The sequence below is a fragment of the Lepidochelys kempii genome, chromosome 10 (assembly GCF_965140265.1).
Source record: "Lepidochelys kempii isolate rLepKem1 chromosome 10, rLepKem1.hap2, whole genome shotgun sequence".
Lineage (NCBI taxonomy): Eukaryota > Metazoa > Chordata > Testudines > Cheloniidae > Lepidochelys > Lepidochelys kempii.
In genome coordinates this window covers 3296238-3412303 of record NC_133265.1, presented here as the reverse complement: position 1 = coordinate 3412303, position 116066 = coordinate 3296238, and the positions used below count along the sequence as shown (strand labels likewise).

At 48.3% G+C, this 116066-nt stretch overlaps 6 protein-coding genes across 18 annotated transcripts; 2 read left to right on the top strand and 4 right to left on the bottom strand.

Annotated features, from left to right (window-relative positions):
- Nucleotides 1-7657: 7657 nt before the first annotated feature.
- Nucleotides 7658-44097, bottom strand: LOC140918062 (hexosaminidase D-like). Of its 6 annotated transcripts, XM_073361669.1 has the most exons (16): nt 41789-42514; nt 40259-40332; nt 36663-36780; nt 26405-26501; nt 25341-25578; nt 24581-24690; nt 23239-23326; nt 21492-21656; nt 19879-20062; nt 19168-19239; nt 18325-18529; nt 17035-17117; nt 14837-14915; nt 12894-12995; nt 11632-11721; nt 7658-10337 (listed from the first exon to the last, which is right to left on the bottom strand). In XM_073361669.1, the coding sequence occupies exons 4-16, from the start codon at nt 26497-26499 to the stop codon at nt 10154-10156; spliced, it is 1695 nt and encodes a 564-aa protein (XP_073217770.1). In that variant the 5' UTR covers nt 26500-26501; nt 36663-36780; nt 40259-40332; nt 41789-42514; the 3' UTR covers nt 7658-10153. The 6 variants fall into 6 exon arrangements, with proteins under 6 accessions (XP_073217770.1, XP_073217773.1, XP_073217772.1 ...); XM_073361672.1 differs by lacking the exons at nt 40259-40332; nt 41789-42514 and adding an exon at nt 42851-44097; XM_073361671.1 differs by lacking the exon at nt 41789-42514 and having other exon boundaries at nt 40259-41068.
- Nucleotides 44098-44286: 189 nt separating this feature from the next.
- MLST8 (MTOR associated protein, LST8 homolog) lies at nt 44287-55921 on the top strand. Of its 2 annotated transcripts, XR_012161066.1 has the most exons (10): nt 44287-44388; nt 44672-44809; nt 46292-46343; nt 46737-46899; nt 48636-48711; nt 52200-52352; nt 52585-52709; nt 53246-53409; nt 54214-54402; nt 55453-55921. XR_012161066.1 is itself a non-coding variant. In XM_073361681.1 (9 exons), the coding sequence occupies exons 2-9, from the start codon at nt 44681-44683 to the stop codon at nt 54330-54332; spliced, it is 981 nt and encodes a 326-aa protein (XP_073217782.1). In that variant the 5' UTR covers nt 44287-44388; nt 44672-44680; the 3' UTR covers nt 54333-55921. The 2 variants fall into 2 exon arrangements, 1 of the variants encoding a protein (XP_073217782.1); XM_073361681.1 differs by having other exon boundaries at nt 54214-55921.
- On the bottom strand, nt 55693-66714 carry BRICD5 (BRICHOS domain containing 5). The gene is made up of 6 exons (XM_073361683.1): nt 63948-66714; nt 62137-62268; nt 59888-60040; nt 58707-58814; nt 57027-57180; nt 55693-56227 (listed from the first exon to the last, which is right to left on the bottom strand). Exons 1-6 carry the CDS (start codon nt 63987-63989, stop codon nt 56133-56135), a joined length of 684 nt encoding a protein of 227 aa, XP_073217784.1. The 5' UTR covers nt 63990-66714; the 3' UTR covers nt 55693-56132.
- Nucleotides 66715-66815: 101 nt separating this feature from the next.
- On the bottom strand, nt 66816-72444 carry PGP (phosphoglycolate phosphatase). Its single transcript, XM_073361682.1, has 2 exons — nt 71775-72444; nt 66816-69246 (listed from the first exon to the last, which is right to left on the bottom strand). The coding sequence occupies exons 1-2, from the start codon at nt 72388-72390 to the stop codon at nt 68921-68923; spliced, it is 942 nt and encodes a 313-aa protein (XP_073217783.1). The 5' UTR covers nt 72391-72444; the 3' UTR covers nt 66816-68920.
- Nucleotides 72445-72820: 376 nt separating this feature from the next.
- Nucleotides 72821-98146, top strand: E4F1 (E4F transcription factor 1). Of its 3 annotated transcripts, none has more exons than XM_073361668.1 (14): nt 72821-73126; nt 74980-75131; nt 75230-75329; nt 76799-77004; nt 77650-77770; nt 78129-78281; nt 78840-79003; nt 80461-80688; nt 81018-81120; nt 82115-82332; nt 83142-83340; nt 85271-85431; nt 85824-85886; nt 98044-98146. In XM_073361668.1, the coding sequence occupies exons 1-14, from the start codon at nt 72970-72972 to the stop codon at nt 98065-98067; spliced, it is 2049 nt and encodes a 682-aa protein (XP_073217769.1). In that variant the 5' UTR covers nt 72821-72969; the 3' UTR covers nt 98068-98146. The 3 variants fall into 3 exon arrangements, with proteins under 3 accessions (XP_073217769.1, XP_073217768.1, XP_073217767.1); XM_073361667.1 differs by lacking the exon at nt 98044-98146 and adding an exon at nt 87389-88714 and having other exon boundaries at nt 72825-73126; nt 75233-75329; XM_073361666.1 differs by lacking the exon at nt 98044-98146 and adding an exon at nt 87389-88714 and having other exon boundaries at nt 72825-73126.
- Nucleotides 88634-102189, bottom strand: ZDHHC4 (zDHHC palmitoyltransferase 4). 5 transcript variants are annotated; one of them, XM_073361677.1, is made up of 8 exons: nt 101870-102189; nt 101012-101146; nt 100401-100531; nt 96844-96917; nt 95440-95618; nt 94222-94347; nt 92969-93213; nt 88634-91430 (listed from the first exon to the last, which is right to left on the bottom strand). In XM_073361677.1, the coding sequence occupies exons 3-8, from the start codon at nt 100521-100523 to the stop codon at nt 91146-91148; spliced, it is 1032 nt and encodes a 343-aa protein (XP_073217778.1). In that variant the 5' UTR covers nt 100524-100531; nt 101012-101146; nt 101870-102189; the 3' UTR covers nt 88634-91145. The 5 variants fall into 5 exon arrangements, with proteins under 5 accessions (XP_073217778.1, XP_073217777.1, XP_073217779.1 ...); XM_073361676.1 differs by lacking the exon at nt 101870-102189 and adding an exon at nt 101737-101799; XM_073361678.1 differs by lacking the exon at nt 101870-102189 and adding an exon at nt 101362-101723.
- Nucleotides 102190-116066: the final 13877 nt, after the last annotated feature.

Below are 116066 nucleotides of genomic sequence, written 5' to 3'. Positions count from 1 at the left end.
GGGAGACAATTTACGTCGTGCCCATAATTTGTGAGGCACTGAATGGAAGAAATGGCATTTCTGCTCCCAGATCCTCCGGGCTCTGCCTGTCTGACACAGCACCGATGGAAAGCAAAACGTTTCCTCAAGAACCCATTGGATGAGGGACCAATGCTCCGGGCGTGGTCATATCAAACTTGCCCCATACGTTTTGTACACACAAGCTTTGATCAACCCTGACATCACCAGAAAGGTCTTAACAATTAACAGGGAGTGACTGGCCCAGGGGGCAGAGCACTAGACTGGGATTCAGGAGCCCTGGGTTCTATTGCCAGCTGTGCCAGTGACCTTGGGCAAGCCCTATGCCCTCTCTGCACTTGTTTCCCCTCCCCTCGTTTGTGTGCTTTATCTATTTAGACTGTAACCAGTTTGAGAGCAGGACTGTCTCTTATTAGGGCCCACATCCTCCAGGCATTTGGGATCCTAATGGCCATTGATTTCAGGTGCTCAATGGATGGTAGGAGCCTAAATCCCTTGGAGGTTCTGGGCCTGTGTGATGGACATCACCTAGCACAAGAGGGCCCTGATCTTGGCTGGGGCCCTCAGACACTATGCTAATGGTAATCATAATTTTAACAAAGAAAACATGAACATTGTAAACAAAAGCCATCACTCTGGAGTGGGTGAAAGCTAAACACTTGAGCTCTGAGAAGCTGAATGTGAAAGCCACTAAGCAAAACTGAAAGGGCCTATAAATAACAGCAAAACTGACTTACAATGTTTCCCTCTGCAGAAGCTGAGAGAGCTGTACAATTAACAGAATAAATAATGGCAAGACAGGGGAACCTGCATTTTACATATTCGTTCACTTCTAATAACCCAAGGTGCCAGAAGCTGGGAATGAGTGACGGGGGATGGATCATTTGATTATTACCTGTTCTGTTCATCCCCTCTGGGGCACCTGGCACGGGCCACTGTTGGAATAGAGGATACTGGGCTAGATGGACCTTTGGTCTGACCCAGTATGGCCATTCTTATGTTCTTAGGGTGTTTTTAGTAACATAGATAACAAAATGGGCTTGGTCCCAATACAAGAGTTGTTCGCTGACAATGTGCCTTAAAATACAAATCAGAAATTCATTATAATATTTATTCCATCTCAAAGCTAGATAAATACCAGTGAAGGACGCTGCCCTTATGGAAAGGAAGCAGAGCACATACTGGGTGGGAAGCGTGCCCAGTACATGGATTATAGATTAAAAGTAGACGAAGGAGAAACTAAAGAGGTTTCATTTTCCATTAGGACATGTTTTTAGTAAAATTTGAAATATGAAAATTCGCTCCTCATTATCCTGTTTCCTCTGTCTCACGCGATGATCAGAGGCTGTTTGAGCACCAGCTGGCATTTCAGGCTGTAGTCTGGCTTTCAAGCGGCAGGCTTTAATGGGACACACAGCACGTTCCTTCCCATTGTTAGATACACCTTGGATTATTGGAACAGAAAGAACGCTAATGTTCTGGTGCCTTTCCCCAGCCCTGCTGTGTGACTGGGAGAACATCACTCTGCCAGGCTGGCCAGTTTCCCCTTCCCATGCACCAGCCCAGCACTGCTTTTGGGTCTGGGCTGCTGCCGCCTCAGAAGGAAGCTTGGATATTGGCCTGTTTTCACTGACAGGTAAACAAATCATGAAAACATTTCTCTCCAGCTCACATCTGCACACTTCCAAGTGCCACCTCTCGCCTAGCTGGCTGCATCCCTTTCACGGTTAGCACTGTCACATGGCTTTGTTTTAGGGGCTAGCCGCCTCTCCTAGGAAGAGATTTCCAGTAACAAGATTCATGCTTAAAGGGAAATTTTGCCCACTGGGCTCAGCTCAGTGATTGGGCGAGTCTCCGACCGCTTCCCACCTGGAAACTGAATTTGTGATCCGGCTTCTTCCATCTGAACCCCCAGCTGCAGGTGGCCATCTTGCTGGGAAGCAATAGCTTAGTCGATGCTGGCAGGGGAGGGGGGAGTCTAGCATCACCAGGGGCAGATTTAGGGGCAGGCAACCACCTGGGGTGCCGGGCTTGGGGGACCCCGGGCTCAGGCTGCTGTTTGGGTTGTTAGCCACAAAAGAGAAAATAGAATGTTTGAAGTAAAATGTTCCTGGTATTCCAGGGGTGGATTCATTTTTCCATGAACCTCCTAGAACGTTCTGGACCTTTGTAGAATATCATGGAACCTTCCAGACTTTCTGAGAACTACACTTTCCTCGAACCTCCGAGAACGTTGTCAGCCAGGCCGTCATGGGTATACCAGGGACGGGGCATCGCCAGTCAGTCAGGGAAATGGGCTACAACTGTATAAAAAAAAATAAAGTATTCAAAAGTTTAATAAATTGAGGGTGGTGGGAGTGAAGACACCCCTGGCCTGGGGTGGCATTTGGTCTAGGGCCAGCCCTGAGCATCACAGATTGAATGTGAGAATTTCAGACCTAATCCGTCTCCTCCATCTCTCCAGTCCTGGCCCCGGGGCCTCTGCAAGGTTGCTCCCTGTCACCAGCCTTCAACCACCAGTCCTGCTCTTGTGTGGTGGTGACAGATGCATTTGACTGGAAATCTGTCTCCCTTTGGCTTTAACAGCCAGAGCAAGGCCTTGACCATTTGCATTTCCAACACTATGATCTCGTGTCACAAGCAACAGGATTTTAGGGGGGCGATGGGGGCGGCTCTGACTCAGCAACTGATGAGCCAGCCCAGCCTCTGCAGGTAGGAGTGGGAGGCAGTTGCCCAGCCCCATCTTAAGGCAGCTTGGGGGCCTGCAACTTATAAGGGATGGACTCTCTTATTATAGGGCTCCACCCCACGTCCTGCTCCCAGGAGCTACTCCCAGTTTTGAGTGTGGAGGGCAAGGCTGGGGCTCTGATACTCTGGCTTGATGGTACAGCAAGGGAGCTATAAAAAAAAAGCACACAGCAGGCTCTGTCCCCCTCCATTGCCAGCTGGGGGACAATGTGAAGGGCCAGTCCATGCACTTGATGGGAGCGGACATTCCTCTGAGATACAGCATGGGGGTAATGCTCAGATGGGCCCAGCACCTCGGCTGAAGTCAACAGGGCTGACGCATGCTCAGCACCTTGGGAAGGCAGGCTCTGGCTGTGAACATACTGCCAGCCAAGATGGCAAAACCGTTATATCCTTGGGGGCCTAACCACCATGTTTGAGGTCTGCGAAACCCCAGCTAGGAGCCTTTTCTAACTCACCCTTACAGCTCCGAGCCGTGCCAATAGAGATGGGCACATGGGCGTCTGGCCCCTGCCCCCACTGGGCAGAGCCATAATCCAGATAGTTCCCAGCATGTTAGAGAACAAGGGAAAAGCTTAAGCAGCAGAAACTGGCGGCAGAGCCTTGTTTATTCAGCTCCCAGCCTCAGCTGGCCCGTTTTAAACAGGCTCCTCCCTCTTTAGCAGCAGAATGCAGATTTCCACCCTAGCCCTGGCATGTTGTTGTCCTTAAAGAGCCAGGACAGCTGGAAGAGGGCACAGGCCTGGGAGTATGGGGCATTTCACACGCTCAGCAAAGCAGGTGCGCTGCGTCGAGTCCTCTTCCTGCTGCGGCTGCCACTTCTGCTGCCTCCTTCAGCCCTCCACAGCTGCGCACGGCTGGAATGCTGAACGGCTCCAACGGCAAGGGGAACAAGGATACTGCTCACAAGGGGTCTGGGCCCCTGGATTGGTGCCTCACTCCATGGCCAGCTGGAGCAATGCCTCTGTTCTGCTGTCCACATGCTTGGTGCATACAGCTGCTGGCAGTGCTTCCAGGTTTGAATGGCCGCCGGCCTTAGACACGGACTATCTGCCTGGGCTCCGCTAGGTCCCTTCCTTCTTTGACACCTGAACCCCTCCATCCCATACAAAGCTGCCCTTGGCCCACTTTTATTACAGTCAGCTACTTCCATCAGCATCCCTGCGTCACAGGCCAGAGCTAGAGACACTCTCAGGTTTGTATTGCTCCGTTGCACGTCACTTGACATGTCCTGCTCTGCTCCAAACCCTGTGTCCTTCGGAGCTGCAGCAGGGTGGGAGCTGTATCAGCTCAAGCAGCTCTCAGGGGAATTGCACGGAGGGCAGAAAGCAGGATTCAGGTGTGATTCCATGCAGTCTCCTTCTCTCCAGGTTCTCAGAAGAAACTGAAACGTTCCAAGCAAAAGCAGCAGCAGCTGATGACTGGGACATCTCACCTTTCCCTGCTACCCACACCTAGACCTACATGCGCAATACTGGCCCCAGTCCTGTCCTGAGCAACTCCCACTGATGTCAAGGAAAGACCCTTGGCAGAGGGTGCCTGTGTGATCAGTGGGATTATATGCTGTGTATGCAGGAGTGCATGGGGGCCACTCCTATTTCTTTTGTCCTTTGCAGCCCACAGTCACTTGAAAGCTCCCTCCAAGTGTACCTCACTGGAGCAGCTGTGCCCTGCTCCGGCACAATCGAAGCCACCTTTGTTTTGGATCCTCCACTCAGCTGGTTTCAGAAACATCCCAACATCCACTCAGTTACCTGCAACAAAAGGCAAACCTCCCAGCTAATCTGTGTATGTGATGCAGGCTTTGTAAAACCCACAGGGGCTAGGCTGTTCTTCAGAAATCTTCATTTCCAGCCCTAAGATGGCAAGCACTGATGCTGGGAGCTGTTAGAGGGCTGTTCCTCCTCCCCAGCAGGAGCTGCATTTCAGTGACGATACACTCTCTGACCACAGGCTGGGATCTCATGACCCAAGAGCTAGGGTTTGTTCGTAACCCATTCTAGCTTTATCCCCTAGACTTGAACTCTGTCTCTCATTAAATACATTGGTTATACATTTTCTCTTACCCAGCCCAGTGCTTTGACCGAATTGACACGCTTGTTAACTCCAGCCATGAGACCAATCTGCGGTTTCGGTCTCTTTAAAGGAGCAGCAAAGCGAATTACGTCTGTGAGTGGTCCACCAGTTTTGGGGAAATTTGGGATGAGGGGTGTTGGGGTCATTCTGCAAACAGTAACTGGGTGGTGGAAGCTGAGGGGAGGGGGGACTGTCCGTTGGCTATTGGGGGGCAGGCTAGGGGTCATAGCAGCCGAGCATTGCAGGTGATGACAACTCCTCACTGGCTTGGGTTGAACCCCAAAGCCTGGCCCTGGCCTGCAGCCACAGGAAAAACAAGCACAGGGAAAATTCTCACCAGCGCCATTGTGTGACAGAAGAGAGACCAGGCTCTGCTCCCCCCATGGCGGGGTCCCACAGCCGTGGTACCTGCCTAGCACTAAGCAGAGGAGGACTCTGCCTTACAGGCCTCCAGGGCCACGGATCCAGGTCAGCATCTCCCCCATCCTGCTTATTCGCCTTTCCCAGCCCAGGAACAAAGGCAGGGCTGGCAAGCCAGGGGCAGGCTACTGTCATGGGCTGCAGGCTGTGGAGCAGGGAGCTCACCGAGCTCACCCCAGCCTTGGCCTGGCCTAGAACATGCAGCAGCTCGAGGGGGTTGGAAGCGCATCCTTGCTCAGACCCTCCCCGAAGAGGGCCTGGAGCTCAGGGGCTCCCTCGCTGCTTTTACAGACCTGTTCAGTGCCCAGAACTGACCCACAAATCGGCACACACACACACCCCCAGGCCTCCCAAAAAGCGGACAGTCGTTCTGGAGCCACGGCTGCTCTCTCCCGCCCCCAAGTGCCAAGCAGGGATGATAAACCGGGAGCACTCTCCTTGCGACCTTGCCACCGAGCCCCCCTTGTTCTCCCCCTCTCCTGGCTGCGGCGGCCTGGGCTGGATTGGCTCATCCCTCCGCGGCCTTCCTAGTGTTGCTGTTGGATATGTCCTCCCCCCGGAGGGCACGCTGCCCTTGGAAGGGATTCCCTGCCTGAGACACAGTTCTACCCCCAGAGACGACGACGGTTCCCTTAGCTCCGAGGCCTGCACGGGCCAGAGCACCAAAGAGCCAGCTGGTTTTTGCGGCCCAGGCCTTTAAACAAGGCTACATCTACCTCTGGCGCTTCGACTAACCAGGGCTCAGGCTTCACGAGGAGGAGACCGAGCTAAACCCCACAGGCCGGCAGAGAGTGGCTGGGTCTCGTTTCCTACGCCCCGACGTGCCGCCAGCCAGGACAGCGAGCGCCGCAGGGAGCCTAGAGACGCCGATCGGCTGCTGTCCCCCCCTTTAAGTAGGGGCTTTTCTGCACCCCCCCCCGCCCCAAGATGAAACCCCTCCACCCATTTCCGCTGATGGCGTTTGCACACGGAGGGCTTTGCAAACAGCCTCGTGGCTCAGCAGTGGTGCCCACGCAGGCCCGGTGTCCCCGCCTGCAGGTCACGCCTCCGCTCTGGGGCACCACAGGCATCCCCAGAGCAGCGCCGGAGGCTGGCCCAGGGCGGGCACCCTGCCAGGAGCACCCCCGGGTTACCACGGCGTGGGCAGGAGGCAGCTCCCGAGCAGCCAGGCCGTCAGGCTCCGAGGAGACGGCTCCCAAGCGCCCGGTCCAGCCGGGAGAGCAGTGGCTGCGTGTCGGCTCCGACGCTTCCCCCTGCCCTGCCGGGCGGCCGCACCACAGCCTTTCCAAGCGCCCATTGCCCCGCGGGCGCTTGGCAGAGCAGCTCAAAGCACCTTGCTGGCGTCCATGGAGAGAGAACGGCGCCACCTCCTGGCTGAAAAATCCCTCCAGCTCATCACACCCAAGAGTTGCAGCTTCTGGGGGGGGGGGGGGTCAGAAGCAGTGGGGCTGCAGCCACCCCCCCCCCAGCTTCATGTTGTAACAAAACACCCAATAGATGGTTTCCGTCCGCAGCACCCCGGACCTGAGCTGCGTGAAGCACTTCAGCGGGGAACAGCTCCAGCTGTACATGGGCTGAGCAGGCAGCCTTGGGGGAGCATCCCCCGTTCACATTTAGAGGGGGCTCCTGAAAGCAATGAACAAATATGTGCTGGGTCAGAGACAGGCAAGGCCTAGGCCGGTGCCGGGCAAGTGTATCATAGTTCTAACACCCCTCAATCCTGGCCTGCAACTCCCCTGCTATCCCAGCCCTGGGCCCCCCCCCCCCCACAGCTCTGCCAGTGCCCCTCAGTCCTGACCCACAGCCCCCTGCTTTCCCAGCCTCCCTGTAACTCTGCTGCTGACGCACCTTTCGCTGTTCCGGGATCCTCGTGCACAGCTCCCATCCATGACAGCAGCATCCAGGGACAGTCTGATCCTGGGCCTGGAGACTGCCACCCCTGGCCAACAGCATGGTAGTTTTCTGGTGGAACAGAGCCGTATCCAGCCAGGGCTAAGTCTGTGTCTGTCGATGCTGCAATCAGAGGGGTGATTGCAGCACATGGGGGGGGGGGGGGGGGAAGAGACACTAACTCAATTACAAATGGCTTAGGTGACTACCATAGCTGCAAAGCCTCAGCAGCACAAGGTCAAGCCCACCCGGGCCCCTGTGTACCCACTCGGACAGCTAGGCTGAAGTCCACACTGTTGCGGTTTCCCACCCTTTCAGCCTGCAACCAAACTGGGATTTGAACCTAGGCTCTCCTGGGAGAAACGCCCATTTAGCACTAGTCCGCTGCGCTGCAGAACCCTGTCCTCAGCCCAGGGACTGTTCCCAGAAAGAAGGAAGAGGCCTGGGGGGGGGGGGCAGTAGAATCGGTAAGAGGGACTCTAGCCACAAGTGACCATTTACTGCATTTCTTAGGAAAATACTTTATTGTGGAAGTCGGTATTACATGAGCTTTCTATACAGTATAAAAACAAATTAGGCTCAATATATTAAACCAAACAGATCCACTGGCAAACAGGCGTCCCCTCCCTACAGCCACGCAGGCATCGGACCCAAGTTTCACTCACTGTATTACAGCAGCATCAGCTAGTGCAGAGACAGTGGCAATGTGTGAGAAGCCTGGGTTATTGCGCAGTGTCTGCCACCTTCCCTGGGGAAATGAAACACCCCACTGTACTACAGCCCACAGCAAGAACCTGCGAGGGACCCTAGCCCTGTGCCTGGGAGGGCGGGGGCGGGATGCCGTACATCGCACAATTCACTTTTGATTGTAACCCCATTGTTTGCGATAAGTTCAGATGTTTGGATCAGGGTCTCCCACCCTGGACTTTCCCTTTACTCCACAGATCAGAAGCCACCAGAGTCCCCCGCCCTCTCAAATGGAACCAATTTGAATACAGCTGCTTGCAGAGATTGCTGCTACACCGAGTTACTACACAGTAATTAGGCCAAGACGTTGGTTCTTGCACCGGCATCAGTGAAGGGAGTTATCACAGTCTGGGGAAGCGTCTGGATCTGGCGCTGATGAGGAACCAGCAGGGGGAGCTCACACACTGGGTTTTTGTCAGTCCCCCCAGTGCAGGGAGAACTCCCAGCTCCAGGGGGATTTAGTGCCCCCAGGCCAACCCCCAGCAGGTTCTGAGCTCTCCAATACTTGTTAGTGTCTCTAATTTGTGTCCCGCTGTAAGGCCCAGGGTCTGTCACCATCCCCAGTAGAAAGAAGGCTCCTGCTCTGGGGCATTTATTTGCCAAAACAAGACCCTCTCCCTGCAAACCCAGCAAGCCTGTCTGGCAGCATTGTCCCTGGAGGAGCCTCCCAAAGCAGGAATTGTTCAGCATTTGCCTAACCCTTCCCCAGACCGCAGTGGACAACACCACTCAACATTTCCCAGGCTCCTGCACGGGGGAGCCTTGGTGCAGAAGAGCAGCGGCTCTCCCCAGGGACTCGCCCGGCCCGTGAAGATCCACATCTCCAGAAGGAAACAGATCGTGGGCATCAGATCTCAACGTTCAAAATAGATACCAGCGCTAGGAGCCACTGCAGCTCAGGCAGGCTTACGGGAGGTAGTTTTGACCTCGCTCGTGCAGCTAAAACAGCTGAGAGGCCACAGCGGCATGGCTTCAATACAGGCTGGACACGCCGGTCCAGACTGCTGGCTACGTACTCACATTGCTAGCCCACCGCACTGCAGCTTTCCCGCTACTTTTAGCCACGCTAGCGAGATTAGCACCCGAGTGCCCGTGACACCTGGGACTGCAGTGCCGACATAGGGTCAGGGTGCAGTGTTCAATGGCGCTCAGCATGACTCTGCACCCGCTGCAGGATGTTTTACCAGGGACGTAGCCAGCAGGAGCGAGGCCAGCTCCAAGACCTTTGGAAAGCCCCGCTCCAAACAGCCCGAAGCCTAAGCAAGTCGTCTTCAGATTCACTATTGCTACTGGGCCAGTGTGAGCACTAGACAGCGGCCCAGTCACCTCACTGGCACGGAGGGCACAGATACACCTATTTTCTGTGGGTCACCAATCTGCGACTAGTGCAAAGAGCACGAGACCTTGTGTGACCCCCCCACAGCCTACGCTCAGGGAACTGCTCTTCCCTGAGTGGCCAGAGTGTCGGCAGAGACCCAGCTCCCCCTAAGGAGAGGCTCCCTCTCATGACTTTGGGTCACCAGGAAGTAGATGGGGGTCTCCGTCCCAAACGAGCTGGTCACTGCCAGGAGAGCTTTCCCACGAAGGGCCAAACAGCTCCCATTGTTACGGCTTCACGGAGCGCCAGGCTGGGGACAGACCCACCCCTGGGCCCCTCGAAGAAGGTGGGCATGGCTTTCCTACCTGGTCCCACAAAGAAGGGGGATCCACGGAGCAGGTCTGCGCTGCCAGAACCATGGGCTCCCGGACAAGCGTGAATGGGGGCTGAAAGGCAAGCCAGCCCCATCCCCCCTCTCCTGGGGGAGCCGCAGTGACAGCACGATCCTGGGCACACAGGGAAAAGGGTACTGCTCTGAGGTTGGAGAACGCATCGCAGCCACAGGGCTCAGAGCGCAGATGGCCAGCAACTCGCGGGCTGCACCTGCTGTCTGGGATGGGCGCTGCAGTGGCTCTGAGCAGGCAAGCCCAAGACATTAACAGCTGCCCAATCCCAGAGCCCCCCTCCCCAGGGCCTCGCTCATGCTTTTCAAGATTATTTTAGGGACTAGTGTGAAGAGGGGTTGGAACAGAGAAGTCCAGTGGCCACCTCTGCAGAGAGAGGGAGCCAGGAAAGTAGACTGGCCTGGGGGTTGCTAATGGACTACGACAAGGGGAAATAAGCTCCGGCCAGAGTCACCACATTCCTGGCAGCTCAACTCCACTGTGCAGTGAAATTGGGCTCCTCGCTGCAGCAAGCCAGCCTGGGCTCCTGCCCCTACAAGGCCTTGGGCTTGGCATTCAGGCGGATGATCTCCCTGTAGTCCCGGACAAACTCCCGCAGCCGGTCCATGTAGGGATTCACGTTTTCCTCCATCCACTCCTCCACCGTGTCGGGGAAGTAGATGCTTTCCAGCTGGGAGCGGAAGTTCTGGATGAAGTTCTCCCAGTCCTCATGGACCCTGGTGGCAGAAGGCGGCAGCGTGTCAGAGCCAGGAGCCTGCGGCATTTGCAGGGGTGCAGGCTGATTAACCACCATTGCCATAGGGCTCTGAGCGAGTCAGATGGGCACCATCGACCAGACGAACCCCACAGCATCACACCTGCTATCACCAGCCTAGCTCCTGCCACGGACAGATCTCCCCATGGACCTAGGATTTGCTCCATGCAGCGCTCCGGGTACAGGTGAAAGGCCCTGTTCTGTGAGCTCCTCCCGCGCCCCCCCAGCCACGGGGGCAGAGTCCTTTCAACATAGCAGGGGGCAACTGCATTGCCATGGTGACCAGCGGGGGCTCCGGGGCAGGCCCAGGCCCCCACGCTCTTTTGGAAGTTGATGATGCCCCGTGGAAGGCCCTCCTCCCCCTCCCTGCTTTACAGAGGGGCAGCCAAGCCCAGGGAGGGGCAGGGGTTGGTCCAAAGTCACTTGGGAAGCTTAGGCCAGAGCCAAGCCTCAGGCCCTGGTCTCCCAGCTCCCGGCCCAGCCCTCCTCCCGTCATTTTAGAACTAACTGCCCGGTACATAACCGGCTCCCACCCCTCCGGCCCCAGGAAGGCAGGATTGGGCTTTGTGGGAGTGTCCTCTGCTGGCACGCCATCGCCATGTCAAGAGACCCGGGGGCCCGGTGACCTCTTGCAGCTGGAAAGAGGCCACCAGTTCTCCGAGGAGAGCAGCAGGCCATTGCTGTGAGCACTGCACTAGGAACCCCAGCCCTGGGCCACACCCAGCGGCCAGGACTCCGCTCAAGTTAGGGCTGTCGCTTTGGATGCGACATCCCCAAAGGGGACAAGGGAAGCTGCCCCCTCCACCCCTCAGACAGGGAGAGGGGTTGGGTGGGGATCAAGGTTCAGGCTTGTGAGAGACCAGCCCCGGCTCTCAGCAACACGGGCAACTTGGTTTGGGCACTGCCTTTGCAGGGCACATGGCACTCCCTCCCTGCGTGCCCTCCCCAGGGCTGCGACAGGGCAGGCCCATACTGCCCCTCTCAGCCTTATGCCCGTTCACACAGGGCAGAGTTCAGATTCCTGCTCAGTGGGGACCTCGAGTGCAGAGGCCTCGCTCGTGGCGCAAGGCCTTCACCCCACCTCAGAGAAGAGCCCTGGGAAGGCGAGCGCTTGCTTCTGTTCCCCTTCCCTGACGGGAAGCAGGGTGAAAGCCTGGCCAGGAGCCCATCATCGCACAGAGACTCCGCCAGGCCCACACAGCAGTACGAGTCCCATCTACCCGCCCCCAAGAGTGGGCCAAGGGAGCCCCACGTACTTCAACACCTTGCTGCCGAAGTTCTCCAGGTTGCGCGGGTTGCCGAACCGGTGCTTCCTGTGGTACAGGCTGAACCAGCCCTTGATGGCACTGATGTGAGAGACAAACGGACCCCACCACAGAAACACCGGATTAGTTGTTTTGTAATTACGCCTCTCACTCTAGCAGGTCTCGCCAGCTAAAGCTAACCCTGGTGGGGGAGCCCCGTAACAAATTGCCAGAAAACTGGACTACAGGCAGGCCTGGCAGCAACATCTCTACTTGAGGGTTGTCCAACACTTTCCACTTGCTTATAACTTTGCCAAAAAGACTAGCTGTTTGGGCTGAAGTTTTCCAAGCCAGGCATCTGCCTCAGGCCGAGTTTTTATGTTAAAGTTTTAGCAAAAAGGGTTCAGCTGTTTGTAGTACGTGATCAGGGGAAAATACGTTAAGCCGGGTTATATATAAAAAAAGAAATCTGACCATCTTTTTCCTTGAGACGCTCCAGCACCCTCATGCTTTGGGGCAGGGATTTGAAATATGGCAGGGGTGTTGCCCTGGTGTCAGGGAGGTGCCTTTTGCCATTCTTGTGAAAAACTACCCAAATTTGGCCAAGTTATAAGCCTACGAGAAAATAAAATCTCTGTTTGCACGTGCTCAGTAGAGACTTGTTAAGAGTTGGGCAGCTAAATTCTCTAAAGCTTCCATGTGTACTGAGCATGCTCCATCCCCACACAGCTCCAGGTGCAATTGGCCTGTGCATGCACTATCCCCATAGCGCACCTGAGCATGCCTCATCTTGAGGCTGCAGGGGCTTAGCAGGACTTTCCTTGAAACTGCTCCCCACAGCAGCTGAGGGAGGCTGTAGTGCTGGGCACAGGAACAGAGCAAGCAGCATGTCTCCCCCAAGCACTTAATGCACCCGCTGCTGGCACCCAGGAGGAATAAGGCTGACTTGAATGCAGAGGGGACCAGAGCTGGAGCGGGGCATGCAGTGGAAAGGGGAGATTAGGACAAGGGCCCTGAAGGGTGGAGGCTGGGCAGGGAAAGAGACTGAAATCAGCCAAGGAGCTGGGCAAGGAGTCACTGATTCTGCACACCTCTGAACGAAAGCTAGACGTAGCAGAGACCAGAAAGGAGCTCCAGTAAACACCCCCACCCCCTCCCCCTCACAACAACCCAGCCCTTTGGGGTCAGCACCCAGACTCCAGCACGCCTCGACATGAGCTGCAAGACTAGGGTAGGGTACAGAGCCCAGCTTCCAGCCCCATAGCACCCTTTACCTTTCTTCCTCCAGGACTTTCGCAGTGCTCTCTTTTAACTGGCCATTGATTTGCTCGACCATGCGATAGATTTCAGAGCCGGGAAATGCGCCATTCCCTTCACTAGGAGAAACACACAGCAGGAGCAGATGTGAGCCACGGGATAGTTCCTGATACCACCAAGGAAGCAGATCCCCAAATCCCCATTTGCTCTCAGAGCTGATACAGGGGACTTTCCATTTCATCCAATTGCTGGTTAATGCGACCAACCTTTCTGGAATCAAAGGACACCCAGCTTCCGACTTCACACTTGCTGGACAGCCACTAATTCATCCCCACCAAGCCTTTTTGGTTTGGGCCAATGGCAATAGAAAGTTGGAATTTAATTAATAAGGATGTGGACAAGTTTCCAAGCAAGACAGGAAAGACGAGAGACCCCCCAAAGACCACCCATGACTTCACCTAAGCTCTGTGTCAGACACAGCAGGTCCCGTTCTGTGCCAGGGACTCGGTCATTATGTAGAGAATAGGCTCAAATAGATGGGGAGAGACTAGATCACACTAAGAGGACAGCCCTGTGCATGGACTGATAGACAATAGGGATATTGGTTACATAGTTCTTACTGCAGATGTTTTAGGTACGTAAAACAAAGGTGCTTGCCATATTATGGAGATATTTCCTTTCTGGATGCTGTCTGAGTTACTCAGCTGCCCCCCCCCCCGCCCATCACCACAGTGTCTGAGCACCTCAATATCGGATGTGTTTACTCACACAGCACCCCGTGAGGCAGGCAGGGCTGTTGTCCCCATGGCATAAATGGGAATGGCAGCACAGAGAGGCTAAGTGACTTGCCCAAGGTCACACAGGTGTCTATGGCAGAGCAGGGGAAAGAAGCAGAATCTCCCAAATCCCAGGCTACTTAACGACTGCACCCTCTGAATGCAAGAGAGTTCCTCCTGCCCCCGGCGTTTTACCCACTAGAGCATCACAAGTGGCATGCTGGACTGATCCAGCCCCGGATGAGAAGCCTTTTGCCATCAGCTGGAGTTGCAGTCACATCAGTGAAGGAAGGATCCTAAGAGCCAGACGACTCCTTGGAACTCAGAATTTGGGTGTTAGAACATCAGCACCAGGGCAAGACACTTGATTATCTTGCCGTTGAGGAGCCTTTAGAGAGACTCTAAACACAGGAGCTTGGATCCACCTCTCAGGAACATTTTGCCAGAGCTTTAGAGGGCTACAGAGGCTGCTAGAAATGAATTGAACCACTAGCCCGCTAGCCAGCAGCCACCACAAGACAAGCACTAAATTCAGGAGAGTAGCACTCTAGTGCAAGGAGGTGCTAACCGCAGGGTGCCTGGAGACCAGGTTCAAAGTGATGCCGGGACGCCTGCCTGCAGGACCGAGGCACCAAGCGGGTCACAGGAGAGGGGCAGGGGGAGATACATAGAGGCTGTTGGGGCATAGGCATAAGATGCCTGCACGCCAAGCGCCTGCTGCCGACGAGTCCAATGGGCATGGAACCTGGATGCTTCGGAGGAAGGGTCACCACTATGGAAGCAGCAGCTAAAACAGAGGATTGGTGGGTTAGACAGAGAAGAAAGGCCTAGTGGGTTAGGGCACTAGTTTGAGATGCAGGAGACCCACACTCCCCGTGACTCAGCTGGAGCGGATCACTTAGTCTCTCTGTGCAACCTGGCCCGTACAATGGGGATATGGCCCTGCCCTGCCTCAGGGGGGTCAGACAAATGTTACAGACACACACATAGGAGGTGCAGCAGGCTCCTGGGATGCGCTGGTAACACCCCACAAACAAGAGTTAACGGGAGGACTAGGGGACACAGCAGGCCAGCTGGGCTCCGTGACGGCTCAGCACAGCCCAGGAAAAGCACCTGGAGCCACAGCTGACGGGCAGCAGCCCCGGGAACCAGCCAGCTGGAACAGACTGGCCTGAGCAACGTACCACGTGCTCTTCTCTAGATGGATGTTCTGGAAGCCCAACACGTCCAGGATTTTCTTGTTAGTTGCTTCAGTAAATCCACCTGGGTGGGAGGGGGGAGATGACACACGGGTTAGCTGAAGGGGAGAGGACAGGACAGGCCAGGACAGAGCAGGCAGGAGAAGCCCTGAGAGGGAGTCTAAACTTTACCTAGATGGGGGCTGTACTGGCAGCTTGCTCGGAGCTCAAGGGGGGGGGGCACCTTCATCTTTAGGTCATGTCTGCACGTGGCGCTGGGGACATGGTCCCCATCTGAGGGGACACACCCGCGGTAGCACCCAGCCAGCCAGCGTGGCGAGGACCGTAGCGTAGCCATAGGAGCACAGGCAGCTGCGGGAGGAACCTGTCTGGAAGCCCTGGGTACGTGCTCGGGGTGGCCAGCCCCACTGACCGCCGCCCATGCTACCATGGGTCCACTAGGTGTAGCATGTGCCAGCTGAATGAGAGCTACATGGGCACATCGCCACAGGCTGGGAGCTGCCCACACACTAGGGAAATGGGAGGCACGTGGGAGGATGCACTGCGGCTGTCCCCTGTTATCAAGGGAAAAACAAAATACCCAGGAAAGCACTGCGAGCATCAAGCCACAAACAGGCCGAATGCACAGGACGGATATTGTATGTCCTATGGAGGAACACCAGCTACTAGCCAACCCCAGTGCCTGCCGGGCATACCGACTTCCAGCCCTAGGCATCGGAGAGCCTTTGGAACACTAGACACTGCTAGCTTGTACAAGGGGCTGTGTCTGGGGAACCCCTTGGCCAAATGACCTCACGTTTCCCTCACCAGCCCTCCCCCTGTTCCCGATGCGGCACCGGGATTCTGGAAGCAGTCAGAGAATGCGTGGGGATGGTACAGCATTCTGAAACACCCGCTCTTGGACAGAAAGCTCCGCTCAGCCCGATCTGTATAACAGTGCACATGTGCGTGCACCCCCCCACACACACACACCCCTGCCCCGTAGGAAGAACATCTTAATGGTGATCACTGAATAAAAATAGCACGAAGGACCAAAATGCCCCCAAAAAGCTCAATACTATTTTACAGGCAACCTTTACTCTCCTGGCTGTCAGCATGCAGGTTCAAGGCCAAACTAGTTGCTTTTCCAGGACAAAATATTCACCCATCAGGGAAACAAACAGCACAACTGCATTGCTCAGCTAGTGAGCAACACTCCTGGAGGGAGCAGCGCTGCATGTATTTAGCAGGCAGGCTGGGTTGAGGCCACAGAAACATAGAGTATCTTGCCAGAGAATTGCATAATTCTGGTATTCCTCCTCTCACCACAGGAACTCCAAGCTTGGTGGGCTAGGAGTTCTGACACTGTTGTTTTAATCCCAGCCTTCCCACTGATGCGCTGGGTGCTCCTGGGCAAGTCACTAAAGGCTGGTCTACACACACTATTGGTACAGCTTTACCTACATCGGTTTGAAACCTGGATAGCTAAAGCTGCACAACCCCCTAGTGTGGACAGATGGAGTTACACTGGTATGAAGGGTTCACATACCCGTAGAGCTCATTCCTGTAAATTACGGGCGATAAGTGATTATATATATGTGTGTATAAAAAATGTATAGCTCCCTATAATGATAGAGGCCGAGTGATACCGCATTGATGCTGGTGGGTAGGACAGCTGCCTTTCATTCAGGATAAATGTGAGAAGCTGCCAGAAAAGCACTGGGAACGTGGTCCCAAGAGAGTGCTTTTAAAGCAGAGTGCTGGCTGGAAAGAGGCTGGGAGTGTGAGTAAAGACACTGCCTCCTGTTTGATTCCTTCTGTGTCCAGGGATGCAGAACTTTGTAAATCTTGCCGAGAAACACCTGACTCCTTCATCAATTTGGCCTCCTAACAAAAACAACCCACAAGACCTTGAACACTGGCTAACTGCTTGGGTCAAAAGGGGTAACTATAGATCTCATACACGTAGAGGAAACTGTTAAAAATTGGTCTAAACACAGTTTTTTGTACGAAGTCTTAGAGGAAGCCAGAGATTAAACTGCACAAGGGGTCAGTGGTAGACCCAGGAATAGAACCCAGGAGTCCTGACTCCTAGTCACCTGGTCTAATTGCTAGGCCATGCTGATTCTCACGTTAGAGAGCTGAGTTAATTCAGGCTTGGTGACACCAGCCCGCACTGTATGCCCTGGCAGCGAGCCCCTCACCGTTCACTAGTGTCTGCAGACACATGGCCAGGGACGGGATCCCCACCGGCAGCAGCTCACACAGCACGGAGTAGTGGTCGTACCTGCGGGGAAAGGAGAGCAACAGCACGTGGTCACGCTGCAGAACCCCCTGCCCATCAGTGGCCTGCTATCAGGACAGCAGCAGCAGAATGGTATCCCCAGCCCATCACCCTCTGCCAGCTGTTGTACTGTCTCACCGCAGTCCCTTGGCATCGCACTGGGAGGCAGATGCACACACAGCCGCGGTGGACAGCCCCAGATCCTGCCACTGATGATCTGTAGGGTCCCTAAGCTGCCCTGAGCCCCAGCAGGAATCCCCAACTCCCACTGCCCTGAGGGACTTCTGCCAGCCCCGCAGCTATCCCTGCCCCTTTCTCGCCAGAGCTCCACACCAGCTTCTGCTCGTCTGTGCTGCAGGCAGCCCCTTTGAGAGCCGTTCCAGCAGGCTGGTGCACTGGTGCTGCGGGGCATGGCCACAGGCCAGAAGAAGAACATTGTGCAACCGTCGGGGACTCCGCAGGGGACTTCTCCTGCTGCACAGCCTAGGATTCCAGGTGCATTTCTATCTAACCAGGGCAGGAGATTTGGTCAGGAAAAGCGGTAACAGCAGGAGAAGCAAAGGAAAGTGTGCGGGGGGCGGCAGTTAGTGAAGTATAGGGCTGGAGCTGGGATGGACCCGGGAGGTCCCCAGCTGCCTGTCAGGGCAGGGCTGCTCCCTATTAGAGTTCTTTCCAGTCCCCAGCATGGCAGCTTTCACCCTTCCCCTCAGGAAAAGGATCCGTAGGTGAAGGGATCCTCCCGCAGGCTCAGTCTATTTTGCCCCATCTCTCTGGATGCCGTTGCCCCTAGTTACCTCCCCCTCTCCCCTGCCTTGTATCACCTGCTGTGACATGACCCCTCGCTTATTTCCAGACTGATGGATCCTCCCCTCAGCCACCCAGCCAAGCTGGACGATTTTGATCTCACTCCCCCATAACCCCGCCCCCCAGCTCACTAATCCCGTCTGATGCTCTTCTCCGAGCTCCTGGCAGGTCATCGGGATCTTCCCACTCAAGGGTCGCCCCGGCTGAAGGCAGCGTTCCAGCTGCGGCCATGGCACAGCAAAGCGAGCAAAGCCTGGGACTGCTCTCATCTCGCCCGCTGTCCATTCCCCCCCCAGGGGAGAGGTCACGTTCTCTGCAAGCAGTGTGTGTTAGCCTGGCGCTCGCTCAGAAGCAGAGGGACAGCCGTTCCCCCTGCTGCCCTCCGGTCCCTAGTGCAGGGCCTCACCTTTGCCACCCCGTGAGCGCAATTCCCTGGAACTTGATGAGTGGGAACTTGGACATGGCCTGGATCACCTTCAGCCAGCTCAGGTGGTTTTTCAGGTGGTAATTTAAAGGGGTCCAGGCCTGCGCGGGGCCGGTGGTGCCTTTGAAGGCACTCGCGAACCACACCGATTTGAAGCCACTGTCTGCGTACTTTGAAATAAACTTTCCTAAGAGAGATGGAGATACCATGATCAGCAAACAGCTGGAAAACATCTGCCAGTGCCAACAGGCTGAGCTTCAACACAGCACTCCCAAAGGGCGCCAGCCCTGGGCCCCACACAGACCCACCAGCACCGCTGAGTGGCTGACAAGCAGAGGCAGAGACACACTGCTCCTGTTGCAAGCCATAGGCATGGGCCCACGCACCAGCCGGAGAACTAACACCATTACCCACCTATCCGTTCCTCTTGTCTGGGGCTGGCAACAGGATGCTGGCGGGTGGCTCAGAAGTTTGTTAGGCTCCATCCTAGATCTTACGCTACCTTTAAGTAACCGGTTCAAATGTGACCCAGACTAGCAAAGAGTAAGAGGGTCATCAGCTGGCAGCCCCATGGCAGTGAAATGGGGGGACTCTGCCAACCTCCTAGGCACCAGGGGTCCACGGCACAAAAAAGTCACAGTCACAACCGGGACAAAGCGAAGGACATCAGCAGGGCAGGACACAAAGGAAACGTGACCCTGATTTCCATGGCGCCGTCCCCAGCTTACACCAGGGCTCAACTTGGCCTTTAACCTCCCGACATGCAATCTGGCAAGTCTCCCAAAGCAGCTCATGGATGAAACCGTCACAGGCTCTGCCCCTTACCTATCTGCTCAGTGTCAAAGTCTGGGGCGTAAAACCACAGCACTGGGGAGGCATGCTTCGGTATGCCAGACTCTGCAGGACAAAAAAAAAAAACAAAAAACCTGGAGGGGAGAGAATGCAACAGCATCTCTGCCAATAGCTCCAGGGGAGGAGAGAGAAGGCTGGTGGGGAAACCCGCCCCACAACCGCATTCCACCAGCCCAGACCCCCCTTGCTCCCTACACGAAGAGTTGGGGTGACTGTGAGCAGGATACACAACTCCAAACTGCACAGATATAAGTGAGTCCAGAAGCATTCCACACTATGGGCAGGGACCAGGGGTGCTGGCGGGGGAGGGGGGAGCCCCCCGCCCCCGAGAGAAGCACGGCCTTAGGGGAAGGGGCAGCCTGAAGGGCAGGGCCATGTTTCTGGCACCTGTGCCCCCCCCCCCACTTTTTAGGGACCTTCCACCGCTCCTGGTGGGGACACCACCAAACCCCCAGGAGACACTCTAGTGTCCGTACTACACTTTCTCCCCTGCCCCGCCCCATCCCAGACGACACTGGGGGAGGGGGGGAAGGGGGCACTACAGGTACCCTCCAGGCAGCTGCATTGCCAGAGCAGTGTGAGGGTGCAACTGGGATGCTGCTCTGGAGAGACATACGCAAGGGTCACCCTAGGGAATCCCCTACAACTAACTGCTCCTGGAGAAGAGCACAAAGCCGCCCTGACCTTGGATGGCTCCCATACTGATCTTCCTCAGCATGTCGTCCCACATGAGGACTTGGAGTCCCTTGTACTGGTTCACGATGAAGTTCACGACCTCCTTGATGTGATTCAGGTACATCTTCCCCACATCTCCATTGTTGAGGCTGATCCAGTTCTTGGAATCCATCCCTTCCCCTAGATGAAAGACCTGGATTTACCGGAAGGGAAACTATTGTTAAGATCAGAAGCTTAATAGCCTCTATAAACAGGCACAGAGTGAAGAGTGTGCAAGGTTTACGTCCTTCCTAGAGGGATGCACTCAGGGAGCAATGATGGGAAACGGCACCCCTGCGCCAGACCCCTCCCCAGTGCAGCCCCACAGTGATCAGGCCTCTCCTCAGTCCTAGTCAACAGCCACACGCAGCAACTAGGCAAAGCAATCAGACGAGACGGACCCAAGTGCCAGCAACATGCGGATGATACACACAACTATACCAGTGTCACCAAGCTGGCCCAGCGTGAGCAGCTGGTTGAGCCTGACTCCAGACAGACGGAGGTGATGACCGCGGCAGAGGCAAGCTCTCCGAAGAGCTTTGCAGGCACAGTTCCGTCTCCTCTGTGTGAAGGATCACCCCCACATTGGAGCTCTCCCCCACAAGGCCAACGCTTGTCTGAGCGGAGGACAGACCTTTCTCAGGGCTGGTTCGAGACTGTTTAACTAGCTCCCCAGGAGCGAAGGTGCGCACCCCCAACTGGCCTTCGCTGATGTAAACACGGATGTAAACATGGACATTTAAAACTAAATAAAATTAACCCCCCCTCCCCCCACCAGAACATCTAGACAGTCAAGAGTCAGTACAGCACAGCTTACATTACCTCTTCACTGGGGCAACCCTGGATGGCAAAAGTACCAGCTGGGTTGGAACGCAGCTTGACTCTCCCCCACTAACCCAGAGTTCACACCCAGGCTGGGTCAACTCAGACCTTCACCCCTGCAGGGTGGGCAGACGAGTCATAGGCACTTTACTGCTCCTGGGACCTTTGCAGGATGCTTTGAAACACCAGGCCCCATCTGCTCTGCAGAGTCGTTAGAGAACCCAGGGGACACTGCGTAACATGCAAGAGTTTGTCCCCGTGTACTTTGGCCAAAAATGTCACCTCCTCCCAACCCAGTGTCGGGCACCAAAGAGCTGCTACCTTGCACCTCACAGGGGGGTACATTTCACTGGTACTGTATGCAGAGTTGGAAATACTTTGGGGTCTGTAAACAGAAGCCAGATCGCTACAGGACCTGCAAGGAAGCCACTAAAAGCTGTGCTCAGTGTGCTGGAAGGCGGAGTAGCTCTGCAAGCCTCTTCTCCAGACGTTTTGTTCCTCTTCCCTTCCCTCTACCCAGAGGGGCTGTCGTAAACCGTAGAGGACTTTGCACCTAGAATTGGGGACAGTCTACTGTGTCCCTCCTTAGACCATTAGACAGTAAGCTTGTCAAGGCAGGGGCAGCCATTGTGTTAGAACAGCAGGGTTCCAATCTACAGCTGGGGCTACTGCAATACAAATGACACACACACCCCATAACTCCCTGAGCCGGCAGAGGGGAGAGCATGGGACGCCTTCCACAGGAACTCCCCAGCACTTACCTCGTCGGCTCCGATGTGGATCCAGTTCGAGTGCCTGTGTTTGTCCATCACCTGTGACAGGATGCTCTTCAGCAGGGACAGGGTGTCTGGGACGTGGGGGTTGAGGCTGTTGGGGAAGCGCTCGACTTCCCGCAGGTATCGGTACTTGTCGTGCTTCAGGATAAACTGTCACAAGGAAGCGTGTGAACCCAACGTAGCACCAAACCACACCGTGCACAAACCAACCCCACTGGACCCCTGGCAGATGGTGCTGTGCTTTGGAAAGAGAGCAGTTTGACTGCAAGGGAAAGGAGTAACTGGGAGGCAAGTCACGGGTCTGCTTTAAAGGGGCTCTGTCCAGCTAGAGTCATGCTGCGCAATGGGGACACGTGGGCCAGTAAGAGGGGGACCCCCCGTCCACGTGCCCGGGGGGTTGATCAGCACGGTCTGTGGGAGGTGTACCTGCTCCCTGTGGAATGCCCCGGGCTGAGCGCACCAGTTCACAGGAGCCTCCACCAGGCTCACTGTCAAGACCTGTGCAAATACCAGTTGTTTACGAACGAGTGATGTGGCAGTGGAGCCAAGCTGGACCCATGGCTGGCATCCTTGCCAGCTCCCTCCTTGCCCCAGGGGGGCACAAGACAGAGAGGAAGCTGCCTCCTTGCCTTGGAGGAAAGCCAGCATACAGCTACCTCCCAGTTTGGGGGCAGAGACCAATGCCACCTTGTTGGGTTGAGGAGACTGAGGTGGCAGGGTGAGAAGAGAGACTGAGACACCCTCAGGAGAAGCAGATTCCTCACTCAACAACAGAGAGGGGAGCCAGACACTTGTGACGGAAACCCAGCAGTCACAGAAACAGCCCCTGGCTCAGTGCCTAAGCTCAGCCAACGGGCATTGCATGGGAGACCGGAGCACTCGGTGTCTCTCAGACCCTGGTCCTCACAGGAGGTCACTCTGGTGTGATGCTGGCTTGAGTGGCTCTGTTCTACAAGTGGGTTCCTAGCCCCACAGGTGGGCATGGTGCTTCAGACTTAGAATGACACCCGGTCCCCGCGGTCAGGGAGACGTTTGCCCGTTCAGAGCCCAAAAAAACCCAATCTATATCTAGCGCCCTTTAAATGCTTCCAATCAAGAAGGGCAATGGACTGTCACCCTGCCTCCCCCTGACAAAGGGAGAGTAACCACTAGTCTGCGAGCGCCAAGAACTCCCCTGGCTCCCTGAAAGACGGAGAGCTGCAAACACCATAAACAAAACCCTGCACGAACAATCCCGAGGAGAGTGCCCTCCTAAGCAGGTCCCATCACAGGCCTTCCCCACCCTCATCTACTGCTGGAACAGGTCTACATCCAGAGCTAAGCCATTCAGGGTGTGCAATAATTGTTAAAGCCACACAGTAACACCTGGGTGAGCCTGGTTTAAGCCAGAAAAGAACAGAGCTTTTCTGGGGAGAGCTCCAGGGTGGGGCCATGTCTGTGCACCACCAGGCCTGCTTGATGGGGAGAGAGGAGAGAGATTCAGCTCTATGCAGTGTTTGGTACCAGCCATGTCGGCACCTGGATCCACCCCACTTCTGGGAGGCGGTTGGAGCCATCTGGATGGCAGGACATGCCTTTCACCCTCCGGGCCAGGAGCAGCTGCTCTCAGCCCGCCCCTACGGAAGGGCTGACTCGCACAGAGATCGACATGCCTTTCACCCTCCGGGCCAGGAGCAGCTGCTCTCAGCCCGCCCCTACGGAAGGGCCGACTCGCGCAGAGATTGACGCCTACCTCCACATGCCCAAAGGTCTGCACCAGGGGAACCACCTCCAGCTTATTGAGCGCCGCTAGCCGCTGGATCTTCTCGATGTCATCTTCGCTGCAGGGCGACAGGGACAATCGGCAGGTCAGAGGGCTTTGCGTTTTGCAGGTGCTGGTTGGCAAACTCAGGCCATTCGCAGGCTCCCAGACACGCCGACGCCCGAGTGTTAAATCTGGCTCAGGGCACTGGCGGTGTTAACGGCTGTGCGACAGACAGGAGGAGCCTGGTACTCCCTGTAGCAGAGCGACGACTCACCGCCGCGGCGCTTCCTGCTGGTCGTCTTGGGAATTAGCTCAGCTCCGGAGCGCCCTCTGCTGGCTAGTGTCTCTCCTGCCTCAGGCCCCGTGTCCCTCCCGGACCCCAGTGCCCCATGCCTTGGGATGCTGCCCCACCACCGTGCCCTGACGCTCTGGGTCTCCCCTCCCAGGGGAACCCCCAACCCTCTAAGCCCACCTTGCCTCAGTGGCTACTGCCAGTCAAGATCTAGCCCCCTTTCACTGGGGCAGACCGCACTGTCATGGCCACTCATCATTGGCAAGGGGGTTGGACCAGTTGCCTCTGCCTATCCCCAGGCTGCACCGCTGTAGGCCCAGTACCTTCACCAAGGCCTGCAGCCTGAGTCCACCAGGCTGGAGATCCCAACTTCCTTTGCCCTTCCCCAGCACTGTTCTGCTCTGCTTCAGGTACCTTGCTCCCAGGCAGCCAGCCCTTCCCACTCCAGGGCTAGCGTGAGACTCCTTCAGCTCCTGGCCCACAGCCCTCTTATCAGGGCCAGCTGTGGTCAGCCACTCCCTCAGCTGCTCTCACTCCTTTTATCCTAGCCGCAGCCCTCTCCAGGGCTGCTTTTAACCCGTTCTGCCAGAGCGGGCGGCTGCCCCACTACACACCCACATTCAGAGCGCTGCACATTAGCGCAGGAAACCCATGCGCGTCCCCAGAGTGGCACAGTTACAGTGGTGCAGCTCAGAGTCACTCCCTGCTCATTGGCTCACTGCTTTTCCATGTGGAGAGACACTGGGAATGCAAATTGGGATCCAAACACTGACACTGTAAGAACAGACATGGAGGCTGCTCCAACGGCGGGCACAGCCAGAGGGCTCAGAACTGCGGCAGGCAGCGGGCTCTTATCGAGGGCTGTTCCAGCAGGGCCATGCCCAGACTTGCAGACCCTCCGGCATCAAGTGGGTCACGTTACTTTTGGATACCTAGCCAACACACACAGCCAAATGCTTCCTCCTTTGTCACCTCCAGCCCCCCCGCCGCCATGTGGAAAAGCGCTGCGGTTCACTCGTGCCCATTGCAACACCTTACCTATAAGCGTATGAAGACTTGAGGGTTTCAAGCTCACCCTTAAAGGGAAACATGTCTTCGTACTCGACCAGGATTCCATTTGCACCAAGTTTGGAAAGCAGCGGAAACACCTGCAAGGAGAGCAAATGCCCAAGGCAATGAGCCAACCTTCTGGGGCTGGAGAGCATAGCGGGGGTCGAGGGGGGGGGGGGGAAACGGAAAGCTCGCCAATCAGTCTCCTGGCCAGAGACCACAGGTCAGACTGAGCCTGGGTGTCTATGGGTGCAATTCCCCTGGCTTTCATTGAGCCAGGCTCAATAGCACCAGAAGAGCCCATGGCCTTGCCTGGCTAGAAACCCGCCTCAGCAGAGCTCCTTGCCAGGCTGCATGGGTTCCAGGCAAGCACAAGGGCAGCAAAAGGAGTCAGAGCTCCCGGGCTACCTACCATAGGTGTCTCTCACTCTGAACTGCGGCCACGGGATTCTGTTACGTCCCTCTGAGGGGAGTGTGTGAGATCCCTGGCCAGTGGGCAACATCCCACACTCAGGCAGTTCCAAAGCCAGCTCTTCCTTTCCCTTCCCACCACGGAGCCGAGAGTGGCTCACGCGACCAGGGCAGGAAGGTGCCCCGTGCTCTCTGCGAGCACTGGAAGCCAGTGGCTGAACTCTGGCGCCCACAGGACCTGCTTGTAACAAGTGGGATGTCCACCTGCAGCCCAGCAGGACAGGGACAGGGCAGGAGAGAGGGAACAAGTGTCATCCCAGAACCCTCTGCTGCTCACCTGTTCCAAGTAGGAGACCTTGGGCGCGGCTCCTTTCAGGTCCAGGTGGACAAGCCTCATCTCTGTGGTGCTGAAGTCCATGGAGAGCTGCTTTTTGGTGTCTTCCTTTGGACCCATTATCTTCACCACCGAGAGCTCTAAGGCCTGGTTGTGGGGGTTGGCCTCCTCCTTTTCCTCTCCAGCCTTTCCCCAGAAGTCATTGTCCTTGCTGATGTGCTTGTGCAAATCCAGGGTAACACTGCGCGTGCAGAACAGAGCCGCTGGAAACTTTCAGCGTCCTGACGCACCGGCTCCCTTGTGGGCAGCTTCAGCAGAGTGGCCCCAGGCACTGACTTCCCCTCCCAGCCCCTGGGGGCTCTGCTAGGACAGAAGGTGTGGGGGAAAGCCCACCAGCATCTGCTCTGGAGACGGGCAGGGACATCAGCCTCCAGGGCTGTGAGCGCACCTTCCACCCGCTCCTGGAGTCACACAGTTCCCCATGCCTAAGCCAAAGGGGGTGTGCCCCGCTCCAGCCCCACCGCCCCCAAGAACAGCTGCTGGCCCTGGAGGGTATCTGAGCTGAACAGTCCAACCTACTGCCCTGCGGCTGTGCCCTCCAGCGTGTGCTCTGCAGGAGAGTCCCATAGAGGCCACCTGGGAATGGGTCACAGTGTCCAGTGCCTGCTGTCACCGGCAGACTGGGACGTCGGCTGGGGGCAGAGTGGGGAAGACGCAGCTCTCTGTCACTGGGACCCGCCTCCCCATCTACAGGTCTGTACGCTCTGGGGAGAGCTGGCCCAGCAATGGGAACCCAGGACACTCCAGCACCCAGCGAGAGAAGCCGGGGAGCAGCAGTAAGATCCCAGTCCCCACCGTTTGGTTACAAATCCAGAGGCGTGTGGCAGGCTCAGCTGGCCATGCCAGTGCAGCGCTCGAGAGAGACGGGGTGAGGGCATACCAAGGCTAGCTCAGCTAAGGAGCTGCCTTGGGGCCGGACAGACAGAACTCAGCTCCAAGCACCAGGGGACTGGCCCCAGCACTACCCCGGGCTCCGTGGGCAGCCTGGCTGTGGACAAGCGTCTTACCTGTCTCGGAAGATAAATTTGATACCAGCTAAAGCCACAATCAAGAGCACGGTGAGGCGCAGGAGGTTCAGCTTCTGGTTCCGTGGGAAGGCCATGTCTGCAAGGCAAAGGGGGGCGGGAGGCGCTGCAGAGCAGGATGTAGAGCAGGCAGCTGATAAACGCTGATAAAACCTCCACCTGCGGCCAGGACCTGCTTTTCACACCCGGGGAGGAGGCAGAGCTCAGGCCACGGAAGCCAACGCACAGCTGTGAAGTGCTGCTGCGAGCGAGCAGGACAGAAGCGTGTCCAGCCGAACAGACCCTAACCACCGACTCACGGCGTTACTCCGGGGGTGGGATGGAAGAGACACCCAGGTACACGCTATACGCACGAGAGAGACACCTTCACAAGGGACCCTGCTGGCTGGCCGGCTCCTACCTGGCAAGGCTACCTCAGCCGATGCACGGACATCCCAAGTGTGGTTCTGCTCCACCTGTGCAATGCAGAGGGAGGACGGCCTTATGGTTTGGGCACCGGCCTGGGGCTCAGGAGAGCTGGGTTCCATTCGTGTCGGATCACCTCTCCGAGCCTCAGTTCCCACTCTGGAAACTGGGGAGAATAATTCCCCCCCCATCTCTTGCGCTCAGGCCCATATGACATGAGCTGGGACCTGGGGAGTCACTTCATCCCTCCACACACCATTCCCCTGCTCATCTTTGTGGCTGTTGTCAGCAAACTCTCTGGAGCACGGACAGTCTCTCACCATGCAGCTGCAGAGCGGCCTGCACAACGGGGGGGACGGGGGACGACTCCCGGTGCTATTGCAAGGCAAGAAAGTCCAAGCCTTGCCCACAGGAGCTCACCAACTGCCGGCAAGACCCTCCCCGGCCTGCCCGGGGGTGGTGGTGGTGGTGTTGGAGCTGGGTTGCCAGCTCCTTCAGGCAGGGACCTGGCTCTGTTCTGAGATAGCACCTGTGTCTTGGCTGCAGTACAAAGCGAACGTTTGAGGCCAACGTTCCTGGCTGTTACTCAGCAACGGCCCTGAGACACTGTGGAGGAGACGGGTCCCCCCCCCGAGGAGCAGCCGAGGGGTTGGCGAGGTCCAATACCATGCGGTCATTAAACTAGTGCTATTGGGGTGCAAATCAGAGTCCAGGCAAACAGAATGGTACCACCGCTGACCCGAGGGGTCGCAACCTAAATTAGGCAAGGACTTGACCGGAGTGACAAGTGGGTGGGGAAGCAGTGAGATAGCTGCAGATGCTGGGAGTTGAATACTGTTTTTTTTTTGGGGGGGGGACGGGACCTCAAGGTAATGTTTCCTACTGGGTAGAGCTCTGGCCTGCTGGATGGCCTTGGGCAAGTTATGTCCCGGCCCTGTGCCTCAATTTCCCTATCTGTACAGCGGGGATAAGGATTTTGGGAAGCAGGCTGAGGTCTGTGAAACAAGAGCTAGGTTATGCTCTTATAAGATCATTATTGGGGTGGAGGGAGCAAAGCGCCTGCTGCTGGGAGCAGATCAGAGCAGCAGTTTCATTTTGCACCCCTGCTGTCCCCTGCCCGGAGCCGGCCAGCTCCACAGGACACACCAGGGACAGTCCACCAGGTTCTCTGGTGCTCCTGGGTTTAACCCAGACACACGGCATTGTTAGAGGAGCGCGTTAGTTAGCAGAAGATTTACTGCAAACCACAAGGCTGGGGTGGCCAACCTGGGGCTCCGGAGCCACACGCGGCTCTTCAGAAGTTAATCTGCGGCTCCTTGTCTAGGCCCCTACTCCGGGGCTGGGGCTACAGGCGCCAACTTTCCAATGTGCCGGGGGGCACTCACTGCCCAACCCCTGGCTCTGCCACAGACCCTTCCCCCACTCCACCCCTTCCCGCCCCCTCCCCTGAGCCTGCCATGCCTTCGCTCCTCCCCCTCTCCCTCCCAGAGCCTCCTGCACGCCACGGAACAGCTGACTGGGAGGCGTGGGGAGCTAATGGGGGGCTGCTGACGTATTACTGGGGCTCTTTGGCAACGTACATTGGTAAATTCTGGCTCCTTCTCAGGGTCGGGTTGGCCACCCTTGCACAAGGCGATGGATTTTACCTGGACAACACAGGTGGCAACTGGCAGGAAAAGCTGCGTCTGAGCTTGGGGGAGGCCAACAGCGCCAGGGCAGGTTTAAAAAGCAGCCATCCTGGCATAGGGAGCACATTTCATTGGGTTAACCTGTCCAGGGACTGAGGGAGCCAGCGTGAGGGAGAACGTCCCTGCACCAGCGAAAGAGAGGCCAGTTAGAAAACACAAGCAAAGGTTCTCAGACACACGAGAAGCTTGAACAGTGCCAAACGAGGCTGGGACCGGAGACAGGGAGAGGTGTGCAGAGAAGTTTAGCTCCAGCCACAGAAGAGGAAACAGGAGGACCACAAAACAGAAGCAAAGAGCAGACCACCTGCCTTCACTGGCACATCTGTTATTTCAGACCCCTCGCCCCAGCTCAGATTTCCCCCTTTTACAAGCTAAGGGACCAACTGTGCAGTCCCGTACTCATGGAGCAGCCCTAACGATTTCACCCTGACCTATCGCCTGAGGAAAGCTTCACCGGATCAGGCCAGAAATAATCCCACTTGTGTTAATCTCTCCTTGTACAGGAGCTTGCTCATCGTACTTGGCAGTGTTTCATAAATCCCTTATCCTGCCTTGCTTCCAGGCAGGCTGTGCTGTCCTGCTAGCCCCAGAAACAGACCAGACAGACGGCTTTTGCTCTCGTGGTGGCCCAGTGCGGCTCTGTGGCTACGTTTCTTTAGGCAGAGGGTGTGTCAATTCTTTCTGCTTTGTTAAAACCTCAGCTTGTCGCCAATATGCAACCAACCTTTGAGCAGGTGCCGCGTGTATTGTGCCACTTCTAGGCGTAGCACCCAGAACTGGCTTTCTGAATTGCTGAAGCCAAGGGTTAGGCATTCTCTCTGCATAGCTGAGGTCATGCCCCGTACAAGGAAGGAGCACCTCTTCATTGCAGCTAGAAGCTGCTGTGGATTAGCACTGTGCAGACACATACAACACACGCTGAGAGAAATGGCTCTCCGCTCTAGGTCTGTGTGCGTGACACGATGGGGCACACAGCGTAAAACCCAGACGGGGATTCAGAGAAAACAGCCCCTCACTGTGTATTTCTTTCTAGGTGTGTGACAAGAGATGAGCTACAAGATGTACCAGGAACCTGCAGGATGCTCAGCTCAATAAACCCAAGTCTGTGGTGAAGCGGTTAGGGCTGCTACACACAATGTGCCCAGCACGGACACACAACTGCACTGGGTTTCACACTGGGGGGCATGCTCCCCTAGGGAGCAATGAGGTTACCAGGGGGTGCAGGATGGAATGCGGGCTGGCCACCGTGCAGGGACGCCTCCCCCGAGCCCACCCTCAGATCAGAGTGCACCTGGCGTGGGCACCCAACACCCTGCCCTTCGCTGGAGAACCTGGACCCACTCCACCTAGGCCTACGGCCTAACAGGAAACACACCTCCCTGACTCAGCCTCTGCTTGGAGGATGTTTAAACAAGCTGGCCCAGCCCTGGAACCGAGTACACAGTCCTGGCATCACACCACTGAGCCACGCCAGCCATGCGCTGCTGGGGCCCTCCCAGCCTGCACCCCCAACACCGACTCCAGGGCCGTGTTCTAAAATACGCTCCGCAGCAACTAGGGCGGGCGAGCGCATTTGCACCTGCACATCCCCCAAATTAATACCACTGCCCGGACATGGAGCCAGATTCTCAAAGGTATTTAGGCTTCTACAGATGCAGCTAGCGCCCTACTGGGATTTTCAAAAACACCTACTTGCATCTTTAGGGGCCTAAATACCTTTGAGAATCTGGCCGATAGAGAACAGACAGGAGAGTGATCAGAAACACTTCCTTGGTTTAATCAGTCAGTTTAAAATGCAAAAGCAGTTTTCAAGAAGCCTTTTTCTTATGTATGCAGCACATTTAAGGAAGTTTCATTTAACTAATAAAGACCGTTTCAAAATGCTGCTGTTTTATATTTGTAATTTAATTCTGGTTACCATCCTAAGGCATCTTAACATAAATCCCAAATAAAAACAAACACCCCAATCCAGTAAAATAATTATTTGTCATTTTCTAACACACTAAAAAAAACCAAAACAAAACACAGAAGTTAAAAATCTGAATAAGTGTACGCTGAGCTATAGAATAGCTTAAATAATTGTGTACAGACAGTGCTGTGGATTTCAACCTGGGGTCTGCCGATCCCTGAGGCTCCACAGACTCTGCCTAAGGTTTTTAAAGGGGTCTATGCCGCCATTTTTGAAATTTTCACCGCAAATGAAAAAAAAAAAAAAAAGAGGTTGAAAACCACTGAGTGTATCTGCCTAGTTAGCAAAAAGAACCACTTTTAGTGTAAAGACTATATTTGGTTGCAAGTCAATGTTTTAATTGTTATACCAATCACTAAGAATTAATTTTTCTTTAGGAATAACTAAAGTACAAATGCAAAACAAGATTAAATTCAATTATTTTAAAAAAAAAATCAAGGTTTCTGGCTCACTAATTTCAGTCATGATTAAAGTCAGTGACTGAAATCATGACTGAAATTAGTGAGCCAGAAACAAGCCCCACAACAATCCCAAGATCCTTCTCAAAATTGTTCTCTTCAGTCTTAAAAATCCTCCTGGACTTGCCCCAATCCCACCCCACTCATGAAACAGCAGTCTCTCGGCTGCTCCTCATGTAACCTACTGCTCTTGGTAAGAGAGCCTTCTCCAGTCCAACGCCTGACCTTCTCTTCTTTTCTTCCCCATTTCTGTCTGGGTTCTTGTACAGCAGCCATTGCTACAGCATGCGAGCGCTTACCAAAATTCAGTATAACTGGATGTGCTCACTCCTTTTCTCCAGTCACAAGGAAACAGAAGTGAGCTGTAGCTCACGAAAGCTTATGCTCAAATAAATTGGTTAATCTCTAAGGTGCCACAAGTCCTCCTTTTCTTTTTGCGAATACAGACTAACACGGCTGCTACTCTGAAATCAGGCTTCTCTTTGTTATTCATCTCTCTTTTTCCTCCTCTCCCTCTATGAGCTGTTCTTTAACTTAGGGCCTTACCTGCAGAGATGCAAATCACTTGCCTGCAACCCTCCTCAAAAAAAAAAAAACAAAAACCAAAACCCCCAAAGGGAGATGGACACTCAGCGTGGGGCCCTTAGAGCTATTTTACTCTAGAGCACTTGGAGATACAGGCTGCAGGAGCCATAGGAGAAACTGGAACTGGGTTGTGCTAGGTTACGTCAACAACAGTCTTGTCAATAAGGGAGGACACGGTAAAAGCCTTTGTAGCCATTATTGCCTCAGCTGCCCAAATCCCTTCCCTTCTCAGATCAGAGACGTGGCAAAGAAGACAGCCCAGCGGAGTGAAGAAAGAAATCTAGGTGACAAACGGCTGGGCTGGGTCTACAGTAGGATGGTTAGGAGCCGTGTGAAGTGGCTGTAGGGCCAACATAACTCATGTGTTTTTATCCCCACTACTTAATAGAACTTAGTAGTTCTATTGCCTAGACGCCCTGGAGGGGGATCAGGGCCCCATTGTGCTAGGGGCTCTCCATTTATGGTGAGACAGTCCCTGCCTCAAAGAACTCAAAGATCCAACAGATCAGACAAACGGGGTGGTGGGGGGGAGGGAAATAGAACCACGGAGAGCGTCACGGGGCTGGGAACAAGCTGCTCAGTACATCAGGCCAAATCCTGCCATCCTCACACAGGCAAAGTTCCCGTTCAGCTCAGCAGGATGAAGGGCTGCAGGTCCGGTCACACACAGACCAACACTCAGAGGCGCTGAGCAACAGGAGCTATGGTTCCTCAGCACAGCACGATTAGCCTGCAGCTCATTCACCCCTCTAATGCCATCCGTCCTGATCCACGAGTGCCACCACACTGCTGGGCCTGGCATGGACACGGTCCTAGACAACATGCTCACCGCTTAGGCTTTTACACTGTGCTCATCACCACAGTGCACAGGTGCCCATTAACAGCCTAGTCACTAGCCTCAAGCTGTCCTGAGACAAGAGATTTATTGGCAGATGCTCTCCAGTTCTTGGAACAGCGACTCTCTCTGGGCGGGAAGGGCAGTGATGCCAATGAACCCCGATGGGTACCACTTTCCTCTCATGCAGCCACCTGCTCTTGGGGATACTGTGCTTTCCTGCAGCACTAGCAAGGAGACAAGCAGCTAAGAGATAGGAAAGAGATGAGAGCACCCGGCTGGCTGAGGACATGGCTATTCCCGGGCGCCCCTGGAGAGTTACCGAGTTAATTGGCTGTTTGGGGAGCTAGTCAGCACAGCTACAGTCTGCAGAACCAAGAGAGCTCCACTGAGAGGAGGGGAGGCAGGTTGGAAGGAGGAGAGAGAGATTCTTCCTGGATTCAGAGTAACAGCCGTGTTAGTCTGTATTTGCAAAAAGAAAAGGAGTACTTGTGGCACCTTAGAGACTAACCAATTTATTTGAGCATAAGCTTTCGTGAGCTACCTGGAGCTTTCATGAGCTTCCTGGATTGATTCCCTGGCACAAGGGTGGAGCTTAATCCGTCTCCAGTACCTCTCAGCAGGAAGGTCTTTCACACTCTGTACAGACAGCCCGGACCAGGATTTCAGTGGAAACCACCCTGCAGAAGCCACTGAGAGGAGGCATTTGCCTTGGAAAGGTCCTGAAGTCTGTTAAGTGTTAACATTTCTGTTAGTCATCAAAGCAAGTGCTGTGCTAATGGCAACAGGAATAGTGATTGCTAGGTCCACATCCTGCAGTGGGAATAACGGGCCTGGGGCTAGATGTTGTGGCTGAGCTAAAAATATTGCCCTAAGAAGGTTAAAAAGGAAACCGAGACTTCTTTGCTGAAGTCTGTCACCATTCCTATTCCGAGGAGCTCGTTTTGTCCTGTTGCTGTTGCCACGTGATAATAGGGCTCAGCTGGTAGCGTTGGCCTAGACACACGGGAAGCACGCGTAATTCTGAAGGCTCACAGCATGGAAGATGGTTCTAGCCAGCATGCAGCTCAGTTGCTTTATTTCTTAGAGAAGCAAAAACTTAAAAATCATCCACCCTTCCATAGCTACTGACTGTACCTGCCGTTATTATGAGCACCTCTAAACAGGACGCACCGAAAGAAAGCGAAGAAAATAATGTTGTCGATTCTTGTCCACTTGTTCACGTTGTGCAGCTGGCAGCCCTGTGCCTATACGCAGCCCTCTGCTCTGCTGGCAGTGCATGCCCCTCCAAGTCCTGCCAGTGTTCACCAGGAACACTGGAAGTGAAAGTGAACAGGCAGCAAGCAGAAAACAGCAGCGTGCATGGAGACTCTGGGAAGAGGGATGGACCTCACTACGTTTGGTCATGTTACCAATACAGACTAAGGAGGCTGCTACTCTGAAACTAAACATACTGGTGATTAAAACATAGCTTTAAGCATAAGTAGTTAACACATAGTTCAAGGGACCATTCAAGGTAAAGTGGCCCATTAACATCCCTCCAGTGAGATCTGAGGAAGAGCTCTGTGTAATCTCAAAATCTCGTCTCTCAGAGTAGCAGCCCTGTTAGTCTGTATTCGCAAAAGGAAAAGGAGTACTTGTGGCACCTTAGAGACTAGCTCACTTCATTGGAGCTGACAGGTTTCAGAGGAACAGCCGTGTTAGTCTGTATTCGCAAAAAGAAAAGGAGTACTTGTGGCACCTTAGAGACTAACCAATTTATTTGAGCATGAGCTACGAAAGCTCATGCTCAAATAAATTGGTTAGTCTCTAAGGTGCCACAAGTACTCCTTTTCTTCATTGGAGCTGTAGCTCACGAAAGCTTATGCTCAAATAAATTGGTTAGTCTCGAAGGTGCCATAAGTCCTCCTTTTCTTTTTGTTTCTCAGACTTCACCAACAGAAGCTGGCTCTGTAAAAGATATCATCTCACCTATCTTGTCTCTCAGATACCAAGTACGTTAGCAGGAAGTCTAGGGCCCTGATCTAAACAGATGTAATTAGACATCAAGGCTCTTCATCTGATCAAGTCCTCAACCAGACATTAGGAATTTCTCCAGGGATCTCTGGTCACAGTGTTTTTCTGCAAGCTAAGCAAACTCCCTTGTGAGAAGCCAGGTTGGTTACAATTAAAAAAAAGAAAAGCAAATACAAAGTTAAGTTAATTCCTCTCATAGCCATGCACCCACTGCTCTTATTTAATGTGTCTCTTATGGTGGTGCCAAGAGGCCCCAACCGAGATTGGGTCTCTGCTAGGCACTGACATACACATAATGAGAGTCCCTTCCCCACACAGCTTACAGCAGAGACAAGATGAGGGTGGGAGGCGAAAGAAGCAGAGAAAGAGGAAGTGATTTACCCAGGGGTCACAGCAGGTGAGTGGCAGAGGAGGGACTAGACCGTGCTGTGAAGCTCAGAACCAGCGCCCCATCCCCTAGAGGCCACCCTACCCCTCAAGCCTCTTCGTTTTCCTCCACAGTCAAGACAACTACCAGGAAGGATTCTTGTGTTGTGTAAAGAATGTGTGGTAATTCACGCTCAGACCACAAACAGAATCGTACCACATGAAACACATCAAGTGAAAATCAAAGAAATGCCCAAAAAACTAAAATGGGAAATGAACTAACACAGACAGGGTGCAGAGCATTCTGAAGCACTGAGAAACAGATTCCACCTGACTTCAGAAAGTCCATAAATACGTACCATACTAGTCGCACCGTCATGGGACCACCATGCCTCACCAGAATAACTATAAATATTTAGACAGGTGCTATCAGATCACTGAGATTTGGCTTTCATTTTATTTGGTTTTAAATTTTGTTTTTAATTTTACTGAAAAATAATTTGCTTGGATTTGAACTTTCATCTCCATCTGCAGCCATGCTATGGTAGATAGACAGTAGGGTAATGGGGCCATATAAGTACCTAAGTTAGTGCGAGCAATGGAGACTTTCAAAACAGATCATCTTGTTGGTTTTCATTTTGCTTTTCAGTCAGCTTGGACAGAGAGCTTAAATGGTAACACGCATCTTCACAACTGCACCCCAGTTCCCACACCAAGCACGAGGACAGAGAATCAGACCTTTAAAGTCCCCAGTACCTGGTCTGGATGCTTAACTTGAATTAAAAAGACAAGCTGTATGCATCCGATGAAGTGAGCTGTAGCTCACGAAAGCTTATGCGCAAATAAATTGGTTAGTCTCTAAGGTGCCACAAGTCCTCCTGTTCTTTTTGCGAATACAGACTAACATGGCTGTTACTCTGAAACCAGAAATACTTCACCCATCTTTAGCACCTTCCAAATGTGACCGCAGAAGTGTTTTATATACATTAAAAGGGCACTGGCAACTTAAATGTGGCCCAGCATTTCAACAGCCTTCTCCGTCCAATAGAAACGTTTCCACAATTTTAAAACATTCCACTGAAAACTGCTATTTACAATCACTTGGCCACATGCAACTGAACCTGCTCAGCAGAAGGGAAACTGGGTTTTATTGTCCTAGCAGAGACACACAAAGAAGAAGCAATGAGCTTAAACAGCAACAAATGAATGTTTTTATTTTTCACTTTCAACTATCAAAAGTGTTATTAGTAACACAGGGAAAGAAATTCATTTCCAGCAGCAAGTCAGTCAATGTCCCCGTCTCTTTCACTAGGCATGAGAACACTAGGGATGCATTATGTTTATTAAAGGGACATGGTCTGCTCACAGAAGTACTTTTAGGAGAGTACTAGGCATACTACTGAAGCCAAATCCTCAGAGTTCAAGAGCAAGCCCCAGGGCCTCTGAAGATAGAAGGTCAGACTAGCTTTAAGGTTCCCCCTTCTCAAATTTGAGAGCTAAATTCTAAAACAGCCTAAAAAGTACACAGCACTTCCAGCCACTCCAGTTTTACACATTAGTTTAAATGTTGTTCTTTGGAAACAATACAACAAAGCTGCAGGATAGAGTTGGCGAGAGTTTAAATGTAGAAAATTAATTACACCCAAGAAAATAATAAACTGAGCTTCTAATTTTGTTTTTGTGCAAGTGTCTAGGCATAGCAAGCTGTGCTCTGGATAGATACCATGGCTTTACACATAGCTAGATACATGGCTTGCTATCCAGCCGGGGGTAATTGTCTGAGATGGCAGTAAATGATGCATTAATCCTCCCTCCCCAATTCAACCCCCCCCCGCCCCCCGCCGCGCTGTTGCAAACAGAAAAGAGTTTGTTTTATAATTTGCTTTTGGGGAGCTGGGATTTATGTACAACGACCTACCTTTCTAGCTCAGATGAGAGGAACCCTGAAAAACACAGTGGAGTGGGACAAGGGCTGGCTGGATCATCGGTGTTCTGGCCCTGCCACCCAGGATTCGGTGTAGCCAGAGAAGGGTGCCCTGCACAGAAGAAAAGCAACAGGAGACAGATGGATTTGAAAATGCAGCTTCTCCAGAAAGCACTCTGGACTCAGAGAATGACCATTTTATTCTTGTGAATTCTGCTGCCTCATACAGCAGCACATCCATTTGAGAGGTCTGTCTGCAGTTCCATTTTAAATAAATTCTTCAGCCATTATTGGCATGTACAATTCTTCTCCCGCAAGTGTGAGAGTATGTGAAACCACACATCCCCACACCGTCCAATAAATGTCACCTTAGCAGAGGCAGACAGTACAGGCCCAGAGGGGCCCCATCCCTGCAATGAACTGCAATCTAGCCAAAGTGGTTTTGCACTCAGCTGGAAGCAGCCTCACAAGGTCAGGGTACATTGGCACCAGAATTGAGTTTAATAATTAAAAGACCTGACAGAGCTCCCTCCTGCCGGCTTGCACCTCCGTAATTTGGCAATGGGGACGAACCCTCCGCCAGCAGAGGCGGACACCAGCAGCCCAGCCCTGGGAGGAGATCAGGCATGGGGGGATGCTAGGTGCCGGGTTTGATCAGTTATAGAATATTCTTGTGCTAGGTGCTCAGACGCCATGGTGATGGTGGCAGGATGACCCCCCAGTGCCCCACCCCTCTGCCCCCCTAGCCCCATCTCCCCAGTAGCCTCTGCCCCATCTCCCCTCCAGGTCCTTGCCCAGTACCCCCCCGGGCCCCATCTCCCCAGCAGCCCCTGCCCCATCTCCCCTCCAGGTCCTTGCCCAGTACCCCATCCCTCTGCCCCCCATAGCCCCATCTCCCCTCCAGGTCCTTGCCCAGTACCCCCCCGGGCCCCATCTCCCCAGCAGCCCCTGCCCCATCTCCCCTCCAGGTCCTTGCCCAGTACCCCATCCCTCTGCCCCCCATGGCCCCATCTCCCCTCCAGGTCCTTGCCCAGTACCCCCCCGGGCCCCATCTCCCCAGTAGCCCCTGCCCCATCTCCCCTCCAGGTCCTTGCCCAGTACCCCATCCCTCTGCCCCCCATGGCCCCATCTCCCCTCCAGGTCCTTGCCCAGTACCCCCCCGGGCCCCATCTCCCCAGTGCCCCATCCCTCTGCCCCCCATGGCCCCATCTCCCCTCCGGGCCCTTGCCCCCTGCCCGGTACCCCCCCGGGCCCGCCAGGCGGCCGGCGCCGGGTCCTGCCCTCATGCAACCCGCCCCTACCGTGCTGGTGCAGGGGGGGCCGGCCGGGGGGAGCTGCGGGCTCAGCGCCTGGCTAGAGCCGCAGCAAAGCCCCGCCCGGAGCTGGTGCAGGAAACGAGCGGGGCTCCCAGCCCAGGCTCCGGCATCAGCCTGCAGCGGAGCCTCCCCCGTGCCGGCTCAGCCCAGCCCCGCTCCGCTCTTAAAGGGGCACGGACCCAGCCCGGCTGCTGCGGGCAGCCCCGCAGATCGGCCCGGCATGCAGGTGCAGGGGGTGGTGCATAGGGGGGTAGCGGGGTGCATGCAGGGGGTGGTGCCTAGGGGGGTAGCGGGGTGCATGCAGGGGGTGGTGCCTAGGGGGGTAGCGGGGTGCATGCAGGGGGTGGTGCCTAGGGGGGTAGCGGGGTGCATGCAGGGGGTGGTGCATACGGGGGTAGCGGGGTGCATGCAGGGGGTGGTGCCTAGGGGGATAGCGGGGTGCATGCGGGGGGTGGTGCATACGGGGGTAGCTGGGTACATGCAGGGGGTGGTGCCTAGGGGGATAGCGGGGTGCATGCGGGGGGTGGTGCATACGGGGGTAGCTGGGTGCATGCAGGGGGTGGTGCCTAGGGGGGTAGCGGGGTGCATGCGGGGGGTGGTGCATACGGGGGTAGCTGGGTACATGCAGGGGGTGGTGCCTAGGGGGATAGCGGGGTGCATGCAGGGGGTGGTGCCTAGGGGGATAGCGGGGTGCATGCAGGGGGTGGTGCCTAGGGGGGTAGCTGGGTGCATGCAGGGGGTGGTGCATACGGGGGTAGCTGGGTGCATGCAGGGGGTGGTGCCTAGGGGGGTAGCGGGGTGCATGCGGGGGGTGGTGCCTAGGGGGGTAGCGGGGTGCATGCAGGGGGTGGTGCCTAGGGGGGTAGCGGGGTGCATGCAGGGGGTGGTGCCTAGGGGGATAGCGGGGTGCATGCGGGGGGTGGTGCATACGGGGGTAGCTGGGTGCATGCAGGGGGTGGTGCCTAGGGGGGTAGCGGGGTGCATGCAGGGGGTGGTACCTAGGGGGGTAGCGGGGTGCATGCAGGGGGTGGTGCCTAGGGGGGTAGCGGGGTGCATGCGGGGGGTGGTGCATACGGGGGTAGCGGGGTGCATGCAGGGGGTGGTGCATACGGGGGTAGCGGGGTGCATGCAGGGGGTGGTGCCTAGGGGGGTAGCGGGGTGCATGCAGGGGGTGGTGCATATAGAGGTATCAGGAGGCATGCAGGGGGGCACCCAGGAGCATCATAGGGTTGTGGGGCACCCGGGTACCTGCAGGGTACTGGAAATAGATGGGCATGGGGAGGGGATCAGGTGAATGCAGACAGGGTGGGTTACATGGGGTATCCAGGAGGGTAGGTATATGGGAGTATCATGGTGCATGCCGGGGGGAGGGAATGGAGGAATTGGGGTGCATGCAGGGGGCTTTGGGGCACGAGTGCCTCCAGCACTGTGGCACACTGGTGCAGGTGGGGCGCTGCAGGACTCTGTTTAACGTGCCCAGCGCTGAGTTCCCTTTGCTGGTGCAGATCTTGGAGGGGGTGGGGGCAGCCATGTGTAGCCCATCACTAGCCTCCCCATCCCCCATGTGCTACACATGAGACCTGCTCATCTACTGCCTGACTGGCAAAGGCAGGGCTGGAGCTGGGCCTTGCAGGACTTTGTGCAACCTGACATGAGGAAGGACCCAGCCATCTCCCTCCCCAGGACCACCTTCTCCCCGCCCCAATCTGCCTGAGACCCCCTTTGGCACCCCTCATCCACCACCAGTTTGTGAAGCGCCATAGGCTCCGGTGTGGGAAGCTAGAGGAGGTGACGCTGACAAGCAAGGGCAGATGGGGAGCTCAGTCTCTGCCCCATCCCGATGGCCTGAGAGAGGGAGGCGGATGAGGAATTAGGGGTGGCTGGGTGTGAGTATTTGTGAGGGGACTGCCAAAGTGCAGGACTCTAAGGTCACCCTGTGCAAAGAAATGCAAGAGAGGGAGGGTAGGCGCATCAGTGAGCATGAGGAGCCAGCACTGCTGAGGGAGAGTCACCCATGGGCCATAACACAGGAGAGACAGCATAAACCTGCTATGGGCACCCTGGATTAGTGCTGACAGCACCTGCTGCTTTGCCATACAAATAAAGTCCCTGAAACGGAAATGGATGGTTAAATCAGGTCTGGCCAGCAGGATGGTGCACAAACGTTTTCCACCAGGAGACGTAAGTTCCAGTTCTAGTCTACCCCACAGGTGAAAATGCATTGGCGGAGTCCAGTCCTAGTCCTACACACCACAAAACCACTGCAGTGCTCACCATGAACTGATCAACAAATCTCTTTTCTGGAGAGCAGAGGATGCGCAGGGCAGGGCTGAAGCGTATCAGCAGAGCTGTGTAAGGAAAGTTTACATAACAATTGCCAAATGAACTTTCTCCCTAGCTGGTGCTATTAAACTCTCCCTTTTTTGAGCATTCTGTGATTCCAGTATGAATGAATATGTGCAATACTGCGAGCTGAGTGAATTATTCTTAACATACAACATATATGATGATGAATTAGCCTCCTTTTCTGTGCATGAAGTATCTGTGAGGAGTTCACAAGATCCTCAAACGAAAGAGACTTACTTTTCTTGTTTTTACTCTACGTGCAGATTGCTATGATTATTTTATTGTATACTATTTTTTGCTATTTGAGCTATGCTGGTTAGCTGCGACTAGTGAGATAATTTACATGCTGCTTTGCTTTGATAGGATGAGTGTGGAAGCAGTTCCAGCTAAGATATTTTATATAGCCCCCCCAGTAGCAAACCATCTCACAACTTGAAGGTACTTACTCTTACAACCCCCTGAGGGGCACAGCAGTAACATAAAGCTCATTTTCCAGAGAGGGGAGTGATGCATAGGGAGACCAAGGCCCAGATCCTCAAATGTATTTAGGTGCTTAACTCCCATTGAAATAAATGTGAAAGCTAAGTGACTTGCCCAAGGTCACACAGGACATCTGTGGCAGCAAAGGAAATTGAACTGAGGTTTCCTGAGTCCAAGGCTAGCAGCATGCCCTAGCACAGATACTTGTGTGTGTGAATGTAAAATGACAGGTTTCAGAGTAGCAGCCGTGTTAGTCTGTATTCGCAAAAAGAAAAGGAGGACTTGTGGCACCTTAGAGACTAACAAATTTATCAGAGCATAAGCTTTCATGAATGCCTCCGATGAAGTGAGCTGTAGCTCACGAAAGCTCATGCTCAAATAAATTTGAGTCTCTAAGGTGCCACAAGTCCTCCTTTTCTTTTTGTGAATGTAAAATGTAATTTCTACCAATCTTTGCACAAACAATTTTGAAATGTGCTTTCGACACACATTTGTGCTAGTAAAACTCAACCACGTGAGTATCTGCAGAAAGCAAATCCCAAAGGGCGTGAGCCTGGCCAGAATGAAATCATTAAAAATATTAAAGTGGACATGTGTTGGCACTATTAGCCCACCTCTCATAATAACACAAAGGTCACAGAGGGTTTAACTAAATGTATTTTATCCAAATATAGTTTTAATTTTCAGTTAATGTTGTACTGCCTGTATCGTGGTTTTGTATAGACGGTTTAAACACTAAAGTCAACAAGAAACCTTCAATATTTTGTCACCCTCAAGATAAATTAATGTTTCCCTTGGGCTTTGCCCAAGTTGGAATATCTCCTCTCTGATTTAAAAGAAAAGAGCTGTTAATCATAACACTGCCTGCGCTATCAATTCTTTGCTCCCATTTAAAGCATGCTCTAAATTTCAGCAGTGCGTATATGCCAATGGAAAATAAAGAACTGGAGCAATACAAGGTTTATGGGGAACTCTCACCCTGGTGGATGAATGATGGTGGCACGCAGAGATTGAAAGCTCTCCCACAAACCTCCCTTTACTGTCTTCTTATTGGAGAATATTAAAAGCACATCTGTGCAGTCAGCATCTGCCAAGGCATTGCAAGAAAAGCAGTTCAGGTTAATATATTTATGAGCCTGGATTCAAACCATCAAGGTAAATTAAGGGTTTTGATCAGAGAAGGTGTAAGGCATTATACAAGGGTGCGAGTATTTAAGAGAGAGTTAAACAGGGGCTTTTATTTCAACACCTGCAGTGACGGGGAAATGTTCTGCTACTACAAAAAGGAAATGGAACCAGCAAGGGAAAGGCCAAGTCTTCCTATAAATTATGCACCATCTCATGAACTTGCAGCTCGGCTTTGCATTGAGCTAAGAAGTACTCACAAGCAAGAAGCGCTAAAAGCATTGCAGCTGCCAAGGGACACAAGAAAACAATAGCGTGGCAAGAAGGTTTAAGTCACAGGATTCATTCTCTTCACTTAATTTCTCCCTTGAAATCTTGGGGCTATGGAACACCCTGTAGTGGACTCCGCTGCAAGGTGTCCCCCACGATGGGAGTTGTGATGCACCAGTCCCCTCTAGGTGTCTGTCACCGTGCTTGGTCGTAGGCACCCCACGCACAAGGCTCACCAGACTCTCGATGAAAAGAAAAGGAGGACTAGTGGCACCTTAGAGACGAACCAATTTATTTGAGCATAAGCTTTCGTGAGCCACAGCTCACTTCATCAGATACATCCTCAAATAAACTGGTTCGTCTCTAAGGTGCCACTAGTCCTCCTTTTCTTTTTGCGAATACAGACTAACACAGCTGCTACCCTCAGACCCTTGATGGGTCACTATTAACACTCACACATTTCAAATACACCAAATATTTCAATAGGGCTGCAAGAAATAACAGATGCAAATACCCTAGACACAAGGACTTAAACACTTGTACAACAGAATTACTTCCAACACTTCCTAATGCAACCCCTTGGGGGCTGCTCAGTAGGGGGTATAAAGGTCACAGCTCCCCGTAGCATTCCCCCATGCTTCATACCTGGGCTACTCCTTCCACTCTGTATCACCCTCCCAGAGCAATCAAGCCCTGGCCTCCAGGCCCGGCTATCCAGAGTCCACTTCTTCTGTCCATGGTCTCCTTGGAGCTCCTCTGCACAATGCTGTCCCATATGTCCTGTGTGCTGGCTGCTGCCCTGTATCCTGCTGCTATTGCTGATCCCTACCAGCCACTGGCTGCTTCCCTGCCTGACTCTCAGCTGTTGCCTGCTGCTCTTGTCCTTGCTCATTCACCACCAGCCTGGTCTCATCTGATGTCTGGAAAAACTCCCTTGTCCTGTTCTGGAGGCATTATGAAGCCCTCAGCTGAACTGACACCGGGGCCAGTTGGAGGGGAAGGTGAGCAGGGCCGTTGCTCTGAGCCCCAGCTTCTGAGGGCTTCTGAGGGGTGCTGGGCCACTTCGGTTCTTTTTTTCTTTTCTTTCTTTCTTCTTCAAAAATATTTTTTGACCTGGCCAGCAGAATAGACAGGGCTGCTCCAGCGTGACCCAGTGCCCCTTTGCTGGCTAGATCCTCTCCCTCCAGCTCTTTTGGGTTGAGGAAACAGCACCTAGAGTGAGGAGCCAGCAGGTGCATCGCACCCCTTTGCTTTGGGCCTTCAGCAGGAATGCAGAACTAGTGGTGATAACCTGGCTGTGCACCATTGCCCGCTGCTGGACTGAATCTGAACTATGCCACTCTCCTGCCTAGGGCCGGCGGTGGCAAAGGTGGCACGGGCCAATTCCCACAAATCTATCATAAGTCTTCAAATATCTGGACGTTTCTGAAAGCCCCAACTCCAGAAGGCAGGTGACTAGCCAAGAGACCACAGCCTCGCATGCGGGCCATTACGGTCTCCTTGTCCTCCCTGCCTGTCTCCGTCTCTTGTCTTACGCGGAGATTGGAAACGCTTTGGGGCAGGGACCGTCTTTTCGTTCCCTGTCTGACAGCACCTTGCACAGTTGGGACCTGGTGCACGGCTGGGGCTCCGAGGTGCTCAGGGGATGCCGATAATTAGTATTAATAATCGCCCGCGCTGCCATTTAGGAAAGGGGCGTTTCCAGCCCCTTTGGGTGGGGGGAAAAGCTGGAGCATGGACCCCGAAAGGGGCACCCCCCTGAGCAGGGAGGAGCCCTGCCGGGGCCGCGCACTGGGCCTGAGTCTCTCTCTAGCGCCCCCTCTTGGGGACACGTGGGCCAGCAAGGCATATATTCCCTCCGCGACCACAGTGCCCGCTTCTCACCTCCCCCCCCCCCCCCCCCCGGCCCGTTGCCTCCCATGGTCTCGCCCCAGCTCCCTCACGTGGTACCGCCCCGTTGAGGCCTTGACAGGCAATTGCAGTCTGCGCATGCGCCCCCCCAAGGACTCGGGGACTGCCTGTGCGCGTGCGCACCGCGCCTCTTGCCCCCTTCCCCGACGAGCGACGCTACTCTGCGCGTGCGCATTCCCTCCTGCGAGTGTGGGGGGGGCGTCGCTCGCTGTGCGCGTGCGCCGCGGCACGGCTTTCTTTCTCGAGCCTGGTCCTCCTGCCGGGCCTTGCAGGTAACGGGGCGCCCGCCCGGGGTCCACCCCCTCGGCCCCTCCCCCAGCCTCCGCCCCACGCTGGGAGCCGCGGGCGCCCCGACGCGCCGGTGATGGGCACGCCGCGGCCGCAGTGCAGGGCAGCCCGCGCCGGGCCAGGGCAGGTGTCCCCAGACTGTGCGGCCGGGATGGGGCAGGCAGGGCCGGGGGGACCGGACCGGACCGGACCTCGGACCGGGCTGGGCCTCGGACCGGACGGGGGCGGCCTGGGTCTCACCGCCCCCTCTGCTCCGCCCCCGCACAGGTGTCGGCCATGAACGCGGCGCAGGGCACGGTGGGCAGCGACCCGGTGATCCTGGCGACGGCTGGCTACGACCACACGGTCCGGTTCTGGCAGGCGCACAGCGGCATTTGCACCCGGACCGTCCAGCACCAGGACTCGGTATCCTTCTCCCACGGAGGGCGCCCCCGGCCGGCGGCGCCTTGGCAAGACCCTCCCCGCTTCCCGCAGCAAACCTGCGTGTGTGTCTCCTCCCGCCTCTTCGGAGGGCTCCTCCACCCCTGTGGCGCGGGCTGACCCTGAAATGGTCCCCCGGTCTGGCGGACACGTGACCCGAACTCCAGCCCCGGCTTCGGTCGGTCGTTGGACGCCCTTTAAAGCTGGGAAAGGGAAAGCACCGATGGCCTTTCCGTTTAGTAAATGGCTTCGCTGCCTTCTATCTGTGTGTCTTTCTGGGCGCTCAGCAGGGCGCTGTCTGAAATGCTAAGGGGTGCGGCCATACCAGAGGCGGGCTTTGTGAGAGAGACTTTCTAAAAGCGCAGTCAGATTTGGTGGGGGTCCATCCTCTGCCCACGACCCAGAAATTGCTACAGGGGATGCCAAAATATGATGAGACGGTGGCTTGTCTAACACTGTTATGCTTTAGTGTGGTGGGGAGGGGATTCGGGGGGAACACAGATAATTTTTTTCTTATCGGTTTGCATCCTTGCTTTATGAAAAGGAAAAAAAAAAAATTGTTCGCCCTACAGAATCTAGCCACCGTTCTCACCCTCATGACCAGGCAAAGTCAGTAAGCTAAAACTCCACGGTTCCTAGAATAGTGCAAATGCCTGATGGCATCATGCATTATGTTACTCCCCAGATGAGAAAGTAAGCAAACAAAACCCAACTTCAGTAGAAACAGCGACGGGTAAATAAATAGTGTTTGACAAAGGGCAAAAATGAGGCAGGAAAAGCATGAACATATAACGTCTTGGGAAAAGGGCTTTGCAATCAATGAAGAGTAGCCTCCTGGATCCCACCGCCTATACAAATATATTTAATAAGCAGGAATTGGTCTGTGCCTGTAAGAAAACAGCCCCACTGATGCTCTCCATGTTTGGCCTCCCCTACAAATCTTTCTAACTCCTCAACACTGGGTACACTTTCTGACAGATTTTTGGGGCAAAAAGAAGAGCTAGTTTATTGCTTCTGTATTTGATCTCAACTGTCAACATTAAATGAAAATCCAGAATTTGAAAAGACAACTGTGTCCAAAGTAGAACATAGTGGTCAAGGGTACTGTGCTGTTTTTAAACGGTGGAGCATGTTGAGCTTAGATCGAGTTGCACTAACATCTAACTATGCTATGTCCGAGGAGCTGACTTTTTTATGTCCCACTTTTTAAATAAACATGTTTGAAACAGAGTCAGTGTGAGACTAAAGGTCTAAACAGGAGAATTCTTTTGATTTGAAAATCTCCTGACACATCATAGTGTGTTAAAGTGCCCCTTTTCCAAAATGGATAATCCCTAAAGAAAGGTCTCCTGGTCAGAAAGTCTTTGATAACCGTACTTTTCTAAGGGCAGTGTGAATTTGAGATGACCCTTTTTTTCTGCTTGAGAGCTAATTGTTCTCTTGGTTAACCTTAACCAGTGCTGCTAGCAAGTAAATGCTCTGGAGATCACCCCAGACCGCAGCATGATTGCTGCTGCAGGTGAGTCTTGCTGTTGGGCTTCTCCCCACCTTTTCTTATGCATGCAGAGTTGAAACTGTTCTACAACCTCTGATATGGGTGATCCCCACTACCCTTGTTGTAATTTAGCCCTAGTGCACATGATGCAATTTTAATTTCCAGTTGGCCACCAGCAATAGGCTCAGAATGCCAATTGTCATTTATTTCATGAGCATATCTCACTATAGTCCCTGTGAGAAGCGCTTCTGCAGTTTTTGAGTTGCAGACTGCTGAGGTGAGTGAAATGGTGAAATTTCCCTTTACCATGTTTTAGTGGCCCCAAAGCAAGGCGGTTGTGGAATAGGGCTTTGGCAGTTTTCTGACAGAAGCCAAACATGCAGAGTGACTATTAGCGTTCATATTTCTGTCGCCCAGGTTACCAGCACATTCGAATGTATGATCTGAACTCTAATAACCCCAACCCTGTCATTAATTATGATGGCGTCAGTAAGAACATCACTTCCGTTGGATTCCACGAAGATGGTCGTTGGATGTACACGGGAGGAGAAGACTGTATGGCTAGGATATGGGACCTGAGGTAACTGCTGATGCCAGCCCACCTCCCTGTGCTGGGCCACTTGGGACAAAACTCCTAAGAGAGTTGAGGTTTCCATAAATGTCCTTGGGCTTTGAGCTTATGAAATCTCCAAGGCTAAGCAAGGCTGACACTGGTCAGTACTTGGATGGGAGGTCTCCAAGGAAATGCCAGGTGCCACGTGAAGTTGCACTGGGGATTCAGGAGGTAGCAGTCTTTCCCCAGAATCGATATTGAACCAGTAATGATGCCGTGGGGTTCCTGGGGGTGCCTTATTTGGAAGAGATGTAAAACCAAGGTCCTGGCCAGTTTTGATCATTAGAGATTCCAAAGTACCTTTAACAAGAGAGGACTGTTAACCCTAGTGTTCTGGGCTAATTCCAGTTTGAGTAACTGTGACAGTTCTTGGGGTGCCCAGATTGTGAATTACTCTGTTACCTTCTTCCCCAGTGTCAGGGAGTCTTACCTGTGCCTGGGTTGGGATCAGCTCCCTCACACCACCAGCCTTTCAGTGACTTGAGCACTCTCCTCTGGGCTGTCTTGCAAGTTAACCATGAGTGTACCCCAGTCACTGAATTCCTTTGAATTGTTTTCTGTGCTCTCCAGCTCTTGACGCTCGCTACTCAAGAAATCCTAGATCCCCTGCCCCCAAAAAAGCAGTGTGTCCCAGTTTTACTTTAAACCTCTCCTCCTGTAAACTACACAGCACTTACATAAACCTACGTTTGTTTTACTGTAAGAAAGAATACAGATTTTAACTAGAAACAAGAGAGAGTGGTGGAAACAAATGGTTTACAAAAGAAAAGAAAAGCGTAAAGTGTGAGCCTGGGTCTATACTTATGAATAGGTCCCTTTCCTAGCTAATAAAGTAGGCTTTGTCCCCTAAGTATAGTCTGTGGCAGAGCTAGTTGGCTTCACAAAGAACTAAGGTCCAATTTTTCATGACAACATCCCTGTCCCCCAAGATGTCTCTTCAGTGAAAGGATACAGAGGACCTCCCCCTTCTCTGGGTTATACTGATATAGTCTTTTGTTTCTGTTCATAGTCAGGGAAAATCTCGTGTTATAATGTTCCTTTTTTACCTTCCAGAGGGTTTGATTGATTGCAGTTGTCTTTGATGTTTGTCCATTGAAAGGCTTGGTATTGGCAAGGTTAAGCAGTTGAGCCTTGCATTGCATCACCAGCTAAACGGCTGGGTGACAACTCGCTCCTGTCTGAATGTTCCATCCCTGATACCTGTTACCCCAGTGGCTACGTTTTGCTCCAAGTCCATTAAGCATATTTTCAATATTCTTCCTTAAACATTACCTATATATACATCTCACCGCGATTATGACTCTAGACAAGTTATGAGCTTTCGGTAGGTACCTTACATGTTACTATGGATAAATATCCTGTATGACATGTTTGGTGTAATAAGTTGGTTAGGTGAGAGTTGTTTACAAAGAATAGGGGACCTTTTGTCAAAGGGTCTCTGTGTCACAGTAATTACATTCTGTCTCCCTAAAATCCCTTCTGAAGTTTCAGTTGGAAATGGAATTCTTCACATCCTGCAATTGTGTAGTGGTGGTATGTGCTGTCAAACAGCTGCTCTGGGTAAACACCGCTGCAGTGTTAGGTGTAAACAACCCTGAGATCCAGAAGTAAGGTGACTTGTTCAAGGCCACAAGAAATGGAAGATCTTACTGTAAACTCTCATCTCATCTGACTTCCCTTGTTTGTGTTCATTTTGTTGCCAGATCACGTAACCTTCAGTGCCAACGCATTTTCCAAGTGAATGCTCCTATTAATTGTGTCTGCTTGCATCCCAACCAGGTAAACACAGTCTCTTTTGCACTTACCGGACTTATTCTTGATTGAGGAAGGTTTTACAGATGTTCTCGTTAAAAATCTGATGTGCTACATCATTTTATGTTGGCAGTTATTACAGCAAATGCTCTTGTATATGACAATATTTTCTCCTCTGTTTATAATGTTGAGGGCTTCCTGGCTGTGTGAGTCAGGTAATTAGTGTCAGCAAGATCTGAGTTCCCCAACTGTTGTAATTCATGTAATACCTTCCACTCTTTCTGTTGAAGGATAATAGAGTGCTTTACAAACCATGCAGCCTCCCAGCACCTGAGATAGAAACTGTGGCCTGGTCTATACTAGAAAATTAGATTGGTTTAACTATGGCAGTCAGAAGTGTGAAAAATCCACACCCCTGAGTGGCATTAAGCTGACCTAAATCCCTGGGTAGATAGTGCTAGGTTGACAGAAGAATTTTTCCATAGACCTAGCTACCGTTTCTCTGTGAGGTGGAGTACCTCCATGGATGAGAGAATCCCTCCTGTTGGTTCAGAGTAGCAGCTGTGTTAGTCTCTATTCACAAAAAGAAAAGGAGGACTTGTGGCACCTTAGAGATTAACAAATGTATTTGAGCATAAGCTTTCGTGAGCTACAGCCCGCTTCATCGGATGCATTCCCTGTTGGTGTAGGTAACGTCTGCCCTGAAGTGCTGCAGCGGCACAGCTGTGCCATTATAGCATGTTTAGTGTAGGCAAGTCCTGAGGCACAGGAGTAAGGTGATTTGTTGAAGGCTACAAAGCAAATCAAAGGCAGAGACCAGATTAGAACCCACTAGTCTTGATTTTCAACCCCTGCTTTAACTACTAGATGCTGTGGTTGCTACAAAGGGTGGTCAGAGTCAAAGATATTATAATACTTTTGAGCCAGATAATGACCCGGCTCCACGAAGAGTGAATTTGTGCGAGTATGGTAGATGAGTTACTTCTATGATTGTCCAGTGCCTCTCTGAGCACTAGATGGCATTACTGGATAAGCATCATAGTGCGTGATTGTTACGTAAGCAATACTGCCATTTGTTGCTGCACATCCACTTCTTGGTGTAGTGTGCGCAGTGTCTATCTGTTAATTATGATCTCCTGCTGAACTGAGACACAGGCGCCCTGCTCCATGGAAATATTCTTCACTCTCTGTGTTGTGAAAGCAAAACCTCCCTTGTGCAGTAAATAAAAAAAAGCGCTGGGAGCTTTTTCATTGTTTCATTCTTACTCAGATTGCCTATTGGATTCTTTCAAGGACATTGTGGTGGCTGATTTTGAATTTTAATCCTATTTTAAAATTACATATTTCTGCTAGCGGAGGCTTAAAACTTTTGATTTGCACATTAAACATGTTTTAAACTGTAGCTGTTATTGGGCTGATTTCCCCCTAAATTCTTCCTGCAATAAGACGAAAATGTGTGTGGGCTTTTTCTTAAAATTTTGCAGTTCGCTCAGCTGAGACAATGCAAATAGACCATTTGACTTCACTTCTATTTTGATAATCCACGTTAAATTAATTTCATATTTACAAGCTCAATGTTCCAATGTTTGAGTTGCAAACATTGCAATGAAAGGTTTATTTGTCTTGAAAAACAAACCATTGTCATTTTAGAGGGGAAAATCACAAACACTTCCATGGCCTCCTTATGTTTATGCCTCTGTATTCCACATGGAACATAGGGCCTTCATCGCTGTCTTCCTTTGTTGCTGGTCTCCTTCTTCAGTCTTAGCTTCTTCCCATGTCATTTTGATAGCTTTCAGTTCTGCTTCTGTTGTATGTTTTCCTGTTATCCTTGGTCCCTACCTTGTCGCCTCTTGCCCAAGGGCTCCAATCCAATGCCTGTCTTATGTTGTTCAGATATTTCTCCATGGATGTACAAGTAATCTCCATTTTTGTTCTGTATTTTCTTGTTCTATCTGTTTCTGTTTCTGTTTCATCCTTCTCCAGAGTTCTTGGCTTGTAATTTTTTCTGCCCATCTGATATTGAGGATTTATCTAAGGCCACTAACTGTGAAAACTTGGGAGTTTAGATCTTAAGGAGATCTTAAGAAGTCTCCAAGTTTCAGCCCCATATAGTAAGATCAACTTTACAATGATGATGAAATATATAACCATTATATAATATATTATATTATATAATATAATATAATAGTTTGGAGCACAAGGTTTCAGTTTCTCCAGATGGGCTTTAGGTTTACAAAGGCATGTTTGGTTTTTGCTGTTCTAGCTTTAATATCTTCATCTGCTCCACCTTTAATACTTACAATGCTGCCAAGATATGTGAAATATCAGACCTCTTCTGTGTCAGTCCCAGGACGTGTTATTGGTACTGTGTGTTGATTCTTAATGGTTTTAGATTTCTCTCTGTTGATTGTTCAGCTCTATTAATTGTGCATAAGCCTGAAAATGTTTGGCTTTGTAAAAGCTTAATTTTGCAAGAGCTGAATTTTGGATTAGATCAGTGATGACCTTCACCTAATTAATACTGTTCGTACAGTGACAGTGCTTGAAAATGGAAAGTTTTATATTAGTGTCCAATATTGTACACAATTTTTGCATTTGAAAACATGGCTAAGCAGAACACTACAGTGCCGTAAGAAGGACATTAGTTCAAGAGCAAATCAGAGTAAATAGCACAAAGAGAAGGCAATACTTATTCATATAGTGTCATCAACCTGTGTAACTCGCTGCTGTAGGACATCATTGACTCAGGGTCTGCAGCTAGATTGATTGATTTTATGGAGGCCTAAATAATGTAATGTCCTGTTCTTACATTTGGGGCAATCAAATGTCATGGTTAAGGGTGGAAGCTGATCACTGCAGATATCCGGGAGAAATTATTGCACTGCCCCATTGGCTAATTACATCATGGATGGTGGCCATCTTTCTCAGAAGCAATAATTGTTGCTCGCTGTTGGACACATAATAGAGGGGATTAGATTGACCCGTGATCTGATCCAGCAGAACAAATCCTACAGTGACTTGTGACCCTGAGAAAAGCATTTAGGCCCACGGTTTGCAAAGTCTTCACTAATTTTGAGTGCTTCAATTTTCGGTGCCCACTGGACCTCTAGAGTTTGATTTTTTAGAGGTGCTGAAGTGGACTTCAGCTAGAGTTGTAGGCGCTCAGTGCTTCTGAAAACCAGGCTCTCGTTGTCTGTAGGTGGGTGCAGAAAATTAATGGACGCTTGTGAAAATGTAGGCCTTAACCTTTCTGCCTCAGTTTCCCATCTGTATTATGAGGATAATATTTCTCTAGCTTGCAGCGAGGATTAACTAGTTAACGTTTGTACATTGAGATGGAGATCCAAAGGATTGCCGTATTAATGAGTAAGTGAATAGAATAGGAAAGTCTAGACTTCTTAAACAAGAGTGGCAGCTGCATTTGATGCACTTTTCCTCGGGTGTGCCACACACAGATATTTACCCCAGTTGGTGTTTCTGAGCACTATGGAGAATTTGTTTGTTTCTTGCAGGCTGAGCTAATTGTAGGTGATCAGAGTGGTGCCATTCACATCTGGGACCTGAAAACAGACCACAATGAACAACTGATTCCAGAGCCTGAAGTTTCTGTCAATTCAGTTCATATTGACCCAGATGCCAGTTACATGGCAGCTGTCAATAGTTCGGTAGGTACAGCTGGAGAAAGGGAATACGAATTGTCACTGCTGCAGTGACACATTAGAAGTCGGCCTGCCTTTGCACATCAACACTTTGCTGCTGCTGCACGTGTGTCTGATGTGCAAAGTTCGCTGTACCGTGGAGCAGGAGGTGGTGAGTACTTGGGTATACAGACCAAAAGGGGTGGTGCTCAAATCTCTCCTGATCTTTTGCAGCAATAATGTCTCTCTCTCTTCGTAGGGCAATTGTTATGTTTGGAATTTAACAGGTGGCATTGGAGAGGAGGTAACTCAGCTAATCCCCAAGACCAAAATTCCAGCACACAATCGCTATGCCCTTCAGTGCAAGTTCAGCCCTGATTCCACGTGAGTGACTTGCCAGCTTAGTTATTTACTGGTGGTTCAAACAAAAGTGTCCTTTCAAGTCAGGTGCCAGGGGATTGGCTGTGCCCCCAGCTGTTGACATAATGCTGGCTCCGTAGCAGCATTCCAGCTGCGCAAGAGAGAGAGAGGATCAGGAGGCAGCTCAGGTATCGGTTGGACCACTGTCATTTATTTCCCTGTTTTTGCTTAATGATCTCAGAAGTGCTCTGGGAAGCTTCAACCCTTCTTATGATTGTGAGAACCGGTGCTGCATTGACACCAGAGATCTGATTTACTGACCTCTCTGAGTGAAAGTCTCTCTCTCTCTCTCTACCCCATTTACCTTGCATTAAGGAGGGCAGATTGCGACCATTGTCCTCTAATACTGGGTTGGGGAAACAGCCTGTGAAGACTGCCAGCCGCAGCATGCTGTGTTTCATCAGTTTATTGCCAGTCCAGAACCAGCTTAGTGAGTCATTTAGAAGCATAGCACCAAGTCGTAAACATGTACACGTCTCCCTCCCCTCTTTCCCTTCCAGGCTCTTAGCTACCTGTTCTGCAGACCAGACGTGTAAGATCTGGAGGACTTCAAACTTCTCTCTAATGACGGAGCTAAGCATTAAGAGTAACAACCCTGGAGAAACCTCCCGTGGCTGGATGTGGGACTGCGCATTTTCTGGGGACTCTCAGTATATTGTCACTGGTAAGATATGCATCACTGGCCAGATATCCCAAAAATCCCTTGGAGGGAGGGAGGCCTGTATAGCATCACAGGATTTGTTGACCTCTCTAGCTTGAGGTGCTGCCAATTCACAATGCTTCAAAGACCGCAGACTTCCCCCATTCATGCCAAATGCATCTGGTACAAGGGAAAGGAGGCTCCCTTCCTCTTCCCCCCCCCCCCCACGTCCCAAAAGCATGTGATCCCCTCATACACTCTTCCACTATACCATATAGTTGACTAATTCTCTTAGCTATTTTTACCTGTTTGTTATTTAAACATAAAACCTATTGCATCTTGTTTTAATCAGACATAAGCCTCATGTTTGCTCTGGTGGTGGTGCTGTGTTGGTCCCAGGACATTAGAGAGACAAGGTGGGTGAGGCAATATCTGTTACTGGACCGACTTCTGTTGGTGAAAGAGACAAGCTTTCTAGCTTATACAGAGCTCCTCTTCAAGTCTGGACCTGACCTCCTTTAGACCTGAAGAAGAGCTCTGTGTAAGCTTGAAAGCATCTCTCTCCCCAACAGAAGTTGGTCCATTAAAGGATACTACCTCCCCCACCTTGTCTCTTTAATATAAGCCCAACGTGTGTTGTGTTTTTCCATGTGGTAAGGAGGTAGCCTGAAATGCGTATGACCATTTTAGTATTTTCAAAGCACTCCGTGTGACTATTCCATGCTGTATGGAGCACTGCAGTACATATCCCTGAGGATGTTTGCAAGAAAAAACAGGCACAAGTGTGAAATTTCCTTATGGTCAATATCTCTTCACTTCCCCTTTCAGCCTCCTCGGATAACTTGGCCAGGCTTTGGTGTGTGGAGACTGGTGAGATCAAGAGGGAATACAGTGGCCACCAGAAAGCAGTCGTCTGCCTCGCTTTCAATGATAGCGTGTTGGGATAACGTGCACGTGTTGGAGAGAAGGGACCTCTGCTCATTCAGTTGTCTTCTCGTGACAAGTATCCTAGTGAGAGTATGTGTAACATACATTTGTAACCAACCCCCCTTTCTGATAGGAGACAGCTGAATCTTCAGCAGAAACAGCCTTCAACCGGAATGAGAACAGCCTTCAGTTTTAAGCAAAGCAAAACTGAAGTAATCTTAAATTGAGAGGGGTCCTGGGTGGCTCAGGTGGGTGGGAGTGGGACACAGCACCTTTCACCTCCACTTTGCCCATTCACATCCAGCTCCGGTAGTTAGCAGCTGGAAGTGGTTCTGTGCAGATGGGTGTTCGGGGCCTGTGTGAAATAGGCTGATGTGCACAGTCCAAACCCTAGTGGATGCACAGCCAAACCCACAAACATCCATCACATTTGGCACTACGTGGTCTCCTTGTTCAATTTCAGCAGCAAGGCAAAGGACGGAATGGGCCCTGGAGACTGAATTCCTCTTACTGCTATAGAGCATCCCTGCAGCTCAGGGTTGAGGCAGGTTGGGAGGGAAGCTGGTCCTGTAATGCCTTTGAGGACAGAGAGAGGCCTTCACTCTCCAGGGCTGTTGGTCAGTCAGCAGCATGACATCTCCCATTACTGTTTCAAAATGAAATGGAAGCAGCTGGAGATTGCCCTTGTGACACTGTATCGTGTTCAAGTCAAAGAGGACCAGTAAACATCATCTGGCAGCTTGTACTTCATTTTTACATCATAGTTGGGGGAGGGAGGCACTGTCTTGAATGGAGACTTCTGCAGTATAGAATAAGCCCTCCTGCTGTTGGGGTTGCATGCAAATTTTCTATTCGTTGTAGCAGTGCTACCCCTGATGGATGTCTGCTCTTAAAGGGTCCTTCCCTCAGATAGGTGGTTTGGAACTTGCCGTGGAGTGACTAGAGCAGGGTTAGAGGAGAGAGTGAGAAGAAATAAAGGAGCTTTGGGTAGGCACTGCTCTGTAAGCGCCTGATCGTTTAATGCACCAAGTACCCTGACTAATGGACTTAGCCTTGGGTGCCCGGTTTTTTGTTAGAATAAAACATTGTGTGTAACGTTTCCTTAGAGTAAAAGGACACTGCCCCTTTTCCTCACCCCAGCACTTCTCCCTGGGAACAGACCGGAACCGTAGTTGAATAGAGTGCCCAGCCCCTTTCAGTTCAGGGAAGGTGGAGACAGTGCAGCTCAAGCGAGCCCCTGCACGGCCTCTGCAGCATGACGGTGCAGCGAAAGCCTTTGGAAGTTCCTCTACGCAGAGGGGAAGAAGCCAGCAGCCTCTCTCGGGCGGAAGCTGGAATGAATCATTTTGAAAAGGTAGCAGAGGAGCAACAACCACTTCCTCATTTTGGAGTCACTTTATTTAAATCAATTGCACAGACCTAGCAGGGGAATTTTAGACAATCAGTTTTAACTGATCAACAAAAAATTTTTTTTCTTTGTTGAACACTAGTACATGCAGCCCCGAGCCTAGCCTGTCCCCTCCCTATGTGATGTAATTACTCTACATGCGTGTCTACAGGTCCCAGCCCAGCCATAGGGTTGTAAATAAAATGTGTATATATATTGCAACATGCTTTTGGAAATAGTCCTGTTTAATTTCATCCCTTCTATCGCTTTCCCAACCTCTCGAATTGCATCATGAAATCAGGGTTGGAGCCTTTCATATGGAAGTTATCTGAATAACCTTAGACATTAGCTTATTTAAGTCAGAGGCTTTTCAGGATTTAAATTCAAGTACAAAGAGAAGTAGCAGGGGGAGTCAGTCCCCTTGAAGCAGGGCTTAATCAGGAAGGTAATAAAAGCAGACAGACAAGCAAATGTTGCTTGGAAAACAGATGTCAATGCATAGGTAAATGAGCCGCTTCTTCCCAGGGCCTGCAAAAAAAATGAGATAAAATGCACAGAAAGAGCTTGGCCTGTTGCAAATCCTTCACATGTAGGAATGCTGCCCCTCTGGAGAATGAAACATGGGAAACCTGTGCTAAGAGTCTTCCCAGCTCTCTGTCCTTGAAGAGCTCAGTTAAAACAGAACAAGCTCTTCAGTGGATCACTTTCGGAGGGGGGAGAGGAGATGGTGAATATTTAGCTGCCAAAGCCATTGAGGTGGGGCAGTGGCTCCCTGAGATGGTCATTATTGATTTTTATTCCACTCTTCTACCTGGGGCATGTGGAGTGGCTCAAGCCAGGGGAAATAGGATGCAGCCTTTCCTCACTAATTCAATACCAAGCCAGCTTGATGTGGCTGGAAGTTGTTAGCATCTAACAGCCATGCAGTGACTGGTGAAATGAGTCGTTTGATCTTAGGACAGTGCTTTGTCCATGTTACAGAAGCCATCGCTGCTGGCCCCACTGTTAAAAGTCTGAGCAAAGTGGCCAATATCAAATGGTCCTGGAGACTGAGCTCAGCAGAGTTAATGCTCATTATCACGCTAGGATGGGGAAGTTTGCATTAGCACAGCTCCATGTCTGTCTGGGGAGGCAGAGACCACTTCATGTGCCTGGACTGTCAAGCCAGCAGCAGTGATAACCTGCACTCATGTCACTTACAGCATCTCTTGTCTCCACATATGACATATCTGAACCCCCCTTTGCCCATTATTTCTCCAGGTCCATGATCCTCACTTCAGAAGCAATGACTGCTCCCCTCCTTTGAAGGGTAGTTCCTCTAACTTACCATCCCCTTTCCTGACCCAGTAGATGGAAGTCTGCTCACACAGGGTTTGGATAGCTTCCCCCAGGCTTCCGGCATTTGCTTGTCTCCCCGGCAAGATCCCCAGGAACTCTCTGTAGTACTTGGTTTGATTATTCTGAAGCAGCAGCTGATTGATCTGAAAGGAATATCACAGTATGGCTTATCACAGGAAAGAAAGTGTCCCCAAGGGACTTCTTGTCTCTGGTTTCATTTCACAGACTCTCTAAGAGCCATCCCTAACCTAGTGGCAAGAACAGGGACCTCTCTATGGAATCTCCCCTCTCACAGGAACTTTCCTTGTGGCTAGGAAGGACAGGATGAGTGATAGGTGGAACCCTTCTGAGGGGGGTAGGAGGGCTAGTCCTCCTCTCAGGACACTACTTCATGGGAGGGGAGCTTGGATGCAGGTCTCCCATGTTGACTCTGAGGCCTCCTGTGGGAAAAAGTCACTTTAACAGCAAAGACCACATGAGAATGTCCCTTTGCCCTTCCACCCAAGGATCTGCCAGTGCCTCACAGACAATAATTAAGTCTCTTACTATCCCTACTTACAGGTGGGGAACCTGACACACACAGGTGTGAATCTCTCCTTCACCAGAGTATCCAGATAAGACCTTGAGGTCCCACACTGAGTGACTGGCAGAGACAGGACTAAAACCAAGACAGACTTGCTGTTTTCCTGCTGTGACCACCAGAGGTGCTGCCTGTGGGGCTGTCATTCTTTCTTTAGTTTCATTTAACAACCCTGCAGAGGCCTCGAACCCAGAACACTGCTTCCGCTGAAGGGTTCTCTTTCCTGGGTGCATTTTGTTGACATTCTCAGGGGTCTCTCATTCCTCTGTTTATTCTAAATGGTCCTTATCCAGCAAGGGAGTGGGGTGAGGAAAGTAAAGGATGAGTCTGCATTAAGCAGCCCTCATTATCAAGGCAGTAAGGAAATCCAGCACAGCCTGGCCCAGAGCTTGGCATCCCTTTTCTGACATTCAAAAAATAGGGCCCTCTGTCTTCTTGAAATAGAAGCTGGCTTTCCCCTCTATTAAATCCATTAACATTTTGTTCAGAGGGTTGTTATACATCATTACTCAAAACTTATTTCCACTGTTGATTTGCTAACAAAACCACCTTTGTGTCTTCTTCCCCAGAATTATTATTAGCAGGTAACAGAATCTGCCAAGCCAGTACAGTGCGACTGGGGTTTGTTAAAGTCCAGTTATTCACATCCCATGGCACACCACTGTCTTGCCCTTCCATCCCCCTTCTTATGTTTTGTACAAAAAATATTAAATCACTATAAACCCGGTCAGCCATTTCCTCCCAGTGTCATTTGAACTGTTCTGTCACAATCCAACCTGGCTACTGGTGCAAGGCAGAATCGAGTGGCACTATTCTCCGAAGGAAAATAGCTCTCTGCTCTCATCTTAGAAGTACAAATAATACAAAATGAGGAAATACCAAAAAGTTCCTTTACAGCTGGAAGAGCTGGTGGTTCTGTTTAGCTTCACTTGCATCACCTTGGTTCAATGTATAAAAACGTTCACTAGGAAAACAAATCCACCCAGCAACGGGGATTTAACAAGATTCTAGAGAGCCTTTGGGAAGCTGGTGTCCGTTCCTCCCCCAGTGGTTCAGCTTCCCCTGTGCAGAAATCATGTAACTGCTCACCCTGTGCTCAGACAGATTGAAAGATATCTGCACGTTCTCAAGATCCCAATCATCCATCTTCCGCAGGTAACACACATTTTGATCTGCGAGTTTATAGCAGACATAGCCCTGTGCAAAACATAACACACAACAGCGTATGTTTCATTGACACAGCATGTGTGTATGCAGTGCTTATCTAAGCTAACACTTAATAGAAAGTCTTCCCTTGGTCCTGCATTGTTTTTCAAAGCAGCAGCCAGAGTGGCTGCCTTTCGACAGGAATGAGCATAGCCCTGGAAATGGGGTGGGGGAGATTTATTAGCCGCTGACTGTGGATCAGCGGTGGGAATTTGCAGTGGTATATACAACAGTAGTTCTCTGACTGTGGTCCAAGGAGCAGTTGGAAGCTGCCTGTAGAGAGCTAGCTGGTGACAGTGTGCAAGCTGTTCTCATTTCACCTGCTAAATTGCATTAGAAGAAAGGAAAGTACTAAATGGGCTTTGATACTTTTGCAAGCAATTCCTGCAGTTGCCATAGGGGTGCCATGTGATCACAGTTGGGAAGGGAGGTGGGACTGGGCAATGATGAACAGGAAAGGAGGTGGGGTCCCTGGAATTGTGAATGGGAATCTGCGTAGGTTGGCATTAGAACTCATGAGTTCCAAAGTCCTGGTCCCCTACTCAGACCGCTTTGTCTCCATCATTCAAGGATCTGTTGCAGAGTCCTTTCCCTGTTGCATGGTCAGCGATGCGGGGAAGATAGGGGATAAAATGGGGTCATTAAAATGACATTGGACAGCTCCCCATCTTGGACAGAGTCTCGCATTTAATGGCTTTCCAGTATAGCACAGCAGCCATCTCCAAAGCCACCTCAGCTCTAGGATTTGTGTAAAAGCAGTTGATGTGCAGGGAGGAACAGCGCATCCCAGAGTCAGTGCTCTAAACGGTATGTATTCCTGCCTCAGGCTGCCTGGACGAAGGGCCAACACGTGCCTCCCTGAAGCTTCTGAAAAGGATCATTAGAAAAAACCAGCTGATCACTACCACCCCCTTATCTGCACCTAGCTCTCAAACCAACGACGATCAGGCACGAATTAGTTGAAACTTTTCTCCGAGACATTTACTCTTATAATTGCAAAGTCACCCATTTCACTCAAAGAGATGGTAACACCAAGCAAAGCCCTCCTGCTCTGTTGCACTCACATTCTTGCTGTCGAACAAGACCACCGTTGTGTGGTTACTTGGCGAAGTTACATGATAAGTAACAGTATTCTTGGACTTGTCAACAAAGGCCGACTGATTCGTCTGGGAGCCCTGGTGATTCTGAAACGTTAGCCGCACAATCTGCAAAACAGGCTGAGCACACACACACACAATGAGAGCAGAGGCTGCGCTCCCAGCCCCAAGGAGTGACGGGTTGGGATTGTGGTTACAGAGCCTGTGGGGGGGGGCGGTCAGCCGGCCCAAGGGAGGCACCTTTTCCTCTCTAATCATTCTCAGCCCCTTGGCTTCAGGGAACGTGCATGTGCTTTTCACTCGTTACGAGAATAATCTCCCAGGACCTTCGCTTCCGCACGTTCTTAGTCTGAGCTATTTAACAATGAACAGAGCCAAATGCAGACTCTGTCAGAGCAAGCAGATTCCAGAGGGCAGATTCAAACCGAGGGCATGTGAGCAGGAGCACGTGCTGGGCGCTATCTGGGGTGGGCGAGAGCTGGTCTCCGGCAGGGGCCCCCAACCATGCAGCTGGAGGCAAACATGGAGCCAGCGTGGGAGTGCTGAGCAGAGGCCAGGCCAGCTCCATGACAGCCAATGCAGGGGATAGTTACAGCAGGGCTGCTCCCGGCACCCATGCAGACATTCGCCCTAATAGAGGGCAGCGTATTCGCTGGCAGAGAGGAAGCGCTGGATCCCAGCGAGGCTCCCAAGGAGCTCCGTCAAATGGAGGATGCCGAAGGGAGGAGCTTCACTGCTCACCTGTTCCCCGCCAGCACTGCTCGCTGTGTGGGGGCACCGACCCTCTACGGCTACCCTAGTGGCAGGAGGTTATAATCACACACGTAATCTGTTTGCTTAGAAGAGAACAGCACCTGCCTTTACTAACAAACGGGATATTCAGACTCCTTTGATTTAGCCATCCCCTGCAGATGAGTTCTCCCCAAGATGTAAATAGCCCACCAGGCTGCGTGCATCATTCCTTGAAACACCCTCCTCCCCCCCACTTGGGCACTACTGTGATACTGTGGCTTCTCAAATGCATTTATTGAGGACTGCTGTTGGCAGGTCACCTTAAAAGGGACAATGGGGCAGATTAATCCCTGATCTCATCTTACTGACTGCAGCAGAGTTACATGAGGGGCAAGGGCAGAGTAGGCAAACCAGGGCCCTCGGAACAAGGACATGCTTCAGCCCCCCACCTCCTCCCAGAGAAGCAGGGGCCATGGCACGGGACCCTTTTTTCCTTCCCAGGAGTAACAACAAGAGCGCTGCTCTCTCCCACAGTGGGGCAGCAGGCACTCCCTATTACTTAAACCCTTTAGCTGGGGTGCATTTGCTTGGGTGGGTGGGGCTGTTGCCCTCCTCCTGTCACACAAGGACACCTTAGCTGGGAAGGCCTCCAGAGCAAAAGGTCTTGGAGTTAACACCTCCATGAGCTAAGTGGTGTAGTTCATACCTCAGAGTTATTGTTTCAGGCTCTCTGCAGACTCAAGCACGGACGACTTGGGACAGTCATGCTTGGATCATGTTTTCAACACTTATTAGTAAGCATAAAGGGCTTGAAATGTACTTTAAAAAAAAACCAAAGAAAGAAAAGAACAAAAAGAAAACAGATTCTGATGTAGTCACATGAATCCAAAAGATGGGCTCTTGGCACAGGCCTATGGCACCAGTTCCTTATTCTGGTCCTGACCAGGGGGAATTGGCCACGCTTGTTTTTATTTGATTTCTTAACTAGGAGCAAACATCAATATTTTTCTTTTTTTACCCTTGACCATTTGGCTGTCAGATTCTTGACAAGAAAGAAAAATTGTATTCCCCTCCATCCAGACTCTCCCTGGGATTACAGAGAGTGATGTTGTTATTGCTGAGAGGCAGCATTTATTATGAGAGATTAAAATACCAGGAACAGTTAAGAAAAATTGGATGTCTGCTCTCAGCAAGGTAAAAGGCATCCTTTGGACAAAATTCTGACCCATGTAATCCTACTGACTCCAAGGGTAATTGAGGGCAGAATTTGACAACATGAGGTCAAGCAACTGGCAAAACTTTCTGGATATTTATAAGTAGCTGTGTATTTGTTGTATTTGATCTACTGTAAAAAGAGGAAGGAAAAAAATTTGTGGAAGGTTTCCTCTGTGCTCCCCCTTCCCCTGCCCGCAAGATCAATTTCAAGATATTCCAATAGGAAATTGAACTATGTATATGGAACCATAAATGAATTAATTCCTTACCTTGGTAGTCCTACGGGTAAAGCTGAAAATTACCACCACACTGATGCCAACAATGGCGAAAAACAAGATTACAGACAAGATGACCCAAAGTATTCTGGAAGGAGTTTTGGATTCTGCCAGAGGTCTTCTCTCCTAGGAGCCAAGACACAGATCAATAAATAAGAAAGCAAATGGAGTTAAACATTTATTCGTTTAAATTGCAGAAGTAAATTATTGCTCATGAAAGGTGCTGGATGGGCAGCCCTGTGGATTAAAGGCAAAGTGTAAGGGCTTGTCTATATGGGAGAAACTGGCCAGCAGAACTTCCAAAGCAGAGTAATGATACTGGAACAGAGTCACTTTTATTCTGGAATAGAGCGTGTCTACATGAGACATTATACAAACATAGCCATAGTGGTATAATCATACCTCTATAGTTCTGTCAGTAATTTCCCCATGTAGATAGGAAGCCCTTAAAATGTTTGTACAGTTACTTGAACCAACCAGGCTTCCTGGGTGGAAAAGCTGCTACCTTACTTTTTACCATGGGGAAGATTTAGAAGAAAGATATTTTAGTATTAAATGCCATTATCTTGTTTTGAAATAGAAAAAAAAATCTTTTTTTAAAATTCCCTGTACAATGCAACGATGGTCCATTGCCCCTCTTTTACAAAAGATAATTGCTTATATCTTATTTTCCTGTGACAGTTTTTACTTAAAGCAAAAAAACTTAAAGACAGATGGGTTTCAGAGTAGCAGCCGTGTTAGTCTGTATTCGCAAAAAGAAAAGGAGGACTTGTGGCACCTTAGAGACTAAGTCAGATGGGTATTTGTAATGTTTTCACAGTACGTTTTGATACACAGAGCATTTTCATTACTACATGGAAAAGGTTCAGTTTCACTTTTATGTTTGTGTTTGAAACATTTTTATAGTAATTTCATAACAGATTGTAAACAAAGCATGTTACACCAAGAAAATACAATAGCAAAATGCAGATTTAACAACAAAATAACCTGTTTCTCGGGCTCTGAAGCACAGGGATAAATCAAATAATTTCAGGCAAGTAGATGTTAGAATCAAATAGTAAATGAACTTCTAAAAGTTCATCAAGTTGTTAGAATTTATATTTTTAAACACATACTTTACAGTTGTTGATCTACTGTATATTCTAGAAAAATGCATTAAATATTAAATCACCCACTGGATGTAACAGATAAAAAATTAAAGATACTTACATTCAAAAGCCTGTTTGTTTGAATATAAATTTGCACAAGACTTATTGATATGAGATTTTCAATTGCAAGTGAAATTCCCCTGGATTGCAGGGGCAGATTTACACAGACACATGGACAAGGGAACCCTTGTATAATGAAGGTCTAATGAAGTCCTATCTTTCACAGAGCTCTTTCCTCTGTAACTCTGCAAATTCCCATTGACTTGCAATATGCACTTTATGATGGATTGGTATCACTTCCATTTGATTTCACTACAAACATGTCCCTGGATGCTAGTTCATCTTACGTGTATTTCATGCTACGTACATAGGGGCATCTGCAACATATCAGCAGATGATATGATTCCAACAGGTTTACAGGAGCGAAGATTTTAGTCCAACTAGTTGAGTCAGTGATAGGCACTTTGGAAATGCTGAGCCCTCACAAATATCACGTCAATCTGTGTGAGTTGCAGGGGCTCAGCACCTTGGAAAGTCTGGTAACTCCCATTCCAACAACCTGTGAAAATACAGAACTAAGGGCTTGGTGGAGGCAGCTGGTACTGGGGTCCTTGGTCGGGGTGCTGCAGGCTGTGCCCCGACAGAAGGGATACTTACTGCAGGGGTGGCGTTGGCAGCGCTGCTCCTTTCTTCCTCCATCCTCCCAATCTAGCGGCAGCCCTTGCTCCTGCGTCTCCTGCTAACGTACAGCTTGTGCATGATCAGAACCCTCTGAATGCAGCTGGAAATGAAGGATGTGTCCATCACAGCCAAATAAAGTCCCTACCCCAGCCTCTCAGCTCAGAGAAACCCACGTGGAGGCTGAAACTTTAGATCTAGGACATGGGGGCAAAACAGATACTGTGGAGAGATACTGTCACTGGTGTAAAGATGCTCTTCCTGCCTCCCCTTGTGAGTCAGCTGAAGGTATTCAGTTGGAACACAATCACGGGCTTTGTGCAGGGCCTTCTGTGTTATCCAGCCACACTTATGGCAGATGCCAAGTCTCATTTATTAGGAAAAATTGAAAATGAATAGGGGAGAGCAGCCGTTTGCCCTTGTTATCTAATTACTTTTACATTTCAAAGTGAATGTAATGCTGGTCAGATAGCTCTGGGAGGCTGAAGTCAAACTGTTTTATCTCTAGGACCGATCAGAGTGAATTGATTTAAATAAAAGCTATTTTAATCATCAGTTTTAATCATGTTTTGCGTTCGTATTTTTTAGTTATTTTCCTTAGGAAAGGTTGATTCCCATTGGTTGGTAATCCTTGAAACAAGTTGATCTGCAACTAAATATAGCCTTTACACTAAACTGGTGCTTCTTTTTGTTAACTAGGAGAATACAATAGATCTAAGATATTATAAACTTAATGTACATTTATTCAGATTCTTAATTTTAACGTTTAAGAAGTTAGATTATGAATTCCTTTCTTTCTCGTGGTTTGTATGAATATTCAAATTCAATTTAAAATGGACAAAACAGCATTTTAAAAAAAAAAATTAATAAAACTACTTTAAGTGTGCCGGATACATAAGAAAAATGTTTATCAAAACATTGTTTAATAAATGAGTTAAGTGCAAAAGAAGTATCTGTAATCAGTGAATTGAAATGATGGTTTCTGTCATCACATCCTTCAAGATTTTAGATCTCATCCTCTTATATCTAGTTTTTCCCCCATAGATTGGAAGAGAAAAACAAGCTTTTTCAACTTCCAATTGGTTTCTACTTTGAATGATCTAGTCATTGAACTGAACTAGTTGAATAAATTGAAATGAAGAAAACTCTCTGCACCTGCAGAAGAGGCTATGGCTGTCAGAAGTTGATTTAGCACTTCAACAAACTCTGGTTCCAGGTGCTTAGCTAGTGACTTCCAGTTCAGTGATTTGACTCTCTAAAATTGGCAGCTAAATATTTGTGTATTTAATTTAAATAGTTTTAACAGACTATAGTAAGTTTAGGCCTTAACATAGGTTAATTTCAAATTTAATTTTAAATGGATTTTAAAAAAAAAATTCAAAAACCATTTTTATTTACCTTGATTTTTATTCACCCCGAGACCGATGCAGCACAGGTCATCACAGTACAGATTTGCCCCAGGATCCACTTATGTATCTCAGCTACTTTAATGAGCATAGTCCAGTTCCCAGTGAAGAGGTACCTGCATTGCAAAGCTACTACCAATCACCCTCACTGGCAGCCAATGACGACGGGATCTGTATGTTATAGTACTTAGATATACAGCTTTTCCTACTGGTTGTCAGTTTTATAGGTTGACTGATACCAGGTACCCTGTGTATTCCTGTAGGGTTAGCTAGAGCTCAGAAATGTGGCCACATCAAGCCCAACCTCTATTATAATAAATGCTATGGGCTTCATCATGGCCTTATAGAGGACCCTCTTTAAAGCAGATCTTATACAAGTAAGACTTTTGTAAGTCCTACAACCACCAGTTTACCCAGAGGAGATCTAGAAGAGTAATGAAGCAGTTTCCTTATACTAACAACCCTGAGCAGGCTGTCTTGAAGAATTTTCATAACAAGCTTGGGATAAAGCTAAATCTTACTGCAGGAGCAAGCCCAAAATGGCTGGTCATTGGTTTTTCATTCCTTTTGAAGCACCTGGCCTGCCCTCCACATTGCCTCTCAACTGTGCAGAGGACCAAAGAGGGCTCCACCCTTGTTATCTGGAACCCACTGGTTTATATTAGAAAGATATAAAAAGGGAAACTGACAGTGGAGAAAGTTGTGCTTCTTCTCATTCTATTGTTACTTCTGTAGGACTTGAAAATTCAGGGAAGACAGTGTGAAGTTAATGTATTAGAAATCAACCATACAGTGCTCATGACACATAATTAGGAAAGCATGCCTACGTTCTGCTAGGGCCAGAGGGTTACCTGCCACTTTTCTCATTCCTTTCAAGTTGTAAAAGTAGTACAAGGAAATAACTCTCCAGCACATGCCGGCATTGTGAAATACTGCGGCACAACATGTTCCTTAAAGGAAGTAGCTTCAGCTCCGATGAAGAATGCGTCACTGCCTACTCTATTTAACCACACTGGTTAGTTCTGCAAGAGTAACTCCTGACCAGCATTTTAACGTTCACTCTACCCTTCTTCCAAACAAGTTCACACCACATATATGTTCTCAGAGACAGAAAAGTGAAATCTTTCACAAACTATTCTAATTTATCTGAACAAAAAGGGGCAGGAATCTGCTTAGCCATGCTGAGTAAGATATTTTGTTTGAAAATGCAAGAATGTGAAAATGCTATCCAGGTCATAGGCTTCCGCAACTCACTCATTGCTGGATCTAGGTATTGAAAATGGAGAATAAGATATTGAGTGAATATTAGTTCTAAAAATTAGAGTTAGCAATATAATAGCATGTGTATTTCACCCCTTTAGATGTAATAGTTACAACAATATGAAATATTGCATGTAAACACAGAACAGACCACAGAAACAATGAGAAAAGCCAGAGGAAAAACAGGTTTGTAAGTTTAATGTAAATTCAAGTATAGGACTAACAACTCCAACAAAATTTATATGGAGACTCTTTAAGCATAATAAATGCTTTCACCAATACAATTCCACAATACTTACGGAAAGACCGAATGAATAGAGGTAATGGTACCATTGTATAGGTGTAGTTCTCAACAGGGATTATGTGCAGCTGTTATATGGTTTAATACCACACTGATATTTACTCCTTTACTTAATATATTTTCCTGAATCTCTATAGAATTTGATAAGCACAAGTATAGAAAATAAATCAAGGAACATATTGTATCTGAAGTCTTCCTTAACAGCAATAAACCCACTATGTCCAATTCTACATTAACTAGTGTCAAGAACAAATTCTACATGACACATAGGCATTTCAGCTAGAAGCCTTTTAAGGCTTACAGAGGACACATAATACAGGGTAGAGATATGACTCATGCCTCTTACACACCTCCAGAGTTACAGATGAATGCGGACATCAACTTATAACTAACCTTTTGTAAGAGTTTTTTCAGCTCATATCCTGGTAACACTGAAAGATATTATGAACTGCACAATTATTGCTGTATGAACAAGATGATACATTTACATTTCAAGTGTTTAAGTACGAGGAAATGGCACTAATATACACTGCCAGACTAGTTCAAACTGAACAATGAGAGAGAAATTAACACATGCTCTCCTTCAGTTGCCAATAGAACTTCTGTGGAATAACGGAACACGCAATTTGCATATCTGATTACTTGAGTTATTTTTTTAAACACACAAGCTTAAAATATTCATTGTGGCTGTTAGTGCAGCAAGAACAAAAGCTATCTGGAGGCCTATTTTAAAGTTGCGAAGCAAAATAACCTGAGCATTCATTCTTACCTAGGCAAGTAGCTGGTGTCAGGCCCTCACACCAGCTCTGCAAGGAAGGTATTAAAATCAGAAATGTAAAGGAAGCCCTGTGCTGTTCCAGTACTTACTCACTATTCTACCCACAATAAGCCTAGGGAGGAAGAAAGATTTACCATGTGTACTACCCAGACTCTTCAAAGGAGGAGCAGATTTAGAGTTTGCCGCTGAAGTCCAGGCAAACATTTGTTTTGCTATTGAGGGACTAGGGAGTTCTAAGGATGATCAGAATGGACTTTTTTTTTAAATGTCCGTTGATATAATTCTTTCTTGCAAATGGTATTAATGTAGGACAGTTCTCTGTGATTACACTTACTGCATTATCTCATTAAGATGCAAGTGCCTTTAAACATTAATCCTTAATAAAGAGTGAAGAAAATTCCTCAATATCCTTCCTTTTGGGAAACAAGATACATTCTCAATATATTATGTTTAATGTATACTTTAAATACATTTCTGATATATATTTTAGTGTCAGTCAGGGTAATTACTTTATATACCACACATACTTTACATATACATCCAATATTTGGACAAATACAACATAGAGAAGATACTATTAATATCCTTTGCATGTAGAACCAGTCTAGTTTGCATCACAACTGCAATTTATACGATCAAATACAGGACAGATATTTGAACAGCTCTCCCTTCAAGTTACACCTGCAACAGGCTGCAGGTCTAGAACAGGACCTGAGTAAGCATCAAGAACCCAGCATGGGACCAAATTCTAACTGAAGCAGCCTGTGCAAGCATAGGAGAAGAGAGCCATTGGACAGCTATATACCCAAAGAGTTAATTCCCTGAATAATCAAGTCTGAGCTATGGTTTGTCCATCAAAACATACTGCAAGGTGGGTTTGTTTTTTTAAATCTATTCTATTTTCCTTAACCCAGTCCAGAAAAACAATACCCTGACACCTAATATTGCAAACATTTGGCTGTACTTGTCGACTTTAAAAAACACAAGACTGGGTGACACTATAATGCCCTCTTCATTTCAAAGTGCATTTTGAAAATAAGATTTGTAAACAAAATTATCGTAGGACTCAAATTGAAGGTTAAAAGCTAACAGTTTGCAATTGCAAGTGGTGTCACACTGTGTGTGTTAAAGTAATCAGAGGTGATATTAACTACTGCCCTTCACTAACATGGGTACCGTTTCAGGAGTTGGAGAGATTTTTGCTATTTTAATCCTCAAGTGCAGGAAGAAGGTCAGCTATGCTATCAACATAGTAATCAGGAACCAGGCTTTTCCTGGAAGGGCAGTCACTCTCCTGGTGACCTTTTACTTCTTCCAGAGTAGTGACTCCAGTGAGAGTCAAGAGGGTGGTGAGGCCGCAGTTATTGCCCATAAGGATGTCTGTGTCCAGTCGATCTCCCACCATGATGGTACGAGCAGGTTCGATCTTGAACTCACTAGACACACAGTCGAAAATGTATCGGCTGGGCTTGCCTATGATGAATGCCTCACGTTCTGCTGCCATCTCCACTGCTTTCACAAGACAGCCAGTCCCTGAAGGCAGAAGAGAAAAGCTAAGTGAAATATAGGCAAGGACTTGTGGTACCCAGATGAGTCAGTGCTGCACTGCATGGTATTTCAGAAGTGTAACCCCACAGTATTAAAGACCTAATAATGGGCAAGAGGCAGCTTGCCTGGTGCAGATTAAGGCAGAGTGGGAAGTCCAATCCCTTCCTCTCATTTTGTAAAATACTGTAATTCGCAATAACTAAGAGAGGGTTGCTGAGCTACCCTGCCAGCAAAGCCATGCAGAGTGATTGCTGCCATATAGACCTCACTGCTGTGCCTGCATTCCACCAGATTCCCAGTTGGCTGCAAAGGGTGGGGTGCTTGCATATTACTGCAACAGAAGAGGGTTTAGAGTACAGGTTTTTCTAGAAAATCCAGTTCTGTGACTGAACAGGTAAAATGGGGGCCAAAGGCAGTGTTCCCTCAAATTTTTTACATCCATGTGCGGAATGAATTTTGGTATGTGCACCAATATGGAAGTGATGTGTGACACATCACCTTCATACTGGTGCACATAATAAAATTCACATGGGAGGGGTGGGGGGGCTCGGAGTGCGGGAGGCTGGGGCAGGGGTGCGTGTGTGTGTGAGGGCTCTGACTGGGGTTGCGGGCTCTGGGGTGGGGCCGGGGATGAGGGGTTCAGGGTGCAGGCTGCCCTGGGGCTGTGGTGGGGAGAGAGGACTCCCCCCACCCCTCTCTCGCCACGGCAGGCCCGTGCTGGGAGCTTAGAGGGAACTTAGGCCACAGCTCAGCCATAGTCAAACCCCTCAAGCTTCTCACAATCCAGAGTACTCCAGATTTAGACTGCCTCATTTGCTCTGACTGCAATTGGGAAGTTTCTACCTGTATGTTCAACCATAGAGATCAGCCTGCTGGGGACCACTGGCCCCAACAAATCCAGGCTCCACTAGGGAACAGGGCAGCCCTGAAGCATGGCACCAGGAGACAGCATGGTCCCCAACCACCCAGCATCAGAGTGCTGGTTTCTACGCAGCTGTGGTCAGTGGACTGTACCCAGGAAAGACACCTGTCTCCAAAACTTATAGTGGGACCCAGAGGCCCATATACAAGCAGCATAGGTGTCCCCCCATATTCTCTAACAAAATACAGTAGAGGAGACTCAAATGAAGGATAAAGTCATAAAAGCTGTAGGTACTGCCATCACATTCATACCTCTTGCAACAAAGAGAGAAGGGTTAAGAAACTAAATAAGAAGCTACAGGATGCTAATAAAGGATGCATGCTGTTCAGGAAAGCACTTTTCATTCACTATAACTTAGGGATGGGCAGGAGAGCAAAGGAGCTGATGCCAGGGCAAAGGGACAGTTAAAGTAGTGGCCACAAAGGGTTCTCCGAGGGAAGAACATGGAGAATAACTGAATGGCCCTTTCCTCATTCCAGCGTTGGAGTGAAGTAGGCTGGATGTGCCATGGAGCTGTGTGACAGTTCTGCGCGTCAGCACATGACCTGCTCGAGGGGGTTATGGATGGAGCACAGAACCGTAACAGATGTGACATCAGATACCACCACACTGCCTGCCCAAGGGGGCTGCGGCCGGGGCACGGAGCCGCGTGACAGCTGCGACCCAAGGGGGCAAGCCCGTCGCCTGGCCAAGGGGGCTGCGGACGGGGCACGGAGCCGCGTGACAGCTGCGACCCAAGGGGGCAAGCCCGTCGCCTGGCCGAGGGGGCTGCGGACGGGGCACGGAGCCGCGTGACAGCTGCGACCCAAGGGGGCAAGCCCGTCGCCTGGCCGAGGGGGCTGCGGACGGGGCACGGAGCCGCGTGACAGGTGCGACCCAAGGGGGCAAGCCCGTCGCCTGGCCAAGGGGGCTGCGGACGGGGCGCGGAGCCACGTGACAGCTGCGACCCAAGGGGGCAAGCCCGTCGCCTGGCCAAGGGGGCTGCGGACGGGGCGCGGAGCCACGTGACAGCTGCGACCCAAGGGGGCAAGCCCGTCGCCTGGCCAAGGGGGCTGCGGACGGGGCGCGGAGCCACGTGACAGCTGCGACCCAAGGGGGCAAGCCCGTCGCCTGGCCAAGGGGGCTGCGGACGGGGCGCGGAGCCGCGTGACAGGTGCGACCCAAGGGGGCAAGCCCGTCGCCTGGCCGAGGGGGCTGCGGACGGGGCGCGGAGCCACGTGACAGCTGCGACCCAAGGGGGCAAGCCCGTCGCCTGGCCGAGGGGGCTGCGGACGGGGCACGGAGCCGCGTCCCACGGTGCCAGGGCACTAGCCGGCTGCGGGGGCTGCGGAGGGGGCGCGGGCAGCCGCGACCCCACAGACCAGCGCGCTGCCCGGCCGAGGGGGCTGCCGACGTGGCGCTCGGCCCCGAAGGGGACACGCTTTTGGCGATATTTCAAGCCCCCGCCCGGTAACGCGGAAACGCGCACGCAAAAGCCAGCGGCGGCAGGCCGAGGCCAGGGCCGGGCCGCCGCGGGGAGCGGCCCCATCGCGGCCCGCCCGCCGCCGCCGCCGCCGCCGCCGGGGGAGCGGGGCGGGGTCCGGCCACGCACCGGGGATGGCGGCGCCGCCCTCCAGCGGCAGGAGGTGGTCGCGGTTGGTGCCCAGCAGCAGGCAGCCGGGGCCGCCCCGCTGCAGGTAGCGCAGCGCCTGGCACAGCTTGGCGTAGCAGAAGTGCTCGTCGAAGCCCACCAGCACGGCGCGCACGGCCGGGTCCAGCGGCGCGCGGGCCCAGTCCGCCGGGCCCGGCCCGGGCAGGGCGGCGGGGCCGGGCCCCAGGTGCGGGACGCCGGCGGCCCGCAGCTCGGCGCCGAGGGCGGGGCCGCCCAGCACGTAGGCGGCGGCGCCGGGCGGCAGGGCCTGGCGGAGGTAGCGGGCGGCGCAGTGGGCCGAGCCGAAGACCTGGCGGGGCTCGGCCGGCGGGAAGCCCAGGCGCCGCAGCTTCTCGGCGTAGGCGTCCCGCGTGCGGCTGCTGTTGTTGGTCACGTAGCAGAGGCGCTTGCCCCGGGCCTGCAGGCGGCTCAGCGCGGCCGGCGCGCCCGCCACGGCCGCGTCGCCCCGCCACAGCACGCCGTCGCAGTCGAACAGCAGCGTGTCGGCCGCGCCCAGCACCTCGCGGGCCGCGCCCGGCTCCAGCCGCAGGCAGCGGCGCGCCGAGCCCTGCGCCATGGTGCGACCGAAGGGCCCGCTCCGCTCCGCTCCGCCCGGCCGTCTGCGCCTGCGCGCGCGCGCGCGCTCGCTCGGCGCGGGAGCCCGCCCAGGCGGCGGGCAGTGGGGCGGCCGCCCCCGGCCGCGCCACAAATTGGGGAAGGGAGCCCCGCCCACGCCGTTGCTCGTTGGGGGAAGCGGGCGCGGAGTCCCGCCCACTCTGTGGCCCAATGGGTGACGGATGCATAGCCTGGGGGCCGTCGCGCGGGGACCCTCAGCCCCGCCCCTACCACCTCATTGGGCAACCGGTTGTGGCGCACACCCTTCTCTCAGCTCATTGGCTAAGCGAGCCGGGAGCCCCGCCCCCAAGTAGCATCTGGCGGTAACTGGTCACCTGAGAGCTCAGGTTCAGGAAGGGCACGGAAGGTCAGCGTGGGATCATAGGCGTGGTCGTCAGAGTGAGGCCCCTGCGCGGGGGCTCCTCGGTGCCCCACCCACTGCCGGCCGCGCCCCTGCTCCGCCCCCCCCCGCCGCATGCGGCCCGTTGTTATGACGACACGGCCGTAAAGCCGCCATCTTGGTGGTGCGGCGCGTTGCGACATGGAGGCCGTGATGGCAACGAGCGCAGGGCCGGCGGGGCTTACGGCAGCCGCGGCCGGGGAGCAGGAGGGGGCGGCGGCGGCTGCCTCCAGCCCGGCCCCGGCGCCCGCCGGCCCCGCCACCGTCCTCAGCCTCCCGGCGCCCTTCAGCGAGGAAGGTAACGGGCCTGGGGCGGGCCCGCTGCCCCGGCCGGGGCCTGAGCGGAGCGCGGCCTGCTGAGGGGGGGCCCCGCCGGGCCCAGAGGGAGCAGCGGGGGGCTCCCGCCGGGCCCCTCAGCGGGGCGGGGGCCCGGTCAGCGCTGGGCCCCCAGAGCGCTCCTGGCCCGCCCCGGCCCCTCGCCTCCCCGCGCGTCCCGCCCGCCCCGTGCTCCTGCCGCCGGGTCGGGCGAGCCGCGAGGGACCGCCGTCTGCGGAGGAGCCCGGGGTGTGTCGGTCCGCCGGCGCCGGAGAGGGCGGCGAGGGGCCCCGGCAGCAGGCGGGCAAGCGGAGCGCGTTGCGGATGGAGGCACAGCCGTGCCCGGGAAAGGGGAGCGCGGCGGGGGCCGAATTCACCGTATCCCCCCGGGGGAGGGACTGGGGGGTCACCAGCGCGGAGGCGGCCTTTGCCCGGTGGGCAGCGCGGCCAAAAAAAGGCAAACGGTGTTACGCGGCATAGGGCCTGGGATGGGGACTAAGCCAAAGACCATTCGAAGAGCTTTCCCCGCTGCGGCGCTGGCGTCTCCTGGGGACCATCGCCTGCAGTGCTGGTCGCCCATCTCCAAGAGGATGTTGCAGAATTAGAGGGGATGCAGGGAAGGGTGATGGAAATGATTAGGGGCCTGGGGAAACTCATTGGCAGAGCGTGGGGGAAAAAAATTGGGGTAATTTCCCTTAGAAAGGAGATAAGAGGAGACCTGATGAAATGAGAAATGTTCTAGTGGGGCAGATCGGGAGCTTCAGTTCTCCCTGTCATACAACAGAACAAGAGAATAGTCAATTAAATTTTTAAAAAATGGCTAATTCAAAACTGAAAAAGGAAGTATCTTTCAGGAAATGCATATTCATTGCAACAGGAAATTGTTGAGGCCAAGAATTTAGCAAGATCCAAAAAAAAGGACTGGACATTTGTATGAATGACAGTATCCAGAGTTATGTGAGTTAATGCTAACAACAAATTTGGAAGGGATATTAAACCTCATGCTTCACCATGTAAACTAATCTCTTAACTAGTAGAAATCCAGTTGAGACCTAATGTGGGGTGGGGTGGGGGGGTTCTTACACCTTCCTCTGAAGGATCTGATGCTGGCCACAGTTGGGGATGAGATACTGAAGTAGATGGATCTCAGGTCTGATCCAGTATGGCTGTTGTTATGTTCCTAGAAAGCAGCTCTCTAGACACTAGAAGTCCTCTTCCAAAGGCTGTCTCTTTTTGGTTTTATTTCCTGATTAAGGCTTCCTATCCCTTTCCAGGTTTCTTAGGCAGATAGTGAGGGTTAGTGCTGATTGAGGGAGATGCTGTAATGGGCTATGTAGTAAGGCAGCTTTGTAAATTTTCACTCTCTTGGGATGAGTAACCCCACTTTTTTTTGGGGGGGGGCAAGGAACATGTCACTAGGTTTCTTTTTTAATATCCTCTGCTCTGTTCTGTGTGTTGGTAAATGTTCATGATCCTTTTGCAAGACTGCACAAAGTGTTTATGTAACTTGGCTTCAAAAACTTGGAGCCCCTTATCTTGTTGCTGTGACCTGTCCAGCCCGTGTCCCTGTGATGCATAAATGCCATAGTGTTGCCCTGTAAGCAAATTAACATCACAAACCTCTACAGACCTTGAAAGAAAATACTGCTGTAGGAGCAAAAATGTATTTAATGGGGTAGAAATAGTCCTAATTCTTACACACTCCAATTCCAACTTTCTCTCTTCATATTGTGGGAGATTTAGTAGACTGGATGGCAAAGGGCTGTTGTCATACAGTCTTAAACATCGTATACGTTAACTTCCAAATCTAATAATTTCTTACATATTAAATTGCAGATGAAGATGATGTTCACAAGTGTGGTCGTTGCCATTCTGAGTTCACCTCTTTGGAAGAATTTGTACAACACAAATTACAAAAGATCTGTCAGCGAACTCAAGAAGCCATTACTGCCACATCAACAAGTCTTCCTAGCCAAGAAGTACAGAAGGTGACAGCCATGTCTCAAAATAATTAGAACAATAATCTATCATAAGTGAACGTAAGATGTGATTTTAACTTTTCTTACTAAAACATTATCTGTTACAGCAGGTTGTTCCTTCTGTTGAGGAGTCCATAACTGTTGCTCATATAGTTGTTGAAGCATCTTCAATAGCAGAAGAAATCAGTAATGCATCTTCTATAGTAGGTAAGTTGCAAGGTTTTTATGTAACAGATGTTACTTTAGTAATCTATTATCATTTAGTCTATTGCCTTACTCTAAAGGTTAGTCAGATGGAGTTGCATTGTAAATTTGAGTGGTGCCCTCACTAGCTCTGTAAGAATTTGATTTCATAGTCAATGCTGTATACTGCCAGAATTGATTTAGCTTCACTCTCTTGTGTATATGGGGAGAAACAGATTTTAGGTGCTTTTTTAAGCAATGAAAACATATACTAGTTTTCAGTTAATGGCTTCTTTTGCAAATTCCAGTTTTTAGGGAGTTATAACTTTAATACACACATCTTCTGGTCTGAAAATTGCTGTGCCACTTCCTAAGAAAGTTTTGTGGATAGGAGTTCTCTATTACATCACAAGGGTGACCTTGACTGTTTTAGAAATAACTTGGATCTTCTGGAGTGAATTCTAAACTGGAGGCAAAAATTGTAATTAAATAAACTTTTGTGTATGTAGGTCCTTGTGTGGCGATGTTAACTCTGCAACTGAAGATGGTTTCTCAATAGAATTTTAGATTTTTAGTTCAAGTGAAGTCACATTAAATTATTAATCAATGCCCATAATAATTAGTAATGGAAATATTTTCTCTTCTTAAAATAAAGACATTAAGGTTTCTGAAACCTTACATCCATTATTCATTTCTGCATGTATTCATTTTAGTAAATTGATAGGTCCTCTAGAAGAAATGTAATTACAGAATACTTTTTTCTGTTGAAGCTGTACACAGTTAGAAAGTTTGAAATGAACTCTTTCCCTGTCAGTTTTCCTTTTGGTCCATAATCACTGCATCCCTGTCTAATGTGGTTTGGCAGAAGTACGACTTCTTGTTTTAGTGTCTCCGCAGTGTAATTGATTTTGGCTTGCACCGTATTGCCTGTTTTCTGTACAAAATAAATCCATGCTGCAGACCACTTAGTTACAGGTCCCTTCCAACTCAAATGATTGTGGCATTTACTTTCAAAGGTTATGCGAGATGACATCCCTGTCATAGTTCTGATTAAAAAAGGCCTTGTTGACTAGTCTGGTGGTTGAGACAATGTGTTAAACTGTCACATAGGAATCTGTGTGTGGCTCCTGAGCTTTGGGGTTGGTAGAACTAAGGAGGTAGCATACTAAATCTCTGCAGCTACCACGATGAATGGAATTCCTCCAAGGCACCTTTCCAACTCTAACTTAAGTAAAATACACAATAAATATACTCAGATTTAAAACTCCACTTCAAAGAACATCCATCCTGAGCTCTAACACCTTTTAGAATGACTTTGAAAACACAATAAAGAGTTCCATAATCAGTCAATATTGACTCTGGCATATACCATTCGTGTGTAGTCACCTGCTTCTCTTTTCTTTCCACTACTTGATATCCTAAAAGATTGAATCCATTGAGTCACGTGAACCTGTTATGTAAAGAACGTAGCTGTCTTCATATCATTTTCCCAGGTAGTGGGCACATCAAAGAAGTCATTGTCACAGGAGAACATGTTTTTGAAAACCCAAATGGCCAGATTGATGGTGAGATCACTGAAGGGCAGGGCAGCCCCGATGACCTGGAACAAGATGGCTCCACAGAGCTGATCAGGGTTAAGCTGCTGGTTAATAAAGAAGGTCGATATGTGTGTGAGTTATGCCACAAGACGTTTAAAACAGTAAGTTATGGAGCTGGTAGCTTTACAGTCTACTTTTGTAATGTTCATATGCTCAAATCTTTTAGGACAGTTGTGCATCATGATCTCTTCAGACTTGACAGAAAACTCATTTCCTACTACATAATCTTATTTGGAGATTGACCTCCTTTCAAAACTAGTGCCAGTCAGTCAAATTCGACATTCATGATAAAGCTTTAATTACTGTCTACAAAGGAATTGCCATACTAGATCACACAGTGGACCATTATCTTTGTCTACTACACTGTCTCTGATAGTGGCCAGTGAGGAAAGTGTGAAACCTCTATAATGGACAATCATGGAATAATCTGCAGGTGAAGCTGCTTCTTAACTGTAGTAATTGGCTTAAGCCCTGAAGCAGGAAGGCTTATATAACTGATGTAGTTTTGCATTAGGCTGCATTCCAACATGTCCATTATCTTCACTTGTAAATTTAATGATACAAGCACTTCTTTAATCCTGGTAATGGCTGGAACTTTGTGTTTTTTCTCAACATTCTAGCAGTTCTGCAGTTGCATTTTTTATTAGTAGTGTGAGTGTTCTTGAATGTCTTTGATTTGTTCAAATGTAAAACAACTAATAAAGGAGCATTGCTACCCATTTTTTTAAAATCAACTCATTTTCTAGGCCAGTATCCTTAAAGCTCATATGATCACTCATAGTAGCAGGAAGGACTATGAATGTAAATTATGTGGAACATCATTTAGGACAAAGGGGTCTCTCATTCGACACCACCGGCGTCACACAGGTAAGATACTGTCTGTTTTAGTATAGTGGTTCCTAATTGTTGGACTGGGCTGTACTTGGCTCCTCCATCTTGCCTTAAATGATGAGCTGAAATACTCCACTGTTTTCCACCTTGCATTGAGCTGAGTGCAGTCTAAATCCCATGGTGTTGAGGCTACTCAGAAGCCCAGTTTTAAAAACTCTTGCCATTGCAGATAGTGCATGTAATTGGATGGAAGGTAGTGGGCACAGGCAACTACACTTGCCCCAAAAGGTTGGGAAATGCTGTATTAGACGTATGTTTGATCAAGTGAAAATTCTTGGATGGAGTTAATAAAATTTATTTGGTAATGATTCATGCTTTCTCTTACTTTGTCAAGATGAGCGACCTTACAAATGCAAGAAGTGTGGGAAAAGCTTCAGGGAATCAGGAGCTTTGACACGGCATCTGAAATCTTTGACACCTTGCACCGAAAAAATCCGTTTCAACGTGAGCAAAGAAATAGTTGTTAGCAAAGATGAACTGCCAACAGGTCAGTGAAATAGCAAATGCATGTCCTGCATCAAACAAAGTGTAGGTCACGTGACATTCCTGGCATTCAAATAACATTATTTTCCTTCATTTTTTTTTTTATATATATTTTGTGTGTGCGTTGGGGGGGGAAGGGGGGGCAGGCAATCTGGCTCCCATTTTTTTAGAAAGAAACAACTACCTCTGGACAGGTAGCGAACCTATCAATCCAGAGTGCACATGGACAGAGTCATACCATGGATGAATAAATACGGATCATAGATTGGAAGATTTATTTGAGAATCTGGCACTAAGACCATTATAATCACAAAATTGACATGCAAATCCGTGTTGAAATGTATCCATCTGCAAAATGCTGTATTTCATTGTATGGAACAATGCTTGAAAAGGATTATACAGGGTAAATGCAAAAAAGCAGTCCTTCAGCCAGAGGTTAATATTTCTAGATACACTGAGTAAGATACACTGAAGTAGAATTAGGTCAAGTGGCTGTAAATAGGGTTTAGCTTCACACTCAGAATTAGAGTGGTTGTTTAATCCTGTGCTTCTTTTCTTGAAGAATCCTGTAGTTCAAACACAGAGACGGTTTCACCTATAGCAAGTGAATCCATTGAGACTCCTGTGATTCACCTATTAACAGATGCAAAAGGCAATGTCCTTCATGAAGTCCATGTCCAAATGCAGGAGCTTCCTGTTGTTGATGCAAAATCCTTGGATCAAGAGGTGAGTGTTCGTTTTTGTTGGATACCCTTCGCATATTTTATGCAAAGAAGCAGAATTGCTATTCCTTGGCCAGGGCTCTTGAGTTGGAAGGTAGCATTACTCACATAAATTCACCTTCCCATCAGTTCCAAGGACACACTCAAAAGGAGAGGAATCTAAAGAGGACTTACTCAGGAAGGTCCGCACAGGGCTTGTATAGGCTAATTTTAATTCTGTTATGTTCAGTAGCTTCCTTTCTTGTAGAACTTCAGTTCCAACACTAGATGGCAAATATTCTGAACTCCTTTGAAAATAATGACATAGCTCATGCTGCTGACTGGTTCTTTATAGCAGTGGTCTCCAACTTTTTGGATCGTGCATCTCCCCAGGGCCAGCTCTAGGGATGTGCAAAAAAAAAAAAAAAAAAAAGCCCCCGCCAGTGTGCCGCCGAAGACAGAGCGGGGAGAGCCAAGCTGCTGCCGTGCCAGCAGCGCTCCTTCGGTGGTGCTTCTCCTGCTGCGCGCACCCCACTTTGGAGACCACTGCTTTATAGGACCTGAGAGTGGTAGGGCATCTGGTTGTCAATATAACCTCTTGCTTGGGGAGAAACAAAAGTCTGTGGTGCTACTAATGTCTTATTTACTAACATCTTAACGTTGATGTGAATATGAAACTTAAAAGAAGCTAATAAGCCAGGAGTAAATAAGGGTAAGGATGCTTTTCCTGCTCATGCTGTGAAACTGATCTCAAAAGCATATAGGAAAGGGGTCGGCAGCCTTTCAGAAGTGGTGCCAAGTCTTCATTTATTCACTCTAATTTAAGGTTTTGCGTGCCAGTAATACATTTTTAACGTTTTTAGAAGGTCTTCTTCTATAAGTCTTTAATATACAACTAAACTATTGTTGTATTTAAAGTATATAAGGTTTTGAAAATGTTTAAGAAGCTTCATTTAAAATTAAATTAAAATGCAGAGCCCCCTGGACTGGCGGCCAGGACCCGGGCAGTGTGAGTGCCATTGAAAATCAGCTCGCCGTAGGTTGCTTACCCCCGATATAGGAAAACAGCCTGCATGTTCAGAGAAAAAAAAATGGCTGTGTAGGTTACCTGAAAAGACCATACTAAAGCATCTGGTCGTGGAGTTTACAGTCTCTATTATAAAATCAAAAAAGTGATCTGTCATGTATCTGTATGGGATCAGTGATGTCTGGTATACTACTTTGGTGACCTAAAATGGCCATATTTTATGGCCACTCCCTGAGGTTAGACTCCAAGTGAAAGGCTGGAAAGTATCCTTTCAACTGGAGTTTCTCAAGCTCTCGGACTTCTCCAAAGCAGACACATCTCTTTTGCTTTCTGGTATCTGAGATCACAGAACCGGTCACCCTGGTGACAAGCACTGGAATACCCAGAGTTCTTTTGTCTAAAAGGCTGACTTTACATCTGCTGTTCTTATCATCTGAGTATTTTATTTTCTTTAGCCATCAAATCCTGAGGAACTACCATGTGAATGGGAAGTGAACAATGAGAACTTGCTGAGGCAGGCCATGAGGAATTCTGGGATTGTGATAGAAAAAGTTACTGTGGAGGAGATGCAAAAATCAGATGAACCTGGTGTGGCTGCTACAGAAGAACTAGAAAATGAAGAGATGGAAGCAGAAGAAGAGCAGTGTGGGGAACAGTGTGTTGAAGTAGAGCAAGTAGAGACTGTATGTTTGCATCATGTGCTTTTATCAATTAGCTTGTTTTCTTTTCTACAGGAAATACATGTGATTCCTAACAGCCCATGTGAGCACCTTAGGCATTAGCTTCATTGTATCTACACTTTTAATATTTATGCACTATGTATCAGCATAGTGACCAGCAGAGTGTAATATTTTTTGTGCGTTAGAACTTGCAGTGTTAGCACCATCTGCTTCTTTGATAACTTGATTTTTCTTTAAATCAGAGGGCATTTAGCTTAGAATTTTGATTAGGAATATTGATTCCACATAATGTATGGAAAAGGCACTTATATTATGATATTTAATTTCAATAGACCGATACAGAAACAAACGGATACAAAAGTTATGTTTGCCCTCACTGTAGTGAAGTCTTCAGTGGGTCTGTTTCCCTTGAAATACACATCAAAGGACATTTAGGTAAGCCTACTGCAAATGCTGTTCTCTCAAATGTACATATCTGAACGGTTTGTATAGCATTTGTTGTGCAAACTTTATCCCACAACTGCATGCAGATTCAATTAGCATTTAAAACACTAATGGAGAAATGGAGGTCAGAACAATTGAGAAGAGACTTCCCCTGAGATCTGAAAGTGATGTAAAGTCTAGGTTAAAAAATGCAAAAGCAGCTCCATATTTCAGGAGGTGCAGAGGTGACGGCTCTTCCACACAAACTTCCCCCCACTAGTGTAAGGAACATGAGCTGGATTCTAGATGAACAGGGAAAAGATTGACGAGAGACCAGATCTGTGAGTGGCTGGAACAGCTCCTTGACTTGCTTTAAAAGCAAACAAGTACAATTTTTGAGCTGTATCCTGTAATGAATAGGCAGCTACTAGAATTAAGAGAATGGAGAAGACCCCATATTTATTATCCATTGTTAATGCTTATGGAAAAATCATTCCCCCTCTTGCCCACTGCACTCCAAGGCGGGTACAAGAATGGCCTTCTGCAGAAAGTCTTTCATTTTAGCCACATAAAAGGTACAGCAGTTAGCAGCAGGACAAATGTTCCCGCTACATGCATGCACATTGCCTTGCTGTGGAGGGAGCGCTATTAAAATGCAGGGACAGATGGACTTCAGTCTTCTTGGCTCTGATACTGCTGACGAGTGCGAACTGGGTGATCTCTGATGTGGGCAAAAATACTGGGAACTGGTTTGAGACCAGATCTGCTTCATGGAAGACACAAAATAGCCATTAGATAGTACCAACGGAACCATTATCAACCTGATCTTGATTTGAACCAGGGCTCTGAAGGGGAGAAGCACCACATCATCTTACATTAACTCCCCTGTGCCATCTAGTCCTTCTGGTCAGACATGCTATAACCACGTTATTACTTTGGTGCAGTAACGATTTCAGAATTCCCTTGTGCTGCTGTTGCTTGTGGTCTAAGGTGCGTCTCCCTTTAGGTTACAAAGTGTTTAAATGCGAGGAGTGTGGTAAGGAGTTCATGAAAGGCTACCTGTTGAAAAAGCACCAAGAAGTGCATGTCAATGAGCGGCGCTTCCGTTGTGGTGAGTGTGGCAAGCTCTACAAGACCATCGCGCATGTGAAGGGACACAAGAGGGTGCACTCAGATGAGCGGCCATATTCCTGTCCAAAGTGTGGCAAGAGATACAAAACAAAGGTAGGTGCCTCTTTCCAAAACACTCTTGTCTGCAGATCTTTGCTCCCCAAAGTCATGCTCTGTGGAAAGTTAACAGGCTTTGTCTAACAGAGAACTGAAACGCTTTAAAAAAAGTTTTAAATTGTTTTGAGATCCAGTGATACAAGAATGAGGGACTTAAAGTGAGGGGTAAGAATCAAACAAGTTTTGGAGAAAATTCCCTCCTGTTCTGGATGGACAGCCTGTGCTGCAGGGGATTGGTACGGCAAATAGCAGATTTGTTAGAAAAAAATGACTTGCTATGTGAACTGACTTTTTCTTTGCCAAATATGACAGTTAAGAGATCAGTTGCTATGTACAAGCATAAGTTAATCACCTCTGGGGAATGAAGTTTGCCTTCAGAAACAGTACGATGCAGTTACCTCTGAAGTGCTAGGTATAGGCTGCGGTTAGCACACTGGACCAATGTCAGCCTCCTTATAGACATTCTGTAATTGACTCCTAATGCAGTGGAGGGAATGCAGTTTTTGTCTGTTTTATTTTAGTTAGCGATCTTCAGCTGTTCCAGGAGAACTAAAGGATCCTGGACTCTACTATTAGATACAATGGCCTTGCAGTTCATCTCTCAGTAGAGAAATAGTGGGAGCTGTTTCCTCATTCAAGAATAATGTGTTGTACCTGTGGCAGAGGCATATTCCTGCCTTGGCAGAGAGGAAAACCTCAAAGGGGTGTCTGTTCCAAAGTCAGAACTAGAATACTCCTTGTAAGAGGCTGTTTAAGTGGTTTGTTCCTGTCAGTCACTCTTCCATCGTATCCACTTTATGCTGCAGAATGCCCAGCAGGTTCATTTCCGCACTCACTTGGAAGAGAAGCCCTACACCTGCCAGTTCTGCAACCGGGGCTTTCGGGAGAAGGGCTCGTTGGTTCGTCACATCCGTCACCACACAGGCGAAAAGCCATACAAATGTTACAAGTGTGGACGTGGGTTCGCAGAGCATGGTACTCTTAACAGGCACTTAAAAACCAAAGGTGAGATAGGGAGTCATCTGTCTATGGTGGGATTCTCTTGTGGCTTGATTTGGGCCACCTGCCCTGCTATGGCTGAATCTTAGTGATCATTTTGTATGACTCCATGTAACAGTAAACCTCTCTGATTAATGTGACAACAAGGCCTGCTCAAGTCACACTAAGCTAATTCAGTGGCTGATAGACCAGTCTTGTTTGAATGGGCTCTAGCTACCTTTCCTATAAGCTGTTGATTGTTTACCTGCTGTTGAGTGGCATCAAAAGGTGCAACATTTATTCTTTAAACTACTAAATAAAGCCCTTCTACATTCACCCTTCCACCCAAAAGCAACCCTGATCAGTAAGAGAACTGGTTTATGGGTAACAACTGGTCCATTCATCTAGTACAACAGTAACTAAAAGTGGAAATCAGTGAAATCAAATTCATTGTGTTAAGTCTGACAGAGGCAAAAACACTGAGCTATCTGTGTTTCAAACTCTAGCTTCCATGATCCGTAAATGCAGCATTTGAAAGGGGAGAGATCCTCTCTTCCGCACAGCTTCCACTCTGAATCTCACAATATGGATTTGGCTATTTTATCCTGTAATTATTACATTCTCCAAGGCTTCAGGTGAGGCCAGAAGAAACAGGTGTCTTCATAAACTAATGCAAGTTCACCTGTCTCCCAACATCAAAGGGATTAAAACACAATAGAAGTGCCAGGTGCAAACAGCTGCTTACATTTTGTGTTCTGCAAAATTAAACGTGAAATCTACCTCTACATTTTGTTTTTGGTTTCTTGACAAGTGAAATTGCCCACTATCTTACTACCTTTTTCTGTGAAATGCCATAAAGGGGTGTGCTGTGTCTAGTTGAAGCTGCTATGGTCTGCTGGGCAAATAATAATATTCAGAACACTTGCAAATATTTACGTGGTTGACTGGATCAGCACCCATTGAGTCACTACTTGTTCTTCTTATATATACTAAATATGTTCTAAAATCACGTTGGCATATAATGCTTCTAGAGAATAGTTACAGCTTTGCTAGGAACATAAATATGCTGAATTGTATACTGGTACAAGGGCCTGGCTGCTTATGAGGGATATCAAGGAATCTTGGGATCTATTATCAGGGGTGAAAGTAACATTAAGCATTTACATGTACAGGGGTCCAGCTGGGGGGTCAGCCTCCCCCAGCCAGCCCATGCACACTGTCTGGCCCATGCTGCCCAGGACTCCGGTGGCGATTTAAAGGGCCCAGGGTTCTGGCCTCCGCTTGTGGTAGCAGCAGCAGCTGGGAGCCCCAGGCCTGTTTCAGTGGCCAGCCCTGGGGCAGCTGCCCCTTCCCCCTGTTGGCAGTGACCTGGGAGGGGGTAAATGGGGCAACTACACAGTGCTGCCATGGCAAAGTACCCTCCTTAGACATCACTGTCTCTTTCCCCCACTCCCCATCAGGGGCCCTGCCTGCAGGGTCCTTAGGGGCAGGGCTGCGGATTTGGAGGGGGAAATGGACAAAAGGGGCAGCGACGTTAAAGTGCTGCCACAGTAGCACTTTATAGTCGGCTGCGTACAGGCCAGCATCAGCGGCCACTTCTTACCAGCGCCCTGTACCGCCTGCTTTCGCCCCCTCTGTTCTTATTGGGCAAGACTTTTGAAATCCAATCTGATTTAAGCACTCAAACTCTTGTATGGTCCTAGTAATTCCATTGTATTAGTTGTTGAGGCTGGATTCTAGTTTCCAAGGTAGCATGTCTTTGGAGCCTAAAATTTGGGCCAGAATGTTTGGTGGGGGTAGGGAGAGACTACATAACTGCTGCTAGCTTCCACCTAGCAGTAGCCCATAAAAAGTGTCATTAGGTGGGACCTAGCATTTGATTTTGGGTGTGAAAATCCTGTTTCTCTTGTTTCATAGTAGACTAACATTCTCTTGACATTCCTGAAATATCATTCAGGTGGCTGCCTTCTTGCATTGAAAGAGGTTGAAGAAGTGATGGTTTCTGAGGAAAGTCAATCAGCTGACAACTTAGCGGCAACAGTTATTTCTGAAGATCCTCATACTGTTCTAGTAGAATTTTCTTCAGTGGTGGCAGATACTCAGGAATACATCATTGAGGTAATAAGCCACTATCCCAGGCTGCTAGTAACAAGTGGATAAGGAAGGGCAGATAGGAAGAAGGGCTTGTGTTCCACTGAAACCTGTGCTGTAACTAAATGCCTGCACAGTTCTGTGCATTGCTCACCTGTAATGCAATAAATAGGGGAGAAGAGTCCATCAGTCCACAGGGTGCTATGGCGAAAGGATGCTGTGCCTCTAAGAGGGGCGCACCCTGCATCACTTCTGAGAAACTTGTGTTAAGGCCTGGAGGGAACTACATACAGCTGCCTCCTTGAGAAAGACAGGTCATAGCAGCAGAGGGAGAACAGGAAGAATGTTGAGAAGGATCCCACATTCCAGTTGCAAAGTTATAGCATTCTTTAGCAATCTTTTGCTTTGTCTCTTTCCAGACTGCTACTGAAGAAATGGAGACCAGTGAAGCTACTGAAATAATAGAGGGAACAAGACACGAGGTAGGCTGCCAATTATGATGCTCCTTTCTGATCTTGTTGTCCATTACCCACTGTTAAGATGAACATACAGTGCCTGAAAGCCACACTAAGTATACCAAAACCCAGCTAGCTTTCCCCCCCCCCAAATATGTAGTTTTGCAGACTGGGCTTTATAGCCAGTGTACATACTGAATAAGTGAGGACTTCACATTAACACCATAAGATCTTTGTGAAACTTACTGTTCTCTTAATTTCACCAAGTGTACTAAAACCAAAAAAATCATAGTTGGAATGAAAGAGTTTAATTTGATTCAATTCTGGTTGGAATTATCAATATTTCTTAACTCTGCGGTTGAGTTAGCATTTGAATTGGAACCTAAAATGATGGTTCAGTAACCAGTTCAGCTATGTTTCCTGTAGGTTAATGTCTCACACTTATGCTTGCACTGTAACTCCTAGCAAAAGAATACAATGAAGTATCTTTCACTGTAGAAAAATTTACAAGTTATTTGCATTCACTAGTACAACATCCTCCAGACCTCTGTCAGTCATAATTGACTGTTAAGGTGACAGAAGCTGGGAATGAGTGACAGGGAATGGATTACTTGATTCCCTGTTCTGTTCATTCCCTCTGGGGCACCTGGCATTGGCCACTGTTGGAAGTCAGGATACTGGGCTAGATGGATCTTTGGTCTGACCCAGTGTGGCCGCTCTTATGTCATGTACAAAGTGAATTTCAGGCCAGAAAACATCCTTTCTATGCTGACTTGCATAGGAGGGACAAGCACTCAGCAGGAGGCGATCGAGGTGTTCTGGAAGTTGTAGTAGTTTCCCCTGATTAGTCCTATCAATACCTGAAACCTTCTCTCCCATTCTCCTCTTCCAATGGCTTCCTCGGAAGTGTAGTGTCTCTGCTGCCCCCCCTCGGGTTGGAGCAGAGAGACATTCCCTTCCTCAGCACTCCCAAAAGACTACAGAGATGTCCCTTAGCATTGGATTACTCAACCTGTTTGGAACAAGTTACCAGTTCAGGGGTTTTTTGGATTCAGTTCATTCAAAAAAACCCCTCTCTGAACCAGTGTTCAGGTTTTTGTTCAACTTCCTGGTTGGAACTGCAAAGCTAAAGTGAGGCTGGCTAGTCTCTTGCTGGACACATTGTAACAAATTATGGTTCATCTTTAAGTTCTTACACTGAGGCCATCACTCTGGTATTTGAGAACCTGGATGTGTGACATCCTCATGCTAGTTTTTTAAAAAAACTTGACTTCATTATACAAACTGTTTCTTCCTCAAATACCAGCCGTTCTCTAGTGAGATGAGATGTAAAGTACTCCAGCTATCTCACTCACTAAGATGCCATACCTTCAATAAACATTTGAATTCATCTGAACCTATTTAATTGTTTGTATTACCTCACTAAAAAGCTACCAGGCTGCAGTTAGTTGTAGCTGGGCAGCAGTAAGCACAATACACTGAATAAGAGGAATTGTCTGGATTATTAATAAACTTTTTTCTTAACTTAGGTTGACAGTCACATTATGAAGGTTGTGCAGCAAATAGTAAATCAAGCAAACTCTGGCCACCAGATCATTGTGCAGAACGTTACAGTGGCAGAAAACTCTGAAGTAACTACTGACACTGCAGACACTATCACCATAGCAACACCAGAAAGTCTTACAGAGCAGGTTGCCATGACACTGGCTTCCGCTATTGGAGAAGGAGCTGTGCTGACAACAGAGGGTAGCATTGAGACAGAAGAAGCAACTGTGACAATGGTTGCATCAGAGGATATTGAAATAATGGAGCACGTAGGAGAGTTTGTGATAGCCTCCCAGGAAGGAGAGGTGGAAGTTCAGACAGTGATTGTCTAGGGGCTAACATCTAGTGAATGGCAGACCTTAGAGCAGTGGTGGACATCTGGTAGGCTGCGAGACAGTTTGTTTACATTGACTGTCCGCAGACATAGCCACCCGCAGCTCCCAGTGGCTGCGATTCGCCAATCCCAGCCAATGGGTGCTGCAGGAAGCAGCAGCGTGTCCCTGCGGCTTCCCACAGCTCCCATTGGCCAGGAACAGCAAACCACGGACAGTAATGTAAACAAACTGTTTTGTGGCCCGCCAGTGGATTACCCTGACAAGTCGCAGGTTGCCCACCACTGCCTTAGTCAAGTGTTTTTTCACCAGGGCAGGCACCAGGCTCAATCAGCACTAAAGCTTGCTGTTCCAGGTGCTTGGGGAGCAGGAGAGAAACTCTTCTTAAAATATATAAGGCAACACTTTATAAACTGCAAGTGGTATAAACTAGGACATTATACATTTTCCTGTTTTAAAATGGAAATGCCAGTACCATAAAGACCTCTGCCTAGCTTTAAGGTGCAATAAGTGACTGACAGTCTTAATTCACACACAACTTTTTGTACAGCTGCCTCCAATAAAGGAATATCCTTTGCAAAGCATTTACCTCAGACCATTGGACAGTAGTGTTCTGGTATTTAAGTCGCAACTTAAATGGAAGATATGTCTTGCTCTGAGAGAATCAGATTAAATAACTGAAGAGTTTCTGGGCAAATTTACCACTGATGAAAGGCCATGGTTTCATGCCTTCCAACCACACTACTTTAATTCTCATAAGGCATAGTAATATAGGTTTATCTCACAGATAATAGCCTTTTATATAGAGATCTGACAGACTGCATCATATCCTTGCAATGCTCCATAAGTGGCTACTCAGAGTTAACTTTTTCATGTATGAAGCCATATTGTACATGATTCTTTTTTAACTGTATACAGATTTTTACTTGCAGAGTGTAAATAGAATACATTTTTAAAAAAATAAAATATTTAAAGTTCTTTATGGTTTTAGTATTTCTCCTCTAGTGAATTGATCACTAGAACCACCATGAAGAATCTCTGAAAGGAGAAGGGGACATTCTTCTCCCTTCCCCCCCAAAAGTGTACAACTTTAAAAAATCCTCACTGAGGGTGATTTGTACTTGTCTTCAACTTAGTGCCTGAAGTCTGTGTGGCACAATCCCTCATGGGCTGGGAGGCTTCAAACAGAACTAGGGCTTCAGAAGGTCACCTCCTGTTTTATTCATTCCTCCTCACAAGCATTAGCTTAACATTCTGGACCCTACAGCCCAGATCCATGATGGTATTTAGACTCCTAACTTCCATTGAAACCACTGTGTTTGGGTCAACAACTGCATTGGAGTTGACTTTGTAGAGCTGGGCCTGGATTCCTTTGTATAACCCTAGCACAGTTAAGGGCAGTGCAATCTTCCCCCTACCACTAAGCACCAATTCTAACCAACTGTAATTTGACCTATTATGGCTCCAGGGATTAAAAAAGGAAAAACTGGGTTAATGTACCTCACCCCTGTCATCTTCACTGCCACACATGGTGAGCTTGGGATGAAGACAAGTGATTCAGGAATAATTAAATATAAGCCCATCCACTCAGCTTATAACATGTATCAACTCTGCCAGAATTCAGGTTTAAGTTTTACAACACAAATCCCATACTGATTGTGGGACTCTGCAATAGTAAGGGTGGCTAAGCAACCACAATTTCAAAGACTCAGAAGATTTTAAAAAAAAAAAAAGCATGCACTTTTCTATAAGAAAGTCCTACATTTACATATGCAAAGCAACCATACCTAAATTTTATCTCCACAGTTTTCAAAAGTGACTAGTAATTTTCAATGTGCAACTTAAGATACCTATAATTGGGTTTGATTTGTAGAGGATGGAAACTCAGCAGTTTCTGAAAATCAGGGCATAGTGTCAAACTGAGGCACTGAAACATCAAATCTCAGCCTGTGTCACCTCCTATGTACACATGCGTTTCCATTGCAAAGAGCATTGAAGGGAAGATCCAAAATAGCACTTTGTTTCCTGGATGAAATGATGCATCTTTGTTTTTTCCATAAAGCAGTAGCTTAAAAAAAATAGGTAGTTTCACTCTATATGTTTACAGGCAGATTACATAGCCAGCATTTATACTTTTTCATTCATGCAGATGTAACTTTTTCCTGACAAGAAGAGATTAATAGTTTTCACAAGACTGTCTTAGCAAGCATACTCTTCATCATGAGGTAAGGCTCTGTCACCCATTTAGTATTTCTTTTGCTGTGGCACCTAGGAGCCCTAGTTATGAGTTGGGTACCTCGTACATGCACAAAAATGGCCCCCCCACTCTAAAGAACTTCCATGATAAGCCAACACGCCTCTTAGGAAAATTTATCAATGTTACAGGGACACGTTCTACTTTCTACAAATTACAGATCCATCACAAGTACAGCCAGGGAAACATTTGGCTTAGTAAGCCAAAGGAGACCATTCTCACAGCTTCTTATTGCTTCTAAAACCCACACTGGTGATGTGTAAAGAGAATTCATTTCCAGTTCATTAAATCAAATGAAATTAAATAATTGTCATGGATAGCATCTAAGCAAATACAGAATACAATAATTTCTTAGCCCTCTCAAAGATGAGGTAGAAACAGTAGTAGTGCGATCCCAGCCTAAATTTCTGCTCTCAACAATTACATAATGCAGCCCCACAAAAGCCACTGCCTTCCCAGGGAACCAAGACCTAGATAATGTGTAAATCCAAAAAGAGCTGTACAGTGTGGTGTAATATTGGATACGTTTGCATAGGTGTGATGAAGCCAAACAGTAAGATTTAAGACTAGGAGAGTCATGATCTGTTCACCTTAAGATTCCTTAAGAAGCCATTTCAAGGTCTTATACATTCATTTGAAAAAACACTTCCATGCAGTTCCTCAAAGACTTCATTTTCATAGTTACAACAAAAACATTAGATATCAGATGTGGACGTTCCTGCTGAATATGCTTACTATACTTAGTCCTTAACACACATGGAAGTTGGTCAGCCAATTCAAGTACAGTATATTTGCTTTAATACTGTCACCCAAATAATGTACTGATAGAAGACCTTTTAAAGAAATTTTGAGCTATGACATCCAAAGAAGCTATTTTCTAAAGAGGCCTACAAGCCACGGCCTTAGTCCCCACTGTTAATAACTACCACATTCATTCTAGAAGTTTGGCAAACACCACAGACAATGATCAGCTTTATAAAAATATATTTTACAATCGAGTCATTTAGGAAAATAACTCTTTAGCTACAGCACTTAATGAAAAGCACAGTATCATTTCAAGAGTCCTTGGTGCTGGCAAAAAGCTCTTCTTAGAGTTAAATCCTTCAGGAAAAGTTTAAAAAGTAAATATAGATTTAAAAATATGTAACTATTTCCTCATGTTTTTTTCTTTTTTTCTGAACTTGTAGGAGGTTTAAAGATTTCCTTTAAATTGACCCAAACTCCTTGAGAATAAACATTTCTGTAAACAATATGCCTGTCATGGGGCTGCAACGCCTTACAGCAAGAACATTCATATCTTCTAGATTTATACCATTCATTGGATGTTTGGTTAGTCAGGACCAGGTACAGAGTGAAACAGCAATATGCCCCCAGCACCAGAGAGAGGACAATAACAAAACCAAGCATGAAGACAATTCTAGGAAACGTCAGGAACAGGTGCTGCAAAGACAGATAAAATAGTAACTTATTTTAAAGTCATAGTGTATAAAGTCCCATTTTAAAACATTTTGATTTCACTCTATTAACTACAGTATAACCAGCTCAGAGATGGTGAATCCCATATGAAGCCTTTAGTAATTCAAAGATTTTCAAGAACTTATTTTCCTCACAGAATATGTTTATGAAAGGACACTCAAGCTTCTGAATTTGCAGACTGAACACAAGACTGTGTGGGTGACCTGCACCATAAAGATAAAAAAATACCGATATAGAAGAACTTAATGGTGACACCTGGTTCACTTTTGAATTTATTGGATTTTGGTGATTTATGGTCACAGCTTTAGTATTAGTTAAAAGAAAAGAAGTACTTGTGGCACCTTAGAGACTAACAAATTTATTTGAGCATAAGCTTTCGTGAGCTACAGCTCACTTCATCGGATGCATTCAGTGTTAGTTAAGACATTTTCCAGATTAAAATCCCACAGAGCGGTTGTGAAGATACTACACAAAGATGAATTAATATATCTGAATTCTAAGGTGATGGGTTCCATTTTAGACAGAGAAATTAACTTGGGATTTGAGAGTTGGCTGACAGAGCTGTTGGCTGGCTCAGGGCATGGAAGATAGAGATGGATTGCTCCCTATCACTCAGCCATGCTTAAACAGGCTCCAAAGGTGAGTCTTCCTTTCTCAGCCAGAAGTATGGTGACATTAACAGAGTATGAGTACTTGTGGCACCTTAGAGACTAACCAATTTATTTGAGCATGAGCTTTCGTGAGCTACAGCTCACTTCATCGGATGCATGCTCGGATGCATGAAGTGAGCTGTAGCTCACGAAAGCTCATGCTCAAATAAATTGGTTAGTCTCTAAGGTGCCACAAGTCCTCCTTTTCTTTTTGCGAATACAGACTAACACGGCTGTTACTCTGAAACCTAACAGAGTATGAACATCGCAGTAGTTGGTAGTGTCAAATGAAAAGAAAATGCCAGGGTAAGGTTTCCAGAGCGAGGCACGAGACCCACCAGAAAAAAATTAGAGAGATTCAAAAACTCACCTAAAAAAAACCTCACCTTTGTTTAAGTGTGAGCAAAAATACTGGTCAGGACGTGTGTGCGCGCGCACACCCAGAGATCTTAAACCAAGACCTCTCTGGGCCAATAAAAGTTAAACATCTCTTGCAAAGGACATCTCAAAACAGTAAAGAAGGTTGTGAACTACTTTAAAACATGTTAGTAGTGTATACTGTAACTGATGTTTATAAGGTTATTTCTAGAGAGATCAAAAATTTATATTGGATATAACTGGTTTGGAAACTGAAGAAACTGCCATTCTAAAATATTTTTAAGTTCCTTGGAAATGATTATGCCTCTAATTAGAACAGAAAAGTGGGTTCACTATAATGGCTAGCTCCCCCCACAAAACAACAGAACTGCTGGACCTACTGCAAGATTCTTAAGAGATGAGACTTAAACAACCCCTTTTTTCAGGCTACAAACCCAGAAGTAGGTTAAAACTCAGACATTACAGTGAGCTTACCTGAATAAGAAAGAGAATCTCAACTGCATGCTCTTGTCCCTGATCATCAATGTAACTTCCAAGCATCATATTTGATAGCAGCACTACCTTGGTTAGAAATGCTGCTGTTATGATTGCAAGGTTTGCAGCCATGGCAGTCAGAGTGAAGAGGTAAACAAGAAAATATCTTATATTGAAGGCGCCAATGCAGTTGTTGACCCAAACACAGTGGTGATCAAAACGATGTACACAGTTGTTACATACACCTGATCAAAAATTAAACACAAGACAACACAATTATTTGGGTTTTAAATGACCAATGAGATTTTTTATGGAGCTTAGTTTATTTTTTTCCACTAAGGAAATACAGAAACATGGACCAGGATTTGCCATTAAGATATGAGAATAGCCATGTGCGTACCTGATGACATTTGATTAGTAGAAGAGTGCACAGGAGCATACAGTGTGGTTTGTAGGAATATATCCAGACTTCTGATTCCTTCTTAAGGAATCTTTTATGGCCAGGAGACTCATAGGAGAGGAGCCAAGGAACATTTGTCAAAGACAGTTACCATTAATGGTAAATGAAATGTTTCATCCTCTTTTCGTTTGTTACCACCGTGTATGGATTTTCAGGGTTAAGCAAATAAGATAGTTTCAGATTACAAAATCAGCAAGAGAAACATAATTTTTAAATATTAACAGGGATTAAAACAAAACAGTTCCTCTTTTACTTGCCAGCCAAGGCTGGAGCCCAGGGATCTAGGTTTCTCCTGTTAGTGCTACTTAAAGCATCATTTGGAAGGTAGAGGGTACAGTTCTCTGCTTCATTTAAAGTGATAGGGATATCAAATAGAGCAAGAGAAACACAGAATCCTAAGCTTGGGCCTGGGCAGGTAAAAGCTTTTAATTTCACCTCAGATGCTCAACAGCTTTTCCATATCAGGATCCAACTTGACTAGCCAGTTTCCTTTGTATGAAGTAAAATACCAAAGCTAGGCTAAAAGGTTGCTTTGCAATTTATTCCCTGAAACTAACCAAGATATGGTCTCCAGGCTAATATTCTCAGTAGAGTAGTTTAAAGGCAGCATAATATGTTGCTAATAAACTTGGTTTGACATCTCCCTGAAAATGAGCAATAATGTAATAATTTTGCAATAATTAAACTGGATAACTAAGTTAAATGCAGGTGAATTGCAATTATCAGCAGCAAATGAATCTGGTGTAAATTGTTTTTTAATATCCTTGACAAGCATAAGGATAAAGACTCTTACTGCAGTGTTTAGATCTGGCTGGCTTTTCCACGTTGCATGTAGGACACCGGGTGCTTTTCTGAAACATTACTCCATCGTATACATAAGCCTTTAGAAAGGACTCCTGATTTGATTGTGTTATTGTACCTATAAGAGAAACAACACTACAGCAGCAAATTTCTCAATCAAGAAGTGCTGAATATTTAACACTGTGTGAGGCTGCTCCTGCACTTTGAATTTGTCTGCGTTGTCCGAATCATAAAGGGGACGACAGTCTTACGAAGACTGTAGTGAGTGGAAATAATAGTACAGAAGCCCATTTTTGGTGTTGCACCATCTTTCCAGAGAGAAATATATTCACAGAATACTGAAGTTTCTAACCTGACAAACCCCCAAAAACAGGAAAATCAAAGCAAACGTTATAAAATTTGCTCACCAATGAAGTAACAGCGATGATGACTTTAGAGCTCTGGAAAGCAAATGAATGCCCTACAAATACATCATCTTCCCTTGCTTTTTATCTCCAAAGCCTGATCAATAAATACGTTCCTGGTTTTCAAAACTCTTCCAGGACTTTTTCTTCACTCTACCACTCTGTGACTTTGTATGCACCTCTTTCCGGCTCACTCACTCCTCTAACCAAGCAAATCTATACAAACAGCAACTAACAATATAGCAGTGACTGGCAGATCGAGTACTCAAACAGAAAAGTGAGATGATTTGAGGAAGGTTGCCAAGTAAATTAGTGAGTGACAGAGCCATGAATAAAAACCCAGTCTTCTGTTGGGACTCCCGACTCCTTTGATTTAACCACAATATCTGCTTGTTATACAGAAATACACTGTGTGGTGAACATGAATATTCCTAGCGTTGGAGCGTGTTACTAAAATACACCAAAAGCAATTAGCCCACTTTCTTCCTTATTAAGAGCTAATTATAGCAAAGTGTTATTTAAAAAAAATAATGCACAGCTGTTTTTTTCAGGGCAAGTGCAGAGAGTACATTTCAAACTGTTCATCACTTATTTCAGCACTTCTTATTTGGAGCATTAAAGAAATGGGGTTCGTTGGGGCCATTTCTTATCTACCATCCAATGGAACGAATTATCAATCAGGCATGACACACAGAGCATTTCTGGGCAATTACACGATACCTTGGGTGGTGGGAGAAAGCACCAGGTCAAAAGCGAAATGACAATTGCCCAAGAAAGGCAACAATTCAAAACAAATATGAACTTACCAGGGTTGGTCACAGAGCACAGAATGAAGAACCCCATATTCACAGCCAACAACAAATACGGCAGCAGAAGGTAATGAATACTGAACTCTAGCTGTTGGCAGTAGCCAAATACTTCCCAAGTGTATTCACCATAAACTGCCACTTGTAAGGCTAAATGCAGGACAACGAACAGGCAACTTCTGTAATGAAAAGGGAAAAAGACAGCTTAATTCACAATCAGTGCTCTAAATACAAGATAAGCATCATTCAGAGGTGACATTTCAGCAGCAAAGGCTCTCTCATACTCAGGAAGAGCTGCTATCGGGCTCATGGTCAAACTAACTTCTCTAACTGGGATTCCCTATTGATAGCATGCAGTCTAGCCAACTGCTGTCTTGCCTTTCTTTCTTTTTTTAAATAAAAAAACCCCACCACAATAACGCAGCTTTACCTAAAAATAAGGAGAAATCTCAAGGCTGGAGTTCCCAAAATTTATGATAATTCCAATATTTTTATGTCTTTGAGGGGGTGCTCTAAGTAAATCTCACCAAAATAGACCCCCATGGGCACAAAAGTGTGCCACAGGAACAGGCTGATTCTTAGACAACACTTTGGTGCTGACAGAGATTCACCTTGATCCCATGAACTGCTTTGAAAGCACTGAACAAACAAAATATTAAAAGTAAAATTGACCAATTTGGCAGCCATAAGAGAAAGAAAGCAGCACTATGAACAAAAGAGCAGCATACTGGACGGTTAATGATAGCAAACACTAATTCACACCTAAAATCATACTGTATATCCCATTAGGTGGGCCATTTAAACTGAGTCAGTGTGCCATCTCCCTGGCATTTAGATACTCAGATACATCTTGCTGAATCTGTGCCCCAAAATCAGTGCACCCATGAAGTGGGGGAATTACTATGGATTAAGGGAAAGATGTGCCTATCAATTAAATTTTGCTATTCAAGAGTAATCTGGATGAATACCTGTATTATCAGTTTTATAGCCTTAGCAATATGTGGGTTACTATAGCCTGAATTCTCAATGACAGAAAAGCTCTATTCTATGTTCTTATACCACCTTTACCACCATAGTTTCTGAGCACCTGCCAGTAATACATTAAGTGACGTGACTAACATCTATCCATGTGGTTCACTCTTTCAGAACTATGGAGCTATGCTATGTAAAATTTGCTTAAATACTTTTGGATATCCATTCTCTCAACAGCAAGCAAGGGAGAGAGAGAACAGCACAGCTAACTTTAAAGAGAATTTGTAGTCCCAGACAAACATCCTTGGCCAAGAGGGAAACACCTCTAAGAGCAATCTCTCACAGCTTTGTTAGCACCAGTGGGAGGCTGCCACCAATAATGATCAGAAACAGTTCAGGAAAAGGATGTCAAAGAAAAAAGAAGTATGGTACCGTGTGTGGAAGAGCCTGTGAAGCACCCTCTGTGCTGCTCTTTGAAGCCATGTTGGGATTACAAATGAAGATACCTGGAGCAAATGAAGATACCAATCTGAATTGCACATCACTTTTCCCTCTTTGTGGTGAAAAATTCAAACAAAAATGATATTTCTATAGCACCTTCCATCTGAGGATTTCAAAGTACATTACAAACATTAGTCCACTAAAGTCTCCTAATTCCTCTGAGGTGGATACTGTTATATCCACTTTACCGGGGGGGGGGGGGGGGAGGGGGGAGGAGAGAACTGATGCACAGAGGGCCAGTTTTTTAAAGGTATTTAGGCACCTAAAGATGGTGATGGGGTGTTCAGAAGCACCTAACTAAGTTGTTTTTCACCCCAGATCTTACCAATTCTGGGAAATTTTAAAGATCAGCTGTTTGAGTTATTTGTGATTTAAAAAAACCTTAAAAGGTGTTCTGTTTTGTTTAAAAGGAAAGAGCACCTTTAGGCTGAGAATAAGCATGGAAAGTTTTAGCCCAAAATAAGAACTTTCATAGAGTTGAGTGAATGAAACCAAAGGGTTATAACGAAAGTCAAGAAGCGACCAGGAAAGGTGTGATGCTGAGAATATACAGATTGATAGCTTCATGTTTTTCTAATTGTCAATTCAAAAACAGCCATAAACAATTAAGGAAAAAACCTGTCTGTTCTCATTCAGTGACACGCTGAGCACACTCAGTGCTGTGCAGTCTCTGTCTGCCAGGGAGAAGATGATTTATCTCTATAGCAACACACCTCTCCACCAATGGTGCAAAAAGCGCAGCAGCAAAGCAAAATTGCAATATGTGGGGGGAAAAAATTGCACTAAGGCCTTTTATCTTAGATGTGACAAGATCACAAGCCAGACGAGTCAGGCAGGTTTGGGAGGGTTGGTAAGTATTCCACTTTTAACAAGTCTGCCTCATACTACAAGATAGTTCATGGAAAATTTTTAAAAAACAGGAGGCTATATGCTGCTGTTAGAGAGGCATTAGAAAATAGATATAAAAACAACCCTCTTATGCAACTTTCAGAATCTGACTTTAAATTAACTGTATGAAAATATGTTTACTATCCTCTAACTATCATTGCATCCAAGAGAAGACAGAAGTAAACACCCCATTTCCCCCCTTATGTAAAAATTAAGGTGGCATAAGAAGCTTGTGTGTTTCAGAGGGCTCCCCCCGCACACCACTGAAGTAAACAGCATTCAAGTTAAACCAAAGCAAAAAGGCTCTTAAAAATGTTGCCTTTTGGTGTTATGGAAGGAAGATGATATGAATGTGGAAAGAACTGCATACAGACGCCAACCATTTTGCTCCAATGAATACTGGCAGCATGAAAAAAAGAACAGTGGGATGGACGCTGACCTGCCAGAGAGCTAGAAACAGCTATGGTGTGTGTAAGTAAGTCATTTTATATTGTTCAAAATCTACATTTGAGGTGCTTAAAATAATGCAACCAGTCACACCTTCAACAAACCGGTGGGTTTATGCATTTTGGACTACAGTCAGAAACCAACCAATTTTTTTTAAAGATACAGTTTATACATAAAAACCCCTTTAAAGTTACCCTGCAATTGTTTAAGTTTGATATTTTAACATTTTATTTCTTTGGTGAAATGTGAGTACTTCTTTTACATCATAAATGGTATTTGTAATATTTAGTTTGTTGCATAAACAGCACTGCGATACACATTTTAAGTAACGAAGAAATACAATCAACAATTTGCCCAGCTCCCTTTACTGGCAAAGTACAATAATAAAAGTCAAAAACTGTTCATAATCATGTAACTAATGTTAAATGTATCTAGTTACTTCACTGACTTTTCGGATTTTTCATTCTCCTTTCCCTGCTTATAGTACTGGGCTATTTCTTTTCATTTAGACAGATTTGAGAGGAATATTTTTTTTATTCTTGTTCTGATTTATTTGCAACACTCATGATTTTTTTTAAATCCCCTTTCAAAAGAAAAATGCCTCATATAGCTAAAGGTCTTCATTCTCCTTATTCGTTAGCATATTCTAGCAAATAACATTGCATACATAATACTGAGTAGCATTTCTGAAGTATTTTTTTTTATTAAAATTGCAGTTGTGTATGACCCATTTGCTATATTCTCTCAACTAAAACAGCCCTTCAATTATTTTCATGTGAACTACAAATATTGTAAATGTATGACAAGTCAGGTTTCTTGCTGTGTGTGTTTTTTTTTTTTTTTTAGAATAATTATTTTGCAGTGCTATTGACCAAGTGTAATTTTTATATTACAGAACAGCAAGTTCTGTTCTTACCCCATACAATGGTTATTCCATGAAGCAACAACATTGGTTTCAACTACATTTTGTGGTGGGTTCAGAACCCTGGAAACCTTTCATTTATCTACTGAGCAGGTTCAGCACAGTTGCTGTAACACAAGCCTCCCAGTCAGTGTGCCTCACCCTGAAGCAGAGGAACCCCAAGACAAAGAGGGGGGAATTCAGTCTCCATGGCCCACTCAGATTTCAGTGTCTCTGCTGAGACTGATTCCAGTTCACAGATGGCATGTAGAGTGACCTCATTTCAGATAGGTCATTTAGACTTTTTGTCACCACCAGCTGGGCTACCAGCTTTGTGCATCACTGTGTGCAGGATGACTGACAGATGAAAGACACTGTATCTCATTCTTGATCCCGGCTTGCATCTAATTAGAGGGGTACGGCATACGGCATAATGGAAATGTCCATAGTAGGTCTCAAAACCATTGAATTGCTACCAAAATTCCTTGAAAAAAATCAACATACCAAGGAATACAGACGTGGTTATATGGAATAAGCTCTATCCCAGTGCCCCCCCACTCTCTTCATGCAGAGGACAGCTGGAGGATCCACTAGCAGACAATTTTCCCTTGTTCTTCCCCCACATCTCCAGCCTCTTTCTGCCCCCGCCCCCAGGACTCTGCCACCTATCAGTGGGCCTCCTTACATCATCATTGCTCAAGAAAACCACACCAGTTCTGCTAAGAGCGGGCCCACAACCAGCAGAGGATGGGCCAGGATCGCCCCCCAAACAAATAAGGAGCAGGCTCTTTTCTGTTTTCAGAGCATTATGGGATATACATAGGTGTTGCAAGAAACATGCTTAAATCCATACAAATTATGACCCTTTTCAGAAATTTAAGTTTCAGAGTAGCAGCCGTGTTAGTCTGTATTCGCAAAAAGAAAAGGAGTACTTGTGGCACCTTAGAGAGTAACAAATTTATTTGAGCATAAACTTTCATGAGCTACAGCTCACTTCACTGGATGCATTCACTGAAAGCATCCGATGAAGTGAGCTGTAGCTCACAAAAGCTTATGCTCAGATAAATTTGTTAGTCTCTAAGGTGCCACAAGTACTCCTTTTCTTTTTGAGAAATTTAAGTGTGGCGCCTAACACAGCCAGCCAGTCAGAGACACAAAGCTGAAAACCAGAGGCTCAGTTTGTACCCATACTCAAAACTGGGGAGACATGACCATAACATGATATGAATATGACCAATGTTAGACTCCTTACTTGAGTTATGCAACTGAGGCCTCTTGCAGGAAAACTCTGTTTCCTTCCTGAATAGATGCAGACTAGAACAACACTAGCCAGAACTAACAGCAGATAAATTATGAAGAGAGCCAAAAAGTCCATCCTGAGTCCTGCAACAAAAAAAAGCAGCTTATTGGCGCTGCCTATTGCTGAGTGTACCTAGCCTCTATGCGCTGGTATCTAGGATTAGAAATGCTGCACAATATTTATCAAAACATTTATAAATAGTAACCAATTCTGATGGAAAGAAGTCCTGGAAATCTCCACAAATACTCTGGCAAGGCACAGACTGGGGCAAAGAATCTAGTTCAAAACATTACTTACGTATTTCTATAGAGCTCCAATAGTGTGCATGAAGCATTTTAGAAGCGTATACAGCCAAAACAGGAGCCATAACTGGCTTCAGCCCCTTTAGGGCAGTAATCCGTTTGTATTTACACCCAGCCCAGCATAACAGGGCTCAATGCAGACTGGGGCCAACGGATGCTACTGTAATAAACGTGGGGAAACTCAGAACCCTGAAGTCTAGACAAATGCATTGATTTTCATCTTTGGTTTAAAATCTACTCATCTGCATTTATCACTCTTACCTTGTGTTCTGTATATTTGTTGTATCCACCTGTTGTCGCTTGTCTTTTACTTGGGACTGTAAGTTATTGGGGGCTGGAACATCTTTTTGTTATGTGTTTATATAACGCTTAGCACAATGGAGCCCCGACTGGGATCTACGGGTGATATCACCATGTAAGTAACAGTACTAATCTGTCATTTGAAAAAAATCTACAGATATCCTAGATTTAAAAAAACAACAACATTTCGGGTCCCTTTTAATACAAGGAAGGGCCAGGAAGAGTTGCACCAAGCTCTGTTTAAAGCCTGATGACACCTGCAGTTTTGCATGGCCCTGACAAGCCATCACTTCTACTTGCTTAAGCCTTACGGAGGTTTGTTGGGCTTGCGGTCGGCTCCTACCCGGCTAGGCCCCTTCGCGGCTCCTCAAACGCCGGCCGGAGGGACCACGCTCCCGAACGCCAGCCATGGCGACACAGCCCCCCCGGAAAGGCTTTCCTGCCCCAGGGCCCGCGCCTGGAAACCGCTACACGCCGGAGGCTCGGACCAGGCCACTGGGAGCAATGGGACACTCCCGGGCCGGGCCGGGCCGGGCCGGGCCTGGCGTCCTCACGCGCGTCCGGGCTGTTCCCGTAGACAGCTCCCCCTCCCGCGGCTCGTACCCCGGCCCTCCTCCTGAGGCGAGCCCGCACCCCGGGCCCCCTCTTGCCGCGGCCCGAGAGCGGCACTGCGGGGCTGGGCTTACCCCCGTCGCCAGCGAGATAAGCGAACAGCCCCCCCGCCCCGGGCTCGGCAGCCCGCCCCCCCGCCCCCCCGCCCCGGGCTCGGCAGCCCCGGGCTCGAACTCGGGCTCGGCAGCCTGGCGGACCCGCGCTGACCGTGTCGGGACTGGCAGGGCGGGAAGCGACTCGCCCAGGGTCACACAGGGGCCCGCGGGGCTCCCGGCCGGAGCGAGCCCAGGGGGCTCAGCCCCTGAGCCGGGTCCCAGCCCCTCAGACTCAGCCCGGCTCTGAGGGAGGCCTCCGGCGCGAGGACGCCGCGCCCTCCAGGTCTGGCTAATCGAGCGCCGAGTAGCCGGCTGCTCAGGAATCGTTTAGTCACGGAGGGGTCGTTGCCTAGTAACCGGGAGGCTCCGAGCCCCGCCCCTCGCTGGGAAGATTCTTAGGGAGGCAGAGCCCGGGTCACACGACTTCTAAGGATCCCGCCATGACTGACCGTTACGGGACCGGAAGTTCCGGTTACTAAGACGTTATGCAACCGGAAGTTCTGTCAGCCCAACCGGAAGAGCGTTGTCTGCTGAACCAAGACCATTGGAGCAGTGGCTCCCTCCAACCAAGTTTAATTTGTCCCGGTCTGTCCAAATGGCCCGGGAAGTGCGGTGTTGTCCTGGCATGTGGTGCGAGGACAGTTCACTAGCCTCACACTGGCCTGTGGGATGATGTGGTGAGGCTGATGCGCTGCCCAGTGTATGATGTCGCAGCCGATGTATGATGTCGCAACCCGCTCTGCCACTGCCTGGTGCTGGCACAAGCCTCACATCACCACCCGCGGGGCGAGGCTGTTGCCAAGGCTGCATGATGATGCCACAGTCTTCAAATCGCTACCACTGCATCAACAGGCAGAAGGAAGCTGTTTTGTTAGGATTCTGCAAGGTGCCATGTCAGCATAAGAAGGACACCGGCATAGGGGCTGGAACTAGAGGTGCTGCCACACCCCTTGGCTTTAAGTAGTAATAAACCCAAATACATGGTTTCCGCCATCAGCACCCCCACTGTAAAAATTGTTTCAGCACCCCTGGACACAGAAATGAGTCATCATTCAGGGATGGTGTAGCAACACATCTGAAATGCAGGAGGCCCTAACTGTCTCATAGGCTGGGTGCAGGAGACTAAGCCCTGTGAAACTTGGGACTGGCCCACAAATTTCAATCTGAATGGAAAAATTGGACAGAGACTGCATCCAGTGGGATGGAAGTGACTTCTTCTGAGTAGAGACCAAGACTGTTATCTCAAGGTTATCTCAAGTTAGGTTATCTCAAGTACTTATATACAAATGCACAAAGCCTTGGAAACAAGCAGGGAGAACTGGAGGTCCTGGTGATGTCAAGGAATTATGACATGATTGGAATAACAGAGACTTGGTGGGATAACTCACATGACTGGAGTACTGTCGTAGATGGTTATAAACTGTTCAGGAAGGACAGGCAGGGCAGAAAAGGTGGGGGAGTAGCACTGTATGTAAGGGAGCAGTATGACTGCTCAGGGCTCCGGTACGAAACTGCAGAAAAACCTGAGTGTCTCTGGATTAAGTTTAGAAGTGTAAGCAACAAGAGTGATGTAGTGCTGCGAGTCTGCTATAGACCACCAGACCAGTGGGATGAGGTGGATGAGGCTTTCTTCCGGCAACTCGTAGAAGCTACTAGATCGCACGGCCTGGTTCTCATGGGTGACTTTAATTTTCCTGACATCTGCTGGGAGAGCAATACAGCGGTGCATAGACAATCCAGGAAGTTTTTGGAAAATGTAGGGGACAATTTCCTGGTGCAAGTGCTAGAGGAGCCAACTAGGGGGGAGCTTTTCTTGACCTGCTGCTCACAAACTGGGAAGAATTAGTTGGGGAAGCAAAAGTGGATGGGAATCTGGGAGGCAGTGACCATGAGTTGGTTGAGTTCAGGATCCTGACACAGGGAAGAAAGGTAAGCAGCAGGATACGGACCCTGGACTTCAGGAAAGCAGACTTCGACTCCCTCAGGGAACGGATGGGTAGGATCCCCTGGGGGACTAACATTAAGGGGAAAGGAGTCCAGGAGAGCTGATTGTGTTTCAAGGAATCCCTGTTGAGGTTACAGGGACAAACCATCCCGATGTGTCGAAAGAATAGTAAATATGGCAGGCGACCAGCTTGGCTTAACGGTGAAATCCTAGTGGATCTTAAACATAAAAAAGAAGCTTACAAGAAGTGGAAGGTTGGACATATGACCAGGGAAGAGTATAAAAATAGTGCTTGGGCATGTAGGAATGAAATCAGGAGGGCCAAATCGCACCTGGAGCTGCAGCTAGCAAGAGATGACAAGAGTAACAAGAAGGGTTTCTTCAGGTATGTTGGCAACAAGAAGAAAGCCAAGGAAAGTGTGGGCCCCTTACTGAATGAGGGAGGCAACCTAGTGACAGAGGATGTGGAAAAAGCTAATGTACTCAATGCTTTTTTTGCCTCTGTCTTCACTAACAAGGTCAGCTCCCAGACTGCTGCACTGGGCATCACAGCATGGGGAGTAGATGGCCAGCCCTCTGTGGAGAAAGAGGTGGTTAGGGACTATTTAGAAAAGCTGGACGTGCACAAGTCCATGGGGCCGGATGCGTTGCATCCGAGAGTGCTAAAGGAATTGGCGGCTGTGATTGCAGAGCCATTGGCCATTATCTTTGAAAACTCGTGGCGAACGGGGGAAGTCCCGGATGACTGGAAAAAGGCTAATGTAGTGCCAATCTTTAAAAAAGGGAAGAAGGAGGATCCTGGGAACTACAGGCCAGTCAGCCTCACCTCAGTCCCCAGAAAAATCATGGAGCAGGTCCTCCAGGAATCAATCCTGAAGCACTTACATGGGAGGAAAGTGATCAGGAACAGTCAGCATGGATTCACCAAGGGCAGGTCATGCCTGACTAATCTAATCGCCTTCTATGATGAGATTACTGGTTCTGTGGATGAAGGGAAAGCAGTGGATGTGTTGTTCCTTGACTTTAGCAAAGCTTTTGACACGGTCTCCCACAGTATTCTTGTCAGCAAGTTAAAGAAGTATGGGCTGGATGAATGCACTATAAGGTGGGTAGAAAGTTGGCTAGATTGTCGGGCTCAACGGGTAGTGATCAATGGCTCCATGTCTAGTTGGCAGCCGGTGTCAAGTGGAGTGCCCCAGGGGTCGGTCCTGGGGCCGGTTTTGTTCAATATCTTCATAAATGATCTGGAGGATGGTGTGGATTGCACTCTCAGCAAATTTGCGGATGATAATAAACTAGGAGGAGTGGTAGATATGCTGGAGGGCAGGGATAGGATACAGAGGGCCCTAGACAAATTGGAGGATTGGGCCAAAAGAAATCTGATGAGGTTCAATAAGGATAAGTGCAGGGTCCTGCACTTAGGATGGAAGAACCCAATGCACCGCTACAGACTAGGGGCCGAATGGCTAGGCAGCAGTTCTGCGGAAAAGGACCTAGGGTGACAGTGGACGAGAAGTAGGATATGAGTCAGCAGTGTGCCCTTGTTGCCAAGAAGGCCACTGGCATTTTGGGATGTATAAGTAGGGGCATAGCGAGCAGATCGAGGGACGTGATCGTCCCTCTCTATTCAACATTGGTGAGGCCTCATCTGGAGTACTGTGTCCAGTTTTGGGCCCCACACTACAAGAAGGATGTGGATAAATTGGAGAGAGTCCAGCGAAGGGCAAGAAAAATGATTAGGGGTCTGGAACACATGACTTATGAGGAGAGGCTGAGGGAACTGGGATTGTTTAGTCTGCAGAAGAGAAGAATGAGGGGGGATTTGATAGCTGCTTTCAACTACCTGAGAGGTGGTTCCAGAGAGGATGGTTCTAGACTATTCTCAGTGGTAGAAGAGGACAGGACAAGGAGTAATGGTCTCAAGTTGCAGTGAGGGAGGTTTAGGTTGGATATTAGGAAAATTTTTTTCACTAGGAGGGTGGTGAAACACTGGAATGCATTACCTAGGGAGGTGGTAGAATCTCCTTCCTTAGAAGTTTTTAAGGTCAGGCTTGACAAAGCCCTGGCTGGGATGATTTAATTGGGGATTGGTCCTGCTCTGAGCAGGGGGTTGGACTAGATGACCTCCTGAGGTCCCTTCCAACCCTGATATTCTATGACTGTCATGTGCTTTAAGGATTAAAGACAGTTATTCTCATTTTCTAAGCACCTTGCCAACTAATTATAAACAAAATAACGTAATAGCAATAAAACAGCAATAAATTGGCAGCTAACGATAACAACAAGAAGAATGATCAAAGAGGAGGTACAATCTGGGAAATTAAAAATACTTGTATTTATTGACGGAAAAAAAAAAAGAACAAATGATCCAGTCTGACCAAAAAACCTTGGTCTGAGGCATGCATCTGTTTCATCTCCACACCCCTGGAATACCTATTCAACACCGCACTGTGTAATAATGGCATCCAGGACATGTTACTTCTTCAGGTCTGAAGAAGAGCACTGTGTAAACTCAAAAGCTTGTTTCTCTCATCAACAGAAGTTGGTCCCATAAAAGATATTACCTCACAGAACTTGTCTCTCTAATATCCTAGGACCAACACTGTTACAATAACAGGGCATGTTACTTATAGTCCAGTGGCACTGGAAATTGTACAGAAGCTCTGCAAAATGGTAGGTTAATAATCCAGTCAGTGAACTGGTTGGTAATGATGCTGTGATTTATAACCTAATAATGTTCCTTTACACCTTCAAAGTCCAGAACTGAGATCTTTTTGGTTGCAATTTATTACTAGTGCAATGGCAAAGCCCAAATCTTTTCCCCAAGTCAACCTCCCTGCTGTTGGAAGCCCTCCCCAATTCCCACTGTTTGTGCACAGATCATGAGAACTAGACAATAAGAGCTGCCATACTGGGTCAGACCAATGGTCCAATTAGCCCAGCATCCTGTCTCTGACAGTGAGTACGGCTTCCAGGAAGTGTACAGAATATGGCAATTATGGAGTGATCCACCCGTGCCTTTCCCTCCAAGTACTGCCTATGTGATTGCCAGAAAACATTCTGAGAGTCCTAGATATGCACTTCCTATGTGATCCACTTCCCGGCTTGCAGAAACCCTCACACGTCACACACCTGGTGTAGGCTTCCTCCTTCATCTACCTACCCACCTACCTGCCAGAAACCCTCCCAGATCCCCCTACACTTGTCTCCCAACTGTTGAAAAGCCTCTCTGATCTATCTCAAAGTCTGTGCTTTCTATTCTACCTACTTCCCCTCAGCCAGAAACTTACCCTGACTCTCTGGATGTGTACTGTCTTTCTGACCCACTTCTCTGCTCCTGGTTTCAATCCCCAGATGGGCAGAGTGGCAGCCAGGAGTACATGTGTGGGGAAGAGTTTCCTGAAAGGGGAATGAGGGTTTCTTGTCATGGGAGGAGGGAAGATCAACAGTTGGGGTAGATGAGTCAAGGATCTTTTGAGGCAGGGGAAGAGGGAGGGATGAAGAATCCCCCAGTGTAGTTTATCACTAAGGTTTAATGAGAGGGAAGGTAGACAAATATAAGAAGGGTGCAGCAGCCAGCCACATATAACAAGAATCATGAGACAGGGTTATGAGAGGCTGCAAAGATTACAGCTGTTTGTTGTAATCTGATAAGCCTGTAGCACTGGGACTCTCCTAACAACCCCCTTTCAGGTGACTCATGCTGGTTTTGGAGCCAGGGCACCCTGACCCCTAACTAACTGCTTAATATTGACTCCGTTTGTGTTATTTCTTTTTATGGAACGTAATGAGAATGGCTGCTGAGAGGTTAAACCAAGACAAGGCCAGAAAGGGACTGGAGCTGCCCTTGTCCAGCTGACCTGGTCAGTACAGAGAGTTCAGCTCCCAACACATACCTGTGTTTTTTCCTCCTTTGAACTAAGAATCTGAGATAATTAAGTTTTAATTCCAGGCCTTTAAGGAGTCATTGGTCCCCTGGAGAGAAAGCAGAATCCAGGCTAGTGCAGAATGAAGTTTAATGTTGGAGGAAAGCCTTATTTTTTAAAGGAAAAATGCCTCTCTATAGTTTGTTCTTAGATTCCAGTTTATTCCCCAGGCTATACAGGGATTCAGCTGTATTATGCAGAGCTAGCCCATGGGTGCAGCTCTACAAGGGGTAGGGACCACTGGGACAGGAAGGTTAGTTAATAAGACAGGTGGTACCATGGATTCAAAATGTAGCAATTACAAAACCAAACCACCAGGGAAATGGCTCCAGATTGAGAAACAAAGTGGCCATCAGTTCAGGGAGTATTGTGATCAGGACTTGTGGGGTTGGGGTGATGTTGTTGGAAGTAGTAGCAGGGCCATTCATTCAGACTTACTTCCACATCTGTGGCCCTGAACAGTAGAAAGAGGATAAAACCAATAGAAAGGGAGGATAAAGCCAAGAAAATCCCCTAAATCCCAAAGCTCTATTTAGGATTCTTATTAATGATCCAATGCAGCTCATTGTAATAGGAGTTGTGTGTAAATTAGGGTGGTCAATTAGTCATAGTTAACTCACGCGATTAACTAAAAAAAACCCCACAATTAAAAAAATTAATTGCAATTAATCGCCATTTTAATTGCACTTGTAAACAATAGAATACCAATTGAAATTTATTAACTGTTCTTGATGTTTTTCTACATTTTAAATACTGTATATTGATTTAAATTACAATACAGAATACAAAATGTACAGTGCTCATTTTATATTATTATTTTAATTACAAATATTTGCACTGTAAAAATGATAAAAGAAATAGTGTTTTTCAATTCACCTTATACAAGTACCCTAATGCAATCTGTCGTGAAAGTGCAATTTACAAGTGTAGATATTTTTGTTACACAACTGCACTCAAAAACATAACAATGTAAAACTTTAGAGCCCACAAGTCCACTGAGTCCTGCTTCTTATTCAGCCAATCGCTAAGACAAACAAGTTTGTTTCCATTTACAGGAGACAATGCTGCCCGCTTCTTATTTACAATGTCACCTGAAAGTGAAAACAGGCAATTGCATGGCACTTTTGTAGTCGGCATCGCAAGGTATTTACATGCCAGTTATGCTAAACATTCATATGCCCCTTCATGCTTCGGCCACCATTCCAGAGGACATGCTTCCATGCTGATGATGCTCATTTAAAAAAACAATGTGTTAATTAAATTAGTGACTGAACTCCTTGAGGGAGAATTGTATGTCTCCTGCTCTGTTTTATCCACTTTCTGCCGTATATTTCATGTTATAGCAATCTCCGGTTATGACCCAGTACATGTTGCTCATTTTAAGAACACTTTCACTGCAGATCTGACAAAACACAAAGAAGATACCAATGGGAGATTTCTAAAGATAGCTACTGCTCTCGAACCAAGGTTTAAGAATCTGAAGTGCCTTCCAAAATCTGAGAGGGATGAGGTGTGGAGCATGCTTTCAAAAGTCTTAAAAGAGCAACACTCAGATGCAGAAACTACCGAACCCAAACCACCAAAAAAGAAAATCAATCTTCTGCAGGTAGCATCTGACTCAGATGATGAAAATGAGTGTATGTCAGTCCACACTGGTTTGGATTGTTATCAAGCAGAACCCTTCTGATCACTGTGTACTGCTAGATGGATCGAGAAAGCTGAGGTCACCTGGAAATGCCAAGACCCAAGAGGAAAGATTGTGTGTAACACAGATATATGGTATATGCTATTCTTTGTGTTTGTTTAAAAAGCAGCATAGAAATTCATCTGATTTGCTGCCTCCTCTTCCCTGTAGCTTTCTTAGGAGAAACATTTTTTTAAGCAAATAACCCTTCGGCTTCTGCAGGAGCTGTGAGATATATCTCCACTGGCTGCACAGTGCCTCTGCAGTCACCAAAGTGTGGTCTCTGCCGTACACCCATGGAGTTAAAACAGGAATGAATTTAATTCACTGTTTAAGGGAAGTAGCATCTTCCCATGCAGATACATTGGTGGTTGCTTCCTAAATTCTCCCCTGGAATTTACATCTATCTAAGGTTTAAACTGGTTAAAGCTTTAAGAGCCTGAGAATTTTCTTCTTGTTCCAAGCATGGTGACAGTGTTAGCTGAAACTGCTCCTGTGCCTGCCCGGCACACTTTGTACTCCTGTTCTCCAGAAAGCTCTTTAGGTTGGCTTGCTAATGAATGGCCTATTAGGTTACTGTACTCAGAAAGAATTTGCCATAGAAACTCAGGTAGTTGTCACCAGCATGTAACTGATCCAAAAGCTTTGAAGCTGGTAATTTTCCTTATTCCAATCGGCTACTGGCTAGACCCTGTGAAAAAGAGGTAAGCCTTGCATGGGCTGCTTTCATACTGAGAGTAGAATAATTTTTATTGTCAGGGAGAATAGTTTCAGAAAGCCAGAAGGTAATTTTTTAGGGCAATGGAAAGCAGTTCACTGGTAAATTCCTGACAAAGAAAGTGCCAAAGTAAAATTGGAGGAGACAGAAAATGCAGCAAAAATATTAGTTGTAGGGCAACACCTACCCCAAAGTGTAACCCAAAGGTCAGGTGTGGTGTCCTATAGGCTACAATGCAGCCCACAGTCATTCTGTTCCTGTTATCGTAGAGTGAGGAGAAAGCTAAGGAACCGCAGGTTCTTACTGCTGGTGAATACAACCAACCAGCAAGTTTTGTGCATTGATTCAAGTGCAAGAAGATGTTCCGTGTGTGTATTTCTTTGATGTTATATGTATGTACAATTTAGGCCTGGCCCTCTCTCCCCTGAAGAGTTATTAATGGGACCCTTGGTAGGGCATGGTTTGGGAGCCCTGGTTTAAGTCTAATTTAGGTTGTAAAATCCTGGGGGCAGGGACTGTAATTTTATTTGTCTGCAAAGTGCCATGCACAGCTGTAGAGCTGGCTAAATAAATAGGAATAATTGTAGGAATACGACAGAGCTACCAAAGGCTGCATGCTGGCACAGATGCAGCAGCTTGATATTATTTTTGGGAGTGACCTTTCAAACTCTCAGATAAAAAATCACCTACTAAATATAATAATATTAGGATGAGTTTGAATCTGAAGTAGGTAAAGATAATTTAATCCACAGGCTGTGCCGAGCAGTCATCACATACGAGGCTGCGTTTCATCCAGCAGTCTGGATGATGGTCTGTTAGGAAACAAAATGAGTCTTTTTTCTAATCCAGAGTTTTAGCCTTTAGCTCAGAGATCCCTGGCTATTACTAATTCCTGTGGAAGCTCTGTTTGCAGACCAAAGGCTGGAGCTCAGTGTCAAGCCTGTGTCTGGTGCTTTAATTTACCCAATTACATTGAAAATTTATTGGCAAAGGAGACAAAGTTTTTTTGACTTGCTAAAAAAGAAAATCCATCACAATTATTGACCTTCATTCATACTGAGTGGGTTTAATAGCTAAAGAAAATCTCTCCTGGAATTCCTATTTTTATTTCTGTGTCACCACCAGAGGGCAGTGAATACACCAGCTAGTGCTCCAAGTCAAGATTGTTTTGTTTTAGCTGGTAAAAAAAGAATTTTCTGTTAGTTATGGACTTTTTTAAAAGAGGGTCCCACAAATCGAAGAAGTTTTCCTTTTCAAATCCCAGTGCATCTTGGCCTTTTCTCTCTATTCTGCAGGTATCTGGACATGGTAAGATTATTTGGTTTTGTTGTTTACACAAGACCTATCACCAGATGCTATGTTCTTCATAGTCTTAATATGGCCAATGATAAGCTATAAGGGTTTCCTAGCTCTTCCCTAATCAATAACACCCGTGCCATATTAATTAGACATGTTGCCGGTGCCTGACAAACATTGGGATGTCTCTGATCAAAGTGATGCAGAAGTGGGAGCAGTTCTGTACTAGAAATTTTACCTTTATTCTGGCTATTGTGTGTTTTTGGTGCTGATGAAAGTGCGGAGCTAGACGAGCTAAGCATACGGAGGAGAGATGCTGTGCAAACTCCCTCTCACAGCTCTGCCAGTGCATCACAGTCCTGATTTGGACCATCCCCTGCTACTTCAGCCGGTTCCCCCTCCAGCTCTGCCAGTGAACTTCAGTTCCAACCTGCAGCCCCCATTGCTAATCCAGTCATGAGTCCTCACAACTCTGCAAACTAAGCTCCAGCCAGAGCTGCAGCGCCCATGACTATTGGCTGTTTGGTCAAGAATTCCCTTTGAGTGCTACCCAGGCACCGCAATTCTGCTTTATGGCACCTTATTTTATTCTAGTCCTGGGTTCCTCAGTTTCCATCTGTTTCTGCCAGGACCCTGGTCTGCAGCACACTCTGCTATTTTAGCTTCAGGTTTCTTCTGAGCAGAGACTGGCAGTTCAGCTGAACTGTACTAAATAGTGTACTTTGTGATGTGAGCAAATGCCAATCTGGAACTAGGCTGAGACCCCCCTCCCCGGCAACTCATCACATCCGTGACCTTCCCAGAGCTCAGCATTTCTGTCGTGACCCAGATCCCTTATCAGCTTCCTCCATTCCCTGATCAAGAGAAGTTAAATTTGCACCTGGGAATATGGCAGCCCGTGTAGGAATCAGCAGCAAACTGGGTGGGATTATGGAAGGGGAGAGTAAGGAACACAATAGAAACACACAGACAGCACTGCTAGCGGAGAGCAGGAATGTACATTGGCCAGTTAGCAGAGTGAGAAGTCAGTCATCAGCCTTTGATGTTAAATGCTGCCTTGTCCTGTTCTAGACATCCTGCAGCAGTGAAAATATTTAATGTAGAAAGAAGAGTGTAGTCAGGAAGTAAACACACACACAGACTCCTCCAGGAGATAAAGCTGCTGTTTTCTGCTGATTTTCTGTGCCTGGCCAGAGACTGAAGCTGCATTAAAATGGATTAGGGGCACATAAGCAGTGTTGTTGTTGCCATGGCGATCCCAGGATATTAGAGAGACAAAGTGAGTGAGGTAATATCTTTCATTGGACCAACTTCTGTTGGTGAGAGAGACCAGCTTTTGAGCTTACGCAGAGCTCTTCTTCAGTTCTGGGAAATGTACACAGTGTCCCAGGTAAATATAAGGTAGCACATATCACAGAAACCAGGAAAGGCATCACCACAGAATCAACAGGAACTCCAGCCATTAGCTAGAAATAAGGGAGACATCTCAGACGGGGCAAGATGATTGGCATGAAGTATAGCACATGGAATGCCCAGAGGCGCTGGTCCTGAGGTGACACACTATGACGCTGCCTATGGGGGGTGCGGGGGCTATCTGAGTGGGCTGCTGCACAGCTGGAGCTTTCAATGGCCACAAGCTATCGAGAATTTCATCTCAAGACGTGCACACAACTGGTGAAGAGGAGGCAGATGTGTGGGAATCTTGCATCTTCCTCTGAGACATATGGTGCTGGCCACTGTTGGAGACAGGATAGTGGACTAGATGGATCTTGGGTCTGATCTAGTCCGGCAGTCCCCGTGTTCACTAAATTATGTGTGGAATTGTTCATTATTTCATTTGGAGCAATTTTAGGCCCCTGTGTGTAGACAGCTCTGCTCAAAAATGCGTTGTTTTGTGGTTTAATAACAGGGCCTGTTTTTGCACCCCCAAATACATCAGAGGAAGAACATATTTTTGGAAAAACATGTCTTCTTGAGTTCATGCCAAATGAGAAAAAATCCTCCTATTCTGAACACCTTCACTTTTCTTGTGAATATTGTGTACACTTTATTGCAGTCAGTCATACATCTGACAAACATTATCAGTCAAACATTATCCCCCCTGATTAAGGATGTAGAAATGCTTACTGGCCCAATGGGGCAAATTTTCAGATAAGCCTCAACCCATTCTCTAAAATTAGAACATAAGAATGGCCATACTGTGTCAGACCAAAGATCCATCTATCTCAGTATCCTGTATTCCAACAGTGGCCAATGCCAGGTGTCCCAGAGGGAATGAACAGAACAGGGAATCATCAAGCAATCCATCCCCTTTTGCTCATTCCCAGCTTTTGGCAAACAGAGGCTAGGGACACCATCCCTGCCCCTCCTGGCTAGTAGCCATTGATGGAGCTATCCTCCATGAATTTATCTGGTTCTTTTTTGAACTCTGTTATAGTCTAGGCCTTCACAACATCCTCTGGCAAAGAGTTCCACAGGTTAACTGTGTGTTGTGTGAAGAAATACTTCCTTTTGTTTGTTTTAAACTTGCTGCCTATTAATTTCATTTGGTGGCCCCCTAGTTCTTGTGTTATGAGAAGGAATAAATAACACTTCCTTATTTACTTTCTCCACATCAGAATTAGTAGGGAAATTTTTACTCTTAGGTATTTGCATGCACAATTTTGCATGCACAATATTTGCAGGAGCAAAAAAGTCAAGTATTCTGTTCAAGCTGCATTTGTGTGTTCAAAGTGAGTAGTCAGACATCTAACTACCTGACTTAGGTACATAAGTATAACTTGCATGCACACAGCATTTTGCATATGCAAAATGTTCCATGTGAAAAATTGTGCAGGCATAAATTTGGACCTGTAATGTTGTGTGTGCAGTCTGTGTCTGTGCACCTACATGATTCAGGGAAGACAGGGTTTGCTGGGAATTCTGTGAGAGAACCTGAGCTTTCTGGGTCTCTAGTCCCATTTCCAGATTTGAGAGGTTCAGACACTTCCCACATAAACATCTCTTTGGGCTGCTTTTTTTGTTCAAATTTCCAGTGTTCATGCTTCACAGCCCATCGCTATTTCTGTTTCCATTTGGTTTTGCATTTGTGTAGATGGGGGCAAAAGTGACAGTAAAAGCACACACGTTTATATTGGGTCAGATTTAGCTCTGATGCAACTCTGCTGAGGTCCACTGTGTTATACCAGGGAAGTGTTCGGTTCCTTGTGCATATGATGGATAAACAGATTTGTTGTAAAAGTAATTATTGCTGTGGAATCAAGAAAGAGAAGGTGAGAGGGGACAGATGCTTATGAATGTTACAGCAGCAACACATTTATGGCCATGAACAGATACTATTAGAGATGGAAAAGACCTATAGAGCATCACAGCCATACCAGAGCAAGTCAGGAGTGTTGCCTATGGTGTCTTCTCCAAGGCTCTATCCAGTCAAGTTTCAAGTTTCACAAGTAATGGGGTTCTCACCAGTTCTCTTGGGACTATTCCATGCCCTTCTGGATGTCACCTTTGGGCAGTTTCTCCTGATATTCAGCCCACGTTGGCACATAAAACAGAAGAAAGTCATGCTGTGTAGTTCCTAATGGGATATAATATCCCTCCCCCAGATTTCTACCGCAGACCCCAGCTCCTGCTGGTGCCACAGCAGGAGGCATAATACCTTAAAGCCTTTTAGCTTTCTGAGCCCAGGGATCCTGACATGCTGAGGAAGCAAAAGAGAAAATCAGAAGACAGCAGTTTAATATTCAGTCCATGTTATCACACATTTCCCTGCCTTTCTGGCCCACTCTTTCCAACTCTCTCAGCCATTCTCAGCTAGGAGAATGGCCACTGGTTTCTTTGCATGGGGGCCAAGTATGAATAGGAAGTAGGAAACACAGTTCTGATCACACTCTTCAGCCGAGATCTCGGCAGTCAGCCGAGTGACGTGTTTGTCTCTGTGCCAAATGCATATCGGTGCATTCCCACCCAGCACAATATCCCTGATTTTCTCCCCAACACAGCTGGTTGCAGGACCAGGCCAGGCCAGCGCTTCTGGCCATTCTCTAGCTCTGTATTTCTGCTACTCTGACATCCCATAGTTGTCTATTTTGATTTGCTCGTGTGGGTAGTAGATTTCCCATCTTGGGCCCTAATCCATTTTAACTCCTTTCAAATTCTAATTCCACTTATAGGTCTCAGTCTCAGGTCAGCGTGAGACAAGCCATTACTAACACTGTAATCAGTCTGCAGTTCTCTTTGGAGTGACAGTGAGATTAAACAGAGTAAGAAAAATACGCATGAAGCTAACACACAGCATCTTGAGGGGAACTTCTTCTATTCCAAGGAGACTGGAAGGTCATTTTAGTGGCAGTCTGTTGTGCTAGTGAGTTGGGAAAAATGAAACCTTGCTAGAATGAATCTGTGTTTATATTACTGATCTCAACACTTTCACCATTAAGGTGTCTTACATAAGTGTTTTGCCAGTTCAATCACTATTGTGGGCCTTAAGGAAAAAAGAAGTGTATAGGCTATTCTTCCCCAGTGAAGTGCACCTTGAATGCTGGATTGTGGATATAGCAGCTGATCAGACCTCGCTGTCTGAAGGAGTAAAAAGAATTTGTGTGGATCACTGATATGTACTTCTGAAAGAAACGGATGAGAAGGAAGACAGTCCTGAAACCTCAGGGGGACAAACATGCCCTTTGTGAGAGCCTGGCTGGCCTGCCTCCGAGGGCCACAGATTTCTGTAAGTCTTTTCTC

Bases quoted from the DNA above. Each gene is read 5' to 3' on its own strand.
- LOC140918062 (XM_073361672.1), bottom strand. From the start codon at position 26,499: ATGGCCTTCCCACGGAACCAGAAGCTGAACCTCCTGCGCCTCACCGTG. The intron at 12,996-14,836 runs GTACGTTGCTCA...TGTTTCTCCTAG, and splicing joins CATCTAGAGAAGAGCACGTG to TGAAGGGAATGGCGCATTTC. The intron at 10,338-11,631 runs GTACGTGGGGCT...TTCTGCCACCAG, and splicing joins TTCGGCAGCAAGGTGTTGAA to GGTCCATGAGGACTGGGAGA.
- MLST8 (XM_073361681.1), top strand. From the start codon at position 44,681: ATGAACGCGGCGCAGGGCACGGTGGGCAGCGACCCGGTGATCCTGGCG. The intron at 44,810-46,291 runs GTATCCTTCTCC...CAGTGCTGCTAG, and splicing joins CCGTCCAGCACCAGGACTCG to CAAGTAAATGCTCTGGAGAT. The intron at 46,900-48,635 runs GTAACTGCTGAT...TTTTGTTGCCAG, and splicing joins GCTAGGATATGGGACCTGAG to ATCACGTAACCTTCAGTGCC.
- BRICD5 (XM_073361683.1), bottom strand. From the start codon at position 63,989: ATGGAGGAAGAAAGGAGCAGCGCTGCCAACGCCACCCCTGCA. The intron at 62,269-63,947 runs GTAAGTATCCCT...CTTGGCTCCTAG, and splicing joins CTGCCAACGCCACCCCTGCA to GAGAGAAGACCTCTGGCAGA. The intron at 58,815-59,887 runs GTGAGTGCAACA...TGTTTTGCACAG, and splicing joins TCTTGTTCGACAGCAAGAAT to GGCTATGTCTGCTATAAACT.
- PGP (XM_073361682.1), bottom strand. From the start codon at position 72,390: ATGGCGCAGGGCTCGGCGCGCCGCTGCCTGCGGCTGGAGCCGGGCGCG. The intron at 69,247-71,774 runs GTGCGTGGCCGG...TTCTGCCTTCAG, and splicing joins GGGCGGCGCCGCCATCCCCG to GGACTGGCTGTCTTGTGAAA.
- E4F1 (XM_073361666.1), top strand. From the start codon at position 72,970: ATGGAGGCCGTGATGGCAACGAGCGCAGGGCCGGCGGGGCTTACGGCA. The intron at 77,005-77,649 runs GTAAGTTATGGA...CTCATTTTCTAG, and splicing joins GCCACAAGACGTTTAAAACA to GCCAGTATCCTTAAAGCTCA. The intron at 82,333-83,141 runs GTAGGTGCCTCT...TTTATGCTGCAG, and splicing joins GCAAGAGATACAAAACAAAG to AATGCCCAGCAGGTTCATTT.
- ZDHHC4 (XM_073361677.1), bottom strand. From the start codon at position 100,523: ATGGACTTTTTGGCTCTCTTCATAATTTATCTGCTGTTAGTTCTGGCT. The intron at 96,918-100,400 runs GTAAGGAGTCTA...CATTTGCTCCAG, and splicing joins GCCTCAGTTGCATAACTCAA to GTATCTTCATTTGTAATCCC. The intron at 94,348-95,439 runs GTAAGTTCATAT...TTTCTCTTATAG, and splicing joins GTGCTCTGTGACCAACCCTG to GTACAATAACACAATCAAAT.